Here is a 144,179-nt window from a genome sequence, read left to right on the forward strand (position 1 = left end):
TCTTTGTTCTCTTCCTCTCCTCTTCATAAAATTTGATTTCTTTCTGGTTCTCAACCAGCATCTGTCTTTCTTCCTTACACTGGGTGAGCTGCTGCCTCAGAGCAGCATTTTCTGCATCCAGCTCCTGACTATCCAGAAGGGCTTGGTGCAGGGTTTGCAGCATGCTGTTGGGGAGCATGTCCATCATGCTGGGATGCAAAATCAGGCTGCACTTGTTCAAGTGACTAAAAGACAAAGAAATACACATGCAACACATGCAAAATAAACATGTTTTGATTCACTAAAGACAGTCACTTAACATTAAGATGAATTATTCTCAACAAGAACTGTATACTATTCACAAACTCATGCAAACTGTTAGATCAGCGGTTCGAGAACTCCAGGCCTCAAGGGCCAGTGTCCTGCAGGTTTTGGATCTCATCTGAGGTCAGCACACCTGAATCAAAGGATTAGTTTATTACCAGGCCCGTGGAGAACTTCAAGATATGTTGAGGAGGTAATTTAGCCATTTAAATCAGGTGTGTTGGATCAAGGACAAATAAAACCTACAGGATACCGGTCCTTGAGACCTGGAGTTCCCCACCCCTTTGTTAGAGTGTAGGTAGATCTAATGGCCATCAGGCTCAGCATGAGGCTACCAGTATGGGTCATTAAAACTCATCCCACCCTTCTTTCATCCTGACCCTCCCTGGAAACTTTATTTTTTGATCCAATCACACAATTGCATTTGTACAGAGATAAGATGAACCAATCAAAGAATACTGGACTGTCCTAAACACTTTAAGAAAACAGTCTCTGATATTCAGAAAATCTTACCTCGCCTGTTGAGTTGGTGCTTATCTCCATGTTGACTAAACACAGACAGTGTAGAAGTACTAGTCAGAGTATTGTTGTAGTTTTGCTTCTAGTTTTGGTGCTTTTTCTGTAGTTTTCCTGGTTGTTTGCTGAGTTTCATCTGAGAATTGATTTTCTATTGGACTTCAGATTAGAAATGAATCTATTAATCTAGAATTCTACAGTTTTATATCACAAACTGTACATACAGAACCTACAGTGCACATATCCTACTACACGTATAAAATGTAGTGGACTACAGGACCTGGATTTTCCTGTGATGTCTAAAGGCCATATGTGGTGATTGTGCTTTAACTTTTGTCCATCTGTAAATGTGATGGAAAAATAAATACAATATTTTACCTTTACTTACATAGTAAAATTGTATTACTATTCATTACATTCTCACATATCCATCACTTTAATAACCCGGATACGTGTGACTATAAATAAACCTTTTTTTCTCTCAAAATGCAGTTTGAGATTGCAAATTAAGCATTGCATTTATTTCCCCCGCTATACACTGACCAGCCACTTTATCTAGAACGCATGTTCAACTGTTCAAATATCTTATCAACCAGTCACATGGTAGCAGCTCAGTGCTTTCAGGAATGTAGTCTCAGTCAAGATGATTTGCTGAAGATCAGCCTGAGCAGCAGAATGTAGAAAAAAAGATGATTTAAGTGACTTTGAAGTGAACATCGCACGATTGTCGTTGCCAGACTGAGTATTTCAGAAAATGCTGATTTACTGAGATGATGCCAGCAACATGGTTTAATAAACTGGGCTACATATAGTTCTGTGTTACATCACTGCTTCTTTTATCAACACTATGTCAGCTTTCAGACAGCGAGGACATCAGTGCATTTGTACGCCACATATGCTTCTTGACGTAGGATTACAACAGTTCAGTGTGTTCTTTGTTTTTCATCTCAGAATGTGGTGAATGCTTTGAGAATTTGATAGGACATGAACTTTTACATTTGAGCCATGTTGTCAGAATGCACGCAAAGTGTGGTTTTGGCATTGTGTCTTGAAATAAACAAAGCTTCCCCGGAAAAAAAAGATGCAATCAGCATGGCGGCATATGTTGCTCCAAAACCTGTATAGATTATTCTGCATTAATGAGGCCTTCACAGATGGGAAAGTTACCCACAACATGCTTACGAATGCAATCTCACGCCATCACAGATGCAGGCTTTTCAACTGTCGAGCTATTTAAATGCAGGAGTTTTACTAAAGATTTTTTATGGTGTGGCATTACTCCTTTCAATAAAGTAAAGCAGCTGCTTCCCCCACTGCTGTAATAGTAATGATGAACTAACGCTGATAAACTTGCTTTGCCACAAACACATGCTCTTTCAAAACATGTTTTTTAAGTTGAGCTCCACTTGTGTTTTTCTGCAGTTTGAGGAGGACACCTCAGCATCATTGCGTGCCCTGTTAGTCCCATTTCTTCCGTTTCCGTCCCCGGATGAGGGCTCTGTGTCTGAACATGCGGCAGCAATCTTTCCTGGTGGTCCCCTACTGATCTCACTGCAGCTGATAAACTTTATCGCGCCTAGTCATCGCGAACGTTTGCAGGAATTCTCTCACCATGCGCTGCACGAATGTGTAGCCTTGCGCAAACAGGAATAGATCAGCAGGCTTAATATTGAGATTAAACTTGCTTGTCTGATTGTATTCTAATTTCCTTCCTCATTTTTCTTCCACGTGTTATTTTCTTTATTGTTTTCATCTTTCTGTTTTTGTGACTACATAATTGAAATCTTGCTTAGCATGCTTTTCACCACATTGTAAGGGATATACCCAATTGTTCTCAAGCGTGTGTTTACTAAGGGCCCATGGTGGCCCTGTGTGACAAGATGTTCAGAGGACAACAATGTTTGAGCAGTTGTTTTTGTTTTGTTTTTTTAGTCCCTCAGATTCAAAAAACTGATTGTATAGGAGGTAAGGATGTGGAACACACTTTCCAAAAATAAAACACAATCCACATGATTCCTCACAACCCTTTCCTCTTTATTATGGGTTAAATCTCACGCACACATAGGCAACAAATTTCACACTGAAATAGATCCATGGATCCAAGGAATCTGTGCAGGAATCCGATTAGAATCTGCCTGTGTACTTCAGGAAAGAAAACATGCATTATGGCAGAAGCTTTAGTAGCTTCAGTAGTAGCTTCATGTTTTCCATCTTTAGAGTGCCGCTGAACCATCAAGCGCAAAGTACCAGCACTTGGCTAATTATTGGGTCTAATTCACACACTGCACTACCAAACGCCTTTTGTTGAGGGTTTGTCATGCTTTAGTGGAAATCAATGCCATTCTCCCCTATCTGCACGGTTCAGTTGGCGTGCATTCTGCAGGGCTTTCCAAATCCCCTTTAACTGTATACAATATCGCTAATGTTTACTTTTTGGGGGTAAATTTGTGGTTTTGGTATTACAGAAAATGAGAAAGGGGCTGTTTCCATGCAGGCCAGCGGAGGTTGGAAGGATAAACATGCAAATAGTAGAAGTAGAGACAAATGTTTCTAGAGTTTCCTCTTATGAAGCTGAGGGTTCCCTGATAAATGCATTCTTCAAGATATTAGAAGGCAAAAACTTCCTGAGTACCATGAGATATGAAGTAGGTGGTCTTTGAAGAACATTTAGGTGCAAAAAACATGAAGAAAGAGAGAGATACTTTCTTCTGAAGGGATGCTTCTTGCTTAAGGAGTGCTTGGGAAACTGCTTTAAAAGCATGGTTTTGCAAACAACCGTTTAACACTGGCGAGAAATCAAGTATGCTAATCTACAGCTGCACAAACTGCTTGACAATGCTGATTATTTATTACAAAAAATAAAAGTTAAATGGCAGAAAAAAAGCAAGGAGTACCTTGGTATTGTCAGCTCATACATAAAGCAGTAAGATAAAACACTCAGAATGCACAGCTTACAAATGAGAAGGTAGATGTCATCATTGAGTGCTGTTCATCTTTGGGCTTGGCTTAAGAAGGTTTTTGTCCAGAGTGAACACTGAGCAGCAAATGGCCTTTAGCACAAGATTCTCAGCAGTCAGGGTGGGAGAAAAGGGCTCATCAGAAGGGCTACAGTTACAACAGAGAAGCAACAGCAAAGTAAAAATCCTCGATTTTCTGTCATGGCCAAAAGCGTTTTCATAGTTACAAATATATCAGGAGACTAACTGAATTCTTGAGCTCATATTAATGTGCAGCAAGTTCAAATGAAGTTAAATAACCACTTTAATGACAACTAAAGTGGTTAGTTGTCTTATGTTTTCAACTTATTGTTTTATATTATTACTTAATTTTTATTTCTGGTTTTGTTGTGATTTTTATCTGTGAAAAGTGCTATATAAATAAATTTATTTACTTAACTAGTTCAGTAGCAGATTTGAGATTTCATTTCTCTCATTTTTTATGACTATATCAATAGCCGCTCGTTCTTGAAACAAGACGAGACTGAGCGTGTTGTTGTTAAATAACAAACCAAAGAGAATAAATTCCACTCAATCGAAATCTTGTGTGTCAAAGCAGAATGATAACATCACCTTATTCCATTGATTAGAACAGATTTTCTGATTGCACAACCAAACTGCCCATGCGCGAGGCTCAGAAAAGTTCAAACAGCAGATTTTTTTGAGTTGCTTAATCATTCAGTGCATGATTGTACATGCCACCTTAGACCTGTGCACGGGAAAGCCATTATTTTTTTAACTTACATAAGGGAAATTATTTGTATCTAAATCCAGCGCTTTAAAACTGAGGAAAACATTTCAAAGTAACCGGAGAGCAAAGAGACTGTCAACATGTGATGTGCACCCCGAGGTTCCACAGTAAAAGGTGAAATAAGCTCCAGCTCCTCCGTGACACTGAATTAAATATGCAGTTAAGATGGCAGAAGGATGGATAAAAATGGGACTCTGACACAGCAATGTTGAACCAGTGTTATATCATAGGCCACATACACACATGTTATTTGGGCTGGACCAGTTGAAATTCCCCCTTTCCATCAGTGGAAAGACATTTAGCTAAACATTTAATCCCTGAGATGTCTTAGTATAAGAAAAAAAAAGTGTTGAATATGTTAAATTACAGAAAAAGCTCTGGTAGCTATTACTGTACTGTATGCGATTACGGTAGCTATGGAAAAAAAACACAAGCAAACTTAAATTTCTATAGTGGATAAACAGGAACTTTTGTCATTTTATCGGTTACATATCATTTGGGTGTAGTATGAATGGAAAAAGGGGAGGTCTTTATCCAAAGAAAAAGCTGTAAACGTTATGAAAATACAGTTAAAAGTTCAAAAGTACTTGCTTATAATTTCCAAAGCGCTCATTGGGCTAGATTTGAGTCTTTGCCAGGCCAGTTCTGGCCCCCTGGCCTCATCACACCCTTGCTCTAAAGTCTCTCTAAAGAGACATTTCGCACAGGGTTATGTTTTAGTCAAAAGCAAGCTCAGGAACCTTGTTGATACTTTTCAACCACAAAGAGCTTGTAACATGTGGTAAAAAAAATAATTGGACGTTAATGCCTTTTTTTAAACTCAATTTAATGATGACATAAATGAGCTGGGATTATTTTGTAACATGTACCTTTTCCGAAAGTGAAGAAAGACATTATTATTTCATTGACTGCATGATATAAAAATAATATGACTCAATAATAATTACAGCTCATCTTTACTGTCCCTTTTTCCTTTTTACACTTTGATCATACACAGCAGGTCTGAGTGACAGGCAGGGCTATTTAAACAACATCCCCGCTTTCGCTTAGGCTGGTTTGAGTTTCTCCATCGCTAGTGCACTCCGAGCTCTGCTGTAGCCGCTCGAGTTTGCGCGCCCCTCCGAGTGACACCTCCACCCCGGAGACGTTTACATCCAGCAGGTTCTGCAGGTGTTTGATATAGTCAATGGCCGCTCGCAGCGTCTCCACTTTGCTGAGCCGTTTGTCGTCGAACTCGTGAGGCAGGTGCTCCCGGAGGCGCGCGTAACCCTCGTTTACGCAGCGTACTCGGTGCCGTTCCCGTTCGTTCCTTTTCCGGATAAACGCGGGCTCGAAAGAGTAATCGCACACACCGAGGGGTCCGTGAAAGGGGATGTAGGAGAATCGTCTGCAGGGTAATCTCTGTCCGTGCACGGGGTCAAAGTAGGCGTCCAGGTGGCAGGGCAGTCCGAGGCGAAGCGCGTCTTGACGGTGCGCTCCGCTGTTGTCCATGGAGATGCCGTGGAGAGCCAGCGGACGGACGAGTGAAATGTGCTCCATCATCCCCTGACTGTGGTAAGCCATTCTGCTGAAATAACAAGAAAAAATACATTTTTTATCATGAAGTCAGAGGGTATTACATCGATTCAAACCATCCAGCACCAAATGAATCGTTTCAACTCACCTCGTCAGAGCCTCCTCACAACAACCATCACTGGTGTGTGCGCGAGTTTCCTTCTGAATTTTGCAGATGAAACGTGTTATCTTTAAAAAAAAGAAAAGAAAAGAAAACAACAACAAAGTCGGCTGCCCTCGATGTAGTCAGTGACAGCTTGTTTGTTGGGGGTTTTGAGGCTGCTGACATGGGTGGGTGTGATCCTGGGCGGAGATGAATCCATGTAGCTTTTCTCAACAAGATAAAATTGTTTACACAACGTTTTCTTCCTTCCGCTAACAGTGTGAAGCAGTTCTCAGCAGGACAAAAAAAGATTGGAAAATTTTATTGGCTTATAAGTAATTTTCATTGTAAGTTATTCAACAATTAGCCTTATGGATGTTGATTAGGATTTATTTGGTGTATTTTGGGATAAAATATCCCAAAGTCATCTATCTTTGTTTTCTTTTTTCTTTTTCAACAATGATAATAGATGACTTTTGCAAGGGACTGTATGTCCTTGAAATCCTAATCCAACAACAAAATATGAGTTGAAGGTAGCATTTGTACGTAAAACCATCATGAAACATCATAACATGAAGTTATTTGTTCCACATGATAGCATTCAATCTTTCAGTGCCAAAAAATTGAAACTTATCACCAACTGGTAGTAAAAGCACACACACTCCTCAATGTCACAGCAGAGGAGTGTAAGATTAACTTCAAGTTTATCTGACAAATCAGTAAATCAAGAACTAGACTGGAGCAGCAAGAAGAAAAATCACAACCTAAACAAACCCCATAGAATTAGATAATTAAAATATTACCTTTTATAGTATTTTTTATTTAAAAGAATAAGAATATGTCTCTTAGAATAGTGAAGAATCTAAATAAGCTTTTACTAAACAGTAAAAATACAAGAACTTTTCTGTCATTTCATTGTCTACTATTTACCTACTTTAGTGTATGAGTGGCTGTATGTGTGCGTGGGGGGGGCGTTCTTTATTAGCAGGAACAGCTGGAAATCTTATAAAAATGCAATTAAAAGAACAAAACTTTATACCCTCCACCATATCTTCCGTCCAGCGTACCAGACTGGAGTCTTTGCCGGGCCGATTCGGGCCCCGGGCCCTATGTTTGACACCTCCGAACTACAGCCTCTTTGCCGTGTTCGTACTCACCAACATCATTCCCTGGACAGCTAAACAAGCACCAAAGGAAACAAAATAAAGCAAATAAGCGTTTCCTAGTTACATTTTTCACTAAGAAACACCGCACAGATTTATAAAAACATTAAATAGTAAATATTAAAAACTAAAGGTAAATTAGGAGGAGGTTATCCCTCTTACTGACCTGTGATCAGCCGACGCGCCTCCATCCTTCTATGCTACGGCGCATGCGCCGGGAGGCAGTACTGTCATGGCCCAGGTCATGGAGGTATTGTGTTGGTATGTTGTTGTTTTCACGGCTTTTCCTTTTAAAATCCTCAACGTTTCAGCAACAAAGCAACACTTACGGACGTATCGAGTTACACGTGTAATACTGCCCAGCAGAAACCGCTCGAACAAAGCTAACAGTGCGGCCAGTCCGGAGATGTTGGGCTAACTAGCTAGCTAGTTGCAAAGCTTTTTTATTTTCTTTAAAAAAAAAATCTGATAACGTTGACTTTAGTTTTAGCTTCTTTGTCAGTGTCATGCGCTTTAAGTTTATTTCAAGCCTACTGTCTTTAATTCGCAGGGACAGACATGTAGGAGCACCACTCAGATGTACACGGCTACTGCAGGACCTCAGTTGTTAAATTCAGGTAAGTTTGTACTTAATCTGTGTGCACATTGTGTGCTTTCTGTTTATTACTAAACGCTTCCCTTCAGAAAAAAAGACGGTCGCGAGGTTGGTACAATAACCTTCTCACCCCCTCACCCTCCCAAAATGTGCTTACTTGTGTATGTTAGCTAGCTTTCTGGCTAAACGCTCAGGTTGCCTCTGATGTTGACTCTCCAGGATGAATGACATGAACCTCAGTCCTGTGGGCATGGACCAGCTCAGCGTGTCCTCAGTGAGTGCCAGCCACCTGGGTCTGCCCACCTCCCCCACGCACAATCCCATTCCCACTCCAGGTATGGAACACGCTGCTTCCTGCTCTTAATGCTGTAGCTGGGAACACATTAGACCGACCTGGTGATCTGTGATGGTCCACACATTTTGTCCTTTATAAACAAAACATACTCACTCCAGCTATTCTGCTTTTAATTCTGATTTCTGGAAGACCCAATAAGGAGAAAAAGTCACAAAGCATATTGTAATAATTATTTCTTATTGTTAAACAAAGTTATAATTATAAGAAATTTAGTTTGTTTTCTAACTGATACTTGTAAAATACTGACTCGTCATCAGAAGTTACACTTGCACTTAGATTTTTGTTAATGAAGGTATCAAGCTTGAAAGCATCCTGACAATCCTCACATATTTACATATATTTACAATATGGGTTGTGTAGAGGCCTGCTCAGACTCGTGGGGCATACATGACTGTGTCCAGATTTCTGTTGTCAGTGTTAACCCGGTTTCATGTACTAATTAAACAGCTATTGACAGTTATTTTTCACTTTATAGCTGGTGTATAAAATGTTTTTGTTTGCAGATAGATCATATTTTTCATTTGCATATTATTCTTTCTTGTCTCAAGCGTCAGTGTGTATTTACCTGTTCTTTGGTTTGGGAGTTTAGGTATGCCAGTGGCCATCCCCAGTCTGGGTCCTTCCCTTGGTTCTCTCCCTTCAGCCTTGTCTCTGATGCTCCCCATGGGTCCACTGAGTGATAGAGGGGTGATGTGCGGCCTGCCTGAAAGGAATTACTCCTTGCCCCCTCCACCATACCCTCACCTGGAAAGCAGCTACTTCCGACACATACTGCCAGGTGGGTTAAGGTTTCTCAGAACACTCATCTAGAGGCGAGGGCAATGTTTAATTTAAGTTGTATATCCCACACGGTCTCTGTGTTTGGTCTACAGGTATTCTGTCCTACCTGGCAGACCGTCCTCCACCTCAGTATATTCATCCCAGCAGCCTTAACATGGATGGGACCCTGTCTGTGCCCAGTAACAATTCCTCAGGTCTGGATCCCTATAGTGGCCCTGGAGGCCCACTGGAGCAGGGCCTGGTGCCCATGGACTCCAGACAAGTTAGTGGTCAGGCAGACCTTCACCAGACAGGTGCTCATGAGCTGGACTCTACAGGGCTTGCCATGGAGTCACGTGTCAGCAGTCCCATGTCTCCTGAGCGGATGGGGGAGGAATTGGCCTCAATGGATGGAGTCGGAGTAGTGCCGGTGCCTGACACCCAGCAGCAGCTCGGAGGGGGAAGGCAGCCCCAGCCTCACGAGGGCCTGACAGGGGTGGACTCTTCTGGTGGGGTGATGCCCCTGCATGGACCCCCTGTGCTCGAATTGCCAGTGGTAATGGAACAGGATCACATGGGGGGGCGAGTGGGCAACTCGGGGGGAGGGGGAGCAGGGGGACTTGGGGAGCAACTCCACACGAACGGGGAGCTGAACTCAGGCGTAGTAAGTGTGGTACTCACCGGCTCCATGGCCAACCAGAACCAGCTGGAGCCTGTGTCTCTGCATGGACACTCTGGGATGGGGCTGGAGGCCGTTAACGTGTCCCCCATCACTGCTGAGGTTTCTCTGGGGCCGGAAAACAACCTGGTGCTGGTGAACTCGACGCTGCAGCTCGAGGATTCCTCTTCCAACAAGGAGAACATGGTCAATGCTTACAGCATCTGTGAGTTTTTAACTTCAAGTCTCCTATCCAAGTAAAATCGATAGCTTATGGAGAAATCTTTAAAGCTAATGTGCATTTTTGTTTTAGGGTGCACACTGTGTGAGTGCTCATATACCTCAGACTGTCCTGAGCATGGCCCAGTCACTTTCATCCCAGATGCTCCCATCCAAAGCCGGGCTCGCCTCTCTCTCCCGCGTCCGCTGTGCCTGCGTATCTCTGTTGCCGACGAACCGCTCGGTAAGAAAAGAAACTTGATTATTAATGAGGACAGACCTCAGATGTTACTCTAAGCTCATGTTTAAATGTGCATGTGGTTGCACTCATAGGAGTTTTTGCACGGGACGTCATTCCACCAAGGACCTGTTTTGGACCAATGGTTGGCCAGCATTGTAGCAACGTGGACCTCTCTGATTGGCCGGAAAAGGACACACCTCAAATATGGAAGGTTAATCTTGTGGCCCTTTGTTAGGAGTGCAGTTGCCACATTCAATACAAAACCACGATGAAAGCATGGGAACGCATGATAAACAAGTTTTTCTGTCACAGATGTACCACAACAACGTGCTAGAGTTCTGCATCGTGACAACAGATGAGAACGAATGCAATTGGATGATGTTCGTCCGCAAAGCTCGGTGAATGCTCGTGTTTTTATATGCCATTGTTGCCTACATTACCCACAATGCAAATTAAAATTAACACGTTTTTGTTTGTGTGTCCAGGACACATGAAGAGCAGAATCTGGTGGCGTACCCTGCTAACGGTAAACTCTTCTTCTGCACAACCACTGAGATCCACCCGGACCAGGAGCTGCTCTTCTATTACAGCAGAGACTACTGCAGGCTGATGGGTGAGCGGACATGACTAAATATGTCTAACCCTCTGTATAAATTTAAGGAACCCTCATTTAGTACGAGTGTGAGTAAACAGCTGGACCCATTGTCTGACCCTACATTGGTGCAGTGGGTCCTAGGTACCTCCTGGTACACAATAATCATATGGTGAGAGTATGCAGGCAGTTCCTGGAGGATGAAGGAATAGATGCCATTGACTGGCCCACATTCTCAACTCTCTAACTTCCTTTTCTTTGGTTCTCAGGTGTTACACAGGTACCCGAGAGTCAGATCTGCCAGTGTGGCAAAGAGTGCGCCTCCTTCTCTGACCTTAAGTCTCATCTTGGCAGCCATAACAGTAACCACAGCCATACCCAACCTCCACACAGCCACAGCCCATCACAGCAGGACCACAATCAGCAACAGCAACCACCAACTCAGCAGCAACAGCAACAGGAGCAGCAGCCCCAGCAACACTCTCACCAGGAAGACAAGCTGACAAATGAAACCTCTAGCTCCTCCTCTTCCCCGTGGCCCTGTCACAACCCTGCTGCAGGGCAGACAAACACTGACACCGGCGCCAGCAGCGGGGGCGGCAGTGATAGAAACTCTGATAACATTACCTCCAGGGCAAAAGGTCAGGGCCACGTGCGGGAGAAGAAATTCAAATGCAGCATGTGTACTCGGGCGTTCATTACATCCACTAAACTCAAGGTGCACTTCATGGGCCATGTGGGGATGAAACCTCACAAGTGCGAGTACTGTAGCAAAGCCTTCAGCGACCCCAGCAACCTCAGGATGCACCTGAAAATTCACACAGGTAGGTACAGCGTAAATAGTGTAACTTCAGATGCTCGGCACACAGACTGATTAACACATGCACACATGTTTTCGCACTGACAGGTCAGAAGAACTACAGATGCACAGTCTGCGAGAAGTCGTTCACTCAGAAGTCCCACGTGGCGTCGCACATGCTCATCCACACCGGGGCGGAGAAGCTCAAGTGTGACCTCTGCGATCGAGCGTTCATCAGGAAACACGACCTGAAGCAGCACATGTTCTCTCACACACAGTGCGTCACTTCATTGCTTTAAAAGTCAACAGATGGATTGTACTCTCAGAATCCAGAGTGTCTAATAGTTGTTTTTAAATCTCCTTCATTTCTCAATGACAGTGAGCGGCGGATTCAGTGCCCAAAGTGCAACAAACACTTCCTCAAGACCAACCACCTGAAGAAGCACATGAACTCTCACGAGGGCCGCCGAGACTTTGTGTGCGAGAAGTGCAACAAAGCCTTCCTCACCAAATACCACCTCACGCGCCACCTCAAGATCTGCAAAGGGCCCAAGACAGAAAGGGGGTCCCGCAAGGAGCAGGACGCTGACGACGAAGACGAGGAGGAGGAGGAGGAGGACGACGACGACGACGACAGCAGAAGAGGAAGAGAGAGACTGGTTGACTCGGCCAATAGTGAAGACTGCGGTTTAGATGTCGGTGGATATAACTCTGAAAAGTCCCTGTCACCCCCTCACTGACAACACTGTGCCTGTTGAGATGTTTTATTTATTTAAGTTCATAAAACTATCGATGTTTACCTTTCGTTTTTGCCAAATATAACTTTCTGAATATATAATAACATATTTGGCCATCAGTACAATTGAACTGCCACATTTTTGTCTAGTTTCTCACAAGAGCTGCTAAAATAATCTGAGATCTGACTGTATTTTCTTTCCTCTCATGACTCAGGCCTGTGTAATTACTGGTTTTCGGGTTTCATATAAGCTATCATTTATTCATTATTTTTCTCTTAATCTTAATTCTTCAGCTCACTCAGTAATGTGGCTGATAACCTTTTTTTTTGCTACAGAGTAATATGGTAGGCATTTATGGTGCATTATCCCACACTGGGTGTTAAAGTAATGTTGCAGCTTTATACTGTGTAATGCATATTTTAATAAACGAACAACTGTGCTATAGAGCAGACTGATATTTTTTATGTGTCATCTCATTAAGTTGCAAAGAAAATTTGGCAACTTTTTTTCAAAATCCTGCAAATCTGTTAACTCAAGGACATCATCTAGGACTTTCAAATTAACACCATTCGCGCTTTACCGAGAGAGTAAAGGGTAGCACTGCTGATGTCAGCATTTTTTAGTACTGTTAACAAATTGTAGAGCATGTTTTTGTGACGTATGAAGTCGAGCATGCCAGCCAGGAACTAATGGCTTAATTACACTTGAGTGAAACTAGGAATAAAAATCATGAGAACCATCAGTGCTGCCCCTCAGCCTCCTGGTAAATGCACCAGGAAATGATAAATACATTTGAAAGTCTTCTTGAGGATTTCCCCCTTGAGTTATCAGATTTGCAAGATTTTCAGAAAAACGTTACCTTAAGGTCCAGGTCAACAAGATTTTAACACCTCTGAGATTTTTTTTAGGTGATGCACCTATGGTATAGATTTGAAAATCCCTAATTGCATTGTTGGGTGTCCATGCTACCCGTCTGCCCGCCTGCCAACAATTCCTCATCAGCCTTCTACAGCGGAGGGGTAAAAGTCTTGTGACTAGGAAAATCGTAGTGTTTGCTTAGTGATTGCACTTTTTTTTAAATTCTGTAACCGACCACTTTAGATTGTAAGGCAATTGTACAGGTTGCCTGGTGGGACGCAACATGTTTCCAAACTGACTGCAATCACTCGCCAGATAATTTATAAATGCAAACTGATTTTGCACACACTGCAATCACTCTGAGCCAGCTACAGCGATTGAGCCCAACTGAGTGCCTATTTCATTCTGAAGTTAAGCAACCATGTCACTATTAGTAGAGGAATTTCAACATTCATACTCCAATTGGAGAGAAAGTTGGGGTTAGTATCTTGCCCAAGTAAATTTGGCATGCAGACTGGAGCAGCCAGGGATTGAACCATCAACCTTCTAATTTGTAGATGTACTTCCTGAGCTACAGCCATCCCTACTTATTGTAAATTCCAGTAAATGCAGACAGTAATAGATTCTTTTTTTAAATTACAGCTAATAACAATATTTCCATAAAAAGAATGGATTTATTTGCCAGCTTGATTTCATTGAATGCAAGCTGATTGAAACCAGACTTACTGCTCTGAAGAGAACTCACTGTGACCTGGTTCCCATCTTTGAAGTAACCACTTCAAAATACCACCTTAAACCATTTGTCCCCTCAGTGACTTCTCACAGTCCAGGCCCTGAGATGGCAAAGCAGCCCAAAACCATGATGCTCCCTCCACCGTGCTCTACAGTGGGAATGAGGCTTTGCAGCTGATGTCCCGTACCGTGTCCCCTCGAAACAGTGTTGTATATTTTTGTTTCTCCGTTTTTTTAAATTTTGTTTTGTTTTGAACAACTCTTCCAGGATTGTTTCTTGAGCTCTTCTTGTAATCTTTACAGGACACCCTCTAAAGACAGTAGCAGCAACAGTCATTTAGCTATCAGCAGTTTTTCTTAATGTGAATTGATGATCATTCTTTTGTTCACTTTTCCACCAATGTGAATCTCTGTACTTCTCATTAAGTGATCAACTACTGGTTGTAACAGATGGCTGCCCCTCCCTGAGCCTGGTTCAGTTTAAGGTTTCATCCTGTTAAAAGTAAATTTGTCTTCCCGCTGTTGCCAACTGCTAACTTGTTGGGGGTTCGTGTGATTGTTGGGATTGTCTTGCTAATAATATAAATATAAATATAAAACACCTTGAGGCAACTAGTTTTGTGAGTTAGTGCTATATAAATTACATTGAAATGAACGTAATTAAAACTGAGACATGGGCTAGTCTCTCAAATTTGTAAGCCTTTATTATAATGAGATTACTTTGCTTCAAGTGTCTTTTGGAGAAGTACTAAACACTATTGCTCACTTATTGCACTTACTCAGTGCATTCAGTAAAGGAAAAAAAAAATTAATTTGCTCATGTGGTATCAGTTTAGTCATGTTGTGTCCATCCATTTCAGAGAGTATCTCCAAACATGGAGACATTTCATTTCATAAAGAATCAATGCAGTGATCCAGGTGTATCTATTATTCAACTGTACGTCTACATACAACTGAATATATTCACAGGGTCTCTTACAGTTAGAATATGATTTATTCACGTGCCCAGCAAGCACATTTACAGAAACTAGAAGGTGTTACGGTTCAAATGAAGCCTGGGCATCTTTTTCTGGACTTGCAGTTGTTATTTAATATACTTTTACATTTTAATTAGACAAATAGTGCAGGAACAAATTTGTGGGAATACTTGGATGTTGACATAACCCTAAATGTATCATCAGCAGCAGAGAGCATAAAGTGGTCAAAGTTAAATGATAGTCATGAGGAATTAACAAATGCAGCACATTCAACACGTCAGTCAAGTTATTCAAAAACCTTCCAGTCAGGCTGGTTCACTGCATACAAAGCAAAGAAAAAAATAATGTATCATTTACTATCATTTATTAATTTAAATACATATTTACATGCAAATAACTGTATGATATCCAGTTAAATGTAAGTTTGGGGTGTAATACACGTGTAAGCTTATAGTCAGCAGTTCTTCAGTGCATGGAGTTGATTGAGGAGAGCGTGTTTTTCCTGTTCTAACAAGGATATTTGACAGTTCTTGTTCTTCACCTCCTGTTAAAACATGAAAAATGACAATGTTACACAAAGGGACAAATCATAAGAACGCTGATGCAAAACTTATTCACGTAACTTTATTAAAAGCTCTTAAAGAAGATGTTTCAATATTTAATTAAAATATATTTCTTCTACCTCCTTGAGGGTTGTTTCTTTACCTGAGTCAGTACTGAGTTGTGCCACCGGAGGTCACTGTCTGCCACTGCTTCAAGCAGAGAGGGGTTGCTGCTGGTCATGGCGTTAGGCTCACTCATCACAGAGCCCAGAGAACCGTTCACCCGCTGGATACGAGACCCGAGGAGGCAGGAGCGAGCCTGAGGACAGGCACACAGAACTGTTAGTGGGCTTAGAAACACCCGAATGGATGCCAAGCACAAGTCTCATCTTTATGATTGGTGAGGAATGCTCTCACTAACAGATGAAAATGAAATAGATGCTTAAAATGATGTAATTACAGGAAATGTTTGTCGTTTAGGAATGAGGCTGAAGTCTTGCACAATTTTTCAGATATTGACCACTAAACTTGGACGCTGTGCATGCTAAAATTTATGGTAAGGCCCGATGCAACTTCCATCCTTCAGCCTCGACAATAAGGCAGCCAGTTGTGATTGTGTTACAATGACAAGCCTTTTCAAAGTCAGAAGGAAGTTAAGACTGTAATCATTCATCGTTATTAAACATGACAGCCTCATGTCAGTAAAATCAAAGAGGCCCTTCTCTGTACCTCTGCTCCATCTTCATTTCTGGAGACAAACCCACTTCTGCTTTCGACGCTATCCTGCCAAGCCCTGTTCTCCTCCAGCCGCTGGAGATACCAGAGCCGAGCCTTCTCCAGAATCTCCAGACCAGACCACAGAGCGTCCTTCTCCTTCTCCAGATCCTTCAACCGTTTAATCTGAAACACAAAGAAGCAAAATGAAATGGAAAACTTTGTTTGTGCTGAGTTATATGATAGAACCAGTTTTGGTATGTCCCTGTGTACTAGGCTAACATGTTTGACCTTCAGGTTCATGTATAGAAGCATGTAAACCAGAGGCCCCGAGGCACTGTGTACCAGGCAACACTGAGCAGCAGGTGGCCTTTAGCTCTTTAGTCTATGCCCAGCGGGGTTACAGGCTCTTTAAATAGGCTGAAACAAAGACACACAGTGAGAAACATGACATGTGGCGGTGGGGCTTCATGACTTCAGACCATTAGAGTCACTGTAATCTCAACGACAGTGAGGCCGAAAACTCTATTCTCTATTTTAGAGTTAATAGTCTAAATTTATTCTGGCTCGGCTGCTGATCGTTAGTAGATTTACTGCTAACAGAAAACTGGTTACACTGATCCTTCAACAGGAAGCTGTGAAGATCGAGCTTGACATGTGGGAATGTGTCACTGGGATGACTGTAGAGTCACGCTACCCCGAATAAAGCAAAGATAGAAATGACTGAACGCAACCTGACTCAACACACGCACTTTATACATACAACGATGCGCATCACCTTTACGTGACAATTCAACTTGTCTGAAAAACACACAGTGAGTGAGTGTGCTGTTCAAATGGAAAACAAATTTAAAAAGCTAGAAGTATTAATGAGACATGCTCTTAATCTGAATATTGCTAACATGACCTCTTAATCCATGGCTGTCAACCTTATGTTATCAGTTTGCCACATATGATTCAGTTATGATAGTTAACCAAAAATGTACATTGTGAAAACATTCAACTCTGAGAGCCTTGAGAAAAAGAGATCAGATTCAACATTATCTACAAGTTTGTCACATTGAGTCGGCTTACTGTTATCACAAACAAACACTACATTTAAAAAGAAAAGAAAAGAATGGAGAAAGCATATACACCACTGGGCTGGTTAGCTGTTAGTGAGAAAACATGCACATTTGCTCTATAGTTTTCTCTGCTTTCTTGTCTCAAACGTGTTAATGTTTAAAAGAAACAATTAGACTTGCGACTATTTCTATAGGATTGTGCCGTGACCTTAACCCCTAAAATCCACATTTTTCCAGTTAGAAAATGTACAATTCATGAGAAGTAAAAAACGCGGTGAGCGTGATATTTTATGCTAAACATACTGACATTAGCAGAATATAGTTTCCCTACCACAAGAGAACAACTGCAAAATATCATGGCAATTCCACAGGCAGTATCAAAGATGAAAGTAGTCACCGTGACCTCAGCTGCCATATATGGAAGAAAGGGTGGAGCCCTAATTTATCAAGCTAACTCTAGCTAGCTTGGTCAGAAAGCTGCATTCACAAACTGTTTGGGTGCAGGAATACGTTAATTGAGCCAATTAGTGCTGAGACTAACAAGCCAATTATACAGGCAGATGAGTTATTAAAAAGAGAAAACTACCCACACAGGTGCAAACCCTATTTTGTACCAGGCAGTAAATGTGCTTTTTAATCTCTAAACTTCAACCTTTGAATGTATGAGTCTGTGGAGATTAACTTCATTTTGGTGCCAGCCTCAAGTGGCAGCTACAGGAACTGCAGTTTTTGCCACTTTTTCAGCTCTGGAGTTTGCCCCTTGGTAGCTAGCACCTATTAAACTTCTCTCCCATGGATAAAAATATAATGGAAGCACTGTTTAAAATATAGTTTTTGTTCTTCACTTTCTTTTTAATTATCGACTGAATGGTGACTGATATCACTGCACAGATATCAGGCTGATCTTATTTTTGATGCCTGGTGTGATTTTCTGATGGTTGTGGTGTGTTGCAGGGTACACCATCAAGACTATAGCTGTAATAGCTAACTATATACTATTTTAATAGTCAATCAATTGTTTTGTTAATTAGGTCATTTGACATCGGTGGCAGGAGGTTGTTACTTATTATTTGGCTCATAAGCGTAAACCTTTTTTTCTTAAATGTTAATAATGCAATAATAGATTAGTTTAGAAATGCTGTCATAACATATTTTATTCAGCAGAGCAGCTTCAACATTTATCTCAGCACTGTTTGCAGCACGTGCAGCAGAGTAGCATTGCAACTGAACAGAGGGTGGTGCATCATCATTATATGAATCCAAAATGTGTCTTTTCAACTAACAAAGCTGTTCCCCAATGGTGTGTCGAGGCACACTTCTGTGCTGTGTGAGGCAAGTCTAGCTGTGTGCTGGAATTCAATAACAGTCAGAACCTATTACTGCTAGACAAAAAGATATGGATGAATTGTTAATCCACTGTTTCAGTACTTTGGAAGCAGTGTTTACCTGAGGCAAATCATACAAAAAAAAAGCTTTTTGCACAGCTGCCAAAAGTTGGATGTTATTACAGCATGACACATGAAAAACCTGACTGACAGTGAGAGTAGAGAGCCCTGAGCCTGAGCCTGTCAAGTAACTTGAGTAATACTCCACCAAGCAATATAAGGAGGCACTTAGAAACCACAAAATCCTCTTTTGCAAAACTTATCCAGCTTTAAAAATGCTGAATTTTTACCATGCCTTTTTTTTTGAAAGGCATGGTATTCACCAGTTGAGTTTAACACAGAACAGAATAAATGTGATAAAACCTCAGACGGCAGCAAAAATGTGCAGATATCATGTTAGGCATATTATTAAAATTGCCTTTGTCCTACAGTGCAATCAAAGAATGAACTGAGGATATCTCGTGTGACACTGAATTAGCTTTATGCAGACATGAAGACTTAAAATTGGACGTTTTTACCTCTTTGAATTTGCCTAAAAAGTTAAAAAAGTTTTTTTTGTCTGTGAGACTACACTTGTGTTTGCTGTCTGTTCAAAGATTAATGAAAAGAATTGTTTAACAATCTCAGTTCTAATCAACAGATAAGATTTCTGACATTTCTGTCCCTGCACTTTAGTTGTTTGTGTTTCTTGGCACTCGTTCCTTGTAGCTTGTAGCTTGTACCGGTTGAACTTACTAGTGAAATATGCTGCCATTTAGCCTAGATAAACTTGTCTCTTTATAAGAATACTGTAAAATAATGAGTAAATGAGTCAAAATCAACACAGAAATGATGGATGTTACATTCCAGAGAAGTGGGAAAAGTCAGGTTATTGCAGGTTGGCCAAATGTACCAAACTAGTGACACTTCCCCAGAGACAGAAGAGTCCATCAAAAGCATGTTTAGTATACAACAGTTTGATCATTCATACAACTCAAACAGATGATGTATAGACACACAAATACCACCTCTATCCTCACCCATAGGTAGAAGCGAAGTGCGTCCACGCTGCACAGACTGGTCTTAAGCGGGATGATAACCACAGTGTAGGAGCCAGAGCTGGAGGGACGATAGGCCATGGAGAGCTGATCAGTCACTGACAGCTACTGCTACCCCATACAGCTGGGTTGACCACAAACAACAAACCATAGCTTGCCACTGGCTGACTCAGAATAATACCGCGGGGAGAGAATGAGTGTGCATGAGTGAGAGGGAGAGAGAGAGAGAGAGAGAGAGAGAGAGAGAAGGCAGGACTGGAAAAAAAAGCAGCACGATACACAGGCGCAGGCAGCATGGTGCCCCCGGGGCGAGGTGATGAAAAATTCCACATGTCACTGACTGGTTGATCGACAACCAGTGACAAAGAGAGGGAGAACCGGGTTGGAGAGGGGGTGAGACTGGCACTGCCGGATCAAATATGAGAGAAAAGACAACAAAAGGTGAAAAAGCACCCAGCAGGAAAAATGAAAATGAAGCTGCGGATGGGAGATTTGAGGGGAGGATACAGGTGTGGTTACACACTTATCAGCTCCTGATGTGTTTCCATCAGTGTCATAACAGCAGGGGGGGGGGAGCTTGTTTATCCCAAATTTACAGCAGAAGGCCAGAGGAGGAAAACAAGGCTGTGTTTCACAAACACTGGATTTTCCAACAAGATACGAAGAAGTTGTCCCTCAGCTCAAGGAAAATCATGCTAATCTGCAGCTAGGTCCAAAGGAAGGGCACGAAATCACTTTCTTGTTAGTTTCAGGTGAGCTTTCTGTCCCAACATGTTGCCTGGAATGTGACATAACCTGAGGATGAGAGATCAAGCACAGAGGTGTGGAGCACTGAATGCAGCTGCTAAACAAACTTGACTATGGCGAGTATAGTTTGGAGTTTGAGAGCAAGTACAGGAGATAGAGACTTCAGTAGGCTCAGTTTATTGACACTAACAGCATTACTATCAGCGCTCAGCTGTTCAGTTAGTCGATGGCAACACAGAAAATCAGCAACACATGTTATTCATTAGGGCCTCAGGCTAAAGTGGCTGTTATGGATCCAACAGCAGCCCTGTTGGAGAGATTTTAGTGCAACTTGTGAGGGAAAAATATATATATAGAAAATAAAATCCCCTACTGTGCCCCCTCAGATTGGTTCTACAATTAACCTCTACAACAATGTGTTAAATATATGTTATACTAGCGTTTTGCATCAAGCACAAAACTACCATCAATGAACGGACAAAACCAAACTTTGGAGGTACCCCTCCTGTTTTGTGTGAGGGCGTTTTGTGTTCAAAAGAGAGGTCATTCATTAGCTTGTGCAGCTAAGCTATGGACAAAAGTGCTCCCTTTTAAAGTGGACACGAAACACTACATGCATAAAGGCTAATTTACATCATGGATTCCTGCACGTTATACAGCATCCAGAGGATAGTCTGTGTATTCAAACCCACCTCTGGCGCTGGTGCCCTACCCTCAATTTTAAATGCATATAGACACTGAGGGTTTTCGGGAGGAGCCGTGCTGCTCTCTGGCAGGAAGCACCATGCCCTCCTGTGTTTTAAATGCACTTCTTCACTCACCCCCGTTCTGTTAACCATCAGGGCTGGGCAGCTGGGAGGAAGTGCTGGCCGTCGGATTGGGGTCTGGGATGCGGGGCCTCCCTGCTACTGCAGATAAGGAGGCGATCTGCTTTCCTCCACCCCAGAGAGAAGGGTTACATCTCCTGGGTCTGGGTACGGTTTGCCCCTCTGGGGGCAGGGGTACACGGACCTGGGATATAGAGTATGTTTGGGGAGTGTGAATGTGTGTACAGTGTCTATTTATGTTTGTCTCTACGTCGGGTGAGTGCTGAGTATTTGTTCGTGTATATGGGGGTGGGAATGCACGTTTGTGTCTGCGTGCACCTGTTCACCTCCCCTCTCCACACTCTCTGCCAGTGGCTGATGCTCTGAGAGGTCGGTGTGTTGGTGTTTCTTGGTGTTTCTTGGTGTCTGGGGCTGGGCGCTCATGTATGTACTGGCTCACTCCTGATGGCCTCTGGGCCTGAGGCCTGAGAGGGGTCACTGCAACCCTCTGCTCCGTGGCTGCTGGGTGACCTCTCGTTTGGGGCTCTCCTCAGCTCTTCCCAGGAGGGTGGCAGACAACAATTCTGATGGCTAAAGATCCAAACCTCTGTAACAACAGCATGATCCGAACATTTTAGATGGCATAGGCAGCCGTCCTAAATTTTTAACTTCACGAAACCATGACTACAGATGTGTCAGGGTGGCCGAGCGGTCTAAGGCGCTGCGTTCAGGTCGCAGTCTCACCTGGAGGCGTGGGTTCAAATCCCACCTCTGACAGCAAGTAGCTTGTCTGACACTGTTCAAGTAAAGATGCTGGTGTTGTGTCAGGTCTAATTCCGCGTTGGTGAGTTTTGTAATAATTGACTTGTAATAGCTGACATGTACAACAAAGCAAGTCATTAATTTCATGTCACTAATATATTTACTGAAGATATATAACTGTCATGTACACTGTGCTAACTATTTATTAAAGGCACTATCACATACTGGTAGAATCACTTTCTTTTACACAAATCTGCAAATTTGAAATCACTGGAGCAACTTTATTGTCATTCGAGCATTATTGGTAAAATCAGGGCTGACCTTCTTTTTTTATTTACATGATCTTTATACCATTAAAATGCAAGTTAACCACTAAAGCTAATATGATTCATTTTGTTTTCCAGTCAACAGCGCAATCCAATGATTTCCAGCTAATTTTCTAATGGCATTATTTTGGCACTCCCATGGTGTAATGGTTAATGCTTTGGACTTTGAATTCACTTCAAAACACATTGAGATCTGCTTTTATGAGACCAAAGTTCTAAGCACCAACCATAATATCATATCTGTAACCTCTGTAACAGCTGCATGTATTGAGGGCTTAAGATGAAACAGGAAGCTCTGTGGAATTATCTATATCACCAAAAAGCGCTGTGGAAGATATAGATGGTTGAGCAGGTTAAGGCGTAGATTCGACTGCCACTACTGCATTCAGGTGTTTTCAATGCGGGAAACTGACTTGTTCAGATGAACAGGGTACAACTATTCTTAGTGTTACTCTGACAAAATGCATTTGAGATCTAAATTTCTCATAACACAGGTCTCTTAGTTGGGCACTGTTCAACCCTGCATAGTGACTAGTTTTGTAATGATGAACAGCATCTTCATCTTTCATTTGCTACATGCGAGAAACTTGCTGTCAGAAGTGGGATTTGAACCCCCGCCTCCATAGGAGACTGCGACCTGAACGCAGCGCCTTAAACCGCTCTGCCATCATGACACAATAGCCCATGAGATTTGGCAAAATGATAAATACCTGTGCTGGTTCATCTTACTCTGGAAGACCTGACAAAGTCACACCTTTCACAAAGTCACACAATTCAGACAGACATTTGTAAAAAACTGAGAAAAACCTCAGAAGTTAGCCTCCGGTTTACAGTTTTCTTCAGTCTTTGTGGTCTGCCTCATGAATGTAAAATTGCTTGTGTAGCCAAACAGAATTCCTGCAGTTTGATTTCCATCAGTGTCCTGAGTTTGTCATTGTTTATGTGATTATTAAAAATCCATGAATGTTTTATTGTTTATCTGACAGTGCATAAACAAAATGATCACACACACACACGTCCTTCTGCTAATTAAGAAAATCTCATATCAGTAGTTATTTGCTTTGCCATTACTTCCATTATTGATGGACACTACTCTAATGTGATGACGTTAAAAGCTCTGTGAGTGAGGCTGCTTCTTGCCAGGTGTGGTGGTGTGTGCCTGTAATACAAGCTACCAGGAGACTGAGGCTAGAGGATAGTTTGAGCTCAGGACCTCTGAGCTGCAGCAGTATATCAGGCATCCTCGCTCAGCATGGATATGGTGCACCTGTGGGCCCTGGTACCACCAGGTCATCTAAGGAGGCCTGCACCGGCAGACAGAGCAGGTGAAAGTAGGATCAAGCTCATGAATAGATGCTGAAGATCAGCCTGAGCAATGCAGAAGAAGCAAGTCTTTATGCACTACTGATTCACACAATGTTTTGTGCTCTCAGTGCATGAAGCGTTAAAAACCCGCAATTATTCCCAGTGCTATCCATTTAGGATCTGCGTTTCCCATCAGCTTTCTTACAACTTATGTGTGAGAAATAAATCCATGTTTACATGTTTGCAAATTTCTTAAATACTGAATGAAATATATTTTGAAATGCTTCGTCACAGGAGCAGGATTTGAACCCACGCCTCCAAGGGAGAAGGCAACCAGAACACAGAGCTTTTGCTCAGCTACTGAACACTGATTACAAAGATGCTTGAGCACGCTTTTATCTGTCAATATATCATAATATACAATTGAATGATCTCGAATGCATAACCCTAAACTGAATGGAATCTGACTTATGTATTTAAACTTGAGGTCAAATAGCCTTAGAAACAAATAGCAACTCAAACATGCACACACATGCATTCCTGATGAACTATTTCCTGCAAGACCTAAATGCAACGTCTTAGACCGTTCAGTCATCTTGACTCCAGGTGGTGTGCAATTAGTTATGATGGTAAGCCAAGACAAAAATACTATCCACTTATTCCACCTCCTCACTGAAGGCACACCTGAATAAGCACAACACATAGCCGCTGGTAATACAAAAATGCACTGAAAAGAGGAAAAGAAACAACCTTTGTGGTAGTTACGGGTTCAGGGTCTGCCATCACCATCTTTCTTATGAAGCTGCCAACAAGGCTGGGATGCAGGAGCTGGTGTGTCTTCAATGAAGCTGTCCCCACCCAGCAGTGCAGCTTCCAGTAAATTTGTATCATTGTAGTCTGCAACTATAACACACACAAATACACACGGGGCAGAAATATTGATGAATATAAACAAGTATAAAATGTAATATAAAAGAATAGATCACAACACAGAGAGGTGTAAGAAAATTTGCATTTACTTCTGAAGAGGACTCTGGACTCTGTATAAGGTGGCTGGAAGAAGACCTGCACAGTACAAAAATTATAAAATACTGGCGTGTGCTAGTTCTACTTCTCAGCCTCCGAGCAGACACACCTGTGGTATCAGTTTAAAAATCCTATGTTGCCTCATTTTGAAGTTATTGTATTTACAGGATTTTCAGAAAACTTGACTTCTGACGTTGAGATCACTGAGATTTGAAATTTTTAGTAGATATACTTATGATATTAATTTGAAGCTCCTACGTCACCGTGTTGTTGCGTTATCGAGAAACTTAGATGTCAATACCGATCGCCCGACCGCCCACCAGGGTGATGACGATACCCTGTCAGCCTTTAAAATTTGAGGGGTAAAAACAAACAAGCAACACAATTTAAGTCATTAAACTCATTAAAGATGTATGCTACACACCCTGAAACCCCCCCCACACTATCATGACATTCATGTCCGTGATGACTGCATTTGAATTTCTGACCACAAGTGTATGTCTTTGTGCAGTTTTGTTTCTTTCTTTTTGAAATACTTTGGTGAAAAGGACTGTTTGCTATTACGCTGCTGTATAACCTAAACAAACTTGCTGTGGGTGAGGTGTAACAGGGATAACCCCTGAGAGTGATACCATAGTAATATTTTAGCTGGAGTTCTGATGCTAATCAAACAATATCAAATTATTATTAGGATTCTAAGGTCTCACAATCTCTGATAATCGAGGACCAATATTTATAAAAAAAAGAAGCTCAGAAAAAACAAAACACAACAAACCATAAAACCTCTTTTAAGCTGTTACTGTAGGCTGCTGGGAGACTGGCTATCACATTCAGTACATACTGTGTTTTGATTATTCAGTGGGTGCGGTTAAGCCTCTTTTGGCACTGTCCTGACAGGGAGGTCCATCAACACATGTTGATGGACCTCCCTGTCGGTACAGTGCCCACCCATTGGTCCCACCCACTACATTATCACAGCGCTGTACAGTAAAGAGTATCACAGAGTATCATGACCTGGGTCATAATAGATAACACATTGATCTGAGCCATGCCAGCTTAAATGCACTTAAGTTAGGAGTTTGGGTCAAATGCAAAGAAATGCACTGGTATTTAATTTTTGCAATACAGTAGAATAGCAGGACTTGTTCATCTTGTCATGGTCAGGTCACTCACCTGAGACTTCATACCCCTTCAATTGCTCATTAGTGCAATCACATGACAGCAACTCAATTTATTACATGACTTGAACAAACAGAATGGGGATGAAAGGTCACTTAAGTGAGTATTTCAGAAAACTGAAAATACGTTTTTGGTGTCAGAGGTCACAGGAAAACTGCCTGACTGCTTCAAACTGACAGGAAAAAAGTAACTCAAATAAGCATTCCTAACAACAGGTTATGCAGAAGAGCATCTCTGCATCTGTGTGTAGTTTTCTGTGGGCTGCAGCAATAGAAGAGCATACTCCTGTCAGGGTAAAAACAGAAAACTGGGACAAAATTGGACAACAGAAAATTAGAAAAATGCTTTCTAATATTCTCCATTCCGTTTCCCTTTTTCCCCACAGCCTACTTGAAGTGTGATATAGATTATGAACAGTAGAGGGAGCTATAAGTCCAAACTGCCTGCTGAAGAATACAAACTGTTAAAAGCTGACATTTTGTATTATATTCTCATAAGTCTGTGCCGCAGTAACTTCAACAAAACACCAGATGGAGCAACACAATTAAGTGCCAACTGAGAGACTTCCTCAAAAGTATGTCAGCTATTTTCAACCTTTCCTCACCCCCATTTTTTTTAATGGGGATGTTTTCTTTCATGAGGAACAACATGTTCAAAGTATAGCTATGAAAAACCGACTGAACCACTTTTCTTCTCCCAAACGATGCAAATTTAGACAGAAAAGAGGACCAGATAAGGACCCAGAAAAGCAATTTCAAAATATTTATATATAAATATTACATTTATTTATATTCCTTTATATAGAAAAGTTACATTACAGAGGGAGGATTGTGTGTTCCATCATAAGACCTGTGAGTCTTGCCAAAATGAAGCCTAAAGCTTCATGAGCTCATAATATCCTGAGCAATAGATGGCCTGTTTTTTTGTACACAGCATATATGGTCATAAGTAAGACAACATACGATCACAAAGGTTTCCACCGTGGGCTCCCCTGAGGAGTGAATTCACCACATTTATTACATAAACGGTGCAAATTTATTCACACAAGCTGCAACTTTTCTGCCGCTCCTGTTTCCCCCCAGTCATGGTATAATACTTCGCAATATGTGCATACATGTTTGTAGGTTATTCATATTTAGTCTGAAGTTTCTAGCGCACACACAGACAATTTTATACACAAACACACAAACACAACAGTAACTCACTTCCTCTTAAAGTGAATCTTTTTAGTCACTACTACTACTTTGTGGCTGAGAGTGGGCCCCTGGTTGCTTCCTGTCTTGCTCTCTCACATACACACTTTCTCACACACATATTTGCTCCCTCGCTGTCACTCCTGTGTTTCATGAATACTTATAGAACTGTTTGCAACAAAAAAAGAAGAAGAAGAAGCAGCTAACACGGACAGGCCACGGCCCCTCTATATAGCGATGTGAAACAGTCATGAAGAGTCACTGTCAAGCGGAATGGACACATTATTCCTCGCCACAGAAGCTGGACGCTCCCTTCTCCTCTACAGTCCAATATCCAGTGCGGGCCATTCTGGGCTCACTGTTCCAGATCATAGTTTTGTGGAATCTTAAACATATTTCCCCCCCAACCCCCTTCAACACACACACACACTTAAAACCAGTGATGAAAAAAATGACATGTCTTTGCAGTCTCTCAAGGGAGCTCATTACAGACTGGCTCCTCCTTGTCCTAAGAACCAAATATAAGCAATGGATAGGAATGGAACAAACAAGCGGTTTGAGAGGAAACTCAATCCTGAATATGATGTGTTCGTGCCAAAAATAATATTGCGTGATGAGTTGCAGGAAGTGTGCTTATACATGTACAATATATTGGCTGTAATCTGACCTATTAAGGCCTCATGGATGTAGTTTAGGGATAGCGCACCTACAGCCAGCACTTTTTCTTAGACATTGAGCTTCTTTTTTTTTATCAGAGACTAGATAGTGTCATTACCTTTACTCTTGGAACTAGGTGAGTTTATCCAACATTGCTCAGGCCCACGAAACTTTAAATGAAAGTCAAGAATTAAAGCTGTCAAAGATACCAAATGTGTCAAACTACACTTTTTTTTAACAGCACATCTCAAATGTTGTTGCCCAATCGATGTACTTTACACCATAAGCCACATTCCCCCTGATTCTCACACACACACATACACACACTGTAGTTGGCGCCTGAATTGTGCACATACAGTACTTTCTTTATCATAAACACACATTGAGGGTTGTTTATTTCAAGGAGGGTGTTTGAGGCCTTACGGACTTTTCTGTGTCAGAACTTTATGTAGAAAAAGATGCTTTATGGATGTTTAGATCATCACACTGTTTGTTCAGTTTGTTTGCAATATTATCTGCAGTTTGTGCAGTATAATGTAGCAGAGCAGCAAATGGAGAAGTTATTAATGGGTTTGTATAATACTTTGCCAGAAAGGTAAAAAAATAGCACCATCATTTCCCCTTTACAATATTACTCTAAGTATGTATTTACATGTAGACTTACAGGTAAACCTGTGAAAATGCTCACAGTGTATGTCGTCGACCAAATTTCAACGCAGGAACTTAATGCATTTAATGGTTAAGACGGCCAGCTGAAGTTCAAGGAAGTGCAATTAAAGTGACTTTGAATGTAAAATGCTTGTTGGTGCCAGACAATCTGGTCTGATTATTTCAGAAACTGCTGATCTGCTAGGATTTTTCCATACAACTATTTCTCGGGTTTATAAGAGATCTAAAAAGCAACACAAAATATCAAAATATTCAATAACTGCCTGTTTTGTGTGTTAAAATGCCTTGTTAGTGCCAGTGGTCAGTAGATAATAGTTAGACTGGTTCAAGGGACTAGGATAGAGAGATTAACTCGAACATGTGTGCTGTCAGGAAAAACTCAAAGCAAGCTACAGCAGCAGAAGACAAGAGAAACTGAGACTACAACTTTCTTAACCTCACCAGTTGGACAACAGAAGATGGTAAACCCAGCATCTGTTGCAGCACAAATGGAGACGTCAACCTAAATGTGAAAGCATGGATCTGTCCTGCACTGTAGCAAAGAACCTTTGCTACAAAGAATTAAGGTTCTGAAACCAAAAGGAGGTTCCAACCCAGGACTAGTGGTGATTAAGAGATTTATTACACCATAAAAACAAGAAAACACAAGTACTTCAGAAAGCTCTTTAAAAACTTGTTTAAAACTACAAACTGAAAAACTGGACTTTTTTCAGAAATTAATCGGGCATAACATTAAACCTAAACCACATTTGTCTGTTCAGGGAAGTAACAGATTTGGATTCTTATTAAAAAATAAAAATATGCTTTTTTATATTTGTTTTTATTATTTTAGCATTAAAATATTATTTCAAGTCAAACATTTGTGTGACAAACAGTGAGGCGAAGGATTTCAGTGATTGACATACGACCTGGTAGTAAACACATTTGAGGGTACCCAACACAACTTTTGCAAGAAGCCATCCGTCAGCTTCAAAGTCACGAACGATGAGCAAAGTGCTTGCAGTATAGATGCAGCTTTGGACTACAAAACGCCAAGATAAACAGTGTATTACAATATAAAGAGACACAAAGGATGAAAATCATTTTAAAAATCACATTTCCAAGCCTAGAACCACTTTTTAAAATCTCATATTAAGAGATATTGATCAACAAAAGGTGCAACACATCTTATCATTTACTCTATCTAATACAATGTATATGCAGAAAGGTTCATACAGGCTTTAGAGGTTGTTCCTAAGCAACCCAGCTGGCCTGCTTACCATGAATACCCTGTGGCCCCAAATCGAGGATTTTTAATACAGACTCCTGCTGCCCCCTTAAAACCCAAAGGCCTTTTCTTTTTTCCCCCAGAGATGGACATCTTAAACATTAATCGTCATATCATCTGCTCACAAAGCAAGAATCCGACTCACACATAGGTTTGATGGTGCTTTTCGTACTTAATTTTACAACTTTTTTGCCCCTTCTGTTTTCCCCCAGTCATGGTATAATACTTCGCTTTAAACTGAGCCATAAAAACAGGACTCAACAGGTTTCCATTGAAGAGATAAAGATGCCAGTTCACTCTTCCATGCAGATTTCTGATGTGATCGTCTCCGGTGAAAAAAATAAAAAAAAACTTTCTGTGAAACAATGAGATTAATCACATCAGCAAAGATTTGTGCCTAATTTGTCACGGCAGCATTGAGATTATTGGTTGCAGGCAAGGTTAACATGCACGCACGCACACACACACACACAAGCACACACAATCTTTCTCTCTTTTCGGCAAGTCATTAGCTCACCCCCTACCCCCCCAACTCATTCGTCCTCTCAGCCAGCCTGTCACGCACACTTTATCGAAGCTCACGAACATATTCCATACCCTCTCCTCTTCCCTTTCTCTCTCTCTTTTTTGCACTATTGTCACGCTCACAACCCAACCCAGTTCCACACGAGCACAGTCAGATGGAAACCAGATGTTCACCAGATGTAGATAAGGGCAAAAGCACAACAGCTGAAGCACCTATTTTAGCTCAGCTGCAGGGAGGAGAAGCAGACAGCCCTCCTGGACTTATGAATGGCACATAAAATATAGCTTCACTTAAGTTTCTTAGTATATTCCATGCAGTTATTCACCATGCAGTCACATTAAGCCTATATGCATTTGTAATGATTCAAATTTTGCTTTGGTTTTATTTAATGTTTCATATTGCCTTGCAGTGACTTTTGCTCTAGTTTTGACATTGAATTAACCTCAGTAAGACCAAAACAAGTTCCTCACACACACACACACACACACACACACATACACACACACACACACACACACACACACACACAGAGGCAGAGATAAAAACAAAGGATGGATTTACAGCAGCCTCGCTCCGCCCTTCAGCCTTCCTCCTCCCTCTCCCCACGCCCACAAATACACTCTGCAGAAACAATATTTCAGAAAGCACCGCCTCAGAGAACAGGCTGTTCTTGAAAGAACAAGTAGTACTTTAAGTGTACAGATAAAATGCAAAGTGGGAACACGCTGAGTGCACACTCAGGAAATGGTGCATGAGACACCGCAAGTCTGAAAAAATAAATCTTAGAGTCTCCTGTCTGTATCTTTTCCCCCCAACGCTAGCCCCTCGAGGAGCCCCCAAAACAAACAAAGTCAGGGTCTCTTTGGGCAAATTTCATCTTAGAGCCATTCACCGTGACGACCAAGTATCTCCCCCCCCCCCCAGTGAGCAGCTCTAACTAGCTGCCACCCCAAACCCTCGGTCTCTCCAGACCCAAAGCAAACTCTCTCAGACTCGCTCTTTCAACATAGCACATATATGAAAATAGTATATGACTGACTCCCCCACTCTCTGTGACAACCCCACCTGTGGCCTCCACAAGTGGAAACTCCCATGGAAACTCCTCACATATTTTTCACTCACAAAGTTTTTTCTTTTCTTTTCTTTTCTTTCCGTTTTTTTTTTTTTACAGCACTAATGTCCTGATTTGATTTTAACTCCACCATTGGCTTTGAAGGTGTGTCACCATTCAATATTAATGTCCTGCTAAGAACAGATTTTATGGTTTGCAGAACAAAAACATGCAAGTTAAGGTGAAAACCAGGCAAATGAAGAATTTTAGATGCTAAATATAGCAGGGCTGAATACTAAGGGAATTACAGTCATAAACAAAGTTGTAAAAACTGCAGTTTTTACAACTTTGTGTCACTTAAGCCTTTGTAGGCTCCAATGATAAACTGCTGAACTTTACAGCATTAAAACAAGTGTTTAAAACTTGGTAGAAAATCAGTTTGGGTTTCTGTGAATAGCCGCCCCCCCCTCCATAAGCACTCTGAATGAGGTGATTTTTTTTTCACATTCACCTGGAATAATTGCATTAGAGGCGTGGCAGGTCTGACAGGTGGATCTCACCGAGTAGGCTCGGCCTCATCCACTTGCCAGTAAACTGGACCCTTTTACTCTCTGTGCTACTGGACATTTTAAAAGGATTTTTTTTTAACTTCCTGTGTCGTAAAACGCATCCAAGAAGTTTTTGCATTAACTATTAGTCTAAAATGGTTTTCAGTCTCGACCACTTTCCTGCTAAATGTATGGGCTAAGTAGCTCATTTTGGTTTAAAGCAAATAAAACATTAAGTCTATTTTGTAACAATTGGTCACACTATATTTCAAAAAGGACAATTATCTGTGCTATTGTCACGGATTGCCGGGGCAAGCCGTGTGGAATGTAGAAAAGGACCCAAAGGGCAGCAGCTCTGGAGCAGGTGAGTGTTTATTTAACAAAAGAAAATACAAACAGCAATGGCGTGGGTGAAGGTGAAACAGGAAAACCTAAACTGGATAAAACTAACAAAACAAACCAGAAACGAAGATGCAGAGGTCTGGGGAAATACATACGGAGAGACGCAGGGAGACCGAGGGGAAACAACACAGACGAACCAGCAATTACTAAGACAGAAAATACAACTTAAATACACTCAGAGAACATAGGGAGATTACACACAGGTGGGAGACACAGCTGGGAGTGATAACCATGACGAGACTAGGGAGGCAAACTGAAAACACTCACATAAGACGCAGACCTTCACAATAAAACAGGAACTTGCACATGAAAGGACACAACCTAAGAAACGCGGACTAGATACAGGAACACACGGGCAGAACAGAGTAAACACTAACCAGAGGAAGAACAGAACCAAAATCGCGAAGAGAAAACACAAAACGCTGGGTCAAAAGGACCCAGGATCATGACAGCTATGGTCATAGGCTAGTCCTTAGCAAATAAGCAAGCTGGTTTCAAAATCAAATCATTTAGTGAAATCATTTAGGTTGTGCTTTAATTAACAGATTCTAATGAGTTAGCTAACCTAAAAATATTATTATGTTAATTAACAAACAAAGTTTGTTATATTTATTTTTGAAGTCTTTATGCTAAGCTAAGCTAACAAGGAAATAACTTCAGTTAGTAGTCAGTTGGTACGGATAAATGAGCTTCTCATGAACCTCACACCAAGACAGTAAAGAAGTATTCTCAAAAATTTTAGCTTATCACTGAACAGCTTCACAGTCACTGTATGTCGGTGTGTAATTTTGATGTGCACTAAAAAGTAACCACAATGATCTTCCAAAATATGTAGCTTTGTTCTCTAAACACAATAACTTTTCACCACCACCATATTACCTGTAATTCACCAGCCCGTCCTTACTGGAGCTGGCTTGTTATTATTATTTTTTTACTTTATGTAACATATGCACGGTTGAGGCCTACAGGTATCTTTGCTGCTTGTACAGCTTGTATGTTGGTGTAGATCCTTATCTGTTGCATGAACGTTTGTGTGTACACATTTGCACATGCACTTGTGAGCACACAAAAAAGCGTATATGCCCCGTAGGAAAACCGCTTAAAAGTCAAATGATTGTAGACTGTGTCATCGTACTGTTGAACTGTACAATTAAATTTAGATTTAGATCCATTTTCAAAACAACATTCAGTAAAGCACTGATTATTTCTCAAGCAGGCCCAAATCCTCTTTGACACCGTTGATGCTAATGTTACATAGACTTTTAATTGTTATATGCATGATGATGTAGGAGCAGACATACAGGGTACATACAGATATATATGTACATGTCTATGCTACAATCATTATAGTCAAATTTTGTTTCCAAAAAACAAAAATATTAATATAAATGCTTGATTACCATCATATTGCACAGGGGGTAGTTTCCTCATATACTCTACAAACGAGCTGTCTGGAGGTTAGCTTCTAGCTTATGGACATAAATGCAAACAAATGCAAGGCTGTAAGCAGGCAGCTGTGAAGCCTTATGTCAGTGATGTAACATGCAGACCAACTTCCCGTAATTCGCTGCCATTCCTCTACTTCTTGTGCAATTAAGTGTCTCTTTTTCTCCTTGCCTGCATTTTGTTGTGGTATGCTAGGAAATAATGACTGATGTAAACAATCTCCTGTCTGTGGTAAGCCTCTTCTCAGCGCTTGCTTCCGGAGCTGAAGGGTAGAAGGATGTGGAAACCCCCGCACTGCACCTGTGAACCAACAACTTCCTCTCACCAGTTTTTCTGTCCTCCTTATCTCTATGAAAGCATCCCCCTTCAATACAGACGCTTCCTGCTCAAACGAGACTGGCGTACGGTACGTGCCGTACATTCTTTTGGTGTTTTCCTCAGAGCATCTTCAGCACCAAAGCTTCAACGCTGGAAAATTATCTCTAGACACGCACCTTTCTGAAACCTCAATCTCATCCGGAATGAAACCAAACTGCATTTTAAGTTCTGCATGGCACAATATTTGGTAGTTAAAGCAGTACTTAAAATAATGAAGGCACAAAGGAACATGAGCCTAACCTCAGTGTGTATTGTAACACCTTCCTACATATGCTATATGTCAGCACGGGGAATAATGTGACCAACAGTATTTAATTGGTAATTTAATGTGATTCTGTGGTTTAGTGAAAGTCAGTATTAATTGTCAATATTATCAGATAAATGTGAAGGAGGTGTATTATAGGGTTCCTAGTGGACTCTCTGTTGTTTCCTTTGTTTGTGCACTGAATCAGTAACATTATAATAAAAAAAAGTCTGTATTCTTCTCTTTTTTGCAATCACAAGGCTCACCATGACAGTTTCCAGTCTTCTGACCAAGTCACATTGTACTATGATGACTGTTGTTTTACTAAGAGTGCTAATATATTCAATGGGCACTGACCGTGGAGCCGTTACAATGGGCTTAATGACTGCATATGCAACTGCAAAATAAAGCACAGGATTAAGAATGGGAAAAGGGGGCGGGCGCACCAAAACACACACACACAGGACTGTAGACAACAAGAAGAGGATTAGGAATTAAATGTGGAACAATAAGCTGACTGTAAATACAGGTCACAGAGCTGACAAAACAGTGAGGGATCATGCTGCTGAGGACTTATTGTCTGCTGCTGAGTCCTCAAATATTACAGTGTATAAAAAGGCCACCTCACACACAGATTAGTAGGGCATTAGGGAAGTGGGCCACAACCCTGACTGACTAGTGTTAAAATAAACGAGACCTAAAACAATGAATCATTAAAAAAAGAAACACTGTATCTTTCCATTAATGTGACAAAGATGCTTGGCTGAGGGGACACTCGGTCCCCTCATGTAAGTATTCATGCGACGGATATTTTTCAGTGCCAACCTTCTCCAGAAACGTGAAACGTAACCGTAACCTGACACTTTCTGGATGCTCTATGGAGCATGAAAGAAAGGCAGTTACTATGAAATGTATTGTTTTAACTTGTAGATCTATCTCTCCACCTAACTTTACACTCTGGATAACAGTTATTTCTAGTACAAATGGAAGAATTACATATGTGTAAACCAGACACTCAGGGTATAATTAACAGGAAATGGAGGGCCTTTTCTTCAATGGTACAATATTTTTGCCTTAAAGTCAGGCAGTTTAGCATAGGAGTCAATGTGATTGCTGTGAATGCTTTTCAAGGCAGGGTCAAGTCGCCATTTAAAGACCTTCACTTCTTGACACTGCAGCACTGGATGATGGTGCTGGGCTGGTACAAGCACAAGGCAGGCTAAGGCCAGGATGATACTTTCTGGGTTGGAGCAGGGTCTGAATGAAGTAAATTGAAGTAAAGTATATGAAGTAAACCAATTGCACATGCACCCCAGGCTTCAGACTTCAAAGGAGTATAACAGGAATGACTGCTTGCCTGTCGGGTCTCCAGCTCTCTCTGTCCGCCACAGAGTATAATCGAGGCCTTAAGGAGGTTTTGTGGTCGCCACACTGGTTGTGTCGCGAGCTATCTGTGACATCACCACAGCACGATTCATATCTTCACTGTGAGCGCATCAGATGGGATGCAGTATTCTGCTGAATGACAGGTCTCACCACAGAAACAAAACCTGTGTATCAGTACACGAGTGGAGAAAGTAGACCCCGGAAGAAAACATGGAGGTTTGTTTCTGTTTTCCATGGAAAGTGTCATCTTTTCAAGCTGTTACAGCATCTTCCTGTACATAATCTGGCAATCGCTGAGCTTCTGTACTGATATGCCATTGAATGTCTACGCAATAGAACAAAAAAAGGTACACAAATTGGTCGTTTCTTTTCTCTTTTGGTGTGTGCCACTCTTCGTGAGGATGATAGCAATCTAATGGACCCTTTAAAGTTGCATTCACACTGGAAATGATTCACTCGTTACCGCATTATTGACCAGAAGAGCTCATAAACCTCTGTCTGCATCTCTTACTGAAGGAGGGAAAGCATTACTTGTGTCAGACTTGAATAACTCATTGTGCTAAACAGTTTAAAAATAGTCCGTGTATGTGTTTGCAAATCCTTGAATAACCTTTGGGAGTGAGGGCCGTTGGCTGGCTAACAGGCCCCTTGGATGACTTCTATATTATGTCACTGATAAGCAATAAAACAGTAAATTTTTTGCCCATGTGAAGAGGCACTGCAGCAATAGGAAACGGGAGAGTACAACAGGAAAGAACAATAATATTTTTTAAGTTAAGGGAACAAATGATGTGTCAGAATAGGTGTCAGAAAGATAAAAGAAGCAAAAGGGATGCAAAAATACCACCAGTGCTCACTGACACTAAAAACTAAAATAGAAATAAAAGGAAGGCAGGCAGGAAATAGTGACGACAGTGATGATTTAAATGAATTTAGACTGTAGATGTCTGCGTGTTACAAGTCTATTGATGGATGTAACTAATTTCTCGAACAAGAGCCACACTGAAGTGGTCCCTGAACATCACTAAAATTACATCATATATAGACAAGTGGGAGGTATTCAAGTATAAAGTAAAAAGAAAACACTTGTATGGCAAGAAAGGGGTGGGGGCTCCAAATGAACTGCTCCGTGGTTTATCTGTAGTGTGAATGTGAAGCAACTCAACTACCACCTTTCCATAGCATTTTTTGCTTTGCATTCTGGGATGCGGCAGGGTACCATAGATGTGCAAAGGTCATTACGGTCTAGTAACTGGCTGTGAAATTAATGTAAATTTTCCATGTTCTCCAGTCCTCCAGAACACAGCATCGTCATTACTCTATTTACTTTTGTTGCTTCACCAGACACGTGTGGCCAAAACAGGCTGAACATCTTCACAAGGTTTGAAATTGCGCATTTTGGTTCACTTGGAATTCCCTTGGCTTTTTTTCTGTGTGAAAAGAAATCAAACCACTGGGAAAAAAGCATAAATTGAACTAAAGTAAAAGAACTATTTAAAAAAAACATGACTGTTAGGTCGTGTAAAACCACCCTAACATGCACGTTCTGTGGAAGGAACCTGAAGGGAGTTAAATGTAATAGATTTTAAAACTGGCAGAAACAATGTAATAAAACTGTGATATGGCACATAGTCTCAGACTATTTTTTTAACAGGGCTGGTACACGCTTTATCTTGAAACGTGACTGCGGTGTTGGCAAATCATCTCTAAAGATAACACCGGTCTCTAAATCTTTGGACATTATTTTACAATCTGAACTTCACCACCTAAAAGAAATCATTGGGATCAATAGATACATACCCGGCAAGAGAAACCCGATGCTTTACAAGAGCTGGATGGATAGAAATATAACTATTACACTCAGAAACATGTTTATACTGAAAGGCTAACTTTGTATATTTCAATTTACTCCAACTTTTTTCTTCATGTTTATTTAGGGTGAAAAATCAGTTTTTGTGACTAGATACAAATGTAGGTGTTACTTTTTGTCATATACTGGATTCTGTTTACCATTATTTAAATCTCCTATCAAAACCACAACCAGTGGATTAGTAAAAACACTCTTATTTCCCCAAAACTAATGAATGGTTTTGATCCATCCAGTGATTTCTTCAACTGTAAAATTTGATTTTGAGTGCAATTAATGTGTTTTGTTTGTATGAAGGTGTTATTGAAACAACGGAACATCTCTTTGTTTTTGCACTCATGTTCAGTTGTTCTGGGAACAATTCATTGAATGGTACCAACAACAACAGCAACGTAGTATTATGTTTACTCCTATAATACATTATAACACCAAACAACCCAACAATGGGTCTACTGTTTGGTGTCCTCCTCGTTAATGGTTTACTCATTGAACCAAAGGTCTTTACTCACAAGCACAAAGTTTATCCAAGCTCCACGCACCCTGACTCAACTTTGTATCAAGTCCCAAAAGACAGAGAGTTATGCACGTTTTACATAAACAGATATATGATTTAATGTATTAAACACCTTATTAATTTGGTCAGCAGACAAATTGTCAATGAAAACATCATGTGTGATGGCATGCAGTACAATGTCACGTCGTTTTTTCAGAGCTGCAATTGCACAAGATTAAATCTAATTAATTTTCTTCAGGGTCAGAAAGCATTAAGTACATTATGTTCTTTTCAGTATTTATGATAATAAGTTGGTCAAGAGGTCAAGGGGAGAAGTAGCAATTGAGTTAAAAAACAAGTTCCTCTTTTACTAAATGCATTGAATCCTGTGAAGTAAGTTCAGGTGATTTATTTTTATTTTATTCCCTACTTGGTTGGAAATTTGTATTCAACTGGAAAAATGTAGGGCAAGTCCAAATGAGTCTGTCTGTCCAGCCCTGTCACGTTGCAGCTCAACGTGACTCGAGGATACGGGCACGTCGCCAAAATAAAACGTGATGCAAGCAAACACGGGAACTGTGTGTCACATTTGAGAGACGGAAAAGGGGAAATGGCGGCCACTGCCAAAATATTTGACCTACTTCTGAGCGCCGAGAGGGAGAAGCGAAACACAGCGCGGGGAGAGCGAAGAGGGAACAGGTTTGGGAAGAGAGCTGCGAGGAATTTCACATTTTCGCAAACATATCAGAGGTAAGAAGTTTGTCTTTATTAAAATGTGATACATTTTTATTAATCTATTTCCTGTAGCACGTTTATAGGTGTAGGTGTTTTTTGTGTGCATTTTTTTTTGTTCCCAAAAGAAGTGCAACGTGCTTCATATTTTAATCACGCTAATAAACTATTATATCGTTACTAACCTCCTGGCTGCGCTCCAGCAACCTTGTTTTGGTGGCGACCACGTGACCGACTTCTCGCGTAAGGACGTCCCCTGTCTCTTCGCAGTCCATAACAAACAAGTCGCGGATAAGGGGACAGGACCGAGCCACCCGTGGGTAGTGTTTGAGTGAAACTTTGCAGCGTGACAGTGTTTATGTCCGCGAGGGCTGTCACACAGCAACACCGTTAATTCCTCAAACCGGTGCGACAAAATAGCTGGAGCAGTCAAAGCGACACTTTTACCGGACTATTCTGAGATACTGACGCCTATGGTAAGATAAAAAATAATAATGTTTATAATACTAGTATTAATATTGCTGGTGGTCATTATAGACATATATAGGCTAGTTTTTATTTTTCCTTTTCTTAATAAGACGCTAGCTTTGTTTTAATCTTTCTTTGAAGCTAACAGAGTTTGCTCGCCTCACTGCTTAAATGTAAGCGTTCTGTATGCTTTCGTAAGAAAAAATAGTGCGTGTGTGTTGTTTTATGTAGCAAGGGCGAAGAGACTAGAAAAGACATGAGGCTGTTTGTGTGTCGCATCTCATTGACCCACATCCTCGTTTAATGTAACTGCGTCACGAACTCTGGCTGCTCCCTTGTTAACCCGCAAAACCTTAAAAAATAACACCCACCGCTGTGCGTTTATCCGCAGTTTAATGCCAGTGTTATAGTGCTGCAAAGGAAATAAATGCATTTTAAAGTGGAGGGATATATATTTATTTATGTTTAGTTTGAGGAGTGGAGGATTTTTTTTCCCTCGGGGACACCGAGCATAGTAGAAACCTGACCACCAGCACACCGCGCCCACTTCATTTTCGACGCAAACAACTTTCTCTCAGGGAGCGCGGTCCTCTTACTGAACACAAAAACTGTTATGTGCCCGTTTTTTAAATGTTTTTGTACGGCAATGTGAGTTAAAATAGGTCATTGAAGTTATAAATATGTAATACGCACTCACTTAGGAAAGTGTTTGAATTGTTGTGGTTTGGGACATTGTAACGGTTCCTGTGGGTGTGCAGGTGCCGTAAATGCATTTAAGTGTACGTGTGAAAGTATAAGCATTATAAAGTATTAGGTGTCAGACAGTTGCGCAACTCCCTCACCCCCCAACCCAGGGTCTAATTGCTGTCTTTCAGGCTTATCTTCGCCCGATAGAGTGCTGGTATGTTCAAGAGCAGAATAGGCGAATTTGTAAAGTGCGTTTTCACCTCTGGAAAAACAGTGTCTTAACGGAACGTTTCTAAATCAGTTATGCAGGCAGGGGGAAAAAAAAGGCAATTCATGACCACAAACCAATTTCCAGCGCTGGGCTCCCTTCCTGAGGGTTTTGACCTACATTTGCATGGGCAAAATCATTTAGTGTTTATGTATTTATTTTAGCTTTAGGTCTGCCTTCAGGGAGGAAAGACAACTTTTTACGCTGCATTAAGTGCGTGGCAATAACTGCCTATCCCAAATACCATGTTTGTTCTTTTTAAGCCCCGGGAAGTTAGTTGGAGTTGTTTGTAAAATGTTAACTGGGTTTGGCTGGGAGTTGGAAACCAGCGGAGGCTGTGCTCAGAATTCATCAGTCTGCCTCTAATGAAATGTCACAAATGCAGGGGAAACATTTTTTTGTCGACCTTCTGACCATTACTGTCGACCTTTGGCCTGTGAACACCAGAGCAGGTTGCTGGAGATTTATTTGGCGTTAGCTCATGTACCTGTTGCTGCAACAGTTACTCAGCAGGTGAGGGCACATGTGTGTGTGTGTGTGTGATCACATAAAACATGTGGGCGCCCAAGAGGCCGATATGGGTGAGGGCGGGAGTTTAGGTGTTCAAAAGCTTGAGTGTGTGCGTGTGTAATCTGTGCCAGTAAAACCTCAGATCACACCTCATTTGGAACTCCACTGGACTAATATATCCATGTGTGTTTGCTCTCTGATAGGGACATGGCGATGGCCTCTAAATCAATAGCGGAACCAGCTATGGAATCTGACCCAGAGCTTTCGCGCCTGGGAGGCATCGAGGCCTGGAAGTTGAAGGCGGGGCCGGTGCGGAAGAACCTCTTTGGGCCCGTGGATCACCAGCAGCTGCAGCAGGACTTCCAGCGACTGTTCTGCATGAGCGTGGAGGTGGCCAACAAGCGCTGGAACTTTGACTTCCAGAGCGACGTGCCGTTAGAGGGCTCCAACATCCAATGGGAGGCACTAAGGTGTCAGGACGTGCCGGCGTTTTACCACAGCTGCACGGTTCGACCGCTGGCGAGGTCTGGAGCTGAGAAGACAAAGGAGAGACGGCGGACGTCGTCTTTGTCGGGCGAGGGTTCGCCTGGGTCGAGCGCCTCGTCTGGGTCTGGGGACGAGTACCTAGAAGTAACCACTAGGGGGTGCTACCGGATCCAGCGAACGGGGAAACGCAGACAGGCTGCGATCACAGGTGAGTTCGCTGGATTAGCTTGATTAAGACAAGGAAAGTTAAACCTCTGTGGTCACACTCATAACTGATTTCCACTCTGTTCTCTCACTCTGCAGATTTCTTCAAGGTAAAGAAGAGGAGGCTCCTGCATAACAAGGCTTCCTCTCGGCAGTAGAAAAAGCACAATGAGCGGAGGATCACCAAGTGGTCGACATCCCTCCTCACATCACCTCATATGCATCACATGTAGATATGTAGCAATATGCAAGTGACTGTCCACAAGCTCATACATGCATGGGCTTAAAAACGTCTGACACCACATACCTTTATAACTCAGCACAAGGAAGCTACCATTGCCCAAGTAAATTAGACTCTAGAAATCAGTTTTTGTGGATAGCTAGAAATAATAATAATAATACTGTATACTCTTCATACTGTTAGCTTTTTTTGTTAACTATACTGTGAAATCATTCTGAATGCACTCTCGCAGGATCCAACAGAAAACAGGCTCTAGTTTGAAGAGGTTAATGTTCTTCTGAACGTGCCTTAAGTAGTATTTGACCTCAGCCCTTGACCTTTTTTTTTCTCCCCACCCTCCCTCTTGCTGCAAGTCATAAGTGATTTTCATTTGACAAGTTTAGCCTTTAGTCTAACCCCACAGCGCGTGGGGTCAAAACCTCGCCCGTAGTCAAAATGTGGTGACGTGACTGGGATCAACCTCTGGGGCAAAAGGTCAGCGGTGGAGGTTTCTTAGGGAATGTGGCTGTACGTCAGGGTTTTAAATTATAATAATGTTTCATATATCACTATTTATTATTCAGATTGATAAAAAAAATAAAGTGTAAAAGTGAGGTAATTAAATTACAACTTAGACTACAAGCCCTTATGGCTCATAAAACACTCCACCGTTGCCACTTAAAACTATCTGAAACCATCAAAACACAGCAAAAAAAAAGTACAAACTATTTCCCCTTTTTTTTGCTTTATATTATTAGCATCTTTTTGGCAACAGACTATAAACATATCTTAATGGTTGGCTTAAGCTTTTATTAATGTAGCATGTTCCCACTCTTCGTGTGATATTGTAAATGCGAATGTAGTGTTTTTATCACTGTGGTGCAGCTCAGAGGAACCAAATCTTCTGGTTCTACCGTTTAACTTTTTTTTTTAATATATAAAAAAGTGTCACATTTTCTGTTGCTGTGCAGTTGTATAAGGCTTGTATATAGAAGATACATATATGTATGTGTGAGTGTGTCAATGTTTTTTCTCCCCTTTTATTTTGTTTTTTCATTCGTTTTAAAAGTTGCGGCAGCTGATGCAGTCCAACCAAAGGATTAAGTTGCACACTGTTTGAGCGATCAGTTGTGGGTTACAGAAAGTCTCCAACACTTTAAAAACAAAAAGAGTTTTTCTGTTGTGATCCGTTACTGCATGTTTTGTGACTCAAATAGCATGCGGCTTGCCCTAGCTACAGTGATTCTAATTTGTATAAGGGTAAAAAGCCATAGCCTGGGTTTATCTGTTGTAACTACCTCATCATAAAATTCAATAACACAAATATAAGAAAATCAGAAAAAGACAAAAAAAATCAATCAGTGTAGCTCAGGTTGTTTGTGTCTACAGGCATGAAAGAGAGACAGACTCAACGAGGGGGAAGTTGTTATTCTGTTGTGGTAAAAACCTGTTGCTTCGTGTCGGGTTTCTCATCAGGTGAAAGAGTCAGTGTGTCATAGGGCCGTGCAGAGGAAACTCGCCGAGGGGCGGTGTGGGGTTAGCTTTTGTTGTTGTTCCCTTTACTTTGCTTTGACACCATTCCCAAAATACACATGAGGAAAACAACAAGGGTCAGATTTAACCAGAACAAGAGGAAAAAGGTCTCAGATCCTATCTGGATCAAAGGATTTCTGCATCCAGATGATGAGTGGTCTGTAAGTGCCCCCCCTCCAGAGTGTGTCTGTCTCTCTTTCATGACTCAGCTGCCTCACCATGAAAGTAGTTGTTTATAATCATGTTGGGTTTGACTTCCATGATTTTGCACAACTGTTTTTCACACATTTCATAAAAGCAGAAATTGCTTCTTCTTTCTTTTTATAATCTTTTACTTTATCTCTGTGTAAGTTTGAATGTGCATCTGTTTTCTCAGCGTGTTTGTAGTAACTTATTTTCAGTCTTTGTCATTTGTTTTCAGAGGGACATCATTTTAAATTCCCCATTCTTTCTTGTTGTTTTGGTTTAGTTTTGTTTTGCTGTAACTAACTAATTGTTTTTCTTTGAAACCATATCATTGCACTACTTTAAACATTTTTGACAAAGGAACTACTTTTTTTATGGTAATCTTCAAAAATAAGGAAAAAAAAAATTCTTAAAGAGAAACAGACATGGAGTAGATGTGTCCAAGCAGATCTGCCATGTTGTTGAACGTGGCTTCTAACGGTTAAGCAGCATTTTGTAGCTTTGCTCCTCAAATCCACTAAGAGGAAAAATAAAAATAAAATAAAATCTAAGAAAAATTTGGACAGAAATAGAATGAATCTCTAGTGTCTCACTCTGCTCAAGCAACCGCTGCTTTCCTAACTCACCTGTCGCAGCTATATTAAAAGGTAGTGCATACTTTGTATATGCATGAATGTATGACAATATTTCCATACGATTTATAATAATTTTTTTTAAACTGTAATTTAATACTGGTATATGTATCTTTGCAACATGTAAGAAGTGTAATTAAAAGAGATTAATTGTTGAGTTGAATGAAGGCTGTTGGTGTTTTAATGTGCTTCAGTCAGTTAAATGTTTATGAATTATATGGATATAAACTGAAATTACCAGCACAACACTTGTTTCTGCTTCAACAGGAAAGAAAAGGGAGTGAAGGTTTAAGTTTGCATTCAGAGCACCCCCTGGTGGATTTGATACAACACTGCACAGACAGCAAACCATGAAATAAAAATTGCATTTATTTAAAACAAAAAACAGTTACATTTGTTAAAAATTATATGGAATCTCATATGATTTTTTTTATTTTCAAGAGACAAAGAAAATTTCTTAGCATGATAAAAAAAATTGCAATAGCTATTCCTAAATGTGCTTTACACAATCCTATATAGCTACATGCAAATGTGCAGCTAAATTAACCATCTTAACCAGAACAAATTGCCCACCTTGCAGATACCACTGCATCTAAATTAAACATATTTACCTACACTGGCTGTTAAAACCTAAATCTGGACATAACCTACATGGATTTACAGTTAAAAATCAGTTAAAACATATGCAGGGCTCCTGATGCACACAGGCAAACCTTTCCACCATGGTAGTGTGTTTTACAGAAATAAGGCATGCTATGCTGTTAACACAGAGTTTAAGAACATTTCTGCCCGTGTGTGCAAGTTAAGACACTAAAACTTAAGATGTCAACATTCGAGCAAACAGTAAATGGAAAAGGGAAAAATGAAAATCACATGTACACAGAATGAAGAGAACCAGCCCCCTGCCATGAAAAGACTTTACAGTACAACATTAAAACACAATTACAAAAAACTGTACACAGGTGAGATAAAATGGCAGTGATCTGGAGCTTTCCCAGACCTCTAAAAGTGATTTATTAAAATGTTTTAAGGCTTGTGCCTGATTACTGTGAGAAGAACATAGTGCAATATTTAAAATGACTAAAATATGATACATATCTACAAGAACTGATTACAGAGTTCTACTTTACAATCACTGTTCACATTCCTTGGGCATTAAGCTTTCTCAAAGAGTCTGATCTTTACGGTAAGAAGCTCTAGTTTCTATATTTGGCAACACTGATTCAAATACATCAACATTCACATCCATTTAAAACCTTAAAATATACACATTAGTACATTCTGGGATGTTTTACAAAGCCCTGAATATACAGAACAGTGCAACCTGTTGTGGTTTTTTTCTTCTTAAGGCAAGGACTTCAGCTCAAACTCCAAATCTTACATGCACTGTAAGTAGCATCATCTTTCAACAACCACAAAATCACACCAGACCTGATTACAGTAAAAACTGATGGTGGTTAAGATTTCTTACAGCTGCCGTTGCCGCGCTCGCCTCTCTGTCCACATGGCCCGCAGCTCTCTAACAAGCAAGGGAGTGATGAACACAATGCTGCCCGCAGTCTGTAACACGAAGAGAAGAAGCCTTAAGCAACAAGCGCAAACTGTATATAAAAGATGGATGGAATGTCTTGGACTGAAAAGTGTAACCAGGTGTCATGCTTCGTGACGGTCAGCAGGGGGAGTTTATAAGAAATCCAGCTTACATCTCACTTGATTTACGACCTCGGTAAACACCTTTCTGATTAATTCAAAGTTAAAGTCTTATTTAACACATTTTGTCCTTTTAAGGATAAGAATTATCTTACCATGACAATGAAGAAGTAGAACACGCTCATCCAGCCCAGCTTGCTCTCTATCAGAGACACCAAGTACTAGAAGACGAGGGAGAAAATGGTCAAATTAAAGGTCAGTCTGATCACTCGTGTGTATACAGTCAATGTCATAGCTGTGTCACAAAAAGGCATCAGTGGAAGCAAACATGCTCTCATGCTGCCAAATTCATTCTGTTTAATTCTCCAATTTGATTTTTTTTTTATCTTTACCTGTCCTGCAGCAGCTCCTATACTTCCAGTTCCATCCACTATACCAGTGACAGTAGCCAAGGCCTCCTTACTGCCCCTCAGAGCATCCTGCCTGCCAAGGTCAGCAGATATGGCCGAACTGATTATGTTGGACGGCCCACCAATGAAGAGTCCGGTAATAGCTAGCAGCACACCGTTTATCACCTGGTCATTAGGTGATCCTGAGAGAGTGGATTTTAAACGCAAAATTAATCGTGTGAATTTTAAACCTTACAGTGTTATTGTGAGTTTGACGCCTTGACTCATGAAATGCAGTTTTTTTTGTTTTATTATTATGAAGAAGAAGATATCAGATCGTGAGCTGTTGTTAGATGACGTGCATGTACTTACGGCTGTATCCCACCAGGGCTCCGATTGCCAGCATCAGACTGACGACCAGCACCGGCGCTCTCTTCCCCATAAAGTCAGAGATCAGACCCTGAAATGTTCCTCCTGATACAAAAAATAGCATGATCAAGGCAAATTAGGAACTGACAAACTGCAAAGTTATTTACCAATGAATACATTACACGTGGGGCTGCATACATTACAGCTCCACTTTAGGACCCTGCCAAAAATAAATAAATATTCACACCACACATTATTTTGTTTAAACCACCATTAAGTACAGCAAGGATCAAAATCAGCCGTGCCGCACACCTGTCGAGGGCGTACTCTGCCTCTCAACTTATGACAGCTGGGATGGCCTCTAGCCCCGCCCCCTACACTGAATTAGACAAGTGGAAGAAAATAGATGGATGAAGGATCCAAATCAAGTTATGCTTATCTGATGGTGCCCCCACCTCCAGAGGCTGCATGCCCCACCGTTAGAGAACCACTGCACTACTATAAGTTGTGATAATAACATTCTATTATTAAGCATCATACAAAATGATGAGTGATAAGTGATTTTAAACAGGACCTTTACTGCTCATTACCAGCTCCAATGATTTTATTCTTGGACTCTATAAGAGCAGCTTTGCTTTGATCCCAGCTCCAAACAATCTCACACTGGTCCCCAGCTCATCAGTTCTCTGAAACAAGCTGTTTTAGTTCCTCTCCTTACATACTTCCTTTAAGCAAACTTTGCCCTGATTGGTTGCCCCTCGCAAACAAAGTGTAAAGAGCGGGAGGGATCTGAGATGACCATATCAGGACTATGGTTGCACAGCCAAAAGTCGGGAAAAACATTTCTGGAAAGAGTGTTCAGAGAAGCCTGAGTGTTTAGTCACAGGGATGACTGACTGTTTCTTTCAAAATAGAAAGTCAAACCTCAGTTTTATAACAGAACTTTTTTCTTTTTCAAGCAGCTGCTTACCGATGATTCCTCCGACATCATACCACACAGACAGGCGGTCGGCCTGGGCTTCCTTCCACTTGTAGTTGTTGCTCAAGTAGAAGGGAAGCCAGAAGAAGAAGGAGTAGTTGACCAGCTTCAGACATGCATAAGCCAGGGAATACTGCAGTGCAAGCGAGACAAAGTCATCACACTATAAAAACATTGTTATATAGTTTTATATAGTTCGTCTTCTTCACACTCACAGGCAACACCCCAGGAAGACAGAAAGCCTTTAAGAAGCCGATGGCCTGTGGAGACTCAGCTGGAGGCTCTACAGGCTGCTCGACAGACTGGCCTCGCCTGCTGTACTTCTCCACCTCCACCTCATCCTCCTCGTCGCTCATCAGAGGCTTGTGGCTGTCTGTGTCTGTCTCAATGGGGCTGAGTCCAGTTTCTGACTCCAAGCTCAGACCTGACACACACACACACACATTAAAGGAGACCATAAGTTTAATCAAAAGTTTAGCTTATTCAAACTGTTTCAACTTGAGGTAGAGACGAGTTCACACCTCTCATGGAAAGAAGTTATAAAAAGTAAAGATACAAAGTTGATGGTATTTCAAAACAAGCTGAAACCTGATCACATAGTATATGCACCAATGTATTAAGAAGAAATGAGGGTTATAAATTTTTAAGCATTATGGAGAATATGAACACATATGCAACATTCTGGGAAGTACTTTGAGTCACCTTAATATATTTAAAGCATGCAAAAACAAAAAAACAAGCAAACACCCTGCAAATTTTTTACATTTTTAACATCTAACTTGCTTCCTGAAGTCCTTACCAACTTCCTTTGGGGAGGTAAGCAGGCCGAAGAACACGACCACCCCTCCCGCAAACTGCACAACAGAGGTCACCAGGAAGGCGTACTGCACACAGCAACAGTCAGCACATTATTTCAGTGCTTAGTTGTTGGCAATGTTAAGTGGGGCGGGGGGGCGGCAACAATAAAACATGTTTGTCTATGTGTGCTTCACCTCATATCCATATTTGAGAACACTGGAAGCAAGGAAAGCACCCAGGATGTTGCCTACAGAGGCGCATGCACTCCACAGGCCAAACACAAAACCACGACTGAAAAAGAGATAAATGGCATTAAGTTTATTTATAGAACAGCTTTAAGTATTTTTTACTCTGTCACTCGCCGTTTTTAATATGAGCAGAATATGCCCTGCTGCAGAGCAAAACTGGGTCTAAATAGGCCTATGTTCTCACTGTGGCACCAGTGAATAGAGGCTATTGATGGCGAGTGTGAGCATCTGTATTTCCATTTGGGCGTGTATGATGAAGGTCGACTTGGCAAATATGAGCCTGACTAATATTTCTGGGTTGGACAGATGCTGTGTCTGTGATCCAAACTCATCTGGCAGCCGTTAAGGCAAAGATAATGACATTCACAGAAATGACACGCACCCCGCCTTCCCGAACCAGTTGCCCATGACGGCCACCACGCAGGGCCAGACGGCCGACTGCAGCAGGCCGTTCAGCACCCACAGGCTGCTGTACAGGTAGATGTTGTAGATGTGGAGCCATTCAGTCAAAGTGCCAAACACAAACTCCTGCAGAAACATGCACAGCTGTCTTGAGTGTTTGGTGTTGTAGTTGTCAGAAACTTTACTTTTTGTGTGGATTTTATACAGATACCAGCAATGATTAATGCAAAAACCACCACCCTAATAATCAATCATATAATTCTGTACTATGTACTAACCACTGCAGCAGAGCCACACAGGCCGAAGCAGAGCACATAGCGGAGGTTCACTCTGTCTCCAATCATACCACTCAGATACAGACCCTGTGTGGACACGAACAAAAAAATGGAGAAAATAAATAAATAAATAAAAGTCTGATCTGATTTTGTTCAAATTACAGGCATAATGTACTTTCTCAGTGAGTTCCAAGAACAAATCTGATACTTAGTGTTACAGAGATGTGCTGGCCTTTGTTTTACTCTTATCATAATCCACACAGGTCACCAGATGGTTCAAATGATTTCCATTCCTGAGTAAATGCAGGCCCAACTTGGCACGGGGTCGATACACAAAATTATCTTCTGCTCACAGTTTTACCAATTTGTGTGGCAGACGCATCCTAATAAACAATGAAAATCATGTACTCACCACTGCATATGAGAAGAGGAAGATGGAGTCCAGAATCCCCAGAAACAGAGTGGCCTGCTTTTCATCCTCAAACAGACGATTATCCTGCCAGGTCTGGGACAGTCAGAGAAAACGTGATTGTGCAGAGTTCATACAGGCTCTTAGACCAAGGACGTGACTGTAAAAGTTTTGCTTTTGTGCATCAGGGATTAAGTTAAACTGCAGAGAAGCTAAGTGTGCACATTGAAAAACAATAACACACAAAAAAAAGTAAAAAAAAACAAAGGCTTTACTTTGGAATTGTGGCCAGCCAAAAATATTTCTGACTTATTTTAATTTCAGCGTTGTATATGTGGGAGACACATTGTTCTGTGCTGTATGCTCATTACCTCGCCAGGCGAGAAGTCAGGTGAGCTGTCATTAAGAATGAAAGGCGTCCACTGAGCTGAGATGCTCACTTTCACATTGCTGAATGTCTTCCTGGACGCATGCAGCAACACGTAGCTGGAAAGACAGAAAGCAGTTTTACTCAGAAAGGAATGACAAAACATATGTGGACAAACATTTACTGAAAGTGCAGCGCAGTTATTTCATTCTTATTTAATATGATGGATCAATTAAAGGTTACATTTATGAGTTTTGAACATGCTTTTTGTTTTGAACACGGATTTTTGAGGGCTCTTGGGTACAACAGCTCTCTACTTGTAAATAAAAAGGTAAAATTCCAAAGTAATGTCATTTCAGCTGTGCAAGAAACACTGAAATTACATACTTAAAAATGAAAATGAAAAAAAAAAAAAACCCCAAACAAAATCCACTTCCAAAACAACTGAATGCTTAAGCCAAATTTATGCTTGTAATAAAGATTTCATGCACAAATGTCCGATGCCATGGCAACAGCAATTGCTCTATATGACTTTTACTTGAACCAAAATAAAGCAAAGCCTATTATATGATACACACTGTCTATTTAAAACGACATTAATTTCTTTGCTAGATTTGTTAAATAAAAGAAAACTAAAACTAAACGTTAGTAGCAAAAATAGGGTTACAGCGAACAACTAATAAACCTCCACAGTGAATAGGGATGTGCATTTCCATGCATATGATTTGATCAAAAATTGTTAAAAAACAAACAAGAAAATGGATACATTTATTTTTTCCTACACTCTAATGTGTTTCAGAGTATGATAATAAAACAAGACAGATAAATCTGAGCTGATTTAATCTCTCATAGATCTTTAACTTGACCTCACAGCTCACATGCATTCACACTGCATTAACTATATGGCTAGATTGGACTTGCTGGGATTAAAACTGCTGCAAAAAATGTGTGTAAATTCCATCATTCCAGATACAGTTTCAAGTTTTCAAGTTTGTGCAGCTCTTGTCAGTTTTCTGTTAGTCTGTGGATATCTCACGTAGCACAATGTTATCTAGACACCGGCACAGGATGACATTTGCATTCCTACTCAAGGCTTACAGGAAGTTCTATAGGGCGGGGTGACTCCAAATTACCTAAAGAAGGTGAGAAGAAAGACAACCAGATGATGATGAGTGTACTGTGACAGAGAGGCACAGCATGATGGAGGCATCACAGGAGCGGCCAAAACAAGAAAGAGGAGGAAGGTGTTGGTGAAGGTCTTCGAGGACAGGGAGGGGGTTCAGCTAGAGTCTTCCACTATACCACATGGGACAAACACATCACTAGACGTGCCTGGAGAAGAAAGAAAGCCAATGTCAAACTAAATAACGTATTTTTCATTCAGCACTGATTATAGGACAGGGCTGCAGACACAGACCACAGGGGAAACTCCTCTGATTACATAAAGAAGGCAGATTTTACAGAAGCCTATGGGAAAACAACCCCTCAGCTCCCCTTATCTATCACCTGTGTAAACACTTTCCTTATGAGCTTATGGCTTCAGCAGACAGTCACAAGTTTTATCTAATAAAACACACTGTTTGTGTTGTCAATTTTTATCCCAACAAAAGTGAAACACAATGATAAAGCAGGGTTTTCTTTAGGCAAGGCCTAACAAGACTGACCAGTATGGTGCTCGGCCCTGGTTTTAAAACCAGGATGGGTAACATCACTCTGTTCAAAGCTTCACACCAATACACCCTGACCTCACTATCCATATGGTGGGTACATCCAGCTATCATATACAGTCTATAGTTCAATGGAGACTGTGGGATAAATATTATTGTGGCTCATTAATTCGTTTCAAGTCTCTGATAATTCCAATATGGCAGCCAGTCAGTACTTCTTGTTAAAGAACTATGTCCCCATAGGTTAAAAGATAAATATGAAGTAATGCACCTCGTCTGAAAGCTGGGATTTGTGTGTTGCCTTAAAAAGAAGAGGGCTCAATGGACCCAGTGTACACTGACTGTCTTCATTCCATCCTGTTCAGCTGTAACACTGCTTTGCTTCATCTTTATAGCGCTCTACCAGAATACACGGACCGAAATGATGGCAAAACTCTGGTGAGCTGCTGATGACCTGCTTGCTTAGCATGACTATTTTAATGCTTGGACCAATTTCTCGAAGTCAGTTTGAGATCTGAGTTTTCTAACTCTCGACACATTTGATAAAAGTGGTCGAAAGCAGGTGTGAAAAATAAAAATGAAAGTCACTTCGAGTACTTGACACGGGAAATCCTGAGGGGCCGGTGTTGTGCCAAAAAGTGATTGCCTGCCAAAAACTGATTTCCGGTATTTGCCAAAAACTGATTGCTCGTATTTCAACTGCTATAAGTAACTTGTTGGGCTATAATATGTGAAACATATGTCAAATGTATCCCTTGTGGATGACATAAAGTCATCTTGAGCCACAAACAACATTCGTGTAACAAGGTAGAAGCCGCAATCAGTTTTTGACAGTGACTTTTATATAACATTTATTTATGCAGTTACAAAAATCTCATTAACATAAAAAATGTCTTTTGTAAGAGTAAGTTGGCCAAGAGGACAGCAGACATGGCAGCAAATATTACAATAGTTCTGTAAAATTATTTTAAGTGGGGATAAAGGACCGGATTGGTTATAATGTAAGTACAATAACACAGACTTATAAAGATACTTGAAAAACAGATAATTTTTTAATTATATATATAACCCCTTTGTAAACCCGAAGCCTATTTACCAACATACGTAAAGATATTACACATAAAAAATACACAGAAACATTGGAAATCAGTTTTTGGCAGTATTACACAGTATCTACAATAGTTTGTACACCCTTGTTTAAACTCTAGTTTTAAACTAGATGCAATACAAAAACAAAACTCTGTAACAGTGGCAAATGAGGTGCATGGGAAAGTTTAATCATGGACACCTCTTTTCATTCATTTTGCTGTTATAGAACCTTCATATAGGACAGAAGTGTCTGACAAGCTCCCAGAAGACAAAAAGGATCTAACAAAAAATTGTCTGCAGTGTGGGCTATGCTGTGCACTTAATACAGCACACTGGAGGAATATGACCGAGACGTGCTGTGCTGACAAATTTCGATAGCTCGGAACAGACGGGCTTTTGTTTTGAACTAAGCAATCACAATTTTATGGACTCCGTGGTTAAATAATGATTTACGTCTTCGTGGATCAACGACACATCTTGCCACTGAAGTTATAAACCCTCCACTGTTGTTCTGCCAACCGAATTAACGTTTATTTTGTGAAAAGAAGCTACTGCCACACCTACAGAGCAGTTTCTCTCCACCTCGGCTTTCTTAGTAACAAGCCGCATACTGGTTCGAGCCTTTCGAGTCAATTCCGGGTTCGTTGCGCCTTTAAAATCACCACAAACATCTCCGAAAAAACAGCTGACTGCTACTAACTCTTTGAAAACAAAAACATATGCTGACCTTTCAGCTCTGAGTCCCGTTGGCTAGCTTGCTCTTGATGAAGCGTCAGTTTTGTGTTTACTGTGTGTTGCCCCGTCACTCCAAACGTCAACTTTCGCAGAGCGCCAAGGCGCGCTGCTGCCGCCAGTAGGACAGGAGTGGAATTACAGCTCCCCCCACCGCCCCAAAAATAACAGCTGGGATTGACTGTTGAAAAAAAAAGTGAGCCAGCTGCTCACATTTCACCTGCTGCCGTGCCACTTGTTCGCGAGAACCCAACTTTCATTGGCTACAAGCAAATGTATTTACAGTTTAAAAACTGCAGCGCCAAAAAAGTCCGTTTACAGCAGGGTTGCAGCACTTGAACTTGGACAGCACTACATTTCTGGTAAGCATTTGGCAATTATGTAGATTTATCTAATCGTATAGTTGATACATATGTATGTAATACTTTTACAAAGCCTTCTAGCTTCTCAAACATCCAAAGCTTCACGTCCATTCACGTGCAAGAGCAACGTGGTACGCGGTTGGGTGTGGTGATAAAAGATGTGAGTAAACTTGAAGTTTAAAAGTTGAAGGATTTAAATCCACGCTTATATGTAGCAAATGTAAATAAACACTCCCATAAATATTTATATCAAACATTTGCATAATGACAGTCAAAAGTACAAACAAATGTAGAATTTTCCCTTTTTACATGTTCTCCTATCAATTTCTGTATGACAGTGAACGTAACGTCATTGGAAATCATTGGAGGGGGGTTGTGCAGCTGCATGAGCAGCTGGAATGAAAAACAATTCCAGTGAATTTCAGATTTGGAGGGAAAAGCCGTAATATGATGATGTCTGTCCCACATTCCACAAATTTCCACACAGCTTGTGGATGTAAAGTATGGGATGAAATAGTTTTAGTTAGCATCAAGAGACATCTATCCATCCATTCATTCGTACACAGCTCGTTTCTGAAGCCAGCTCTAAGTGAATCAACAGTAAAGAAAGGGAGAGAGAGAGAGAGAGAGAGAGAGAGGGGGAGGAAGTCATATCCAGGGTGAGGGGAGAGAGAGGGTGATTAGAGGCGAAGCAGGGAGAGGGGGGCACGTTCAGCACTGTGTCTTCAAGGCTCACTAAGATAAGCAGTCGATGAATTGTTTCAAGGCTTAGAAAATCTATTTGAACCTGGGCATATAAACTGCACACTACAGCTGTTTTGGAAGTTATACCAATGGATACTGTTATAGCAGCATGGGATGCACTGTGCTCCCATTCCACTGATGAACACATGAAAACTGTGCAGCGAAAGGAGGTAAGAAACTGATTTAATGTTTTAATTTGAAAGGAGATAATGTTAGAAATGATCTGATTTCAGCAGAATATGCACTGTGCCCATGAGTTTGTCTTTGCCAGAAGAAACAGATTACTGCAGAATATAATTTCACTGTATCTAAATATACACTCCTACGCTTTGTTTGACACACCTGCTGAACTGCTTGTTAACACAAATATCTCATCAGCCAGTCACATAAGAGCAATTTGGGCCATTTAGGCATGGTCAAAACAGCCTACTGAAGTTTAAACTGAGCATCAGAAGGAGGAAGATAGGTGATTTAAGTAATTTTGAATGTAAAAGGGTTGTTGATACCAGATCAAGTCAGGTCAAGTACTTCCAAAACTGCTGTTCTGCTCATATTTTCCCACACACCAAAGATAAAGTATGCAGTGAGCAGCAGTTCTCTGGGCAAAAATCCATTTGTTGATGCCAGAGGTCAGAGGAGAATGGCTCGACTGCTTCAATTTAATAAGACAACACTACCACAAATAACCATGTGTTACAGTCAAGGTATGCAGAATACAGAATACAGCAGCAGAAGACCATACCGGGTGCCACTCCTGTTAGCTAAAAACAGGAAACTGAGGTTACAGTTCACACACAGGCTCACCAAAAGTGGACAAAAGATAACTGAAAAATCCTCTACTGTGACAGTGAGCTGGTAGTATCAGAAGACATAAGAGCATGGATCCATACTGCATTGGATCAACAGTTCAGGCTCGTTCTGGTGGTGTAGTGATTTGGGGGATATTTCTAGCCACACTTTAAACTGAGCATCATTTATACACCACAGCGTACCTGGCCAAAATCTCTGAGGGACGTTTCCAGCACCTTGTCGGTGAAGAATTAAGGCCATGACGGTAAAAAGGGATCCAGCCTGGTACAAGCAACATGTACCTAAAGGGGCCACTGATTGTATGTTTGCTAATAAAGTAAGATTGAAGTGGTGCTTTTTCTAATTCTAACTAGTATTGTGTATCTTGTTGCCAGGATGTATCTTCTAGCAAATGGTGTAGCTCTAAATGGCTTTTTTTATAGCCAGTCAGCTACCCTACAGCCTTAAGGGTGGTATGTAGTCCTTATGCACATCTGTCATATCATTTGGAGTGTATATCAATAAACAAATGATGGCAGGGGCCTCACATATGGGAAATCACCAAGCCCTGTTTTAGAGGACGCTGAACTACAAGAACATTGACCTCGAAGATGTGAAAGTACGAGAATTTGCACAGCAGCTTTGTCACTGCAGGGGTCAAATGTTTGGAAGTGGTGGAAAAACGAGTATACTACAATACACTAAAGGAGAGGAAAGAAAAGGCAGGCCCTAAATGACTGCTGAATGAAGTGTTAGTTAGTGTGATGAACTACTTCGGGGAGTTGCACTTGAGTCTCTGGCTGTCATGGTTTCTTTGATTTTGCCCAGCTGTCCTGTGGCCCGAATGCTGAAGTTTACCAGCTTAATGTTTAATCTACTAAAAATGCAATGTGAAGACTATATAACAGTGTAAAGCCGGATAGCTATTGTCAGTGGGAGCAAAACCACAACAACCGCTAATGTGCAATTCAACGAACAAGCAAAATCAGAGAAGATGCTGACAGAAGTTGCTTCTATGTCTCTCTTTCTCTCTCTCCCAGGTGTGCAGTGATCATGGAGGCCGCTGAGAGAATGAAAACAAAGCAAGATTACATCAACTCATCTATCAACAGGTTTGTATCTGACCAGGTTTACCAGTGAAGCATTAAAATAGGACACGGGCCTTCACAAATTTCTCCCTGAGCCCTGAGAAAATAAGAAACCCTGTTAGGCTGCCCTTTAATCATTACATCCATTAAGGGAAAGTCAGAAAAGGTCTTTCAACTTAAGGCTTCCCATTTCCTCCCGTTTATTTATTAAAACATAACAGTTTGATGAAATGGGCTCCAATCCAAGCATGTGTTTATTTAGCGAGGCCGATGAGAAGATGCTCGGTCATAGGCTTGTCCTCTGGCATTTACTCTCAGGATGGATTTTCCCACTGTCCAGAAAAAGACTGAATGTCCCCTAGCTGGCAGTCACTGTGACCATACTGGGAAGTTCAGGGAACTCTGCTAGCAGTAGGTTATTCTTTAATTGGTATTCCATTTATTTTCAATTTTTCTGATTGAATTTGGGAATGTGGAAAAGTATGCATTAAAAAAAAATCCAAATAAATGTTAACGTGTTATTCCAGGAGACCCGAGCTGGAGATGGTAGACTATGTTCGACAGATTTACCCAAGCCTCCAGTTCGCTTTATATTTTCTTTGTTCTTCCAAGTGGAAAAGTATATTTATTTGACTTTATTGCAGATGCTTCAATTTTGCATCATAGCTGAGGGTTTTTTCCACACACTAGGGGACAAAACCACAACTGTGCTCTGAAAGCCATTCTTTTCTATGGTTTCTATTCCTGCTGGCCGTGGCGACGTGAAATACGTTCACACAAGCCATCTATCCATACATTTGCTTCTGCTTATCCTTTTCAGGGTCCACTGGGGCGCTGGAGCCTAGGCAGGGTACACCCTGGACAGGTCGCCAGTCTGTCGCAGCGCATTCACACAATCATTACAATATATGACATGCATAAACTGTATGTAAACACCCACATGTGGTTGAAAAAAATGACATAAAACTTGCAGAGTGCAGCAGCCAGTGCAAGAGACATTTTGGGTTGTTCGATTTACCCGGAAGTTATCATTGCGTCATGTGATAATGTGCGATTTGCTTTTATATTTCAAGCATTTCTAAAATGATTTCCTATTTTTATTTTTAGGCTAAAGAGGGGCTCTCCGGTGGGGGAAAGTGGTTTCTGTTTCGCTTCAGTAGAAAACAAGGGAGGTGAGCACAGAAGAGAGGGAACACTAAAACACCCCTTTACCCCACTGGAAAACCTCATTAACCAGAAGGAAGAATCATCCATGATGGCCCACAGGAGGTCGAGCTTTGACCCTCAGAGCAATGACAATGCTCTCTTAGTAGGAGTCAAGCTGCCCAGATCAAATGGCTGCAGCATCAGGGACAAGATTTCACTATGGGAGGGCAAGGAACCCACTCATTCATCTCTAACCTCGGATAACGTGGGCCAAAGTAGCGGTGTAAAAAGGACAGACTGGCTGCCAAAAAGCAACAATAAATGTATAGAAGACAAGCAAAGTGCAGAAAGTTGCACAAAAGTAGCCCATAAGGAAAAGCAGGATCTTAGGAAAGAAAGTGTAGGAAAAAATGGAGATTCCAGGCCTTGTTCACCGGTTGAATCCACAAAACAGCAAAGAGGAGCATTCAATATCAGTAAGCCTGGTAGCAACCAAGTAAAGGAAGACTGTAAAAGAGTTGTAGTTCACAAAGAAAAACAAGAACACGAGAAAGAGAATGTAGAAAAACTTGGGGATTCAAGGCCCTGTTCGCCTACATCAACAGATAAACAGCAGGTGGGAACCCTGAAAAAAAGCATTGACAGGAGAGCAGCAGAACAGACGAGTCATGAGAAGAGAGCTGTATTCAGTCTTTTTAAAAAGCTGGAGGCTATGGGGGGGAACCATGGAAAAATGCCCCCAGAGCTTGGAAACTACTTCAGCCCACCGAGCAAGGACAAGCAGCTGGAGGTGAGGAAAAACGAATCTGAAGCTTTAGCTCAAAGAAGCACAGTTGCAAGATCTGGGACCAAAGAAAAGAAGGAGCAGCATGAAAATGTGTACACCGAGCCAGGTGCACCCCCCATCAACCCCGTCCCTAAACCCCAACGAACCTTCCAGCACCCAGCTACTGCCTCCCTGGGAAGGAGGCAAGGCAGAGGGCAGAGGAACCTCCCGCCACTACCGTCAGTAGCTTCGAAAACTTCCTTGAAACCTCCCTCTGGCATCTACGGAAGACCCAGAGGTGAGAGAGTCCGGGACAGCTTCAACAGGTATCCATGGATTAGAAAGATTATTTGCTTGGTGAAGTTATGCCAGCTGTATGTAATGTATTAACTCATGCTTTCATCTCATGATGACAGGAGATCCTTTGAGTTCGAAGACCTTGCGGGGTCAAATGGTCTGCTCTTCTCTCGCTCGCTGTCTCAGGAACATCACTATGAAGACATCCTGGGTCAGACACCAACCTGCATTATCCATTGAATACCTTTATGAGCAAATTGTAGTGGAAGTGTAGTTAGATGGGATGCAGTTGATTCCAGAGCTGAGTTTTTTCCTCTTCTACATGCTAATTGTAACATGCAGATACAGTATTCAGCAGAAAACAATCAAGTATGAGTACAATTTTTGTTAAACGTGTAAAAAAAAAAACAACCCCTCCTCAAAACTGCCAGGTAAACTACTTTACCACTTTTACTGCATCAGAAATTAAGTCCAAAGTGTCATGGCAGGACTGCAGCCCTGCTTCACTGTAAAATACTGAATAATGTTAACTTTGTGCACAATTATCAGACATGCTTGAAAACTTGCGTCAAATGCGTTACTTCTGGTTTTTCTGCAGACTCGTCAAATGAGAACCCGTATGAGGATATAGAGTTGGAGAGCCAATGCTCCCAGCAGTCTTTACCTTCCTCTCCTGGTGCTGACACTGCTAAGGTTAAAGTATACCCTGAACTTGAAACAGCAACTACTTGGTTTCAGTAGTTAGAAATAATTATGGTTATTATTATTTATTTATTTTCTGTCCATAGGCCTCCAGACCAGGGTTCTTCAGGCAGAATTCAGGCAGAAGCTTTAAGCTGCTGGACATGCGGAGAACCAACCAGCAGATCCATAGCACTGGAAGCAGTAGAGGTGTTTCATCTCCACCCCAGCTCAGCCCTCCATCTACCCCCACCGGACCTGAACAAGCCTCCTGGCTGCCCGGGGATTCCTATGGCCGCACCTGCCGGAGAATACCGACGGTCTGTGTTTGTGCATGTTTTTTTTTTTTTTTTGCTGCAGAATCTTATCACATCCATTTTGAACAGTCGGTTTCTTTTATTAACCCTGGCAAATTATTAAGCACATACTATTTAAGACTAATTTGCATGGTTAGTGCTAGTTTTTTACTGGAATGACAACAGCTGGGCACTGATTTAGTGTTTTTAATTGGAGAAAACAAGCACTGCACTGTTTTGCTAGTGATGGATTAGTAGTTGTACCTCGCTTAAGAGCAAAAATAATCCTTTCCTCACTTTTTCAACTTTCCTACTGGAATGTACTGAAGTCGGGGGTGACTTTGCTCCCAGTTCTGATTTCCGAAGCAAATGGAACGTTGCATTAGATTAGGTATCACTGTGTTGGTGTTGTTCCTGGATAATCAAAATAAATGTTGATCCAGCTTCTGCAAGGGACCAATCATGTCATAAGTTTGTGACATGGAAACATCATCACACCACACACCATAACCATAACCCTCAACTCCAATCCTAACTGCCTCCGTTTTTGGATATTTTCCTATACATCAGATACAGCCTCTTTGCACACAGATATCACGCAGTAGTATTTACTGGCACTGAGACATATTTTTATTTATTCCTTTGGACAGGTTGTACTCAGGATCAACAGCATATTTGAAACTCGGTCCAGGAAAAAGCATCTCAGAAGGATCTATCATTATGCTGAGACAAGCTCGGGCAGAGGTGACAGTGTTAAAAGGAATGAAAATTGATTGTAATATTTATTTTACTGTCTAGTAAGTTTGTATTTTTGGGTTTTAATTTACAGTAACAGATGAGAACAGTGACTCTGAGAGTGAAATTGAAGAAAGAGCAAAAGGTAGGGTTTCAATTATTCATTTATCTGTCATTGTTTCTTTATTTTTCACACTGAGGTGTATAATAGTGCTCTGGCTTACATCCTTTCTTCCAGCTCACCGCCAGCGTCTCGTGTCGGTGAAGTCTATACTGAGCCAGCCGAGCCAGGCTCAGGTCCACACCAGAAGACACTCACTCGAACAGGAGCTCCATCAGCGCAAACTTTTTGAATATTTCCTGGTTGTGTCGCTGCAGAAATCAAAGGCTGGAGCGCACTATCTACCAGAGGTCACACAGCAGTTCCCTCCTAAGGTCCTTGAATCATGTCTCATTTTTGTAGTAGTTTAATTTAAGACCAAATACATTAAAAAAGAAGAAATGCAAGAAGTGGTAACTGATCTTAAATCTCTCACCTCATTTTAACTGCAGCTGGAGCGAACCTTCAAGTTCATGAGGGAGACGGAGGATCAACTGAGGATCATTCCTCAGTTCTGCTTTCCTGATGCTAAAGACTGGGAGCCGGTGGAGAGATACCCAAGGTGAGGAGTGTGAAATGAACAGGGCGACACACTTATCTCAATATAATAAACACTGAAAATTCAACTCTTTATACCACGGGAAACACTATCAATTTCATTAATAGTGTTGACTTTTACAGTATATGTGTATTTTCTCTTTGAAAAGTAAAAATACACTAATTATATTTTTGTCATGGCTCTTCCCTCGCAGTGAGATGTTCTCATTTGTTTTGACTGGAGTGGATGGGAGCCGAAGGTTTGGATACTGCCGGCGTTTACTGGTAAATAGAAATCGTGTGCCGTCACCGAACAGGAAGTAGCTAAATACCACAATGACGGCTGAGTAAATAAGCATACCAGAATAGTGTGCCTGCGCCTGTGGGAAAACAGCCCATCTCAGACTCTGGGCGGAAATGTGTGAGACTGGGAACTGTGTATGTGCGGGTGCGCATGTGTTTCTGCTTATGCATTTCTGTAGGAGGAGTGTGTGTATTGCAATACTGTTGATTTATATACTAGTCTGTCCTCATGTCTAGGAGTACACTAGTGAGTATTATGTGTCATATTTTCATCTTTTTCTCACAGCCTAGTGGAAAAGGCAAACGTCTGCCAGAGGTCTATTGTATTGTCAGCCATCTTGGCTGCTTCAACTTGTTCTCCAAGGTAAATCACTCCTCCGCAGATAGCATCCTTTATTACCCTATATTGTCATTGTCCATGTCCATGTACAACAAAATTATGGGCACTCCACACCAACTGTGTAGGAATAATGTATAGATAGTAAGACACCGGGAATAAATAACAAACAGGACAAATATATACAGTCAAAAGGGATATATACAAAAAAAGAGAAAGGGACACATTGGAGACAAAGTGCTTGGAAATAGTGGAAGAGTCTGTATGCGAGTGGCCTGAGTGATGAGGGTTACTCAGACCATGGCGCAGATTAATATTGTGAGTGGGCAGGGGTGGGGTGTGGGGGGATAGTGCTTGTTAACAGTCTGAATGGCCCAGGGAAAGAAGCTGTTTGTGAGTCTGGAGGTGTGCGACCTGATTGACCCGAGGCACTGACCAGGTTGCAGCAGGTCAAACAGGTGGTGGGCGGGGTGCAAGGGATTACCTATGATGGCTCTGGTTTTGCTGGGAGAGGAGGATCTGGCGATGGCCTCCAGGGGTGACAGAGGGCAGCCACTGATTTTTTTTTTTTTTTGGGTGGTGTTAATTATCCTCTGTGCAGCCTTCCTATTCTCAGTAGTGACCCCTTCATACCAAACACCCAGGCAGTAGGAGAGCACCCTCTCCACCGAGGAGCGTTAGAAGGCCAGCAGCAGCTTCTGGTCCCAGTTATTCTTCCTCAGGACACGGAGGAAGTGCAGCCGCTGCGGGGCTTTCTTTAAGGGGCGTTGGTGTTGTGGGTCCAGGTGAGATCGGTGGGTGCCTGGAAATGAAGGTGGAGACAGATTCCACATGTTCTCCACTTAAGATGAGAGGGTGGTGGACCTGCCTGCGCCTCCTGAAGTCCATCATGAGTTCTTTTGTTTTAAGGATGTTCAGCTTTGGGTAATTTTCTGAGCACCAGCGGGACAAGTTCTCTACCTACGCCCTATACACTGTCTCATCTCCATCAAATATGAGCCCAACCACAGTGGTCTCATCAGCATACTTGACAATAACAATGGTTAGATGGGTTGGTGTAGAGTAGGGGGCTGAGAGGGCAGCCTTGCGGGGATCTGATACTGAGTGACACCAATAAACAACCTTTATTTGTCACATACACAATGTAGTGAAATGCTTGTGTCTGAGCTGCAGCATTCCAGGGCTTGTTTTTTGGGTTTTTTTTTTTAGCATGGCGGGTCTAGCCAGGACCCTTACTGGATAGCGGGTGGGAATCGAACTTGTGACTCCTGCTCCAAAGGTGTGTAGTCTTACTATCCAGAACCATGTCTGATCAGTTTGATCAGAGCCTGTACGTCACTCATCATCCAAGGTTTTTTAGTTAGGAAAAACCCAGATGGTTTTGGTCACTGTCACATTCTCTACGCAGCACTTACTGTAGAAAGGGACAGACTGAGTAAAGGTCTCCATGTCCTGCTGTTCAAAGATGGACCAGTCTGTCAAAACAGTCCTGTGGCTGGAGGATCATCTGGCCACATTTAATGACCTGGGTGCTTCAAGGGGTTTGTTTCCTGAGCAGGGTGTAAGCAGGGATGAGGAGCAGAGAGTGGTGGTTAGATTAAGGAAACTTAATATGTTGGTGGAATTTGGGGAGTACAGATTACAAATGAAATTAAGCTTGTTTTATATGCACGCATTCTAGGTGCTGGATGAGGTGGAGAGGCGCAGGGCTCTGTCTCCTGCCTTGGTCCAGCCTTTCATGAGAGCCATCATGGAGGCCCAGTTTCCAGCTCCTAGGAAAACCATCACCATCAAAACTTTTCTTCCTGGTTCAGGCACTGAGGTGAGCGACAGTGGAACCCCCCCACCCCCCAAAAAAGTAACAAACTGTAAGAAAAAGTCAGATAAAATAGTTAAAAATGTCTTTTTATTTGGAATCCTAAGCATAAATCAAATAATCTGCTAAGAACATTGGCATTTTTTTTGACCAGATTTTGAAATTTAAATCTCACTATACAAAATTCATCCAGTTTTGTTTCTTTCATCTAAAAAAACACTGCAAAAAAATGAAACCTTTATTGACACCCAGTAATTTGGAACTTTTACTACATTTTTTCCTACACATGTAAAGATTTGACAAAATATTTGCTGGCTAAATGTTTTTGCATTTTTGCCTAGCAGTTGTGGATGAACAGCTTATACAGTTCGCTAACCATAACTAGAGCTGAAAGTAGTTCAGATCCAGATTAAAATGACTTGAAATGAACATATTTAGAACCGAATGATGGAATGGATTTGTCAGTCCATCAGACACAACTTTGGTGTTACATTGAGTAAGCTGACAGGATCAAATCTTTTAGGTGATGGAGCTCTGTCGACCCTCTGACTCACGCCTGGAGCATGTGGATTTTGAATGTCTGTTCTCCTGCTTGAGTCTGCGCCTGCTTCTCAGGGTTTTTGGCTCTCTGCTGCTAGAGAGGCGAGTCATCTTCACAGCAGACAAGCTCAGGTTTGTCCCTTCATTTAAGCCATATTGTCTGTACACCAAAATCCATATCTTCCAGCTATATATGAAGCTGTACTGTTTATGCAGTTATGAAAATGGCAAATATTAGTTGAAAGCAGCAGGGGTGTTTTACGATAAAGTTACAGGATATGTGGGTGGTCTAGACTCACAATTTTAAATAAATTTAAGGCAGTCCCAGTTTTATTTAGGGAACATACCAGAGAGCTAAGGCCAGCTGAGTTGTTGACGTGTTGGGACTGGTTTGTTTGCTCTGCTGAAAGCCACTGGGAGTCAGAAAGATCAGCCACAGTAGTAGAAGACAGGAATGCAAAGTGCAGTGATGTAAATGAAAGAAGTCTGTAGGCTTGGTTTTCTCTCAGGGCAATGGTATTACATTAGAGAATGGCTAGTCTCTATTTAGACTGTGGTGCCCTCATGCGGTGAGAATAACTGATAATTCTCTCCTTTGTGTCATATAGACTAAAAGGGAAAGTCAGTTTTGTTTTGTTTTTTAAATTAAAATTCATTAAAAGCTCAATTTAATAATGTTCCACTGTTGTGTTCTCTGCTCCCTCCTTTAGTACTCTTTCCCAATGCTGTCATGCAGTCGTGGCATTGCTCTACCCCTTTGTATGGCAGCACACTTACATCCCAGTGCTGCCCTCAGCTATGCTCGACATCGTCTGCACACCAACCCCTTTCATCGTGGGCCTGCTGTCCAGCTCCCTGCCCCAACTCACTGAGCTGCCCCTGGAGGAGGTCAGAGGAGTAATACAAGTGTCACTGCAATCATATAGGAATACATTACTTATGAGCTGCTGTGCAGAGAAATAACCTTTTTTCTGTGTACAGGTTCTGGTTGTGGATCTTGGGAATAGTCGATTTCTCAGACAGGTCAGATATTTTTAAAGGCGTGTGTGTGTGTTTATGGTTTGTCACACTCTGTATCTGTGTAGATGAAATTGTTTCAGCCTCACCCAGACTTTCTCAAAAAAAAAAAAAGCGTTGTAGCCAAAGAAAAATTAAAAAAAAGCCTTAAATGTGTATTGTTTTTCAAATGGTCAGTGCGTATGTGACTTCTTATAGAAGCCTGCTTCCAGCACTGGAAAAAAAAGGTGCTTTCTGTCACCCAGAAGTTAAAACTTCTAGTTATATTCACAGAAGTCTGAGTTAGTAAGTTGAGATTTTAAGATAATAACCTGAAACTTTGACTTCTGGGCGACAAAAAAATGTTTGTTTTTTCAGTGGCAGAAAGTTTCCATAACTGTTCTTAGCTAGTCATAGAGCAAAGAAATCAAAGGTAGTTATACCATAACGTAAGTGCTTTTGCAGCAAGAGAAAGTTTACAGCACTTTTTGTATTGACTTCACTTTTTTGAGATCTAGAGGCTATATTTATCTTTCATAACGTTTCTAAGGTTACATCTACCTATCTATGGTTTATGAATACATTTTCTTTCCTGTTATCTCACATTTAGTTGGACGATGAAGACTCCATCCTGCCACCTAAGCTTCAGACGGCTCTGGAGAACGTTCTGGAGAGGCGAAGAGAGCTTGCTAATGAGCGAGGAGGAGATACAAGCAGCGGTGAGTCAAACTGAGGACTTTTTTCTATGACTCTACAGTGTCATAGAGGCTTCTTTGGTGGCTTTGAGGCTTCTTTATGGTTAAACCTAGAACACAAACATGGTTGTGGTGACAACGCTTATGTGCTTTAATGTGGATCTGCTGTATATTTACCATGTTTACCACCAGGTTTTAGTTGGTGCCAGAGAAAAAGTCAGTAGTCACTGTAGTTCAAAGACTTGATCCCCTAATAATTTGGAATGTCATGAAATAATTCATACTGGGGTAAAGGGATAGAAAGACTAACTAGAAGATAAAAATTTCTGTAAACATCTTTTTGAACATTATGTAAATGGTTGATCAGCAAGTCGACTTTGTTATGTTTTATATTACCACGTCTAACATCCCGTCTCCAGACTCAGGCCATCTTAGCACCATTGTGTCCGAGGCCTTTGTTCGATTCTTTGTGGAGCTGGTAGGCCACTATCCTCTCTTCATCACCGGCGAAAGGGAGGACGGCTACTCCTCTTCATCCTCCTCCCCTGCCTCGTCCTTCTTTCAGCGAGAGGGTTTTCGCAAAGCCATCCCATCCAAAACCGTGCGCCGCTTCTTGGAGATCTTCATGGAGACGCAGATGTTTGGCTGGTTCATCCAGGAGAGGGAGCTTCATAGGCAGGCTCTCAGAGGTACAGAGGCACAGCAGAAAGAACAGGAATTTTGTCTCAAAGTGTGTTTTTTCCCAGAGGTTTCTTCCTGTTGAAAGGGAGTTTTTCCTTCCCACTGTTGCCAAGTGTATGCTCATAGGGGCTCATCTGATTGTTGGGGTTTTCTCTGTAATACCTCATAGTAAAGCCTTGAAAGCACTTTGAGTTGTTTTATCCCCCATTTTCAAAGGCTCAAAAGTAATTGGTCAAAGTAATATCATTTTAAATCAAAAGATTTTTTATACTTGGGTCAGAATCCTTTTGCAGCCAACGACTGCCTGAGGTCTAGAACTCCTCATCTGGGGCCTTTCTGTGTGGAGTTTGCACTTTCTCCAGTTCTCTCCAAGTACTACATCATCTTCCAGTCCAAAGACATCATAATTAGAATAACTGGTGACTCTAGATTGGCCATAAGTGACTGGTGACTTTTACAGACAGGATGGATAAATTTAATGGGTATGGGTGATGGGTTCTTCTAGCTCTTCATGATTGTTTTTGTTTTGCTTCTTTTAATCTCACCAGGACTGTTTGAAGTGAGAGTGCAGGAGTATCTGGATTCTATCCATGATAATGAACATAGGAGGGTTAACAGGTTTCTCAAAGGCTTGGGTAAGGAAACAACTGCTTTATATACACTGCTCAAAAAAAATTAAAGGAACTCTTCTTAAGGAGTGTGTAACATCAAGTCAGTGAAACCTTTGGGATATTGATTTGGTCAGTTAAGTAGCAGAGGGGGTTGTTAAACAGTTTCAGTTGCTTTGGTGAAATTAACAACAGGGCGACTTTTTTTCACTAGTTTTGTATTTGGCTAGGGTCAGTGTCACTAATGAGGTGATACCTGGACCCTACAGAGGTTGCACAGATAGTCCAACTACTCCAGGATGGCACATCAATACGTGCCATTGCCAGGTTTGTTGTGTCTCCCTGCGCAGTCTCAAGAGCATGGAGGAGAATATAGCAGACAGGCTTTACTCTAGAATGGCTCTTAATCTATCAGTAGGACTGACATATAGGCAATGACACTCTGACTGCCATTAGGTATTGGGATGAAATCCTTACACCCGTTGTCAGACATTACATTGGTGCAGTGAGTCCAGCCTAATGTGGTCAGAGTATGCAGATATGATACCATGATACCATTGGCAGATTCCCACATCTAGGAGCTCTGTGGTGCCATGGTCCAGACCTAGGAGGAGATCCTCCAGGACACCATCTAGAGCATGCCCCAACGCTGTCAGGCATGCATACAAGCACATAGGCACCATATAAGCTACTGACTACTATTTTGAGTTGATTAATGAAATTTTAGTAAAATGGACAAACCTGCTGCATCATTTTTTCCAATTTGATTTTTGAAATCTCTTTGAATGCAGCCCTCTGTAGGTTGATACTTTTTATTTTGATCAAAGATATGGCATGCATTTATTCCACATTACCTTTCAAATTGTTCCTTTAATTTTTTTGAGGAAAATATTGTTTTGGGCTCATTCTCACTTTTGGTCACTTTGTGTGTGTGTCTTTTTTTTGTTCCAGGAAACAAAATGAAATTTCTTTCAAAGAAATAATACAACAAATAAAGCACTGAAACCAGGAAAGTCTTGAAGAACTACTAATGTAACAAAGAAAAACACAACCAAATTTTGTTCATCCTGATTTATGTCACTGAACGAGGGATTTTGCAAACAAATTAATCCTGCCAAGGGAAAAATGCTGCTGCATGTCACACAGATGAAAAACCTTGTTGATCCTTTTTATAACAGGATTCTTCAGACATCATCAGTTTATGCATGTCTGGTTTTGTGTTTGGTGTGTTGCTGTGAGCTACATATGGCTGAGGAATTAACCTGGATTAATGGGAAATAAATAGACTGATTAGTAGTAACAGTGGTAGTCTGGATTTGAATATAAGTTAAAGTGAAAGAAGCGTTCGCAGTAATCTTTTAAATCCACCAGGGGGCAGTAGTATATTTTTGCTGTTCAGACATATTTTGACAGTGACTGACCACAAAGTTACACCAAATAGCATTTCAGTTTTCTTTTATTCATAACATGACAACATCACATGCACTTTGAATAAATATCCTCTGGCTATGCTGTGGTGATTTCTTGTCTCGATGCTGTCATATTTTTTTCGTTGCCATCAAAGCAAATGGCAATATGTCATACAACCGTTGCATTACATGTTTAGATTCTCAGTGCCATTTTTGTAAATGTCTTTTCTCTCTCTTCCTCCTCCAGTTTGCACATTTTCAAATGATGAGCTTACTTTATGGTAAATACAAGATGTATCCAATGACACGGTGCAAATTTTACAATTTCCGTTTGTTACACGCTGGGAACAAGAGAATCAAAGCCGAGGGAATTGCACTCACTCATCATTTGTGTGCCAGTTTTATAACATGAGTAATCCACATGCCACCAGTTCCCTAACTACTGGCTGATGTGTTTGTATGTTTGAAGGTATTTGGTTCTTTCCTTTTCTTTCTTTCTTTTCTTTTTCTTCTTTTACTACAAAGAGCCTTGGTTCAGGGTTGGTGGCAGCTTTACTATTTTAGTCTCTGAGTCATGGAAACAAAGCAGATCCTCAGCCCACAAAGAGGAAACATCTTTGTCAGCAGGAAAACATAACACAGGTGCAGAGCAGAGCATAGTAGCGTATTGTCTTAGGGATGGTATGTTCAGTCCTTGCCTGTTGGGCACGCCTGAGAGCCCCTAACCTGTTACCTTGTAAATGGCAAGTTCACACACAGGCTTGCTGACACACTTGCTGATTCTAAACACAGATGGCCAAAGTGCAAAATCTATATTAAACAGACACACCAGACTTTAAAACCCACACGGTTCACATTTACTTCAGTACTTGCCAATCAGCCTTTGGGGCTGAAGTGTAGAGTACAAAAGTGCCAAAAACTGCAATTCCTCATAGGTTAACTCTGAGAAACTACAGTGACATCACCTGTTGTTTGGTGAAATCCCATTGTGAAGGCTTGAGATAAACATTTTTGACATAATCTTAGGGTTTTGAAACTGGGTGTAGATAAGGAGCAGACATGAATGCGAAACCATATAATCATTGGCTGATGACCTGGCAAACACAAATTAGTAGCCTATCCTATATAATGCTCCCATCTAACCCTTAGAATGACCATAATTTACTAAATGGACGGTCGGTCCTGAAATGAGCAACTGGCACCATCAGCTCAGCTGGAAGGAGGTTAATGAGATTCTGTTAGAGGGCAATAGAGGCCAAAACTGTTTTTGGCCTCTATTGCCCATTTTAGAACCCAGCCAAAATTTCAGTGATTTACCTTTTTGAAATTTCAAAGATTAAAAAGAAACGGAAGAAACACCTTAAAGCAAGCTATGAGTTTTGTTATTGCAAAGTTTGCTGCACCAGAGGGCGCCCTGCAGTCCTGCTTTCCTGTTGACATGAAAATATTTTAGAAAAATACAAAGTCACATTTAATCAACAACATTATATAAGATCCAGTTCAAAGTCAATACAAATACACAATTTGAACATGGAGATGAGAGACGATGAAGGGATAGTTAAGCGCTTCTGACAGGGCTGTGGGGGCAATAAAAACACGTGTTCCCTGAATACACATGTTCAGTCGGGCTGTCACAGAGTAACAAATGTGAAAATCATACCACAACTTCCTATCTGGCTCCCAAGGTGGGAAGGCTGCTGTGCTGTGGGACAGGAGTCATCTCAGGAAGATGAATGGATGTGGTGAGAGAAGAGCACGGACAGCGGCTGGAATGTTTGCTCAACCCACTCAGGTTCTTGGAGTTATGAGTATGTGTGTGTGTGTGTGTCTGTGTGCGCTTGTGTGTGTAGAGAGGGGTGAACCCCAAACCCAATGTATCACATACTGTTTCCTGCTTAACACCTGGCTGCGGTTCAGGACAACCAGCTCGTTAGCGAGGAGGTAATTATGGTTCCGATTAATTCCAGTCAGCAGGGGTTGACCCCCGAAGCCTTACATCCTGCACTGGTGTATTTCCACAGCAAACCTCCCAGTGGAATATCTCCCACTGCTGAAAACACAAATGTCATGTGTTTTCAGTCAGCGAGAGAGGACTCTTATCTGGCACTTAGAGGCAACAATAGCTTGTTGAAACTTCGATAATTCTCGCTAAGTCCCTTTCACGGGTGCCTAATACCTAACTGCATTCCACCTTTAAGAGATGCTACACAGTGGTACCCTGACTTGAGCACAGCTACCTGCTGCAAAGCTCAGCTTGGCAATACAATGTAAGCCTGCAGGTAGGCTCACTATTCTCAGCAGAAATAAAATCATACAAATATCATGGCCCATTAAAACCAGCAGCTATTTCAACTGGAAAATCTCTTCAGAGATACGCCGACCTCATTTCGAGGCTTGAAAACCAGTGTTCGCAACTCTCTTGAGGCTGCCTCTGCTATTTACATGATTTATGGTGTCATTTATGGAGGCGTGGAGGTGCGGCAAGCAAAAGCAGCACTTTGCATTAATCAAAATGAAAAGTGCTATGTCGTTTTCTGCCATTTTGTTTTCAATTTTTTCTACCTTCTCTCCCACAACCCTCAATCAAAAAGGGCATTGTGGTTAGACTCCAGACGGATTTGGATTTTTTTTTAAAAAAGAAAAAAAAGCTCAGGGTGTTTCTAAACCCCAGGTGCTGCATGAAATTTTTCACAAATTTTGTGTGCCTAGGGTTTTCAAGTTATCACTACACAAATACGGTGCCTGGGGGGATGCCCATACAGTGCGCTTGTGCTTGCTGAAAGTTGGGGAAACCTTCCTATTTAGTCCAAAACATCTCACAGTAGTTCAACTTGCTTGATTCTGGCTGAAGAAAAGTAAGAAAGTAGGGAAGAATTTGATATCTGAGAAACTCTGATTGACCATGCACACTGAAAAATGCATGCAGATGTACACTACACACACACTCAGATGCACTGAAAGTTTCCTGAACTTGCACCCGTCAGCTTGTTTTTCAGAGCTGCAGGTGCAGTGTCCAGCTGCAGCACTGCCATACATGCCAGCGGCTTGAATCATTTCTCCCCCAACCACCCCTCTTCTGAGGAGGAGCCATCAAAGCATATGGAGAACATAACAGCGAGGCAGGAGGAGGTGGGGAAGGAGAACAGTGGAAACAGTGGAAAGAGGAGGAAAAGAAGAGGTGAAGTGGTAGGTGTAGAGGAGAGAGAAGGGGATTAGGAGGGGAGCGTTTCCATTCCCCTGCTGCTATGCTTGACCAGAAGCTAGCAAAGAGGACGAAAGAAGTGTAAGGAGGGGAAAAGGAGAGAATGGGGCGCTGAACATGTAACACAAGGGTAGTGTGAGAAGAGGAAAATAAGTGTGGGTTGTGTGTTTGACCTCTTTTTCTTGCCCTCTTCCTTTAATCTCAGATTTTGAAAGGAGGAGAAACGGTGAGGCTCAGAAATAGAATTCGAAAGGGGGAGAAAGAAGAGTAGTGGGGGGGTGGGCATTGAAGCTCAGGCCACACACATAGATTTCCAGGCCTGAGGGTGCGTCAGTCAGGCCTGTCTGCATGTGGTCTCCTATACGTGTCCAAGTTTATCCACACCACTATTACACCACCATTAGTCGTGGCAACCGATGACAAGGGTTAAGATCCTCCGCTCGTCCTGTTTTGTTGTTTTTTTCCTTCTATAAGTCGTTCAGCTCTAAGGATCTTTTAAAGGGTCATACCCCTAATTTCTTTTAAAGTTTCCTATCTCACCGCTGTCTGACTTTGTGTCTCCGCCGAACACGGAGAGGAGTCAGTCTGGAGCCTGCAGAGTGGACGTGGACAAACACACTCATGCACACATAGACTAGTTGCAGGGGATTGTTTGTCAGGATAGTTACAGGGTGGTCTGGTGTTTAAGTGTCGGTATGTCGGCTCATGTCTCTCTTAATGTGGTTTTGAATGTGTGGACGTTGTGCGTGTCTGAGGACTCTGAGCGGTTATATTAAGTCTTGTGGAAACGTAATAAGCACGAGGATTCAAGCGTTTATTTTTTTAGGTTTTCCTCGAGAAAATTCACTGGCGTAGAGACAAGAAATGAAACAAGGTGAAAAATCACCCCTTATCACCTATGTGGTATAATAAACCTTTAAAAAAATATCTTCACACAGTCTAAGTGTAAACATTTTGTGTTTGAAATTTCCACAAGGAATGAAATTTTAAAGTTATTTTTGCAGATATTTATAATAAGTTTAGTGAAAATCAAATAGAAATCTTATATAATGATAGTACTAAATGAATTAATAATAAATTAACAATTAAATGTACATCTGTATCTGTATCCAGTATCAGGGAAATCCATCTAGTGGAGAGATCTCACCTGAAAACAAAAAGGAACAAATTACAATTAAGCAACACTAATAAAAAGATTGCTGTAGTCATATTACCAATTGGTTTTAAAGCCTCAAGTGTTGCCTCTTGGCTGTTGCTGTTTTTTTGAAGTCAGAAGTGGCCATATTTAGAAGACAGGATTTATGTTGCGCTCTTTTTACCTCTGAACTCAGATGATGGAGAAACGTCACAGAGTTTAATATATTCCAGTAGTAAAGTCGAAAAAAATGGAAAAACTGGATTTTTTTTACGCATCACTAGTAATATAGAGTAATGACGTTTCTTTTGCACTTAAAAACACCAGCCATCCTGGGGCGCACTGACAGAGGCGAGGCTGCCAGAAACTGGCGGCACCGGGCCCTCTGACCACCACCAGTAGGCAACGGGTGAAGTGTCTTGCCCAAGGACACAACGACCGAGACTGTCCAAGCCGGGGCTCGAACCGGCGACCTTCCGATTACAAGGCAAACGCCTAACTCTTGAGCCACGATCACCCACATTATCTGTGACCACCATTACCTTCACCCTCAACAACTTCTCAAGCGCTTCTCTGAGCCCTTGGTATTTCTCAAGCTTCTTGTGTTCCTTCTTTCTGATGTTGCTGTCATTGGGAACCGCTACATCTATCACTATGGCCATCTTCTTCTGTTTGTCTACCACCACTATGTCCAGTTGGTTAGCCACCACCATTTTGTCCATACCGTGCAGGGGCCTGTCCTTCCATGATGGTGCCTCCTCTTCCTCCTCATTCTTGGGTTTCTGCTACTTGAGGTATTCCACTGAGCACGCAATCTGTTGGGGCCATCTTCCTGATGTATTCATGGATGTTCGTTGTCTCATCCTGGACCGTGGTGCTGACACTCACCAGTCCCTGGCCCCCTTCCTTCCGCTTAGCATACAGCCTCACGGTGCTGGACTTGAGGTGAAACCCTCCATGCATGGTCAGGAGCTTCCTTGTCTTGATGTCAGTGGCTTCTATCTCTTCTTTTGGCCAACTTATTATCCCAGCAGGGTACCTGATCACGGGCAGGTGTTGATAGCCCGGATCTTGTTCTTACCGTTCAGCTGACTTCTCAGGACTTGCCTGACCCTCTGCAGGTATTTGGTGGTTGCAGTTTTTCTAGCGACCTCTTCATGGTTCCCATTTGCCTGTGGGATCCCCAGATACTTGTAGCTGTCCTCCATGTCTGCAATGTTGCCTTCTGGTAGTTTGATCCCCTCAGTTCTGACTACCTTCCCTCTCTTTGTTATCATCCGACTACATTTCTCCAGTCCGAATGACATTCCAATATCATTGCTGTATATCCTGGTAGTGTGGATCAGTGAATCGATGTCTCGGTCACTCTTGGCATACAGCTTGATATCATCCATGTACAGGAGGTGGCTGACAACTGCTCCATTCTGTAGTCGGTATCTGTAGCTGATAATCTTGTCAATGATCTCACTGAGGGGGTTCAGGCCTATGCAGAAAAGCAGTGGGGACAGAACATCTCCTTGGTAGATCCCGCACTTATGGTGACTTGTGCTATGGGCTTGAAGTTGGCCTCTAGTGTTGTCTGTCACATCCCCATTGAGTTCCTGATGAAGGGTCTTAGGGTCCTGTTGATCTTGTATAGTTTTTAGGCATTCCAGGATCCAGGTGTGGGGCATTGAGTCATAGGACTTCTTGTAATCAACCCAGGCAGTGCACAGGTTGGTGAGCCTAGTCTTGCAGTCTCAGCTGACTGCTCAGTCTACCAGTAGCTGGTGTTTTGCGCCTCTAGTATTCTTGCCCATCCCTTTCTGTGCCCCACTCATGTATGGACCCATGTGCCTGTTCATCTTAGCCGCTATGATGCCTGACAGGAGCTTCCACGTGGTGCTGAGGCAGGTTATTGGTCGGTAGTTGGAGGGGACCGGTCCCTTCTGAGGGTCCTTGAGGATCAGGACTGTCCGGCCTTCGATTAGCCATTCTGGTTGCCTCTCGTCAACTAGCAGCTGGTTTATTTGTACTGCCAGGCGCTCGTGGAATGCAGTCAGCTTCTTCAGCCAGTAGGCCTGAACCATGTCAGGGCCTGGTGCTGTCCAATTCTTCATACTTGAGACCCTTGCTGTACTTCTTAGGCACCTTCTTCATCACACCTTTCTGCAGCTCCGATAGTTGGCTAACCTCCCTATGTGCTACCTTGATCTTAGCCTGTAGCCCCCTTATCCATGGAGGGTACTGCTCCTTTTGGCTGTTCAACTTGTAGCCAAGCATCTCACTGATCACTACTGCCGTGGTGTAGATCAGCTTGTTACTCTCGGTAATGGTGGCTGTAGGTATCGTCCGTAGTGCTGCATTAACATCATCTAGCAGACCTTCTTAGGGTACTTAACGTAGTCTTGGTAACTGGCTACGGGGGATCCAGGTTTCAAGCTTGGCCATGAGCCCATCTTTCAGGTCAGTGAAACCAGAGAGAACCAAGGTTACAATGTAACCGTACGCTTAGAGGTAGCAAGCATGCTACCATTTCTGATATTCATCAATAGATACAGAATCGTGCCTCTAATTTTAAGCCAAACTGGCAATTTATTATTATTTTTTAATCTGATGTCATAAAAAGGAGAATTACCTTTTTGTACCAGCCTATAAACATTTAATTTTGTCAGTGAAATTGAGCATTTTCACATGGGAGTCTACAGGGACTGAGTTGCTTTTGGAGATAGCCAAAACAATGGCTTTGTTGTACAGGTTGTTGCCTTGGTGATGCTAGGTGAGTGGATCAGCATTGGGGTTCACCGTTGGACCTAATAAATATCTGTACAAATGGTTTGCTGAAGAATGTGATGCATATTAAAGCTTACAAAGATGGATTTCACAGGTACACAGGTATTTTTTTAAATGTGATTTTCTGCTTTTGTTTTTGAAATAGATGTCTACATAAAAACTAAAAAAAAGATGTCAAGTGCTGTCAACAAGTGGTGATTTAACCCAAAGGGAAACCAAATGTTTTCTCTTTGTTTGTTCTTCACATTTTAAGCATTAAAAACAAACAAACAAACAAACAAAAAACAATCTCATTGTTCAGTTTCCTAACATGGTGTTTACTTGTGGACAAAATCCCCAAAATACCTGTGTATATGCACAGACTACATACCTGTACCATGGAGAGAGTTGATATGGCACAAGTGAACGCAATTAAGACAATAACGATTGTAGGAAAAGTAAAAAAGGAAGTGAAAACAGAAGGGAAAATAACACAGGAGGAAGTAACATACAAAATAAAGCAGGGAGTAAATGGAAAGAGGCATTGAGCAGGAAGCACATGGAAAAAGAAGAGAGCAAATCGAGAAGTAAAGAAGGATCAACACAGAGATCACGGTATTTTGGTCTGGAGCAAGGTGATGGCCCAAGTAAAACGACATAGGTTTAAAAGCCTGTCTGTACAAGTTTCTTTTTCTTCACTCTCCTTCTTCACCTTCCTTCTCAGCATCCTGACAGCTTGCCAAAATGAACAACGTGACTGCCAATCAGAGTGCACAACAATCGTAATATCTTTTCCTGTAAAGCCTACCATCTGTTAAAGTGATCCAGATGAAATGTGATCTTTTCATACCTGCGATGGCACTCAGTGTCAAGGCACACTTGCAGTTTTACAATGGCCAGCTTAACATAAAAAAGCTTGAGTGACTAGTACTGCTTGCTGTAAATAGGGAAGATATACAGTAACATATGTTTTTCACATTAGCACAAGCCCTGTATTTTAGTGTGTGTGTTTTGTGTGTGTCAAATTAGGGATTGCCTTGCCACTATAGTGCATTAAGATCTTATTTCTGCAATAAGTGTGATTGAACCTTTTGTAACTTTTGTTTTGTTGACTATAATTTCTTCAAACTGCAGTAAATGAGGGCGTTTTCAAAATCAGGACTACTGTGCAGGCATGCAGCGCATACCGAGTGCGTTGAGAGAGTGGTGCTATTTGCAGAGAGGGAAAATTGCCTGACAACTGTATGCGCCTGTGAGTAATGTTGCTATGAGGAAGTACGCCCATACAAATAAGCTCTGTCTTTAAGCTGTCACTCAGACATTCATCAGCCTGTGTATTTATTCTCGGGGATTAGAAATGCTTATCTCGTGGTGGTCATGTTTATTTTCCACTAGATCCGTCACAGAAGCGCTTTTTCCTTCTTTCAGTTTTGTACATCTAGGATGATCAACACCCCCACTCAGGTGTAGCTTTAAAAAAAAAACTCTCTATATTATTATTATTATTATTATTATTATTATTATTATTATTATTATTATTATATACCTATTTTTCTTAGTTGATCTAATTGGACTCAAACACCAACATTCAACAATATTTGACTTGCATTTTGGGCTCCTGTACATTTTGTCCAAACAACCTTGAAACTTTCCTCAGGTTTGTCATTTGTCCTGCCAAGGCACTATCTGATGAAATGCAGTATATGCCTTTGCTCCGAATGGTGTATCTTTACCGTAATACTCCCTGGCTCCTGCTGGTCTCCACTTAAGATGACAGTAATAGAAAACATGCTGCTATGAAAAAGACATGCTTCTGCTTTATTTTGGTCCTCTTCATTTTCCACTTCAGCCAGTCCCCACAGTGATTTGTTCTCCTGTAGGACTTCAACTGGCTTTGGTCTGGAAAGTTCTGGAAAAGGGGCTTTTTCCTACTGGGGCAGGTTGTGAATTGTACTGAGTCATTTATGGAGGGAACAGGATAGGATAGGGTATCACCCAAACTGAACATCGACTACTGCAAAAATGAAGGACTGAAATTCACTTTAGAATAATAATAATAATGGATTGCATTTATATAGCACTTTTCTAGACACTCAAAGCGCTTTACAATTCCACTATTCATTCACTCTCACATTCACACAATGGTGGAGGCAAACCACAGTTGAAGTAGACACAGTAGAAGACCTGTTAAGTTTTAAAAAGTGGGAGGAGCATTCTCGTTAAGTGTAGTGTGCAAAATAATTTGTGTCAAACAGACATTAGAGAGACATGTACTGTGCTTTGGTAACTATAATTCTGTGACAGATAAATCCTAAGAGAAGTTAAAAAAAAAAGAAGCAACAAAACAAAAAGGTTGTGTACCCAAATTATAGACTGTACACAAAAGATGTATGTACCTATGGTGATGCCCATTAGCTTGTGAACTAGTGTTTATGAGCCTCAGCGCTAGCATTTTGGCTGCTACCGTGTTGGATCTTCAAGCCAATAGTAACCATATTTGGGTGGGCGGGTGAAGTTTTCAGTTTTCACATAGTGCAATAAAGTAAGTAAGTAAGTACAGATGCCTGCAAATTAGTGCTAAGCAACAGAATAACAAATACTAGAGTCTGACTCTAAAAAACAGTGGTGCCTTAAAACTGGTGTTGCCTAACATTACAGCTGCCTACAGTATATCAGTAAAAGCAGCCACACCCCTACCTTTGAGCTGAAACAAGATGCACTGCAATAAGCTATACAAATTGCAAACCATGCAGTCATAATGAAGGGGAAACAAGAGCACTGTACAAACCTGTTGTTCGATTATACTGTAAATATGCTTTTTGAAGCCCATACGTTGGGTATTTTAAAGTGGGAGATTATTGGAATTTGCTCAAAATCCAAAATGCAAAGCCTGGATAAATGGCAGGGTTGAATCAGGAAGCGGATCCATCTGCTGTGGCAAAATAAGGGACGAGCAGAAAGTACCAATTTACTCTCTTTTGGAACAAGCCTCCAGTGGCCACTTCTGGAACTGCAAATGTTGGTACTTCTGAGCTGTTCTTGAATCCTGGAGGTTGTTGCTTGATACGCAGACTACACCATGTTTACTAGCATTAGCTAAAACTGTATTCATAGGGTGGTTTTAAATGTTTGGCTGCCTGCTGTTTTGTCATTAATATCACTGCAGACCATTAACTTTGTCAGTATTTTCTTTTAATGCATATCAAATATACCATACAGAGAAAGCTTTAAAATACATAAAGAAAGCTTGCTGATAGGAATTTTTTAAAATGCAATTTACACCACGAACAGTCAATGTTAAAGTCCACACTAGTGGCCACACTACAGTGGCACACTTCATCACAGCTGCACAGGTTTTGGGGAAAAGCATGAATCTACTGTTCTTGTAAGCAGGATTACAAGATGGGTGCGTTGACTTTTTAATAGTGCAGACAATTGTTTTGAGTCCAAATTGACAAAGAGTCAATATACAGTCAGCCTCTAATTTGTAGCCACTTGTCAGTGGATGGCAGGTTAAACAGGATGTCAGATTTACTGGACTGTGTTTCCAAGAAAAAATGAGCAAAACTCATCTCAGCCTGGGCATATGCTTCTGTGGACAGTTAATATGATTTCATTTCTTTCTGCAAAACTTTTGGAACATAATATTTTGCTCTGAAGATGTTGACTATCCATCTCCCATGTAAAGGATACATGTGGAAAATATGTTTCTGTGCAGTCCAGCTCCTTATAGGCTGCCAGACCCTTACAAGTGAAAACAAACTATGCTGCCCTTCCAGTCCAGCTTGAAAGCGTTTTGTTCAGTGTTTTCAAATCAGTGATAATCCTATTAATAAATGTAGAAAGTTGTTTATATAAGTCATTGACTAAGAGGAAAATCAGAGTTTATTTGGGTGGGTTGATTTTTCAGTGGTTCTTACATGTGGCATACTGTATTTTATGTATAGTTAGCATGAGCTGGACCTTGTTTTAATAAATGTGGGAAAAGGGGAAGTGGCTGGGCTGCATATTATCTTATCTGTGGACTGTCCAAGCGACAAACTGAGCTGTGTCCTGGGAGTGACTAGCATAGTTGTGTGTGTGTGTGTGTGTGTGTGTGTGTGTGTGTGGTAGCTGGCAGCGTGTTTCTCTGTACAACAAAATGAGCCTGAGAGACGGTGCAGAGGGTTTTCAGCTAATTCTCTCCAGGATGTTCCAAAGCACTATGAGTTGATATGTACAGAGCTGTCTGGAGTGAGAAAACAAATGCTGTAACGGAAAGTACAGAACTCATAAGCTTGTATTTGGCTAAAGAGCACGCTGAAGACATTTAATGACTATAGGACATATGAGACATTTAATGAAATCCTCTGAATGACATATGAGGCAATTTGGCAACAACAACCCTCGGACATTTTGTTCCAAAATGCGATAACCATTATTGGAAAAAGGTGAAACTATGTCTTGCCAAAGAGCACACAGTGAGATAGTAAAGAAACTTCCATTGATAAAACTTTTACATGTTGGACTCTCTTTATTTTAGAAACAGTGATTAATTACAGTCTTCTCCCTCCTCTAAAGTTTCATCTTGGAAGTAGACATTTTCTCCTCCTGCTGCAAAAAGCAGCCACTCCAGCCAAAGCTTTTCAACTCTGGACTCAACACGCTGATTGATTGACTTATGGACTCTGGCCAGCGTGTCCTTGTGTGAACCGCTCAAATCAGAATGGCCTCCACTGTGGTGGGAGATGAACTCGTCTCTCTCCAAAACCACAGCAGGTGGCCTGTGTTTGGGTTGTACACAAGCTTAGTATCACGTTACCTCCCTATACACATGGTATCAATTAGTATACAGTAGATCCTCAATGTGGTCATTGCTCACAGCTTTCTGTCTCCTCTTCCAAACCCAGAGATATGAAGAGAGGGCTACAGTAGTAAACAGAAAACCTGGCCCGACATGCAAAAATGCAGTTTACATTTCAGCAGCTTTTACAATCAATTAGGTGTTGAAATGTCAAATAAACATGGGAGAGGGTGGTCTAATGGTTGAAGTATCATGGGTTGCATTAATAATTTCCAGGCAACCATAACTGTGCATCATGTTGGTGTTCGTTATTAATGAGTTGTCCGTGCAAACATAACAAAATTAGAACTTCAGCACAGATAGTGATACATGGATATGAACGTAGCCCAGTGGTGTCTGCAGATAAATTCCTGAGAAGTGAGGCAGGTGTCTGAAGATCTGGCTGGACCCTTCACAGAGGGAAAAGTTGGAATTCCGAAAATCATCCGTCACTTCGCCTCATTCAGAAATATGTCTGGGACTGGTCTTATGTGAAACACTTGTACAAACACAGACTCTGTCCTTTTATACAATTTGGCTGTTGGTGACTCAGAGAGCTGCCTCCGGGGTAGGGTCTCCTTCCAGGCAGTTTCCACTCAAGAGCCAAAATATATCCTGACTTGGCAACGGAGACCATGACATTATAGACTGTTGGTACACAAGAAACTTTTGTCACTTTTTGTATGGGTCTATAGGCAATGAATATGACTAGTCCTTTATCATATAGTGATGATTACAACAGGAAAAGAAAAGATTTAACTGCACTGGATATTCATTCACTGATTAAATGGAGAAATTTAATAAAACTGAAGATAGTATTAGCCAGCTGATCCACCTGTATTCATGTTTATGGGATTATTTTAAAGAAATGCTCCATTTCTAAACTGTATATGAAAAATGGACTGGCCACTGTGATGTCGCCCACTGGAACTTGCTTAATTCTCAAGTTGTCTTTTTGTTTGTTATTTTTAAACTAGATGTGACCATATTCGGATGAGTTAATGTAATGTCACTGACACTTACAAAACTTTATGATATTGAATGCAAATTCTTTCAGGGAAAATTGTCTTAAAAGTGTATTTTAATGCAAAAGAACTTTAACACAAAATGCCCAACTATATCTTTTTAATTAGCACAACTTGAAACATATATACAGTTTAGATGACTGAGAAGTGCGTCCACACAGTTGTTATGGAGGTGGGAAATTTTGCCTCAGGTGGAAAACCTGTTTCCGCACGGGAATATACAGAGATTCGAAAACGGGAGTTCTGGTTTGGGTCTTGCAAGGTGTCCCTAACAAAGTGGCCAGTGATTACTTGTCTCACATAGTGTATTCTTTTTAAATACAGTGGGGGTCCAGATTAATTTTTAATAGCCTTTATAACATTTATTCAGGAAAAAGAATGCATTTTTATTGATTTTGTTCCACCTAGCATACTTCTGACTTAGACAGCTTGATTGACACTCATTAATGTGGCCGCTATCAAGCAAACAACAAGTCTATGATTTTGTTCCTGCAAACATGTCTGCATGTGTTACTAAGGCTGTTTTACAGGCATCCGCCATGAAAACTGATTAGGTGTGCAGGATGTTTCATTAAGTCAAGTAAAGTGTCTTTGATCGTGCAGTTTATCTGTATTATGCAGCCCAGTTTTGTGGCAGGAAACTGGCTGCACACAAAGATGAAACTTACCTTTAGCTCCATCACTTTTAGGCATGTCTCTTCTAGTTCTATGTCTATCTGAAGGTTTTGCTTTCTATTTATGAATCCATACCTTTGCTGTATGTGGACTCAAAGATTATATTCTTTGAAATTAGAAGATGTTTCATAGCACACTCATTAACAACAAGGCTACTCAGTCTACCAAATTGTTGAAATGATCTACCAGCAACATCAAACTTTCCCTTTTGTTGCATTGCGTTATCCGGCAGGAACTGTGGAGGTGTAACTGTCTGTTTAGTCTGACGTGTGCATGGGGTGCGTGTTTCTGTGCAGACATTAACAACTACCAGGTGGGCCAAAGTTTACTAAGAACCTAAAGTGATATGCCTTCATTTTGACACATGTTAAAATCATTCTCTTCTATTAATATGACCAGACGCATCTGCTTTGGTGCTTCTTTTCATTTTTACGCCCATATTACTCTAGCTCTTTAGTCTGAACCGATGCCTTATACAGGCAATGGAAATGTCCATTTCTGAAACATCTGCTGCTGCTGTTTTATGATATTTACTTCCATGAACAGTTGTAATTGTGACTCATTTTTCAAGGGGTGTGCCGGATCTGTTGTCAGATGTGTTTGTGTGTGCTGCTTTTATTTGACCATGACAAAAAACCCTTTTAGCATTTTTTGGTAATTAAGATGCCGTATTACAGTTTTTTCTGATCGCTTAAGCACATGTTATGTAACTATTGGCTAATTTAGCAAAACTCTACACACAAATAAAACAACCTGTCACCCAATTATCCAAACATTTTAGTTCTCTTGCAAAAGCAAACACAGCTAGATTAACTCTTCACACCTTTGTAAAAATGGTGTTTCCGTATCAAACAGTACACACAAGCCATCATCTACTAAGCACACAATGCGCCAACTGCACACCGATGGTATGAATACAAAACACATCTGGCGTTTGCCTTCCCTGTGCACAAGGTAGGCTATGTCAGTTTGAGCTCATACTTCTGTCATAGATCCATAAGCATGGAGGGATCCAAACTTCAAGTACTGGTGTTTAGTCAAACACATCAAAACAAACACAAGTGTTTATTTCCAAGTATAGGATTATTTGCAATCGCCATAATGACTATATGGGTTACGTGGTCTGCAGTGAACATGCTTCCTCTGCCCCCTCCTCGTCTTCCTCTTGCTCCTCCTTGTCCTTGTCGTCCTCTTCATCCTACTTCTTCACCTCCACGTCCTCTTCCTCGGCCTCCTCTACTTCTCACTCTTTCTGCTCCCACCATTGTACTCCGCACACACAGCTTACCTGTATTATAGTGCTTAGGCTGATTGCAAAGTGAACGAATTATCTAAGAAAGTTTTCACATGTGAAAGTGTGCCAGACAGTTGGCAAATTAGTGTTAATGATAGCCATACATGTGTATACTTTTGCTAGGAGTGTGTTGGAAATTTGGAAATTGAGTGTTGTGCAGTGAATTGTGCCTACAGTTTTGCAAAGTGTGTGTTACAAAATTGCAAACTGAGTGCAAAGCAGTTTTTGTGCTTTTAGTTTTGCACACTCAGTGAGTGGTTTTGCTATACGTCTGACTAGTTTTAGAAATTGTGCTACAGGAATCACAGTTAGTGTTTAGGCATTCGGTAAAAACTGTAATAGAATTTCCACATACTGTTGAACCACCTGCGGGAGCTTTATGTATATACTTGTGCACGTACCACAGTTTGAGAACTAACTGCCAAACATAAAACAAACAGCTGAAGATTGTAGCCCTTATTTCTTTGGAGACATTTTGCTGATAAATACGAGGCGGTTTGGACAAATCTAATAACGGTGTAAATAACAGTCACACAAATTGTGTTTTATTGCCATTGAATCCAGATGTTCTGTTATGGGAGCATTTGGGGTAACAGGTAGGGCCTGTAGCCTGGTCAGTAATTCTCCAAATCCCCTGGCTCTCGGCACTGGTCCTGATACAGCTCATTAAACTGTGATTATACTGCTCCCAGGGGTTTGGGCTCTGGACCAGCTCATTATTAAGGCAACAGAAAACAGAGCTTGTGGGATGAATCTTAATGCAATGTGCTTCCAATATGGTAGTTTTGTCTCCAAACAAAAGCTTCTCGTTTGAAGAAACATATTGCCTTACGTAGAACGTAAATGAACATGAAGCTGAAAGCCAAGACTTTAAATGTGAACCTGGGCTAAAATATGTTATAGAGAGCATTAACATTAGTATTAATTGTAGGCTGACCTCCAGTGCTACACAACTCACCTTTTGCAGTTGTAGGGGACCTGGTAGCACATTAGAAGAGGGAGTCTGGTCAAATTAACTCAACCTGAGCAAGAACAGATTTAAAATGCAAGAAATTCCCAGGAGGTCTAATTCTATTTCTGCTTGTCATTTAATCATAGTGTTTGTCCATTTCATGGTAAAGAATTAGACGTAAAAGTGTACAGGTTTATTATCGCAGCACTGAAGATTATTAGCTTTTACTGGTCATTGTTGCGCTTCATTTAAGCCATTTATCTCTTGTTAAATTCATGAAAACCTTATCTGTATTACTCTGTTTTAGTCAGCATTTATTTGGAGTTTGGTGCCTGAACACCTGTGAATGCAAATGCAGTTAATTTCTTGCTTTACACTACCACATTAGATTAGAAATTAAACAATCAAGATGCAAAATTGCACCCAGTTTCAGAGGTTCAAAGGTAACTTAACAAACAAACATTATTTTAAATACGAGGACCGGTTTTAATTTTTGGATTAAAATGCTTTTGCAGGGAGTCTAGAACTCATGGACATCACCGAATGTTGTGGTTCCTCCACAGAGATGCTCTGCTAGGCTTCACTTCAGCCACCTTCATATGCTGTTTCTTTGTGTTCAGTTTTATATTTAATAACTGAAAAGCATTATGTTCTGTTTGACGGAAGCATGGTGTTGTGTTGTTTTAGCCCCATCACCTCATAGCACCAAGGTCCACGGTTTGAATCCACTGGACTGCTGGGGCCTTTTTGTGTGGAGTTTGCATGTTCTCCTGTGTCTGCATGGGTTCTCTACATAAACTTTGCTATCCAAAGCATGTCCAATATCATGGTTAAAAATGGAGGCAGTTTGCTAATCATGCCAACTAACCACTGATAGCATTAGCTGATAACTAATCAAGTTTCCAGTTTGTCTAAATGTGGTTCCGTTAGGTTGAAGTAGCTAACTTAACTAACCAATTAACCAGCTAACTGACAACTAATTATGGCATACTCATACCTTCAAAGTTTTTGTCACACTGGCTATTGTATCCATAGTGAAAAACTACAGTGCACACTTTTCCAGTGTGACAGTTTGTATTAGGAGGACCTGAGCTGAATTGTAAGGGTAGCATATACAGAAGTCACTCGAACACATGGTAACTCACAGTTTAATTTTACTATTTGCTCTAAAATCCATTCACTGCCCTGAACAAACATTGGTTTCGCAATCCCTCTCCCTCCTTGTCTGTTCCTCTGTTCACGTCTGGTTGGTATTTCAAGCAGACAAAGATTAGAAGTGGTGTCAAGTATCCTGCTCTACGTCTGGCAGTGTAACATCCCTCCTGTGTTTTGACAGTCATTAATGAGTGCAGTTAATGCAGCGACTAAGAGCGCTAAAGCCTCTAATAGAGAACACATCCAAATATATGCCAAAGCAAGCATTCTTTGTGAACAGAGGACAGGATGTTACTGTAATACTACTGACTGGTGCCAGACTGTGGGGATTGGCCTTGATGATAGCTGGAATGTAGTGAATGCCAGGCTGAATACCAAGACAGTGAATTTACAGACAATGCAGATCGGGGAAACAATGGCTTCAGCAGATACTAATGAAACCTTGAAAAGCCACAAGTTCTCAGAGTAATTGATCACCCCATCAATTTCCCTGCAGAATGTGAACTTAAGCAGCTGTGTTTTACTCCCTTATTCTCTATGGACACTCTCTATGTTTGTCCATCAATCTGACCATCACTTTAGTCCTGACTAAGAAGTTGTAATGCCTATTTGGGATAGCCTTTCTGTTTGCCCTTACCTTTCATCATAATCATGCACCTGATTAGTACTAATACTAGTCTCACAACTTGGCTTATAAACTAAGATGGTGAGCATGGTTAAAGGGGTCGTATTCTAACATTTCCAGGCCCCTATTCTTATTCTTGAATGCTATTAGAATAGCTTTACATGACTGGCAGTTCAGAATAATTCATATCTATCATATGGACCTTCTCTTCCAATGTGTGGAAAAAAACAGCTTCCCCCTCTTAGGCCACCCTCTCTGCATTATGCCTCTGATTGGGGAAAAAATAGTTCAATAAGAATAAAAGGTTTCAACAGCAGGTGGGGGGGAGTTTCTGTACTCACAGCCTCGTTCATAAAGTGCCAAGAGTAAAAATAACTGTCTGAAACAGAACTAGAACTAGAAGTGTGATGCATACGACATGTGGGCAAAATTGGGCCACCAGTCCAGCCCACTGGACGGATTTTCAAAGCGTAAAGATCGCAGAGAAGATTAATTGTGTCTCTGTATTTCTACAAAGAAGAAAGTAAGACCTTAGACATACCTTGCTTCTTACCCTGTGCCAGCTGGGATTAGGGATGGGTATCGTTTAGGTTTTATCCGATATCGGTGCCAAACTGGTACTTTTGAAACGGTGCCGGTGCTTAAAGAATGGAGAACACAAACTTTGTCCAAAAACCTCTTATGTTTTTATTTTTATTTTTTAATTTTAGAAGTCTCTTTTTTTCTGCAAAATGATAACCAAGTTAGCCTTTTCTGTTGATACAACATACCTCCTTTGGTTGGAACCGGTGCTTGTACTAAAACCTCTCATGTTCAGCTGATTTTGTAAAAAGATAACGATGTTAGCCTTTTCTGCAGCCATAGGGCATATATGGTATCATTCTATCAAACAAGAAGACAGCCGCATGTAACTACAACGCTGTTTGCTAGTTCACCTTACGTGCATTAATGTAATAATGTGGTTAGCTCACGCAGAGAAGAACGGCTGCTGCTGCCATCATCATCCGTCTTCATTTCTGCTACACTGGCAGGGCTAGGGGCAGGACTCTCCTCTTCGGGTTCTTGGGGGATGTTGCTAACTCCGGGTCGATAACAGGCACCACACCTGCAAGTAGATGTGCTCGGTGGTCGGTCTTGCAGCAAGCTATTAAATATGGTGCATTTCTCGGCTTTAAAAAAAAAACGCTATGCGTCGCCAGATATTTCATCAGCACCGAAATGTGCGCTGCTTTTCGGTCTGGTTACTACCGTTTATGTCAGAAACGGTGCCATAATGGCACCGGATACCAGTACCCATCCCTAGCTGGGATAGGCTAGACCTGTTAGGATGCCTGGGTCGTTGACCCAGAGGTTTGAGTTTATTATATTATTTATCTAGTCTTTGGTTTTTTTGTTAGAGTTCTATCTTATGGTTTATGTCTCTGTGTCTGCCCTGGTCCCACGTCTCTGTTCCCTCTGTTGTAGTGCCTGCCTGTGAGTCTGTGTCTGTAAGTTCAGTCTGTGTTATGTTTCCTCTTTTACTTTGAAAGTCCTTGACTCATGTAAATGCATCTGGTTGTGCTTCCTTTGTCTCGTTAGGCCTGATTTGCCCCAGCTGTGTTTCCCTCCTGTTACCTATTCCCTGATTGCTCCCTCTGTGTATTTAAGCCCTGTGTTTCAGTTTGTCTGTGTCGCGAGCTACCGTTTATGATGCTGTGTGTTCTGTCTGTTTGCCTGAGTTTGGTTTTTGGAGTCTCAGTTTTGTTACCTTTTTTGAGTTCACGTCTGTCTCCGGAGTCTGCACTTTGGGTCCACCACTCCTGCCTGCACACAGCCCTCTCATAACAAGACCCCTCATGTGACTTTGAACAGGGGTGTATCCAGGACTTTTGAAATGGGGTGGCATAGCGAGGACCAAACAGAAATAAACTCAGTGTAGTAACTGGTTACTCACATGTGTTGTACCATTGTACCAGTAATTTAATGTGACAATAAAAGGGATTTGATTTGAAACAAGGTGACACACAAGAGTTTAAACAAAATCTTATGTTGGAGAAGACTTTATTTAGTTAAGTTTTAATCCTACTTAAATAACTTCATAATCTAAAAAAAATATATATAATCAAAATATATTTAAAGTACCTTAAGTAAATGAAATAATTATGTGGAATATAAAAAAGTCCCCTCTGGTGATATACATTATTGGATCATAATTATTGATTTATTGGTGTGTATATCTCTACTGTTGCAGCTTTTGATGATTTTAATTACTTATATATTTCCTGTTAGCTTGATCCATAGTACTGTAGTTACACTGCAAAATAATAAGTAACTTATGGTTTAAAATAGGTTTGGAGTATGACGTTTAATAATTTAGAAAGAAAGTGGCATAACATGGAAATACTTGTAGTGCAAGTACATTAAATCTGAGTAAAGTACTTGAGTAAATCAATTCAGTTACAATGCTTCTGGTCTTATCCATGCTCTCATCTAATGGTACTGGGAATTACAAGGCTAGAGTACACTAGTCAAGTAGTTTTGGTAGGTGGGGAGTCACATTTCAGTTGGAGGCTGTTCCCACCCCATGTCCCGTGCTCACAAATATGCTGACCCGGAATTGGACGTGGAAGTGGAAGAAGATGGATAGATGGACAGCGAAAGCAAGGCCTATAAGCCAGGAAAAGACATGTTTTTTTTTAATTACAAAATACATCCATCCATCCATCCATTCGCTTATCCTTTTTCAGGGTCGTGGGGGGCGCTGGAGCCTATCCCAGCCAGTCTGTCGCAGGGCTAACACATAGGGACAGACAACCATTCACACTCATTCGCACATTCACACCTAGTGGCAATTTGGATTATCCAATTAACCTATCCCCACAAGCTGCATGTCTTTGGACGGTGGGAGGAAGCCGGAGTACCCGGAGAGAACCCACGCAAACACGGGGAGAACATGCAAACTCCACACAGAAAGACCCCTGATGGTGGAATTGAACTCAGGACCTTCTTGCTGTGAGGCAACAGTGCTAACCACCGTGCCACCGTGCTGCCCTACAAAATACATATTATTATTATTATTATTGAAACTGATAATGAGAGTATTTTTACAGAAAGTGGAAAAACCTAAGTGAAATTACACTTATTTTGTTGCTATGGCAAATAAAGCTGTTTGTCACGCTGAAAGAGTGGAGTTTTTTTATTTCATATGAATGGTTTTGCTTCTCCGGCACTCTAGAGGTCAGTGGCCAGTAAACTAAAATGAATGTGACACCTCCGATTTAGAGCACTTAGAGAAACTGATCTCTTGGTTCAGATTACTCGTACAAATCCTGACCTCATTATATGAAATTTTGGCCATGTATAATTTTTGCAACCACTGTTGTAAAAGGATATATGCAAGAACATAAGGCAAGACATAATGGGCACGCTATTCTACAAATATGACAGATTATAAACATAAGTAGCAAGTTCACAGTCGAAAAAGGCTGCATCACTTTACTGGGACATTACTCAAGTATCAGTTTGCCCGTTGCTTTTTGACCTCACATTCAGTATTTACTGCATAGAGTATGCGCACTGATTTTCCAGTCTGTTCAGCTCCAGGTGTCTCTTCAGTGTGTCTGCAGCATGAATCAAAGCATTTTTTTTAAATTTAACTGGAAAGCTTGCTGTTGTTTATCACATAATATTCCTAATGTGTTTTTTTTCTGCAAAATGAGATAAGAAGGGGAAAAGGGAGTTGTATGAAACGGGCCAGATTTAAATGCGCCGCACGGCACATTGCATACCACAAATGCCGGCGGGCTTGAGTAACCAGGAAGCCAGGGCCTTATAAATGAAAAGCTCTTTTAGTGAGACAGTGTGAAATATGATGGATACTCCAGAGCTGAGATGCTGGACCGCAGCCCTGAGCAGCACTCCACCTCATGTGTCATGTTCTCTGGGCATCGAGTCAAGTGTTAAACAGTGCTGGAGCTACACCATGAAAGGGTGGTAACCATTGTCCTATTAACAAAACCGAGGCTGTGCAACGGATGTGTTTATTTAAAAATCTCCAGTAATTACTTAACTATGCCTTAAAGATATGCTAGGGAGAAAAAGAATTCCAAGTGTATATTTATAGTAAATGCCGGGATAGTTACAGTCAAAACCCTATATAGCAGCGCTAATACACCACTGACATTAAAACGATCGGCTTCCTGGCACTAATGTGCTGGAAAGTCATTCAATGGAGACCTCTGTGCTCATTTTCTATTAACGTTACACAGAACATTTGCAAATCTGCACTGCTGAGAGCTGCGGTTGGTGTGCCATCGGGAGCACTTTCAAACAATGGACAGAATGGGTTTCCGTTGCTTTATGATGAGGAACCTGAGCCGTGGCCGCCTGCCATCCACAGAGTCCCGGCCACGATTAACAGGAAAGGACCTGGCACTAAACCTAGAAATGCGAGGGCACACGCTCAGATGCAAAAGTACACATGTTTCTTTGATCTTCAAAGGAGTTTGAAGGTCTTGCTGAAAAGACAGTGTAATCTGGTTTTTCTGGTGTGTTTTATGTATTAGAAACAAAGTCAGGGAGCAGACCTAAACAGTGAGGAAAAGTAAAAAAGCAACTAACATGAAGGTAGACTGTTACACCAGTAATCTTTGAAAAGCTTGGTGCTGCAGCACCGTGCAAGAACCTAAAATGTCTGATTTTTCTTTTCTTTTTTGGCAATATTGTGAGTGACCTATCATGGGAGGTCCAGACTTCTCCCATATGCCAGGCCTGCATCTGCAGGAAGCTAACAGCTCTGCGCACTGGGTATAGTTGGATTCATCGCACGTTGCTGCCTTTTGATACTTGACCCAAAGTGCTGACTTACAAGACAATGCAACAAGTGTCTTGTTGCATTGTCTTTGTTTTAAGCATTTAATAAAATATTTGACTAAACAGGAGCCAGTTCTTTTTTTGTTTGGTTTGTTTTTTTCCCATTACACAAATGCCAAACGTCAGTCTCGTGGTCCAGGCACTGAAAACCAGGTTACCCTGTGAGATTGATTTTATATATTTTTCACCTTTTATTCTAACATAGCAATAAAAGCACATATGTTCAGATTGTTTTGATTAAAACAGGAATTTCTGCTCTATTGCTTCTAGATTTATTGCAACTTAAGAGATGGCCTTCTAAATCTGTAGTGGCAACGAAGCGTTTTTTCCACCCAGCTGGGATGTTTTTCAGCAAAGGACGAATCTGAAACTGGGCGAGATGTTATTATTACTATGATTTTTTCTTTTTTTTCAATCGTGGCCTTTAACGGTTCCAAATCCAGATTGCTTACATCTTTCCTCTCCTCTGGGCTGACATGCGAAGTGGAAGATCTTCAAGTCAACGTCTCAAAAAATACTGAAAGAAGATTATTCAAACCATATGATGCAGATGAAAAATTAATGCATGTTTTTTTCCACTCTGTGCAGCTGTGCAGGCTGATTAAAAACACTGTACACATTTTTGAGTGATTAAAAAAACATGAAAGGGCTTTTAATTGGAATCTTAAGGTTGAATCTAAAACCTCATCTCCAGGCCGTAGAATGTAATAAAACAGTAAAGGTTTCAAACAAAGCTACTCTGACAAATATTGTGCTTGGAGAGCAGCCAGATTCTTGTGCGGATGACTCTGTGCCAGAGGCAAAGCTCATCCAAGCCCAGAGTACTCTCAAGTGGGCCTGAGTGTTGTTTTGGAGTTTGAGGCAAAAAAGAATAGGCCAAAGGCTCCCTGTGAGATAAACTATTATAATCCACTCAAAATGCACACACAAACACGAACTGCCCAAATCTGTGTTTCTTTGGAATGTATCAGCAAACTGTACGGCATGAGACAGATCAGGCTTTTGTTGAATTTTTTTCAGGCCGTGAATAAGTTACTTGTGTTACAGCCCACATGCAGGTAATCCTAGTTTAACCCCGACTCATCAAGCACGGCTTACTCAGTCATGTACTGTGTGCTGCCCCATTGTTCTAGTATATCCTGGTCTTTGTGAATGCTTCAACTTTCACCAGAAGGGAATTTTTTTGTTACTGTGTGTGTGTGTGTGTGTGTGTGTGTGTGTGTGTGTGTGTGTGTGTGTGTATAACACTGTTTTTTGTAGCTTTTATGCCAGACATTGTTCTGGTTTTTCATGCATTTATGCTTTTTTTTTTTTTTTTTTTTTAGCAAAAGACATTTGACACAAAATTTGACTTTGTCACATTGTCCATAATACATTGTAGGAATGTTGATAACAGACTTAAAATAGATAGGTTTTATCTCTGACAGAACCATCTTTAAAAAATGAAAAACAGGATTCATATCTCTAAATAATAATACATATATTTTTTTTGTTATCACTACTTCTATGGTACTGATAAAAAATGTAAAAAACTATCAAAAATGTCAAAATATGAAGTCTAGTTATCATATTTTTTACTTAATGGATAGCTTCAGCAAACAGACAGCTAGCTTAGCTTAGCATAAAATCAGAATGCACTTTAAAAAAGCTAGGCTCTGTCTACAAGATAGTCTATCTTTTTATGTAATAATTAAAAAAAATACTGGTGGCCTCAGAATCTCATCTCTGATTTTTGCAGATGATGTGGTTCTGTTGGCTTCATCGGGTGAGGGCCTCCAGCTCGCACTGGAACGGTTCGCAGCCGAGTGTGAAGCAGCGGGAATGAGGATCAGCACCTCCAAATCTGAGGCCATGGTTCTCAGCCGGAAAAGGGTGGAGTGCCCACTCTGGGTCGGGGATGAGTTCCTGCCCCAAGTGGAGGAGTTCAAGTATCTCGGGGTCTTGTTCGCGAGTGATGGGAGAAGGGAGCCGGAGATCGACAGACGGATTGGGGCTGCAGCTGCAGTAATGCGGACGCTGCACCGGTCCGTCGTGGTGAAGAGGGAGCTGAGTGTAAAAGCGAAGCTCTCAATTTACCGGTCGATCTACGTCCCTACCCTCACCTATGGCAACGAGCTGTGGGTAGTGACCGAAAGAACGAGATCGCGGATACAAGCGGCAGAAATGAGCTTCCTCCGAAGGGTGGCTGGCCTCTCCCTTAGAGATAGGGTGAGAAGTTCGGCCATCCGGGAGGGGCTCAGAGTAGAGCAGTTGCTGCTCCACATCGAAAGGAGTCAGCTGAGGTGGTTCGGGCATCTGACAAGGATGCCCCCTGGGCGCCTCCTGGGTGAGGTGTTCCAGGCATGTCCCACCGGGAGGAGGCCCCGGGGCAGACCCAGGACACGCTGGAGAGATTATATCTCTCGGCTGGCCTGGGAACGCCTTGGTATTCCCCCGGATAAGCTGGAGGAGGTGGCTGGGGAGAGGGAGGTCTGGGCCTCTTTGCTTAGGCTGCTGCCCCCGCGACCCGGCCCCGGACAAAGCGGATGAAGATGGATGGATGGATGGAATACAAAAGTGATAACTGGTAGCTTTAACCCCACTTCTTTCCTAAATTAAGCTAATACACAGAAATATGCATACTCTTGCCAGATTGAGTAGCAAATTAGTTAAGTATGATGACTGGAAACAATTGCGATCAGCTACCAAGGCACTGTCTAATTTTGCCGTGATATGACCACCCACCATGTGATGTTAACTTGTCCACCCTTTCAGACTAACCATCTTGTCATGGTAGAAATGTATATTTCCATGAATGGTTGCTGTAGGTTGTGTCAGTCGCTGTGAAATCAATTGGTTGTTGATCCACTAGTAAAAAATATTTGTTTCCTAAAGGTTTGTGAAAACCTTCTTGCAATTGCGTTTGATTTTTAATTTTAGTTTGAAGGTCTGTGTTTGCAGGCAAGTTGGGGTCTTCTGTGCAAACTAAATGTGACCATGGCAATCTACCGGAAATCAGACGGAGGGTTTTGGCGGAAGTTGCTAATTTAATCTAACAACTTCCAGCAGCTAACCAGAAACCGCTGTCCGACCATACTGGGAATATACACCTTTTTCCCGCGGCTAGTGTTTGCATCACGTCTAATTTGGGAGACAGCTGTTCAGCAATGTGCACACGATGTCATGCAAGAAACCTCTGTGCTTAGGAAAAACAATACTTTAACATTAACTATGAAAATTTGTGGTTTTAGTGCTTTTCTAACCTAAACTAACCTTACATACAGAGTTGCAGACATGAGAATATATCATGTATTTTAAGTATTGTTTGTGGCGATGTCTGTAATTACAGTCCAATATGTTTTTAATCTACTAAACCTCGCAAACTATCTAATCTTGGCCCCGGGGTTTTGTGTTGTATCTTTCCCATGCCCCACTGTCACACAAACACAAAGTCACGTCTCGAACTTAGGTATTTCCTCTGTCATTATTATCATTATTAATAACATTTCTTTTCATAGCGACCTGGTGAGGACCCCTTTGCTTGGCCGCATAGCTTGCATTTTTACACACCCGCTGTTTATACAGCTGCGTATCCTTCGGAGTCTGGTTCGGGCCGAGTTGGGTAACACAGATGTTTGGGTTCTGCCTGATGCCATCTGGTAACACTGGCTCCCAGAAGAACTCAGCTGGACACGGATTTCATGGTTGAACAGGAGGGCAGAAGGGAGATACAGTGTCAGGGAGAGGAGAAGTGGGATAGAAGAGCGAGAGGAGGAGAGGAACAAAGATGGGAAAACAGGTTAAAAAAGAAGTGTGCTCTTTCACAGAGAGCTGCAGAGAATTAGAAAAAAGAAGTGATGGAAGAAGGGGTTGAAGGGGTGAGAGGGGAGTAGAGGGATTTAGGTGTGTAAGGGGGCAGTAAGTGGATACAGGGCATTTGGATGGCGGGAAGGAAAAGAGGTAGTGGGAAAGACACGACTGGATGGTGGGAACTTAGCGTGTGAAACTGTGGGCATTGGGAAGCAGGAAACTGCAGGGTGACAGGATAAAGTAAAAGTGTTACACATGGTGCTGCAGTAAAAAAACACATGCATATGCATTGCATGCTCATTTTCTCAGAGTTGAAATATAACATTTATCTATATATTGATGTACGCCCTGCTTCAAACACAGGCTGTTCAGAAAATACATCATATCACATTTATTTAAAAAATCTGTGGTGACAATCTAATTGATGCAGTCATGGCTTAGCATTTGCTAATTAACATTAACATAAAGTTACCACTGAGGCTGAGTGGAATGTCATTTGCAGGAAACTGGCCATAAACCATCAAGTAAACACTTAACGGCTGATCTTTTTCGTCTTTAAGCCAAACGCAAACTTATGGGAAATCGCTTAAAACATCACTTATCCGAGAACCGTTCCTCGCCATATTGAAAAGATTATACATTTTGATTGCAAACATATTGCCAGGAGGTTTTTGTTGGGTGAATTAGTCAGTCAATCAGCAAAGCTGTATACAGCTGTATCATGTTAAAAGAGGGTCAGAACTATGAAACATCTGGACAATTACTGCTCTCTCTGCTTTTGAACGGCAATCATGTGACTTTGAGACCGAGCGCTCCATGCCATCTGATTTATGATACTCATCTGAGTCTACTGTACAAATAACAACTGAAGAACATGATTATGTTGTATACAGCGCTCAAGAATATGCGATTAGTGGAGGGTGCCCTGTTCTCGCCTTCACTGCTTGTGACTTTCTGACAAAGTCCATTAGTAATAATTTTGGCTCTCTGGTATTTTAGACAGAAATATAATTTGAGAAGGCAGTTTTGCAGTAGTTGTTAAAAGAAAAGGTAAAAAGAAAAAAGGACTTTTGTTAAAACATGGGTGGGAATGTGTCAGACGTTTGGTGAATAATATAGAAAATGATTTATCTTTTTCTTAAGCCCATCTTCTTTAGCACATATATTTCTTCATAAGCAAACCAATGCAGTGATCCTTGTCACAGTACATACCATGTTTGCCTTTCATAAATGAGTTTGATTTCCTTCCAGACGACAACCTGCCCACACGAAGAAATGGAGTTTGCTGCGACAGACATGTTTAAATGCCATATCAGCCCACTCCATTTAAAAGTCCACGTACTGTCTGCAGACTGTAGCCTCCGGCTGCGTCAGGTCCCTCCCTCTTTGCTACCCTTCCTGTCTGTGCCACTCTTTCATTCAGCTCAGCTGTAATAACAATAAATCAGAGGTTTACAGGTTGTATAGGATGGAGGGGGGTTCAGAGGTAAAGAAGGAGCAGAGCTTTATTTCATTCAACCTTTTTTTTTTTAACGGCATACATTTAAGATAAGTAAAACTCCTTTGTCAGGAAGATCGGGTAATAAAAAATGCGCTGCACACAAATAATACAGTCATGTTTTAGGAAGTAGGAAGGCAAGCGCGAACTGGGGAATGGTACCATCAGAGATGATGCTGTGGTTTTAATGGAGGCAAATGACTCAGTTAATGCAACCTGAGCTTTGAAAATGGACAGCTCCATAGAACAAATGATCACAGCATCGTTTGCAAGGTGTGGACAGGGTTAATGAACATTACCAGTGACTGCACTGTATTTGTAGCTTTCACGATGCATTTCAGCTTGTGTTTTTAAATGGAACTATACACTTTGTTTGTATTTCAAGCCCTTCAAATGTGTGTCTCTAGTTTGCACTTACAGGAGTAAAGAGATACAAATCTATGGTGGCCCTGAGAGGTCAAATTCACTGCAACTTTAGAAAATAACAGCAAATGTAAAAATGCTGCAAAAGCATAAAAAACACAATCAAATAATTTAAAAAATCACTGTTTGGCCTCTCAAGGCCACCATACAAATCCCATGTATACCTTATTCTTTTTTAAATTGCTAAGGTGGTCAAATGACCCAAGTCTACTCTAGAGCCAAAGCTAATTTCAGCCAAAGAAGCTGATATGATGTTTAAACTTCTCAGGGAAGTTGATGAAGTGAAATGAATTTCATGCAAAGCTCAACACACTGCACAACAAGTGATGCTTTTATTCCACCTCAGGGAGAACACCAGAGGAGATCACCGTTCACCAGGTCTTAATCTTCATCACACAGTCTGAGCAAAGACACCATGCATTTTAAAGATAACTTATAATTTTGAAAGCCTCTGCCAGCCGACCAGAGGAGAGATGTTTGACTCTCATAGAGCACAGATTTTAAGTCTTTTTTGACCTTCAAATACAGCAATTCAGAAATTCTAGAGGATCAGGATCAGGGACTAAGTAAAGCGCTATACAAATACAGGCCATTTACCATTTACCATCTCTCCTTGTTTATGCCCGTGTGATTTCATTGTTTGTTTTGCAGTTACTCCAGAGATGAAATAATCTTCCAGGATAAATGTTCTTCTTTTCTTTAATTAGCACACACACACAGATCCTCTCATGCTCCATCTTCCAGCAGGGGGCGGTGCATCCATTGTCTGCTTGATGTACAATCACTGAGGTCAACTTAGAAGGCCTCAGCTCACTGCTGGAAAACAAGGCGATGCAGCATCTCCTCTAAAAATTCTCAGAAATGCGAACAAACACACTGCAAAGAGGAGCTCTGCCAGTTTGTTTTATTTTTAACCATGCATCCCAGGACTGACACAGTAAAATTCTACTTGTTGACACACTTCAAGGAAGATCCTGGCCTATTTTTTATTTTTCCTTTATCTCAGCTGGGATCATTGTGCAAAGACTGCATCAAACTGTGAAGATTAAGATTGTTATGTCTCTGCGAGCAGACGCTGCATTTAAAGAGGCCACCAATCCCCTTTATGGAAATGTGCTGCAAAAGCAGGAAACTCGCATCAAAGTGTAGAGCTTTCTTTCTTTTTTTAAATAGCAGTTTTACATCTTTATTTATATTAAGAAGAAAAGGCCCAGGACTTTTTTTTTTTGTGGGTGAAAACATCTTTCTCTCTCTTACTCCGTGCTCTGTCTTGCCACAGATGGTTAAAGTTTTACTCTTTCTCTTCTCACAGAATCCCAAAACAATTCATCTCATAAAATCCAGAGTCAGCGTGCCATAAGTGAAAATGTATGGCTCCCATGGGTGCCCTGAAGGAAAGTTACTGGCCACAAGACAGCAATAGAGGATCCTTGTTTTCTTACTTTCTTATATGGAAAAAAAAAAGCATGTATGTGCGTGTATTCAATTGGGCTGGATGTAGTTTAAATGTGGGTTGGTGGTGGTAGTCAGTCCTTGTTATCCAAAGTATCCTTCAGTCGGTAAAACTGTCAGGCTAGAAGAAGCACATCGGGCTGTTTCTGCCAATTGTGGCTGCATCTCAACGACAAAATGATGTTGGAAACATAAATTTTTTTTTCCAACGAGGAAGTGGTTTGTTGTGAAAAGAGAGGCTTTGCTAATTTTATTATGGAATATATTCCCGGGACATGAACTCTGAGACCTCAAAATTGTATAACAATTCAGTCAGGACCGCTGCTAGCCAGAGTGAAAGTGTTATTTTGATGTGCAGTAATTTATATTTGGTGGGATGGCTCTGTTTGGGACCTTTCTGCACTTCTGTGTGCATGCAGTGAAAAAAACAGGTGGAAAAAAAAATTGCAAAAACAGGGCAGAAGAGAGACGGCATTGGTGCCAGCAGATGAAGGCCAAGTTATTAATTAATTCAATTAAAAAGTAGTTGTGTATCTATGTGTGGTGGGTTGCGAAGCAGCTTGCAGATGGTGTTCCATATACAAAGGCCAGCTGATCTGTGAGGACAGCAGCTGAGTGCAACTTCATAGCCTATGCTAACACAGTGCTTCTTCATATTGCTTTGATCATGGTTTTCATGACATGATTTTCCATATTTCTATCCATGTATTTGCCCTTATGGCTACATTACATGAACATCAAGGGAAGGGGATGTTGCAAATACAGAATGTTAAGGGTCTTAATCCCTTTTATAAACAGTGCTGCATGCCTATAAGCAGCAGTTGCCAGCAGCCTACATACACGACATGTTTAGCAGGTTTATCATACCCCCGATTGCTTATTTTAATCTCTGACTGTTTTGTTGTGGCCGGCTGTCCGTGTACTCCATGATGTCAAATAATAATTTTTCTTTCTTTGCTTTTGACTGATGACCCTTCATTAAGAGATGCTAGCAGTTATACACTTAGAGTTGCTACTGTTACTATACTGCAGTTCTTGCTTGATTGCAGCACCCTGAGCTGTATTTCTGTTCATTAGCCCGAGGCGACCTCATATCAGTAACTTTTCCTGTCTTGAGTTCTGTGGAATCATTTCAGTCAGTAATCTGGAAGTGACTCCAGAGTTGCTTCCCCTTAGGACAGTAAATTCATGCAGAAAATTTTGTCTAATTTCACAGCTACTTCAAATATTGCTCTTATCCCTTAGAGATGGGGTTCTCAAAGCGGACTCGGGGGACCCCCAAGGGGCAAGAGGTCCAGAAAATGATTTGCTTTAAATCTTAGAATTTTACTCTAATATATAAGACTGCTTAATGACACATGGAAATCATTCACACAAACAAAATGTCCCACCCCCAGCCCCGTGTTATCGCTGAGCTAAAGATATAAGATATAAAGACAAGGTGTAGGACTGGACTCTCCCAAACACGTCACTATAAGACTGGACTCTCACACACGTCACCACACGCACCACCACACATTTCCTATAATCCTATAATTCCTATAATTTATAATCCTTATCTTTATAATCTCTTCTGCTATTTGCACATTCTTTACTGTAAATTCCTAAGTTAATTTGTAAATTTTTGTAGTAAATTGTAAATATTGTAAAACTTTTCTTCTGTCATTTAATGGTCGGGCATTGTACAGCTACAAGCATTTCACCCCCATTTCATACTGTGTATGGTTGTGTGTGTGTGTGACAAATAAAATTTGAATTTGATTTGAATTTTAATTTGAAATATTACAACCGTGGCTATTACTTGAGTAGGGTTTAGGTTTTTTTTATGTCTTTTCTTTTAATCTGTATCTTTATCTTTGTCAAAAAAAGAAATAGAGGGCTGAATAGAACAGGGACTTCTGCTGGCTACCAGAAAATGCCCTCCCTGCAAAGGCTAAGTCTGCTGACTTAAAACGTGTTTGAGATAACAGGAACTCTGGTTTTGCAACGGTATCCTGGGCTAAGCCAAAATAGGCGGCATGCTGACATGCGAAGACAGATGTGAGCCATCTCTGGCCACACAAAGTGCCAGAACCTTTGCTCTAGAGCATGAAAGTACAGTTTAGTAACACTGGAACATTATGTGTATAATGCAGTGCGGTGTGTTTGTTTGTCATTTCTCAGTAGAAGCTGTTACCTATACAAAACATGTTGGTTAAACTTGAACAAACGTGATCCAACATGTGGCCCTGTGGACTTCATAAGTGACGAAACTGTGTGTGTGGGCGCTACAGCTTTTATGGTATTATTTTTAAATATGACTGAGATTTTCTTTTCTTATTTTTTATTTTTTGTGCTCTGTTCCATTTGCAAACAATGACAACTGTCAGTTTCAGGATTTGAGTTTTATTCTCTAGTGGAAAATGTGAAAATGTTCAAAAGCGATGGGAAACTTTTTACTGCACCAACATGTAAACTCTGAAGAAACTAATTGTGTGTCATTATTCCCGCTGCACTGCTCTGTTGCTCTTCTGTGTTTATTTAACTGAAAGTAAACCCCCGAAAGCTTCACTCTAATTGTGTGGTTGGTTTATTTTATTTGTAAAAAGCAGCACCAAGTTCCCTCCAAGCTTTGGATTATGTTCTTTGATATCTCCCTGCTACTTGCACGTCTCTGTGCAAAATATTTAAAACACAAGGCTGCCTTTTTTCCCCTCAAAGCCCTCAAATCCTGGCTCAAAGTGTGAGTCGGGTGATACAGTATGTGCTGCCACATTTCTGTTTGTGATATACGTCAGTCTTTACAACTTTTGAACATCTGCTGAGCACTTTCATGTTCAACTGACTTGTTGTCACCATGCTCAACCATCAAAATGAAATGGTCCATGTATCAACAAGAAGGCCGCAAACATGGAGGCATGCACACAAGCACAGATGCATCAGATCTTGCACATTACCTTTTGCACCACTGGTGAGCTGGTTTTGTGAGCATCAAAAATTCAGAGCTGACTTATGGTGTCTTTTATCTAACCGAGTTAGGGGCCGCACTGTGGCAAACCTGGATTTCATAAGCAGCCCGTCTCTGACTCAGACCGTTAGTGTGTGGTAAGGCTACATGCCTGTTGGGAAGAGATGGAGAGAGGAGGAGAAGAGAGGAGAAGCTAGACGTGATTCTGCGGTGTGACCAGTAAGTGCAGCCGAGGAACCCAATGACCTCCACATCCTCCTTCTTCTTCTCCTCTTCCCTGGCGCTCTTTTGCCTTCTCTTTCACCACATGTCCATCACGTATTCAGTTTTAATAATAGGCTGGAGCATGTGAGTCATGTGCTTCAGTGTGCTGGCATGCATGCAGGCAGTGTGTATGTGTGTAAGAATTGTGTATGTGTGTGTGTCTATAGCATTAATCAGGTGTCTGTGGTTGATGTAGAAAGGGGTGGATGAGTTGGATGATGCAATCATGCTGCACACTTGTCCAACATTTCAGATCATTTCTCTAAGTCAGTCATTAAACTTTATAAAGCAGCTGTGGAGCGCTTTCACATCACGCTAATTTAATACATTTACATGTTGCTGCAGGGGATTCCACCTAAAACCGATGCAAGGCTTCATATTCTATACTGGTAAAGGTTTTAAGGTGTTAAATGTGTGTGTGTGTGTGTTTCTGTGCTGGGGGTCTGAGCCTGACAGTTAGAGTTCCTCATTATTCAGACCTCAGCAGTGGTTTCACAGCCTTGTGCGGTTTTCTACACCAGACAGCAGTTATCAACAGACTATCTCTAGCTCTATCACACACCACCCCCTCTGTTGTTCAAACACAAACCCACTCATGAGAATACAAACAAGTGTTAACATGTCAGCAAATGTTAACATTTTTTACATGGAGTTATCCTGGGCAAACAGATGTTTTGTGTTAAATATTTGCTCTGCCAACTAAATTAATCAGCGCTCTACAGCAGGTTAAGAAAAGCAAAATTCAGTGCCAAGACTGGCTGGTTATTACTCTTTTGACTGACGTGGTTTTAAGAGGCATAAATCTGTCACAGCTCCGTGTCTCTTTCCTTCTTGGAGTGCAACTCTGTGTGTGCATGTGTGCAGAAAATGTTTGTGTATTCATGTATTTGCATGTATATGCATTATACAATCATTTGAAAAATAAAGTTTCCACAGAACTCTATGCAGTCCTGTTATAAATAGTCCACTAATGCTGCTTTCATGAGTATTAAGAAGGTAAGTAGCAGCTATGTTGCTGCTAATCCAATGCTCTTCATGAGCTTATCATCAGCAAGTGTGAGCAACTCTATGAAAGCAGACGTTTTTTCACAGTTTACAGGTCTGGAGCATAGTCTCCAAAGTTGATGTCCAAGCAAAAATGTCTCTAAGGTCTTATTGGAGACATTTTTGCTGTCTCCAAGTGTGTATTTGCCAAAAACCCTGAAGCTATATCTCAGTTTGCAAGTTAAATGTTAAAGTTCATGATAGTACAGCTGGAAAAAAAACAACTGAACACTATGACTTGCTTGGAAGAGTTGCCAGAAGGATGCCTCTGCTCTCTAAAAAGAACATGACAGCAAACGCAAAACTTCCGGACCAGTGTCCTTTGGGCAAATGAGACCAAAGTGGAGATGCACATTTGGTAAATATACCAGACAGAGCATATCAGCACAAACATCTGATACCAACTGTCAAGCATGGTGGTGGTGGGGTGATGATTTGGGCTTGTTTGGCAGCCACAGGATGTGGGTATCTTACAGTTATTGAATTCATGAATTCATCTGTATACCAAAGTATTCTAGAGTCAAATGTGAAGCTGTCTGTCTGACAGCTAAAGTTTGGCACAGGATAATAATCCCAAGCACAGCAGCAAATCTACAACAGAGTGGATTTAAAAGCAAAGATTCATGGTGCGACCTTAGGAAAGATGTGCAATGAATGCCTGCAAACCTAAACAAACTGAAGCAATGTTTTGAAGAAAAGTGGGCCAAATTTCCTCCACAATGATGTGATAAAGTTATACAGAATATACTGACTTCAGGTTATTGCAGCTAGTTCTACAAGCTACGGAATCAGAGGGTGTACTTATTTTGTCACTGGCCTGCGGGCAGGTCTAACCTTTTGACTGTAGGCTTTTATTCACATTCTTACTAAGCTGCGACTAAAGCCAAAATGTTTTGCCAGACAGGCTCTTTCTGGAGCTGTCCTACCACAGCTGTCTTTTATTTTTGAATTATTTAACATTTATTCCAGTATTTTATGTTGTCTCACTCACATGGAGGCAAAAGTGCTCCCTAGCACTACTTTCATGGTCACAAGCATCACAAATTCTGTGTTTTTTTTTAAATCATATAATTGTTGTTACAATAATGAATAATGAGATTTATTATTATTATTATTATTTACAAGCTTCATTTGACCCAAAAGCTCAGAGTTTTGCCTGCTCTAAATGTGTTGTTTCAGACAATTACTTCTACTGCCGTATCTGTATGATGTCAAAGAAAGAGGATATTCCTAAAATGGTCACCTCAGGCGCACAGTTGTGAAGCCACACCCACTTTCTGGCAGTTGGTAAGAAGACAGTTAGCGTAATATGACAGGAGCTTGAGGGGGCTGCGCTAAGGCCTAATCTAATATTCATAAGGATAATTTTAAACAGTTAATCATGCAAAGTACAAATAATTCACTTGTCAAAAGAGGTACTGAACAACACGCCCAACATGACTCAGAAAGGAAATTTTTAGAAGTTTGGAAAAGTAATCATCACGTGACTTTATGTATATCCCCTGGCGATAGGGTCTAATTTGACTAGGAACGAGATATAAAAGAAGTCCATGTTACAAGGTACATATAGGTTTAATAGTATTATGCAACTGAATTGCATTATAGGACTCGAGTGAAACTGCATCACTCAAGTCACGTCACGTTCTGTGGCTGCAACATCCCAGCTTTACAGAAATGTCAAGATAAACCAGTACAAGGACTGTGTGCTGATAAAAGTCGCACAGTCTTACTGTTGTCTTGCAGCATGACAACACATGCAACAGTGATAAGATAAAGAGAGAAAAATGTAGGGCTGAGGGTGGAGATTTAGGGGGATTATGGTGAAAGGGAATGAAAGCAGTAGGAGGTGTCTGCGGTCAATGCTTAATCACAAACTTGTTCTTTTTAGCATGACAGGAAGAAATGTATGGGGGGGGGGAGTCAAGAAACAGCAACATCAATCAGGGACATCATTTGTGACTTGTGTCTGTTGTCCTCATAGCGTGTCTGCTGAGGACAGAAGTCACAGCGCTCATATGTCTGGGGGGCCTGGCAGTGTTTAAGCTCTGTAGCTTTGCATCACGTCTCACGAGAGATGAGAGGATGCAGAACCGGTCCAGGGGTCAAAGGGCAAAGTTGGGCTCTCTCGGAGCTCATATCGAGTTACAGACGTCTGAACCTGCTGACACTTCGGTGTGCGGTGAAAAAGCTTTGTTGACTCATTTGAAACTCCAAGGGGAGGTTATTTATTGTCAATGTCAGGCTTTTAAAATTAGAACAAAGAGAAGAACAAGGGGGGGAGAGGACACCAGCGAGGCTCGTATTTGCCTGTGAGTCATGTAAACCATTAAGGAAGCGTGTCATTCTGTCTCTCTTCTTTTTACTGTTGAAAACAGAAGCATTTCTGTGTACTGCATTTCCAAGAAGTGCCAAATAAATAAACAGCCAAGTTTAACAATTATTTTCCTGCTACATTTTCCTACATTAACAAATGAATCACGTAAGTTTTAGGTAGCCTCTCTGCCTTGATTTTTACATAGTCAAAACAAAGGCTGCACGAAACACATGTGCAATATGAACCCCGATTGCTGAGCTGATACTTGACCTGTACCAGGAGCTCTCGCTTTCATCCGCCTTCACGAAGCCACACGTAGGAGATAAAGCTTTCATTCCTATAGGTCCTCCTATTGTCTGTAACTGCTGTTTGCCATGTTCATTTCCACTGACCCGAACACCCTTTTGACCCTGCCAGCCTTCCGAAAGAGGCGATGAGTGAGAGATGAATTTCTAAGAAGTTACATTCCAGCAGCAGGAAAGTCCTGCTTTTTATTGTTTAGTGGGACGCATGGGTCGCCATCACGCATCACATCCTGGTGACAAACAGCTCTCAGGGTGATGGCTATGCTTTGGGTTCTTTTGAAGTCCAAAAAAAGCAGGAAGCTTCTGGGCAAAGGTCAGTGTGATAGTGTTTTCTTTTTTCTTTTTTTTCCTTTTTTACAGAGGTTGTAGTGTTTTCTCTGGACTCTTATCTGAAACTACTTTACTTGACTTTAAAGGGGACCTTTTATGCTGATTTCCAGTACCATAACTCACCAATAGACTATGGTTGCTTTGCATGATTTACAGTTTGAAATAAACCAAATAAACCTTGTTTCTCCAATACCTAGCCTTGGTGCAACCCCTCAGTTGATCATCTTCCTGAAACAAGCCATTGTAACTCTTCCCTCTTTAAGGGACACGCCTTTAAAGACAACCTTTTTCTTATTGTAAACTTCTTGTAAACAGAACATTTTAAACAGTTGTGGGTGGGGTTCTGTACTGTTCTGTGCTTGCAGTCGAGCTGTGTGTCTGAGATGATCATATAAATAATATGCCCTCTCTCTGGGCAACTATCTTAATGCGTACCTGTGTGTCATTTCTTCATGACACCTCTTAAGGCTAATTAGGTGACTAATTAGGTGAATTATAGGACAGTTTAGGTAATGAGCTACCAGAACGTTTTCTGCAATTTTACACATTTATTTCTGCTAACAAATGTCTTCTAATTACCACATTAACATTTCTTTATCATGCATAATTAAGATGCATTGTTGAAATTTCACTCATTTTTCTTACATTAATACATTTCAAGGATTCACTGTGTAATTAAACTTGACAGAAAGGGGAGTTTTGACTGGTCCTGTCCGCTTAAGATCAAAGTGGACTGTATGTGGCCCATGTTGTAAAATGAGTTTGGCATTCCTTGTGTAAAGTATATAGCATTTCGGTTTTAGTTTACTAACATATCCACACTTGTTGTAGAAAGTAATTCAATGCACAAAAGGTAATTGCTACTACATTTTTGTACACATGAGGTGAATTATCCATCCGTCTATTTCTGCTGTTTATCCATGTTTGTGTCTCGGGTGCACCAGTCTAAGCAGAAGCGCCCAGACCTCCCTCTCTTGGGCCACCTCCTCCAGTTCATCTGTGGGGGACACCCAAGCCAGCTGAGTTAAATCAACTTAAACTTTATAAAACCACATATCACCCATACAGACCCTGTAGTTAAAATGAGATCCTACGCAAGATCTGCTCTTGTAGTATTGAAGTATTCCCACACAGCTGCTAGAAGCCAGCCCAAAGAGCACTTTATAGAAAAATGTGGCTACTGATTCTACCAAATCTACTGGTGATAATGGCAACATTTCTCTTTACTCTATGTGATGGTTTGAACACCACTCTGAGTCTGGTCTTTCTAGCTAGCTTTGTGTTTGGCATGCTTCATTTGGAGGAGCTTGGGGAGATGTGATGTTGTGTTTGCAGCAGTGGATAGCTGTTCCTGTCCTGGCCACACTTTGTGCATTACATTCACATTCTTATGCTTCCATGCAAATAAGGTCAAAGTAATGTGGAATTATCCACTTCTTAGATACTGTAGATGGTGGCACAAGCATGCATGGAAAGGGATGTTTGTCAGTTTTTGTTTCTATCCTTCAGTTATGCAGATGATTGAAGTTGTATAATATTAGTGACAAAATTGTTTGAGTGACCCCAGTCATTACTGAATTTAAAACAGTAATATGTTACAGATGCATGCGTTATGATAGCATTACATTTGCCAAACAATCTGATATTTCTAAAACTAAGTGAAACATGTAATTTGAAAATGCACACTACCTTATATTTTCCTTATCATATTTGTAATACAGTCACAAGTCAACCCAGTTTCAGTTGTCTTTTTGTTTCTCGGTGGGATGTTCATGTGTTTTAGTGAGATGCAATCTATTATTTAGTGCATATTTCAAACTCTGACAACATTTCAAAATGAGTCAGCTTGAAACTCTAGAAAGTGAACAAACTTTCACTAGCAAATTATGGCTTCTAACAACCACAAATTTTGTGTTGTTAAGACACTAATGAGGCTTGTAAGGATTTTCCACTGAAATTGCCGTATTCTGTTTCAAGATTTTGCATTTAGGTGATACAAGACAATGCGATAGTATGACATAACATGACATTCCACACACACTTTGACTCGTTGAAATATCATCTCATTCCTAAATCCCCCTTAATTCAATGGCTTACACACTTCAACCACTGCCATGGTTTGATAATGCTTTAATGCTCTAGAATACGAGACTGTGAGAAGCCCAGTCAGCACTTTGACGGTAGTTTCTTCTGAAATCCAAGTGAAGGGGGGTAAACTGCACATTATTATAATACACAAACAAATATTGCTCATGTGCATCTAATTTTCTGTTATCCAAATGTGTTCTACTTCAAGGCGACTGTCCATTTCCAGAAATTACCAACTTAGGACTTGAACTAGGGATGAGCACGTTGAAGGTCTGTCTTGGCTTCGGTGTAACCAAGTAAAATGTCTGGTCTAGATTGTGAGGTAATCTATGTTTGCATGACACATGCAGACATTTTTCTAAGAAGTTGAGCTGCTCAGTCATGGCAGGTTCAGACATATACAGCCAAATGCTTTTTATCAAGGGGGGGGGGGGGAGAGGTTTAGGGTGTGGTAGTGAGACAGTGACACACAGGGATGTCTGTGAAATCCTGTCTCTCTTTTCAGTGCCTCTTTTGTTTTATCCTGTCTTTGCTAATTAGCTGTCTGGCTTCTATCCCCCCCCCAACCCTTTTTCTACATCTAAGATATTCATTTGGTGGACTGACCTAACTCATCATATACAAGGTTGCATTGGCGGCAGCACCTTTCTAGGTGTGGCTGCCAAACCCCAGAGATGTCATTTTAAACAGTAACAACAACAAAACCTTTGATATTGCCATCTCATGACTGGATGGCTATGCAAGCTCATCAACTTGTAGTTTACGTCCATTTATTCTTCTGTACAAAGTAAATAGGGTGGCAATTATATCATGCTCTACTGCTCTACCTGAGCACTCAGAGCACTTTTTATTGTAAGCTATACATACAATTCTTTTATCATTATTATTCTATGTCTTTTAAGCTCTTTCTGTCACACGCAATCACACCCCAATTGATCCATTTACTAAAAACAAAAACAAACAAAAAAGATTAGCTTCCCTCATAAACATGAAGCAATAATTTTACTAAATATTATAAATACAATTTTTTTTAAGTGTTGGGGGAAATGTGTGTCCCTGGGTAAAGATACTGAACCCCTTCCTGCAGACTCAGGAGGCCAGGAATCAAACCGCCAGCTCTATGATTAGCAGAGCTGCAGTGACTCTTAAACAGTACTTAAAATTTTTGAATTGTCATCAATTTATGCTGTATTTTTTGGACGATAAGGCGCACCGGATTATAAGGCACACTGTCGATGAACGGGTATGTTTTCATCTCGTGTTTAGGTGGAAAGCGAGCTAACTTCCTGCTAACTTATAACTCTGTTAAATTTAATAAATTCTCTTTTCATGGCTGTCTGGATGTTAAACTTACTTGTTAAACCTGGTAAAGCAGCAACACTGATCATTTTATTAAAGATGAAAGAATTTAGACCATTTGTAATTATCGGTGATGCTGCAATGTTCATGTGACTTTGGGACCTGAAGCAGGCAGAGTTTTGGACCCAGATTACTCCGCAAGGCTCCTGACTACGGTAGGCGTAATGCTCCGACAATCCATCAAGCGGTGCGGCTTCGTAGTTACTTCATAGTTACTTTGTAGCGTACTAAAACATTTTTTGACAGATTTTAGATAAAAATGGTTCGAGGTCAGTAAGCACAACCAGAATTCATACATAAGGTGGATTGTAAGGCGCACTGTCAAATTTTGAGAAAATTAAAGGCTTTTAAGTGTATTCTAAAAATTAATCCTTTAGATTTTTTCAGAAATTTGTCCCAGACCAGATAAAAATCCCTCCATGTATGACTGAGCTTCACAAGAATTAGGCCAACATGACTTTGACTACCAAAATCAAATTAGTACATTTGTGAGTCTGGTTGAACTTTTGTGCCAAAGTATTTCTGAGATAATACCTTCACAAGACAAATATAAACTATAAGCCCACAGCTGTCACAGTGTGGAAACATGAAAGCCAATTCTCTTCAGTCTCACTACTATACAGTAACTGGTCAAGGATGATGGCTGTTGCAGATAATTTTAAAAAAAAGAATAGAAAAAAATTGGAACTAACTACCAACACTGAAGTGTGCATACAGTTATGGAAAAAGAAAGTATACTTTCTTTCAATTTTAAGGCTTTACACATCAGGACATAATAAAATGTGTCACAACACAATAAAGGTTTGTGTAGGTTTTCAAAATATTCTAATTCAACCAAAGATGAATAACATAACATGATATGCTACACCATGTCTCTATGTATTTAACAAAAACTAAGCCAAAATGCAGGTAGCAGTGTGTGAAAAACTAAGTGCATCTTTATTGCTTTACAACTTCCACCAGGACCTATGAGGGTAAGTGGTGGGTAAGCACCAAGGTGCCAGTATTGGCAAATTGCTGATCTGGAATATTGAGCCATGTGCAAACATAATGGCAAGGAGAAAAGACATCAGCAGAGATTTTAGAGTTGAAAATGTTGCTGGTTGTCAGTCTGTGAAGGGTTAAAAAGTCTAAGTATACCAGTTTTCCCAAGAGTGGACTTCCCGCCAAGTTCAACCCAAGGTGGGCAGGTGGGCTGGAATCTAGGGATGGTGAAGGAGCCCTTGTTTCCTGAGAAACAAACAGTCAACTCCAGGCAGACCAATGGGGAACAAATGAGGAAAGAGGATTAAAGAAAAAAGTCAAGGAGTATGAGGATAGCAACTAAACCTGGTGAGCTAATTTACCACCATGGTGGAAGCAACAATCTGGTGAAGAATAACAGCCACAGTCGGTTTTCAGATACTTATCTTTATCACTCATCTTACTGTTGCCATCTTGGTATTTTGAAACCAAACATTACGACTGGGGGCCAAATGTGCAAGATTCGCTGAGGGACACTGCATGTTCATGGACTAGTGAATTGTGTGTATTTATTGAAACCATCAGGAAAGAGTCATATGGTACAAAAGCCCTTTATACCATCAGATAGATGAGAACAGGTGCTATGTCCATCATTTATAAACAGTCTAGGGTAAGTACGCAGCTATGTTGGTTGCGGTGACCTTGATCGAACTGTTCTTTTTTCTTTTGTAGGACCAGGCTGTTTACACTTTCCATTGCTCTTGAGTCAGAGATGACTTCAAAATTGAGTCAGTTTCCACCTTACAGCCTCAAGCGGCCACTCCAGCCAGGAACTTCACTCTGCCCCATGAAATCATTTTGCAGGCTTCTTGATCAGATTTGGAAATAGACAACTTTAGTTGTCAGGTAGAAAATAGAGCTCTGCTTTCTCATGTTGCTTTGAGAGCTTTGAGAACTCTTTTAAAACAGACAAAAAAGATTTGTTGTTTTTTCCATGAGGTGTTTCAAGCTTCTGTCATATGCTGAAGCATTGTGTTATTTCATCACGCTGCCAGTACACAGGGGTCTCATTTCAAAAGCTGATATCCATTTAAAAACTGCACAAGCTCCTAGTGAATGGTTTTATGTGATATTTATGTTGTTTATGAGGGATCAAACTTTATCTTCACTTATCTTCACTGTAAAAGGATATTGTCTTCTTCACTTGGAAGTGTTCAATATGTGGGGACGAAGTGGTTGCAAAACAGATGTACAGTGTGTTGCAGTGAAACTGTCCTCCAGCCAAGCAGGCACTCACTCAGTGTTCTCCAACTCACAGTTCTCACCCCTCAGGGACAACAACTGGCAGGATGCCCTGTGTTTTTGTCTTAGACACGCTATGCCTGCAGTGCTCGACCTCCAGCCAATCACAGTATGGCTCAGGCCGCCACAGAGGCCAGACAGGGCGGTGTCCTTTCTGAGCGGATGGAAAAAAAGAGCTCACGTGAGACCTGTTTAGTAGTCAGAGAAGAGATAAAGAACGTGGAAAAAAGAGAAAGAAAACAAGATGGGAGAGAGAGAAAGAGAGCAAAAGACAAACAGAGAGAGGGAGCGAGAGAGAAAGAGAGTGTTTCAGTTGGCGGGAAAGCAGGCGAGGAGGAGGGCAGAGGAGAGTAAAGGGAGGAGGAGGAGGGAGGCAGCACACAGTACTGACTGGACCCTGGATTTATGCTATAGATATTTCCACTCATCAGCTAATAGTCATTGCTTTGGCTCATAAACTGCACACATACTTTACACAGACAGAGGCTTAATTTGATTATAATGGTCGGCCTGCTTCACTTTTAAGGAAAATCTAGGGCTACAGAAGCATTAGTGAGTTTTCCAAAGTAAAGCAGTTGTTGCACCTTTCGGGGGAGCAGAGGGATACAGAGATGTAATCCAGAGTGACACCCAGCAGAAACGAATGCGATGGTGTCTATTTTGAGTGCTTCAAAGGGATTTTAGGATTCCTGTATACAGATTCCAGTGTACATCATTTTCTTCTTTAGTTTGTAACATAAAGCTCAGCTCAAGGTAAGAGGCTCAAATGCAAACGCCTGGCAGGTAGAATGCAACAAAAGCCACCCTGACATTGTTCATTAGTTAGTGGATTCCCGTCTCACTCTTCCCTTTGAAACTAGGAGTCACAAGCAGAGTGAATTTGAGTGAGAAGCCGTGAGGTAGGCACGGCTTTCCTTTAGGGTTTATTTTACCCCAACAAGACTATAATTTACAGAATGAAGATCATTTTGTGTTGAGAAGACTTTAAACTAGAGCTTCAGTGCATGAATTCAATAGTCCCCAGTCATAGCAACCCCACAGCAACCAGTCTGGTTGCTAGGGAAAAATGTGTATTCCCAGACCGGTTGTAAGTGGTTGTTCAAGGTTACTGATTGTTGCTGGGTGACATCAGTCACAAAGGATGTTGCATCAAAAACCTACTTGCAAGCAGATTCTGTGGTTGCTTGTAGTTTGTGGGGAAGACACAGACTTGTCTGCAAACGTTTGAGGCAGTCAAATGTGGAAAAATAGTCATATAAGCTGTAAATTGAGAACAAAGTATAAGTATTTAAATCTTTTTAAATACAATCTTTTTAGCACTCAGTTTTGTAGGAACTAGCGGCAACAACTCAACCAGCCTGGGAATGCTAATTTTCCCCAGCAACTGCTGGTTGTCAGGCAGTTGCCAAGTTTCTGGATTTGTGTAACTGGAGCCTTAGGGAAGTGGTTAAGAGTCCATAAATCAAGCAGGAAGTAGGATCATTATCTTATAGACTTACATAACATCTGACCTGTCTTTACAACTGGAGTAGTCGCCCCCTGGTGGCCAGTTGAAATAAAGTGAGTTTAAGAGGCTACAGTGATCTTAAACCCACTTTATCTACAGTTAGAAGTAAATTAGAAAAAAGGAGACACCATTAGTACACCATTAGAGGCAATTAGGAACAGGTAGGACTAATCAAAGAGTCAAAATGTTGAGATTAGGATAAAGGCATGAACAAAGCAAACATATAACAAACATAAACATATAACCTTTATAGTATGAGTAAAAAATCTTCAATCTGGCGAATGGACTGGCACATGACTGTACTCTATGATGCATAATATTACCACATACAGATAATTCAGATAACACATGTTATATGTTGTGCTCCACCAGAAGAGCAGAGCAGAGCATAATCTATTGTTTTCATTTCCTGCAGAATGGAAAGAGACATCACAAGAAAAAAGAAAAGTAAAAAAGAACTGTGCGTAAAGACTCACACCCAGAAAAAGCTTAGCGCAATCCATATGAACAACTCTGAGGTAGAATACACATTTTTGTTGAGAAATGAAGCTTGATAAACTGCAGGTTGCTGTTATAAATCAGCTGGAGTGTGCATGTTCTGAGTGGATAATATCCCAACTGTCTTTGCAGCAGCTCCCCTGCGCTTGTTTTCTTTGCTCCGTGTCTTGGCCAGCCTCCAACAAAAGCACAGGCCTTCTTCTTGCTGGTTCCTTTTATTTTTCACTATCGCTTCACCATTCAGATCTGACCTGACCCTCATTTCTCTCTGTCCCGTTCAAAAAGGCAAGCTGAGGTTAAAGTCCAAAAATGGGGGAAGAAATTAAGGAAAATCATGTAAATAATGTGAGCGGGAAAGAGAATATGCGGTCGCTGTTGATAGGCTTTTAATAAAGCAGTCAAACTCTTTGGGTTTATTGCACCAGATTCATTGTGCTGTAATTGGTATGACATCACTCATTTTGTAGGCTTTCATAAGCCAACATAGAATCGCACAGGAAAGGGGAAAAAAGACAGCTTTTCTTCACCCATAGGTGACCCAGATCGGATGGTTTTTCCATGTTTAGCCTGTAATGTAAAGATCACATACAGCTCATTATTGCTTCTGTAGAAATCCAGACATCAAGAGCTTAGAACAGTTGTTTCCACTGTTTTTCACTGATTTAATCTTCTAGGTAAAGCCTTGCCGTGACATTATTTTGAGTGCTTTTGGAGTGTAATGTAGTGTTCAGTCTTTAACACTTAACTATTGACTTACCACTAACGTATCTAATCTTTCCATTGTTTTCTTTCATTCTTATTTTCTTTTGAATGAAAGAAACTTGGTGCCTTTTTACTGCAATCACAGGAAAAAGTGCAGTTAGTCTGTCATCTTATGTTAAACCACATAAAGGACCAGAACACACGTAGAGAGTTTGCAGCTTTGTTTAAGCAGCTCCAGGATCTCAGGTAACATATCTAAAGGTGCAGTTTTGAAGTTTTTTTGCTAACCACTGCCACCCACCTATGTTCTGGGACCCGACAAACGGCCGATGCAAAAGATAGCTTGTCTCAATCTTAAGCTTGAATTAAATCAACAAAAAGGAAGTATTTCCTTTTCTTTTGTCAGCACTGAAGTTACGGGTTACGGGTTCTTGTTTTTCTAATTTCTTTCTACTTCTTCTGCACATTACTTACTTAAATATAAGAATGCATGTGCATAATTTTATATTGTGTTCTTTTTTTTTAAGTTGCTTTCTGTGGTTTTGTCATCTAGTATTCATACAACATTTAACACACCACCAACATCACCACCTGATCCAAAAACGGGACCATCCATATCCCTTATATATTCCAAAAATATCACTTAGATCCACAAATGATCACAAATATAAAGTCAAATTCCCCCAAAAAAGGTAATGAAGAAACTGCAACATTACACTGAGTACAAGTTCATCATTCAGTCTGCAATAATAGACTGAATAGAATTATGATTTTTAATGATAAGTTTTCACCTATTGGAGGTGCTGGAACATGTTCAGTGTCAAAAACAATTGTAAAGATGCTACATCATGTGCCATGTTAGTAAAGTGCGCTGCCACTGGCTAATCTATCAAATGTATCAAATTGGCGAATCAAACTTTTATGTTTATGCTGGACACAAGCATAAATGGCCCACTTTAAATTCATTCATCAATGTGCTGCTAAACTGTTACTTGACACCTTGGTATATCTGTGTTGAATACTGTGTGCGCTCATTTTAAATTTCTCATTCAGAGAAAGAGGAAATATAGATACTCATAAACTCTGCGACCTTGAACTTCTGATAAAACAGTTCAGGTCCTATTATGTTACCTTATTTATCATAACAGTGGCAGTGCCAAAACACCAAGGCTTGTGCAGACACATGAGCTGGCATTAAGCCTGCAGTGTCAGCTTGCCACCATGACGAAAGCATAAACAAACAAGCCCCATCTACAGGTACCACATGAAATACTGGAAGAGAGCGACCTCTGAATGACAAAAAAGCACTCTTCACTGTGTCTTCATCCATGGCTCTGAATTATGTATTGCACGAGAGATGACAGTAATTCCACAGCAAGTTGTTATCTTGTCAAACAAGACTCTGTTGTACTTGCTTAACAAGGACAGGCTGTCATGCTAGTGTGACATTCCCTCCGTGCGTGCACAAACACACCCATGTCTTCCTGTCACCAGGCGTGCGTTTGCTAAAACTGCAAAAATCAGAGGAGCAAACAGCTTCTATATCTTTAATCCCATAATGGCCTTGTATAAATACTAAGGACACTTACTCACGCAATCTTTCTGCTTGGCAAAACAGAGCGTGCAGCCAGCATTGGAAAAGCCGTCAAACTGAACTATATTAACCACCTGTTCCTGATCCAACAGCATTAATGGACAAGTGGAAGTCGCGTGTGCTGCCTGTGGTGCAGACATGGTAAAGAAATAGACAGAGGGGGACCCCCCCTCCCTTCTCGGGTGCATAAAACAGAGTGTCTTGGCACGAGAGAGAGAGCGTGCTTGGGAGGATTGAGAGAGGGTTGAGGTAAAAGCAGGCGTACAGAGAAAGCACAGATGATGAAAGGTGACGTGAAGGATGAAGCTGCACGCTGAATAAAATTGTTTACCAGACTGGACCTTATTCACACACGTTTAGCTGAGAAGTGAGCTTGGTAAAACACTTAAGCACAGTATCAGCGTTAATGTGAATCAAATCCAATATCCCTGTCCTTCCCTTTCTCCTGTTAGTCAAAACCATCAAAGAAGAAACCCTAAAAATGTTAGTGCAACATGTAATTAGAGCAGAAACAGGTAATAAGAGCTAGAAAGCGACAGATGATGACTGATGAGGCAGTGACTCAGATGTAAGAGCTCAAAATTACTGCTGCAGTAAACGTAACCACCTCAATATATCATTTATACTTTTCACTCTCTGTTTCCTCCCTTCCTTCTTTCATTATACCCAAACCACAGACGGTGAAGACCAGCTGGCTGGCAGGATCAGTTACACAGCTCATTTGGAAAGAGATGACATCAGGTAAATGCATTCTGCAAATATCCATTACTTTCGCCTACTCTTACCTCCCTTATTCTCTGTTCTTGTAGGTGCTTAAAGAGCCAAGAAATTGATTCTTTAATAACACATCTTGATGTGGAAATATGTAGACTTGTAAGCACATTCATATTTAGTATTAAAGCATCATATATGACTTAATCCTCTTGAGGATATTCAAGGCGTGTGGGAGTTTGCCCAAACAGTCAACATGAGTCTTTGGACTTGGAGAGGGCATTCGACTGTGCTGCAGGATGTCATGCAGGTCATGTGGGGAGTGCTCATGAGTATAGGTACATCTGGTCTGTTGTTAAGGAGCTTGCTGGCAGTGAGTCAAACCTGTTCCTGGTGGGAGTTTGACTCCACTCGGGCTATTCTTTGTCTCTTTATCTGTTTGTAAAGTTTCTGGACCTCCAGGTGCAGCCAGGCAGCAGAGAGTTTCTGATTTGCTTTCTGTGGATGATGTGGTTCTCATAGCTTTGTCGGCTGATGGTTTCTAGGTTATACTGGGCCAAGCATAAGATCGCTTTGGCCAAGGTTGCAGGTTGACTTTTAAGTCTCTGGGATGAGAATTAGTTCCTCCAAGTCTGAGGCCACGCTTCAGTCGTTAAAGGATGGGGTATCCTCTCTGAGTTCGTGAGGACTTGCTGTCCCACATAGATGAGTTTAATTATCTCGGGGTCTTGATTATGAGTGAGGGAAGGAGGGAATGGACAACTGACAGATGGATTGGTGCGTCACGGGTGGTGATGCGGATGCTGTACCAGTCTGTTGTGGTAAAGACAAAGCTGGGTGTGAAAGCAAAGGGCTCAGTTTACCAGCTGATCTACATTCCTACTCTCATCTATGGCCACGAGTTTTGGGTAACTACTGAAAGAATGAAATCACATATACAAGTAATGAAAAGAGACGGAACATTTGGGAGGGGCTCAGAGTTGAGCCGCTACACGACTGTATTGAATGGAGCCAGATGACATGCTTCGGGCATCTGACTAGGACATCCCTGGGATGCCTCGTAAATGAGGTGTTTCAGGTATGCACTACATACCTGAAACACCTCATCTCGGGAGGAGACTACAGGCCAGACCTACAAAAGCGAAATTAGATCTCTCAGCTGGCTTGGGAAGACTTCAGTGTCTCCCTGGAAGAGTTAAAGGAGATGGCTGTAGAGAAAGTCCCTTTGCTTAGACTGCTGCCCCCAAAACCCAGACCTGGATAAGAAGCAAAAAATTTTAATGGATGATATTCTATTATATGATAATTATATAATATCTTTAAGATATTAGATAGGAGTAGACTGAAACGTAATAGGACAAATGTCATCTCTTTTATTGTAATTCTTTTGTGCACCATGCATTATCTAGATTAAGTAAAAAGGTGAATTCACAGCCCAGAATGTCCGAACAACGTCCAAGTCTTGGTGGATTTAGAGACAAGAGGAAATGGTAAGAAGACGGCTAACCCAGCTGGTCTGATAATCAAGACGAGCCCAACCAGTTCGTTCACACTTTTGTTTTTATCTTTCTTAAAGTAAATTAGCGCTCAGATTACAACTGAAAGAACATTTTTCTGTTTCTGCTTTTTCATCATAAGCCAAGTCAGCCCATTTCAACACAGGTTTTGCTGCCAGCTGGACTTCGCCATGGAAACTGAAAATACTTTTTCAGCAAAATAAAGGAAAACCCTAAATCTCTACCCCCACTTCAGTGAGGGCTACCATTTGTCATCTAGAATCCTGCATCTACCACATATGGCCACCATAGGCACTAATGCCACCACTTAGCAAAAATTAGAGTGTTGCATGAAGATTGAAAAGAAATGTATGATTATTGGACAGCTTGATCTATGATCTTGGTCACTCTTTAGATCAGGCGGTGGGGGGTGGGGTGGGGGTGGGGGGGGTCACTCCAGGCCTCAAGGGCCACTGTCCTGCAGGAGATCACCCTGGATCAGCACATGTGAATCAAATGATTAGTTCATTACCAGGGCTCTGGAGAACTTTAAAAGGCAGGTTTTCTTAATGTCAGAAACCACAAAAGTCCAAAACTAACAATGCATTAACCCGTCCCTTAGAAAGTGCAGACTTAAACTTTCCTTTACCACTCCAAGGTTGTTCCTGAAAAAAATGTCCAGTCTTTCCTTAGAAAGGGCAAACTAGTTTTCAAAAACAGCTGGTAGTAATTCTCAACAATGGTGACTCCAGCAATACCTGGACAATTTTTCAGCTGCTAGTTAATACTCATTTGGTGCCTTAGTATTTATGACAGCAGAACAATAGCTGTGGGAATGAATCAAAATAAACTAGAGGCCCCATGTTTGTTGCAAGAAAAAACTGACCATGTTAAAATGATCAGCGGTGTGGCTTGAGGTATTCGGATTTGTTTTGGGCAACAATCGAGCTCTATGACACAGAGAAATAAGCTTTAGTGGGCTGTGGTTGTGCAGAAAGTAGGCCACGTGTTCCTCTTCAAATTAGTCAAGAGTACAGATTATCATTAGATTTATCTGTGTATATAATGAATTTGAGATTGAATTCATTAGAAGTGACATTTTAATTTCATTTTACATTTTTATTCAATAAACAAATGGTACTGAGGCTCTTTTTGTGTATTACCAGTGTACATAACAGGGAATTTGTGTGGACAGAAACCGAAATGACCAAAAGATTTAATTCAAAATTTTCAACAGTGTTTTCCTATGGAAGCATATTGATTGCACAAGATTTCTGTGTGGCTCTATTGTATTTTTGACTTTTATGGCTATAACTGATTGGGCTAACTACCCACTGCATCCTTGTTTCGTGACAGACAAACCCCTCTTTTGACCCGAGAGCCTGTGGTTTACAATGTGTGTGTGTGTGTGTGTGTGTGTGTGTGTGTGTGTGTGTGTGTGTGTGTGTGTGTGTGTGTGTGTGTGTGTGTGTGTGTGTGCTTATGACTCCGCACATCGGTGTTTGCTCCCAAGTTTTTGCCCTATCCAAGTTTCGGTGCATCATTTGTCAAATAAGAGTCCTGCTTGCTCAGACTGCAGGAGTCAGACACAGTAGGTCATATGTTTGCTTTCTTTTTCATCCATGCTAGATAATAGATTCCCAGTTGTGAGCTGAATTCTGCAGACAACAAGACGTTTGACTTTGAGAGACTCTGTGAGACAATGTGATTTATACACCTCTGAGCTACATTATGATCACACAATTCTACCAACAGGTGTATTAAGAATCCAATAATCCATAGACTGTATATCAAAGATGGTGATAGATAGTATAACAGTATCTAGTTGTCTATGAAATGTCATTTTAAACCAGAGTGTTAAAAACATGAGGTTTGTTTTTGCTTTGTTTGTTTGTATTTTTTTGGAGCCATAGCCAATCACATTTGGCTGAGAGGGTGGAGTACAAGATGTTCTGCTATCCCTAGCTAACTTGGTGAGCAAGGTTTACTCACAAGCTGCATCACGCAAACATGGAAGTCTATTGGGAATGATTCATTTTTGCAACCAGCCTCATGTTGCAGTTTGCATAAACTGTAGTTTTGATGTTCCACTGTTGGCATTATTTTTTAACGTGGGAGTTGCCACTTGAAGATAAATCAGCTTGAGCAACTGAACAGAGGTTTTTGGTGCAGCATTGTATTTCTGTTTGCAAACAGTTTCATGCTAGCAAGTACTGAGTGTTTGACGGAGGGATGCTCATATTCTCCTAGCAACCAGTAGTTACCATTTGGTTGCCAACCAGTCTCTATGCCTGTATAAGTGAAGCCTAAAGTAGCACACAATTGCTCTAGGAAAAACTTACACTTACACTTATTGTGTCAATTGAACTGATAGGTGGAATTTGTAGCAAAAACAAAAATCTTTTAAAAAAGTTTATATGCTTAGATTGGTGTATAATCGCTGATTGATGATTAAGCAGGAGATTTGATCTCCTACTTAACTGGTCCAAAAGTAAATACATCATTAAATGCTAGCACATATTTAAATTAAATGATCTCTTTAAGACTCATTCCTGTAATTATACTTTTCACAAGCCTCTAATATTTTCTAATAACAAGCCAAAACAAGCCAACACAGTTATCCTCCCACTGTAGTGCTTATTGACTCACCGCACTACCAAAGAGGCAGAGGTGAGCAAAAAAATACACAGTGCAGAAAACGGCTGCATGCTCTAAACTGCATGCCTACATGAAAATAAACCCCAAAAGATTAGTTTTGAAATGTATGTGTGGATAAGCATCAGTGCTTATCATCAAGCTTCCCTGGGGTAACGTGATAAAAGCAACACTGTGGTGGACTTCTCACTGCACTTCTCTCAACTTTCTTAGCTCGGCTTTGATTGCAGTGTAAACACAAATGACACCATTTACGCGTATCTCGCAACACGAGCCAGCTCTTCTAAAGACCTGTGTTGCAAATAGGTTGGTAAGAAAATTCATATGCTGCATTTGCCAAACTATTTTTAGTGTTCCAAACAAAAGGGAGCAGAGCAGTAAAAAGGTAAAGCCCGTATAGAATTTTATAGAATTTCCTCTTTTTGTTTCCCTACATGCCAGAATTTGGCACGCAGCAGTATGGGCCACCCTGAAAGAGTGTAAAGCGTGATCCCACTCCTCCAAGGAAAGACAGGGGGATGTTCCTGGAGTCTGTGTGAGGTTGAATGTGTGTGTGTGTGTGTGTGTGTGTGTGTGTGTGTGTGTGTGTGTGTGTGTGTGTGTGTGTGTGTGTGCGCAAGCGTGCATGTGTGCAACCTGTCATAAACGCTGATGAGTGATTGAGTGCATAATCCTGTTCGCACGCCACATCCCAAACAACCCCACATGCAAGAGTGAGTGCGTGTGTAAGACGCCATTCATCTTAACTGAGTAATTCTGGTAGACAGCAAACAATGTAGTCCTGCTCACACCCTATTAAGCTGTCACGGTGCAACAATTGGTCTTAACTTATAATCTGTATTATAATCGTAGACCATTTTTATTCTTTGTTTTTTTCTTTTTTTACAGGTGCATTGCTAACACTCTGGCCCACGCACACAAAGTAAGCAAACAGTTTAAAGCATTTACATACCAGCACATAACGTAAATACACTCACACACGTGCAGATCCTTTGCATACAAACTCCACAATGCCATCCACCAAATGTTCTGTTCTTTCCTGTGACCTTAGCTGTGAGTTCATTCCACCCTCGCACATATGGAGCCCTGGCACGGACTCAGCTCTCGGCTGCTACCCTGCTACTATCAGCACATTTTTAATTGCCTGGCTTTAGAATATAACAGCCTCTGTGATGACAGCACGCTTGTTTATTTTTATAGGAAACCATAAAGGGCCCCAATAGCCCAGACCTTATAAGGCATATGTATGATGTTTTGCTCCCCGAGTCTTTTATTTTTAGCCGAGTGCAAAATAAGTGTAGATGGTGGCAACTAAGTTGCTTCTTGCCTCAGGATATGCCATTGTTATTAAGTTTGCCAGTCAAACGCAAGGAAAATCTTTGTACAGCAGCAAATGTGACCTCTGATCACAGAAGCAATATCAGCAGACCGTCGTAGCTAAATAAAGGTTAATGTCTCACTGTGTGCCATGACTTGGGTTTGAGGTCACATTTGTCATAAACAAGCAGAATAAAGTGCATTATTGTTCATATCTCCATGGTAGCAAAGCCTAGTGAGACAAATGGGATGAAATTAATCAACGTCTCAGACTCACAATGTTATCACTGTTAAAAGCCATCTGGTCAGGATCTCTCCTGAGTTTTAAGCAAAAAATTCTTATTGAAATAGTTCGAGAACCTCACCCAGTTTTTTTCAAACTGCATTGCTTCTTACCGCCCAATCTAGCACATCCGGATAATCCTGCATCTCTTTACAGTAAAACTGTACTGTTCTGAGTAATGTCACAAACCACGCAAGCACAGTTGATGACTAGATATCTAAAAGCACACCCGTATCGTTTACAGCAGTTTTACTTCTTTGTCTGTTCTGTTGAAAAAAGAACACAAACTCTGAAAATCAAACAAAGACAAGCTGGAAAATTGCATTTTTCTAAAAATAAAAACTTATTTTGAATTTAATGCCAGTTGTGACATGAATGTGAACAGAACATGAGCAACCAAACTTAGCACATTGGTACATTTTAGGCTGCTTGAGGTTCTTACCTATATCAGATATTATGACATTATCACGTTGCCTAGCAAGTACCTAGCAAAAGGTTAAATGTTCTTTTCCACCAATATATTCGACATAGTTCTATCACTCTATCACTAGTCATACTGAAAGAAAGAACAATTGATGAGATCAGTTAAGATCAATGCAGACATGAACTCTGTTTCTTATATTCATGAAAACAGTTACCGAAAATAAAAAAGTAGCTTTCAACTCATTGTTTCAGCATCACAACAGCTAACTTTAAAGTTTGTGTTCATTTAAGACTCAGTGCATCCTTGCAGATGATGTGGACGTGAAAATGGAACCAACAAGCCTGAATATTAATCCATTCCACAGATATGAACATGACTTCAAATAACAGGTATTGTTCACAATTACATTTAATACACCTTTCTTAGTAAAACGACTAAAACTTTGGAAGCAATTTGCTTGTGATTCAAGAGACATTCCCCCCTGTCAGTGATAGGATAGATCAGAGACTAACATTTTGCTTAGTAAACACTCGTAGAATTTTTTTTAAAAAAGGAACTGCTGCAGCTTGTGCTTTTGTTACTGTGGTATTGCTATCGTAAAATGGTTTACCAATGGGTACAACATGAGGTTTTGTGCTTTCAAACAATGATTCAGAATTTTAAATACGGGCAGAGTGAAATTTCTGCCCCACCTGGTGTGTGCTGAGAAGTTTTGTGTTGCAATTCAAGCCCATTTCCACTGCCCAGACTGGGTAGCAACTCACCAGAGTTTATGAAGATTAAAGTTCAGTAATCAACTCTGAACTGGACATTGGCCAAGCTGGAAGTGCATTCACCTCTCTTACTTTAATAGAATAGAATAAAATAGAATAGAATAGAATTCAACTTCATTGTCATTGCACATGTTACAAGTACAAGGCAACGAAATGCAGTTTGCATCCATCCAGAAAGTGCTTTAGCCATAATATAGTTTATATAGTTATATATTACAAAATGTATATTAGCAATAATATAGATATATAGATATATTACAGAAATAGGTGTGTTATAGGTATGAGGGTACAAAATATGGGTCTATTATGTGTATGTTACAATGTACACGGTATGAAGGTATGTATTAATTTAATATATTAGTTTTAGCAGCTCTCCATGCTGTAAAGTAATGTTGCTTTGGTATGCTTGTATGTAGTCACAATTTACAGCATCATTTATATATTTTGAATATGAATTGAGCTTCAAAGCACTTGCTGACGTCATGTTGATCAGAAGGAAAGTTTCCATGGTGAAAAATCACAAATATCGAGTTTGTCCACTCTTGCCTCACATAACAAAGTCCTACTTTATAAATGAAACCTTTAACAGCTCCCAGAGGTGTGGACCAAAGAGGGTGTGACATCACATGTTGTTCATCAAGGGACAAAGCTTATGGAGAAAAAAAAAGAAAAAGAAAAGGAAGATTATGCTTGGCATGCAGTCGATTCTAGTCTGTCTCGTTTTCTTTCTTTCTTTCTTTCTTCTTTTTTTTTTTTTTTTTTCGTACGAGATGACACAATCATGTAGGAAATTCCCTGGGAACAGCCCTGAAAAATATCGCTTACTCCTCTACTGTTGATCTTTAAGAAATACTAAATAAATGATGTGTCATCTGTTGCCGTGGAGGAATGCTCATCAAGACCAACCCAGTTATATATATTTTTTAAACTCAGTTTCATAATAAAACCGAGTATCTTTCCAAAAAGATGGAACACTCACACACTAAAGCATCCATGCCACAATTTAAGAGAATGTTCCTTGTACCTTTGAGCAGGAAAGTCCCTTGGCAGCAGCATTTGAATTATGAAATACATATCATATGCTCTAAAAGAAGTGCAACAGTTCACAAGGCTGTGAGTCATGCATGTGTCAGAATATCAAAGTGGAAGTTCAGTGTCATGTTCTTAGATGTGTTCAGGGATATGACCTTGAAGGGAAAACCACCCCCCTATATTTTTTGGGGGGGGCCAACTCAAAGAACTTTTTGATCAGACTTGGTGTGCCTGTTCCAGACTAACCCGGCAAATCGCTGGAGCCAAGGGAAAATGTGAGCAAAGTTCACTCAGCTCTTATCTATAGATGGTTGTGACGAGTTTTCCTCATTATCTCATCATGCGTGTGTTTACAAGTACAGACTGCCGATACTGTGTAACCAGGTCAGCTATTCACGTTGCCAGAGTTGTTCAGCAATCAGGTAGTAGTAAAAGCTAGTATGAACAGTTGAAAAGATCTGCATCCATTTCCTTATAGAAAAATTAAAACTGGTAGGGTGAGATAGTCCAGTGATACTGGTTCAAACTGCTTTCGAGGGGAGTGTCAGAGAGTGTGATAATATATTGGCACAGAAAACAGGTCAAAAATTCATTTCTTGTAAGTTTTCCTTTCACTTCCTTTGGTTTCAGTCATTTCCCAGTAAACCTGCCAGTCGTGTGTATGTGTGTGTTCCTTTTAAAATGATGAAATCTGCTATGCAACAAGAAATAACACAAGATTATTGGATAGAAGATGCAGCTTTATTGTAGCAGTCATGCTCTTTATATACACTTTTCTTTGAATGCATGAATGTAAACGCACGTGTTCTGTTCTCAGGTGAGCCCAGGTACAGGCACAGACAGAGGGACAAAGAAACTGGTTAAACTCTTTTTACTATGAATAACAGTTGAAGGGAGAGGGCCAGTGGTTACCAACTGGCAACGGAAGCGATGGCAGGTGGCCGGGCTGGTGGCTGAGTCAAGAGGGCAGGGTGCAGTGGTGAGCATGAGCTTGAGACTATGCTGGAGGCAGAGCAAGCGAAACTGAAGGAAAAAAAATGAAGACAAGACAGGCCAGGGCAAGAGGCACTATTCAGGTGTTTTGCTAAGAAGTAAATGACTAGATCAGTGCGTGAGCAGACTATGAGCTGTAAGGGTGGAGGTATCTCGAGCCAGCCCTCTTTTCTTTCTGTACTTCACAAGAAAAAATTGGAAATATTTGCAGAGGTTTAATAATAATAATAATGGATTACATTTATATAGCGCTTTTCGGGGCCCTCAATGCGTTTTACAATTCTACTATTCATTTACTCTCACATTCACACACTGGTGGAGGCAAGCTACAGTTGTAGCCACAGCTGCCCTGGGGCAGACTGACAGAAGCGAGGCTGCCATATCGGCCCCTCTGGCCATCACCAGTAGGCAGTAGTGAAATGACTAATATGCAAACAGTCCAGTACATAAAATTAAATATGTAAAATTAAAATAAGCTGAAAAGTCAATATTTGGTTTGACAACCTTTATTCTTCAACACAACCTGAACTCTCTTAGGAAAGCTTTCTTGTCATTTGTTTTTAAGTATTGTTGTGGAAGTTTTCCATTTAAATAAAGCCTGCAGACGAGCGGTGAGCGGTAGCTAACATTCTTTAATCCAAACACACAAAGAACAGAAAACCAAGCTTGTGGAGAACCTACATGACCGCGGGGCAGGTCAGCAGAGTCTCACTGAGCCTAGCATGTCTCTCAGTTAAATACCTTCTCCAGGAACAAAAGGCAGTACACAGCTGTTTCACACCTTAAGGTTCACACTCCCTTGTGGAGTGGTCTGCTTCTCTCAACTTCCTTACTACACCCCCACCATTTGTCTTGGGTGTCAGACATGTTAAAATCCAGTGGCACCAAGGCATTATACAATAAAATAATGTGATTAATACATAAATAAAAGAAATTCCTATACAGTATTTTCAGGAATAGTTCTCAAAGTTTCTTGAAGCACATTCAAACCTCTTCTTTGGATGTTGGCTGCCTTTTGTTCTGCTCTCGGTCAAGATGATCCCACGGTCCTTCAAAAAGGTTGAGGTCCAGGCTCCGGGGAGGCTAATTCATTACTGATCTTTTCTTCCGTCCCTAGCTGGCGGTCCACGAAGCCAGGGTTTCCATCTTGGTCAACAATATACTTTGACCTTTGCTTGCTCGATGGTTAGACGTCATTGTTTAAGATCGTCTTCAATTTGCTCGATCCAAGTCTTCTTGGGTGCATCACACTTGATTCTCCAGTGGGCAGGCCGCTCCTTCAGCAGAAGGCGGTATGGCAGGCGATGGTTGCTCATGGTGCAGACATGGCCAGACCATCGCAGTCCTTGCTTCTGGATCAGCCTTTCCATCAAGGGCTGCTGCTGACATTGACTATGTATCGCACTACTGCTGAGAGAGTCATGGAGGGACTGTGTGAGAATCTGACCCAAACAATGCCAACAACAGTACCATGACTGATAATATTCCACTGAGTGTTTTTCTTTCCAGGTATGCTTTTACTGCATTAGCAGTGTGTCTGGGATCACTGTCGTGCTGAAAAATGAAGCTGAAATTTCTGTGTTCACAATTCCATCAGTTTTGAAAAGATTCCCAACATCACTGGCTGAAATGCAGTCCCAAACCATGACAGAGCCTCCACCGTGTTTCACAGATGGTTGTAGACTCTCACTGTTACTGTTACCTTACTCCTGTGTCATCCTCTGTACAATTTGAACTAAAAGTTTCAAATTTAGATTCTCCCTCACTGGTTTTGTTTAATTTTGCATAACTGAGCCTTTTCTTCCTGTTTTCTTTCTTTAAGAAAAGCTTCTTGGCAGCTCCCGTAGATAATTTCTTGGATCTGACACATCTCGGTACTTTTTTAATGCTTGAATTTGCTCAACAAACAAAGTACATTACTCTGATACAAGGGACTGAAAATGTGACGTTTTTAAAGAAAGATCTTGAGAAAGCTCGAAGAACTATTACTCAACACCACTTTATTAAAAATGACAAGTATGTCCGTCTCCTTGAAAGCAATACGTAAAGAAATAAGTAAACCAATTAAAATTGTTCTCATTTTTCTCTGCTGCAGTCACTACGCATAACAGAAAAGACCAGCTCCAGATCAGCACGCATCATCATAACCGTTACGATCTCAATATCAGTGTTGACATTTTGAAAACAAGTCTTGTGAAGTGAGCGTTACCAAAATTGGCCTTTAACATCCCGTAACCCTGACAGTGTAAATATCACCGTGACTTTCATAGTAAATAAAAGTGTAGATTTCATGCTCAGATAGGCTGCTGTTTGTGGCTAAGCTCTGATTTTAAACATGTAACACTGAAATAAAAACTGGTGGTAAGACTGGTGCTTTAAAATGTGCAGTGCACCATAGCTGGGTCAGGACATCCCGCTCCCTAGTGTGGGGAAAACTGCCAACTTTTTCCTCGGCACTGGCTGAAGGTGTTTACCTTTGCTTTGACACTGGATTTTAATCTGTAAGTTAATTAAGAAATGTAATATCATGGGGGTTCAGCTAAGCACAACCTGAGTACTACAGCCCTGTATTTTAGATCGCTCCACTAAATTTTAGGCTTCCTGCTAACTTGACAAATGAACCTGGACTTCATAACCACCACACACTCATAATCACACATTAAGAGCGAAAAGGAGAGAGGGGAACGGCATGCGACCTGAGGATCGCTCCCTATACTTAGTGAACTTCTGGTGTTTTAATGGGCCTGACGTAGTTCCATGCTGCGGTCTGAGGTCTCTCTAACCAGCATCTATTTTCCCTCTGAAACTGAGTTGGAAAAAGCACAGAGCATTTAAACAGGCTAAAAATGTATCTGATGGCAACCACTGCTGGCTGAAAATAGCCTTAAAAGGGTATTATTATCATTAATGAGGGATAAATTTGTCGGCTGACTTGCAGTGGAGTCAGGAGCGCTTAAAATTATTCTGGAATTTGCCCACTTCTTTTTTTTCTTTTCGTTTTTAGATGTTTTGGCAAAACTGAGGCATCAGTTCTGTCTGAGGAATGGATGGTGTCCCGCTGATTTATTCTCATAAAGTCAGCTTCTCCTGCAGAGCAGAACACATCATACTGTGTAAAGGTAAACTATCAAAATCTTTTTTCAATTTCAGCGCTCGTGCTTTAATAACCGCGCTGACTGCATGCTTTAGCTGACTGACTTAAATAACCTACTCTTCAAATTACATCTGACCTTCTCCCAGTGCAAGCAATATGTTTCACTTTGCTTTCCCAGCGTCCAGGCTGCTGTTGATTTAAGCTAATAGGATTACCCCATCGAGGACACCATCACATCTGGTTATGATGCACAGTCATAAACTCTTTTTCTTGGTTTGTTTGGAGGAAATGTCATTTCAGACAGCTGCTCTGCCCTTGCCAACGCTATTGTGACCCTATTTTCTTTCTGGTCATAAACAGCATGTGTCTTTTGAGGAAACTTTAGACTTACATTAAAAAAAAAATAATTCAGGTACATCTCCATCTCGGCTAAATTTGTTGGCCAGTTGTCCAGTAGGTAAAAGGACTGACCCATATTTCAATAATGGTATCCATGGAGATTCTCCGCCACTCTGGCAAGAAAGGATGAGAAAGAAGATTGCCTGAGCCTTAATTTTTCTCCAGATTGGGCATGTTGTAATAAAAAACATACAGAGGAATCAGTGTTTGCTTTTCACTAAGTATATTTTATGTTATCTCATTTAATATATTTATATTGAGACAGATTATAGAGTATTTAACTTTTACCTAACATTTCAAGCAAACCTGTTCTTCATAACAAAGCGCTGCATTGTGCATTAGCTAGCTGATAATAACTTAGATTGATGTCACCCATGTTTAGAAGATTACGGTTTGGAGTCCTGCAGTGTGCAACCCTCTTTCATGTACAGTGTTGACTGAATTTCAACAAGATTTTTGCCTAAAATCTTCCTAGATGAATCCACAGCTGCCTGTTTAAGACCATTTAGATTAGAAAACAACACAAAATGCATCTCATTAATTTACACTCACTGGCCACCATAGTCTAAACTACCCGTTAACATAACTTCCTAACCAACCAATCCAATTGTAGCAATTTATTTAGGCTTCTAGACGGATGAGAGGAGACGAGACTGGCCACACAGCTTCAAACTGATACGAAGCCAACAGTAGCTCAAATAACCATTCATTACAACCAAGGTATGCAGAAGAGCATCTCTGAGAACACAACATCTTGAACTTTGAAACAGATGGGCAACAGCGGCAGAAGACCACACCGTGGTCACAAAGATCCAATCATCTGATATCCTGTACAAACAGCCTCCACAGTCATCAGATCTCTGTCCAGCAGAAATGTAACTAAGCAACATCTGAAAAAATTGGAATGTTCCATGTAACAGCAATATCCTGCAAAGTATAAAATGATTTAATAATAAAGGATTGCATTTATATAGCGCTTTTTGAGACCCTCAAAGCGCTTTACGATTCATTCACACACTGGTGGAGGCAAGCTACAGTTGTAGCCACAGCTGCCCTGGGGCACACTGACAGAAGCGAGGCTGCCATATCGCGCCCCTCCGGCCAACACCAGTAGGCAGTGGGTGAAGTGTCTTGCCCAAGGACACAACGACCGAAACTGTCCGAGCCGGGGCGCAACCTTCCGATCACAAGACGAACTGCCAACTCCTGAGCCACGATCGTCCCGATCGATTTGTGGCAACGACACCTCTTAAATTAACAAATGTGTTATGTAATGAGCTATTTAAGTCCATGTATGCATTTAGTTTGTGGTTCTCCTTAAATGTGGCATATATATTTATTGTAATTCATTTTCGTATAAAAAGCTTTTTCCGGTAATTTGGAGCACTTTGCTTTGACCTTTTACTGAGTTAGAGCAATTTACGATCCTTTACTGTAAAGTAAATGTAAAGGTCTGTCTTTTAACATAAAATCTGGATCGTGAGAAGACAAGCAGATTTCAGATTTGTTGTTTTGGCATTTACAGACCTACTTTTGCCTCCATTTTTTTCCACCTTCCCATTCACTGATTTATTGGCTGACAAAACCAAAACATTTTCACAGACCAAAAGAGACAATGACATCTTGCTGTCAACATTTCCTGTTTGGGATTATTGTTGTTGAACAGTTGTGCGAGCACCTGGTTTGAGGTTGGATAAGACGAGATAGGGAAGCTGTGTCATGTGTGTTCACCAAACAATTTCCTCTAGACATATGTGGCTACAAGCAGCAACACCCAAGGTTTCCATGGCACCCTGACAGATGGTCAACAAACACTCTTCCCTTATTACTCTGTCTTAATTTAAGAAGTTTTCAAACACAGTGATTCCTCGTGCCGCTCAAAAGCCTCTCATAAGACCAGGGGAGGTCAAATCAGTAACCACAGTAAGGCTCTTATTTGTTAATTTCACACATTTTACACATTTGTTGTAGATTCTGCTGCAGACTCTTAGATCTTGAATATACTATAAATGCACACATTGATTATCTGTTAAGAGTTACATAAGTTACTCTTTCTTCTTTTGAGTCTATTAGAAACAGTGATAAACATGTCATGTTCTTTTAATGCTTCATTGTGCTGACACAGTTCTTAGCACACCTTTAAGTCTCTTTTGACAACCAAATTAGGTTAAACATGACATCATTTTACCCAGGATGTCTTTGCTGTTTCAGCCAGTGCCTTACACAGGGATGGTGGGCTCATGATGATGCATTACAGTGTTTGAATCACGCTCTGAAGCAGAGATAAAAGAGGTGTGCAGAACCAAGAGAAAGAGATAAAGAAATACACTCTCAGGCTAATTTATTAGGTACATTTGTTCATCCGCTTATCAAATATCGGTGTATTTAGGCATGTAGAGATCGTCAAAAAAAAAAAAAACTGCTGAAGTTCAAACTGAGCATGAGAATGGTGGGAGAGTTTGACTTAAGCGACTGAACGTGGCATGGTTCTTGCTGCCAGATGGGTTGCTCTGAGTATTTTAGAAAGTGCTGACCTGCTGGGGTTTTCCACACAAACATCTCTAGGGTTTACAGAGAATGGCCTAAAAAAGAGGAAATTGTTGATGTCAGACGTCAGAGAACAATGGCCAAAACTGCTTTGAGCTGATAGAAAGGCATCTTTAATTCAAACTAGAAAAATTTGCATTTCCTGCGAAAATGCAGTGTGGATGCTTAAAGCTGAAGCTGTATGCAAAAAGTAGCTGAAAAAGCTGAAAAGTTGCAGAAATTGTAAAAACTTTGCAGAAGCAAAAGAAGTTTGCTAAAATGGAATAACTTAGCAGAACTGCAATATCTTAGAGGAAACATAATACTTGGCAGAAATACAATAGCATAGCAGAATTTAGCAGAAATATTGTAACTTACCAGAAACATGATAACTTCTCAAAAATACAAGAATTTAGGAGAAATAGTATAAGATAACAGAAAGAATATATTTAGCCAAAAATACTTAAACATTACAGAAACACTATGATTTAGAAAAATAGTACAACAGAGCAGAAATATTGTGATTTACCAGAGACACTGTGATGAACTATGAATATTGTAATTTTAAATTGAGACTATGTTTTAGCACAAATATTATAATTTGGCAGAAATACTATAATTTAGCAGAAATACTATATTAAGCACAAATCCTATAAAAAGCAGAAATGGTATGATTAAGCACAAATACTACATTTAGTAGAAATACTTTATTTTAGCACAAATCTCATAAAAAGCAGAAATACTGTACTATGATTTAGTAGAAAAACTATAATTAATCAGAAATACTAAATTTAGCAGAAATACTATATTAAGCACAAATACTATGAAAAGCAGAAATAGTATGATTAAGCATAAATACTACATTTAGCAGAAATACTATATTAAGCACAAATCCTATAAAAGCAGAAATAGTATATTAAGCACAAATCTTATAAAATAGCAGAAACAGTATGATTTAGCACAATAGTAATAAGTTAAACAGAAAAATTGGAAAAGCAAAATGGACAGCTGAAAAAATGCTGAACATGCTGAGGGTCCCTCAAATATACTTGTTAAATGACAAAAAACTGCAAAAAAATTTATTACAGCCACACAATCACAAATATGTACACATGAGGAAACACACATGCACAGAGAGACCCACACACAAGATCCAATTCAGTCAACCAGTCTAAATATATTGAATTTAAATCTTAGAATGAGATCATCCCATTAAAAGCCTTTCTCTCTCTCTCTGTCACACACACACACACACACACAGGGAGAGAGAAGTAAGTTTCTAGGTCAGCCTGGGAGCTGGTGAATTTGAATCCACCAATCAGAGAGGCTGTGCACTTTTCCCCACCAAAACGGGTGCTTCTGTTTACACACGCAGCACAGAGAGAGACACTGGATTATTGCAGTCTATTTCTCATAGTGAGGACTCCCCTCAAACAAATGACCATAATTTCCTAACCGTAGGGGCTAGAACGGTCATTCTTACACCGTTTTGTTCAGAAGAGATGGGGGAATCTTCAAGTGTTGACAATTTATCATTAAAATATGAATTTTTAGAGATATATGACATGGATGACTTGTTGACTTAGAAGCCACGAATTCCCCAATATGCAAATTTGAATGCCTGAGGCCACATATATGATTGGCTGGCTGGGAAGCTGTGCAGGCCCTGATTTGTGGATTTGAATTCCTCAGCCCTCAGATATGATTGGCTGGCTTAGAAGCCACGAAGGCCCCAATATGCAAATTTGAATGCCTCAGGACACTTATTTGATTGGCTGGGAAACTGTGCAGGCCCTGATTTGAAAATTTGAATGTCTCAGTCCTCACAGAGGATTGGCTGCCTGGGGACCTGGCAGAAATATATAGAAATACTATTATTAAGCATAAATACTACATTTAGTAGAAATACTATGTTTTAGCACAAATATTATAAAAAGAAGAAAAACTATAATTTAGCAGAAATACTATATTAAGCACAAATCCTATAAAAAGCAGAAATACTATAATTTAGAACAAATAGTATAAAAAGCAGAAATACTATAATTTAGCAGAAATACTATGTTAAGCACAAATCCTATAAAAAGCAGAAATACTATAATTTAGCAGAAATACTATGTTAGGCACAAATCCTATAAAAAGCAGAAATACTATAATTTAGCAGAAATACTATATTAGGCATAAATCCTATGAAAAGCAGAAATAGTATGATTTAGCAGAAATACTGTATTTAGCACAAGTACCGAAAAGTACCAGAAATACTATGATTTAGCAGAATAGTAATAACTTATTGAAACACAAATGCACAGAGGGACACACAAACACAGGCTCTAATCCAGTCAACCAGTCTAACTATGTTCAATTTAAATCCTACAATGACATGCTGTCAAATAAGGGCAGGGTCCTCTCTCTCCCACTAAACACACACACACACACACACACACACACACACACACACAGGGAGAGAGGACTAAGTTTCTAGGTCAGCCTGGGAGCTGCTGAATTTGAATCCACCAATCAGAGAGGCTGTTTACGTTTTCCCGCCAAAACAGGTGCATCTTTTTACACACGCAGCACAGAGACATAGACCTGCTTCTTTCAATTTTTAGAGATATATGACATGGATGACTTGTTGACTTAGAAGCCACGAATTCCCCAATATGCAAATTTGAATACCTGGAGCCCACATACATGATTGGCTGGCTGGGAAGCTGTGCAGGCCCTGATTTGTGGATTTGAATTCCTCAGCCCTCAGATATGATTGGCTGGCTTAGAAGCCATGAAGGCCCCAATATGCAAATTTGAATGCCTCAGGACACATATATGATTGGCTGGGAAGCCGTGCAGGCCCTGATTTGAAAATTTGAATTTCTCAGTCCTCACAGAGGATTGGCTGCCTGGGGACCTGGCAGAAATATATAGAAATACTATGATTAAGCATAAATACTACATTTAGTAGAAATACTATGTTTTAGCACAAATACTATAAAAAGCAGAAATACTATAATTTAGCAGAAATACTATATTAAGCACAAATCCTATAAAAAGCAGAAATAGGATGATTAAGCATAAACACTACATTTAGTAGAAATACTATGTTTGAGCAAAAATCCTATAAAAAGCAGAAATACTATATTAGGCACAAATCCCATAAAAAGCAGAAATAGTATGATTAAGCATAAATACTACATTTAGTAGAAATACTATGTTTTAGCACAAATAGTATAAAAAGCAGAAATATTGTAATTTAGCAGAAATTCTATATTAGGCACAAATCTTATAAAATAGCAGAAATAGTATTATTTAGCACAATAGTAATAAGTTAAACAGAAAAATTGGAAAAGCAAAATGGACAGCTGAAAAAATGCTGAACATGCTGAGGGTCCCTCAAATATACTTGTTAAATGAAAAAATCAGCAAAAAAATGCACAGGGAGAGAGAAGTAAGTTTCTAGGTCAGCCTGGGAGCTGCTGAATTTGAATCCACCAATCAGAGAGCCTGTGTACTTTTTCCCGCCAAAACATGTGCCTCTTTTTACACACGCAGCACAGAGAGGCACAGGATTATTGCAGCCTATTTCTCATAGTGAGGACTCCCCTCAAACAAATGACCATAATTTCCAAACCGTAGGGGCTAGAGCGGTCATTCTTACACCGTTTTGTTCAGAAGAGATGGGGGAATCTTCCAGTGTTTACAATTTATCATTAAAATATGAATTATTAAAGATATTTGACTTGTAATGCACCATAACTGAGTAGAGCGAAGCAAAAACTGCCTTGACTTGCCCTCAAACAACGCTTTGTGACTTGAAATCTATTTGGAGTATCGATATCATTCTTTCACCGTAAGAGACAGCAGGCTTTGGTGAACAATCATGGAAATTTTCAGGTCTCTGTGGAAATCCAACAAAAAGTTATGACGAGAGAAAAAAGTGGTTCATTTCCACAGTTTGAAATCTGAAGAAATCTGAGTGAAGGACGAATTTCCTACCCTCAAACAAGTCCAACTCATTTCAGAACGGTAATAGGTGAGAAAGAAATTCTTGAATTGTGAGCGTCAGGGGTGTCTGAAGATATTCGGGGACAAGCCTCATGTCTTAACTTTGCTTCGTTAAGGAGATATGACGATTCGAATATGCCTCTCATTACAGAAATCCAGCGGTGATTTTGAACAAGCTCTCCATTCACTTTATATGGAGAGTTTTCTGACCTTGTGTTAGTCTGAGGAGATTTGCAAAAATTCTATAAATCTCACAACAATGATGGTGACATTTTCTGAAAGCCAGCAAAAATACCTACGTTTTGATGTATAATTTGTGGAAGTTGAGTGAAAATTGAGCAAGTAGCAGGAAGTTGTTCGGACATGAAGTGAAAATTGCAAAACCTTCAGTGGCACACTGGAAGCCAAGAGCATAGCAACCATAACAACACATGTATTTTGTGAAAAATCACAATTTTGCAACTCAAAACTTTAAGAGGCATAAAAGTAAAACAGTAAAAGATTTGAAAAAGCTGAATCATACCTGAATAGCCCAATAATTTGTGAACATTTTAAAGTTTGAATGGTTGTTCTAGGTGAAAATATGAGGAAGTAGTTAAGTTTCAAAAACAAGCAAATTTTAGCAGAATTGCTGAAGTTTCCCATTCATTTCAATGGGACAAATTAAAGGAAAAAAGTGGAATATTTTAAAAAGTATAATAGTTAAAAATACCAAAAGATATAGCCGGAAAGAGCAAAAATAGCTGAATAGTTTAAAATTTGAACGGTGAAAATCGGCTGAAAATTGTGGAAGTAGTTCTACGGCGAAAAGTGTACGGAAGCAACTAGAATAATAAAGTATAAAGAATAAAGAGAAACAGGAACTCAATAGTGTGGATGCTTAAAGCATCCACACAATAACCTCTCATTACAGCCAATGTGTGCAGAAGAGCATCTCCAAACCTTGAAACAGATGGGCAACAGCGGCAGAAGACCGCTACTGTCTGCTAACAACAAGAAACTGAGGCTACAATTCGCTCACCAAATGTTGCCTGGTTTGATGAGTGTCAAAGTCTCAGCATTTGGCATAAACAACATGGAAATATGGATTTATCTTGCTTTGTATCAACAGCTCAGGCTGCTGCTGGTGGAGTAATGCGTGGGGGATATTTTTCTTGGTCCAACCTAATACTAGGACAGTGTGACTAATGAAGTGCTCAGGCACAAGCTAAAGCTCAAGATAAGACAAGGCAGGCAGGGAGTACTGGAGTATTTGGTAGTTCATTCACATGCAGTGTGTATGATTGTGTGCGTGTAGGAAGAGTTACAGCACACTGAGACAGTTACAGATGAGGTAATAGTCAAGCTAAAGCCTTTACTGTATAATGAATAAGTGAAGAGATATTTATTTAATACTTAATACATTCAGCTATATTTCACCTGTCAGGCCCAAACCTCCAGCAGCTTTGGGTGAACTCTGACCTTGCCATCTATCAGGTGACTATATGTAGGTGTTATATATCAATTACAACAACCAGAACAAGTTGTAAAAGGACATTAAAATATCTCTCAGAGTGCACACTTTCTTATTCTGAGCAGGTTGCAAAATCACACTGCTGGTGTGTGACACAGACTTTCATTCTCGCACTCTCTAGTAGTAGCTGGTACTTTTTTAGTACCTACTTCACCGTGGTTCCAAGTGAATCAAGTCGAAAATGTGACATCAGTAGACTGCGTGCCACTGATTGGTCAGTCAGTGGTGTCACTCGATGAATCATAAGAGCAACCCCTTCTCAAAAATCAAAGCTGCCATTTTTGAAACTCGACAACAAGAGAACTGAACCCCGCAGAAACCAACACCACGGTCCGGCGACGAGGTGGAGACGCTTACCATTGGTTTTGCAGCAGGTATACCATCACCTCCATTTCCTCCATTGTTGCGTTGTGTCACATACAAATGATGTCACGGGACCTTCGGCCACATTGCTGTAACGACCCCAAGCACATAGCGGTGGTACTCGACTGTAATGGAAAACGCTCAAAAGTGAGTAGAGTCGAGTTGAACCAAGTAGGTACTGGTGGAAAAGAGGCATAAGTTATTAATCAGAAGTTATTAAAGAGTTGTGCTCATTTATGTATGTGACTCTAATTAATTGATTTAATGATTTAATAATGATTTCTGATGTAATTAAAATTCAGGATTGGCTTTTTGTTGTTGTCTACACATTAACCTTAAGAACCTCTTAAGTCTGTATACTTTAAATCCAGTGGCCTTTACTGCTAAACCCAGATGCAGAACACAGACCAGGACAGGACTGCAGTTGTTTAAACTGTTTATTAATAAAGACTAATGTTATGCTGCTTTTAATCTGTGCAGTTAAGAGGGATAGATATATATACCAGGTTGAGCTGAGAGGGGAAGTGAGGAGCCAGAGGCAAGTGATCCAGAGTGGTTTGTGGGTCAGAGTGGTTTCCAGAAGAATACTGACTAATGGTCAGCTGAGGCTGGAGTGGTTCAGGGGCAGAGGTCAGGGAGAGTTTGACAAATTAAAAAAATATATATATATATATATATATATATATATATATATATATATATATATATATATATATATATATATAATTTGACCAAATTAGCTACAGTAGCAATATTTAAAAGTTGAAGTTAGACTGAGATCGTTATTAACATGAAATTAACGACCGAGTGAATGAGTTATACGTTTTGGTTGGTTAAATATGTAGTGCACAGTGTCCGTGAATACCTTGAGCACCGTAGCCGCGACAAACTGTAATAAAACCTACGGAACCAGTTACTGTAAGCCACAATAAAAGGAAGTGAATCTGCATTTAAATGCTCATCAAGAGGGAAGTCATGCTTATTAACACCAAGGTAAAAAACAAAACAAAACCAAAGGTGAAGTAATCTGTGCATATTCCTCAGTTGTTATCTGCTGGCATCAGGGTGGAATTATCACTGCAGATTTATCGTGGAACAATAATTTTATTACATATATAAACACTCAAGTACCTGCTGATAATATACAGCACACACCCGGAGTTTTATGGCCTGTAATGCAAATTTAATCGCCACCTGCATGACATGATTTTTGGCCGTGACTGTAAATGTTTTACCCGGGTCTGCACGCACACAAGAGTACATACTGAGCTGCACCTACAAGGTCATAGTGTTCTAACAATTATAAGCACAGACCTGAGTGCAAAGGTAGACAAGTGCACGTGTTTACCAACACATGTACTGCACACACAATTCCTGGAGAGCCCACTTTGAACTCTTCAAAACTAAAACTAGTATTTTATTTCCGCCTCTGTGTCATACCTTTACATTCTCTATACCATATGCTGTGTACTAAAAACATGAGGAAAAATACTGGCACTGATTCCTGTGGTGCTTTACAGATGGAAAACTACCTCTATCTGTTTGGAAATGCCTGCAGAGCAGCAAGGTCAACGTGCCGTTACCCATGCACATGTCTCCACCCAACAGTTTTAAAGGAGGCTGGCTTGCCTGACCGGTTTGGTTAACACAGCTAGTAGTAAAAGCAGTTCTACTATCATGACAGAGTATATCTGTTTGATCTGTTTGTCTTTTGTGTGCAGATTTTAAGTTGCAAAAGGTTGTGATGCCTGAGTACACACAGGAAAATTCTACACTAAAAGACAGAATGTACACTTACTGGTCACTCTATTAACACCTTGCCTTCAGAACTGACTTAAGTCTTCATGGCATAGATTCAACATGTTGCAGGACACATTCCTCAGAGATTTTGATCCATATTGACATGATGGCATCACAAATTTGTCCATTGCGCATCCATGACACAATTCTTTAAACAACCTTCAAGAAAGCATTATCCTGCTGCAAGCACTGTGACCATAAAGCGATGCACATGGTCAGCGCCAATGCTCAGGTAGTCTGTGGTGTTCTTAAATGATGCTCAGTTGTTACTAAGTGTGCCAAGAAAATGTCCCCCACATTATTACATTACTACACCACCACCTTCAGCCTGAACCACTGTTACAAGGCAGGATGGATTCAAGCTTTTCTGCATGCCAACAAACACTTATTTCTGAATGTTTAGATTAGAATACTTAAATAAATCTAGACAGAGAAATAAGTTTAAATAATGATCTACATCTTACTGTGAATTTCACCCCTTATTGCCGGCTGCTACACATAGACAAAGAGGAACAAGAGTGAGGATTCTCAGATTTATGACTACACTGGCTCTTTAATGCTGAAAGACAGTTTGTGTGTGTGTGTGTGTGTGTGTGTGTGTGTGTGTGTGTGTGTGTGTGTGTGTGTGTGTGTGTGTGTGGTAAAGTTGAGAGCAGCCACACCCTTGTTGTAGTAAAATCACACTCACCATTACGCCGCAAGCCAAACAAAACCCAACCGCTGGTTCAAAACTACAGTGTCAACATGGCGATGTGTGCGACATTATCTGCTTTCCCATCTTAATGCATATTTACTGTCATTTCAGACTTTGAGTTCAATTGTAATATAATAGCTAACATCATGATGACTTGGCATGTTTTGGATATATCACAGTGTAATGTTTTTGTCAGAGTGAGTGGATGTTAAACACATTGTTTACATGTGGGCTGCCAGCTCCATCTCCATTATTAATCAGCTGTATGTGGCTGCTCAGTATGGATCTACTCTGGGGTTTAAATATTAGATTGAAAACAGCAATTAATCTACCAGTATTAATAATCCATTTCATTTTAATCCCTGCTTTAATCTAGAGTTGCTTCTTATCTTTCACTTGTTCCGTGTCCCTAGAGTCAACCTGAGCGTCTGTCTTATACACGCATGCGATTGCCTTGAATGCAGCACTTTTTGGATACAAGAGATAAGCTCTTGTCCTTAAAGGAGCAAACCTGAAAGCAGCAAAGAGATGAGACGTGAAGCAGTGATGATAAGCAAAATCCCTGCTCCTCCCTCAAAACTGGAGATTTTCCAAGCCACAGTTAAAAAAAAAAAAGCCGTTTTTTCTCGAACTCAGTCCAGATGAGGCTCCACTTTGTCTCTTTAAGCAAACCCTAATTAGATTAGTGGACTTTTAGTGGTTGTCCAAAAAAGAGATGAGCCAGGTAGAGAGAGATGTCAAACAAAGTGAGACAAAGGGATCCACCAAGCTGTCACTCTTTGATCTGGTCATCTGCGAAATGTGTTCCTTGTCCTGTGTCCCCTCATCATCATCTAATAATCCTTCATTTACCCACACACACACACACACACACACACACACACACGCATGCATCTGCCCTGAGCATGCAAACAAGAGCCTGTCTTTCATTTTGCTTTTCCAAAAGGCCGAGGCCAAGAGAGACACAGAGAGAGAAATTATGAGACGCGCTCCCTACATTCCTTTCAATTTAATGGCCACTGTAGTATGTCCTGTTTTGACAAGGAATGAATTTGAGCCTCAGTGTTCTCCATGATTTCCTACCAGGGCATAACTTATGGCTCGGTGGTTGGAGCATACAGTATGTTCGCTTCCAAAAAATTTTTAGGCTGTCAGTTTTGAGGTTGAAACATGATCTGAAACTCCATCAGTCAGCCAAGATTTTTGACTTTCCAATCAGCAGCGTATTCATTTCATCCACCACTCATCAGCATGTGGTAAAGTAGTTTCTGTGTCTTCAAACTATAATTTTGAAAGATGTGTGAAAGACGTTTTTGAAAATAAAGAATGGCAAACCGATGAAAAACGAGTTCTAGTTTGAGTTCTAAAAAGAGGAAACAAAGTGTATCCATGTTTATTCACTGTTTGCTCATGTAGTACACAGGAGGTTCCATCTGTTATTGTTTTTTTTCCTTGTTTGACCTTGAATAAATATTATTGTCAGCTCATGATGAACTGCATCTCATCCCACTTGTTTACCTTGTCTACCCCGCTTACCTTCGCAGAATCACCTAAGAGATGTTGCAAAACAAAAAAGAAAAAAAAAAAAAAACCTGGACCTATTAAGTACGTAAAATTACATTTATGGACTAACTGTAAGAGGTTACAAGCGTTGACAGACCTAAAGAACAGGGTCAATACATTCAGTTCTCCTAAGGTCTGCACAGCTTTGTAACATCTATTCCGTTTCAGTTCAGTTCAGGATTATTTATATAGCTCCAAATCACAGCAACAGTCAACTCAAGGTGCTTTAGATTATAAGATAAAGAGCCTACAATAATACAGAGAAAAGCCCAACAATCAAACAAACCCCTATTAGTAAGCACTTGGTGACAGTGGTGAAGGAAAAACTCCCTTTTAATGTGTGTATGCACTGCAACTAACAGGAGGTTTTTGGGGCTGTTCAATCAGATATCATCAAGTCAGTGTTGTTTCTGGATTAATATAACTACGGTTCAGGCCCAGGTTTTAACGCTAATAGCTCTTTGGAATCACCTTGCTGGTACAAAAAGGCTCTTGAACTTTGTTATTTGGTATTTGAAATACCTTTTTTTTTATCCAGACCACGTAAAAACATTAGTCATATTACTGACTTTACTTAACCCTACCCACACCCTTTCATTAATTTGCCCGTACAGATCTGCTTCAAGTGTTTGTCACTGTTATGCAGATAATCAACTTTTCTTGACAGGCAGTTGAAAAGGAGTTTCCTCTTTAACAGAGCGTGCGCAGCCCAGATAAGATCTCCACTTACCTCTTCCCTTCTCCTCGGTCCATTGACTCTACCCCCAGAAAACAAGCTGTTTTACAACCACTGACCTTGTCCTACTCTAATAGCTTTGAAGTTGACCAGCAATTCAGCCAAGGACAGTGGATATTAGAAAGTGCCCTCTGCTTCCTTTCAGAGAAAATGACCCTTAGGTTTAATAACATGATGAAAAGTCAGCATTACAAAAAACACCACAAATGACTGATCATGTTATTCAGCAAAATCCCCATGTTGATATTTCTACCTATTTCTATTTACTTTCACCTTTCAGTTAGTAACTAGATTTCCTTCAACTGTGTGTATGTTTATTAGCTAGCTGCCTTTTAATCCTAGCCTTTAGTGGGCACATTGCCTCATTTCTGTTCTTCAAGCAGGGTAGTGTTGTGAAATGGGCATCACCAGTCTGTAGACAACTGCCAGTTAATTATTTACCCTGACTTGTGTAGTTAACACCCAGGCCTTCCTTGGTTGCACCTGACTAGATGTCCTTACATTACCTTTCCTTGATGGCGTTGTGTGCATTACCACATTTTGTGCTCAACCCCCTCTACAGTTGCCAGCGTGTATGCCTATGTAGGTGTCAGAATATCACAGCGAATTATGTCTACATGTTGATCTGTCCATGGCATTTAAAAACAATTAAAATGGTCCATGCTTTGTTTGCATTTCTAATCCATGCCATTTTGATATTGTACTTTTTGTTGGCACTTCTTTCTATTTGTACTGAGCTGTGGATCTCTTTGTTGTTCAAGACAGTTTATTGAAAGGGATTTTAACTGTGCATAACATCTGCGTTGCACTGGTTGAGACCTCATAATCCTTTTTTCTGCGTACCCAAAGACCTGTGCAAACTGGCTTATGAGACAAACACATTTGACACCAGCTTACCAAAACATATGCCTTATAATGCTAACAGTAATTCGTTACACAAATATTAACTGATCTTTTTCCCTATTCAGGAGCAGAGCAAGCTGCATGAAAAAAGAAGACACTATATTACCTTAAAGATATTTCTAATGTCGTAGTTAATAATTACCTGCTTGTAAATCCAGCAGATGCAGAAAATGAACTTTTATTTGAAGGTTTTTTTTCTCACTACATGACATGCAGCAGTTGCATTGTAAGACCAATGGTGCAGCTGACTAGTCTCTCTGTTGTATTATCACTGAGGCTGGGAAAACCACTTAAGTGTGGATGAAAAGTAATAAAGAGTGAAAATATCTATGTATGGGCAGGGTCTGGGTCATGGTGGATCAAAAGGTCAAAGTCTTTCACCCCTGAACAATGTGACGCATGTGCCATGTTAAACTAAAAGAACAGAGGTTACATATGCAGGATGAGAAGGCACGTTGAAAAAATAAACAGGTGAGCTTGTAATTTAGCTGCTGAAATCCAGAATACACAAAGTCTAAGAGTGAAACAAAAACAGGAATCCAAAACTGTAAGATACATGAGGACACTGCAAGATAAAATCCAACACTGACGTTAAAAACAGAGACAGGGGAAGACAGAAAAAATGTGTAATGAAAGAAGCTAAAAATATAAAGTGGCACTACCCACTCTGATTCCCGTTCCCTGTACTACGAAGCAGGATTTGGTCTTAACCAGGTAACTTTAAGGTTAACCCTGGGATTTCGGTATTGCACAGGCAGTTCGCTTCTTACCAGGCTACACTGCCATTGTAACCTGACCTGCAGACCTGCTCTTCAGCTGCTCCAAATTACAGATCAGCGGGTAAAACTCACCGGCAAATCAGTTCCCTGGAAAACAGCATTTAGCTGTGTGTCTGGGGTAAAATAGTATTATTATACTATTTATGGATCATTGTATTCATAAATAGTGGATTTATTATCCACCGTTAATATGGATCATTAACGGTGCATATTTTGAGTTACAAGCGCAATGTTGCCAAATGCAGTGATTTCATTGGTCAGATCTGTTTATTTGCAGAAATTGGAAAAATCAATCTTGGTTGGATAAAATAAATGAAGCAAATCTGTCCAGCAAAATTACACATTCGGTGTGAACAGCTACATTAAGAATAGGCAGGTCTGAAAAATGCTTTTAAAGCATGAAATATGTGCAGAGCCCCTCTGCGAATCACTACCTAATTGTGGTGGAGGGACTATATTGTCCAGGGGGGTTCTGCCCCCTGGTAGGGTCTCCAATGGCAAATTAGTCCTGGGTGCAGGACCAGACAAAGAGCGATTCAGAAGACCCTTATGAGAAAACCATCAAGGGAACAGTTCACCCTGCCCGGGATAGGGTTACCGGGGCCCCGCCCTAGAACCAGGCCTGGGGAGGGTGCCTGAGGGCGAGCATCTGATGGCATTAGCCCATGGGGCCCGGCCGAGCACAGCCCAAAAAGGGGACATGGGCCCATCGTCCCGCAGGCCCACCACCTGCAGGAGTCGGGTGCATTGTGGGTCGGGCGGTGGTCAGGAACGGAGGCCCTGGCGGACTGATCCCCGGCTTCCAAGACTGGCAATTAGGACATGGAATGCCACCTCTCTGGTGGGGAAGGAGCCTGAGTTAGCGCGTGAGGTTGAGAGGTACTGGCTAGATATAGTCAGGCACACCTCAATGCATGACTTGGGCTCTGGAACCAGTCTCCTGGAGAGGGGCTGGACTCTGTCAGTCTGGAATTGCCCCCGGTGAGAGACAGCAGGCTGGGGTGGGTATTCTAGTATCTCCTTCGCTTGCTGCCGGTAAATTGGGGTTCTCCCCAGAGAATAAGAGAGTCTGTTCCCTGCACCTTTGGGTCGGGGAATGGGTCCTGACT

At 40.8% G+C, this 144,179-nt stretch overlaps 6 protein-coding genes, 1 non-coding gene and 1 pseudogene across 12 annotated transcripts; 5 read left to right on the plus strand and 3 right to left on the minus strand.

The window, feature by feature from the left end:
* Positions 1–5,333: 5,333 nt before the first annotated feature.
* Positions 5,334–9,194, minus strand: LOC146555811 (achaete-scute homolog 4-like). Of its 2 annotated transcripts, none has more exons than XM_085252456.1 (3): positions 8,902–9,194; positions 6,230–8,353; positions 5,334–6,130 (listed from the first exon to the last, which is right to left on the minus strand). In XM_085252456.1, the coding sequence occupies exon 3, from the start codon at positions 6,127–6,129 to the stop codon at positions 5,590–5,592; it is 540 nt and encodes a 179-aa protein (XP_085108582.1). In that variant the 5' UTR covers position 6,130; positions 6,230–8,353; positions 8,902–9,194; the 3' UTR covers positions 5,334–5,589. The 2 variants fall into 2 exon arrangements, with proteins under 2 accessions (XP_085108582.1, XP_085108581.1); XM_085252455.1 differs by having other exon boundaries at positions 5,334–6,133.
* prdm4 (PR domain containing 4) lies at positions 7,563–12,785 on the plus strand. The gene is made up of 12 exons (XM_085252454.1): positions 7,563–7,647; positions 7,937–8,003; positions 8,201–8,316; positions 8,926–9,114; positions 9,209–9,979; positions 10,067–10,216; positions 10,306–10,424; positions 10,526–10,611; positions 10,699–10,826; positions 11,075–11,629; positions 11,713–11,881; positions 11,984–12,785. The coding sequence occupies exons 3-12, from the start codon at positions 8,202–8,204 to the stop codon at positions 12,342–12,344; spliced, it is 2,643 nt and encodes an 880-aa protein (XP_085108580.1). The 5' UTR covers positions 7,563–7,647; positions 7,937–8,003; position 8,201; the 3' UTR covers positions 12,345–12,785.
* Positions 12,786–14,640: 1,855 nt separating this feature from the next.
* On the minus strand, positions 14,641–20,079 carry LOC146555813 (suppressor APC domain-containing protein 1). 2 transcript variants are annotated; one of them, XM_085251722.1, is made up of 4 exons: positions 19,621–20,079; positions 16,180–16,350; positions 15,614–15,769; positions 14,641–15,452 (listed from the first exon to the last, which is right to left on the minus strand). In XM_085251722.1, the coding sequence occupies exons 1-4, from the start codon at positions 19,729–19,731 to the stop codon at positions 15,363–15,365; spliced, it is 528 nt and encodes a 175-aa protein (XP_085107848.1). In that variant the 5' UTR covers positions 19,732–20,079; the 3' UTR covers positions 14,641–15,362. The 2 variants fall into 2 exon arrangements, with proteins under 2 accessions (XP_085107848.1, XP_085107849.1); XM_085251723.1 differs by having other exon boundaries at positions 14,644–15,452; positions 19,633–20,062.
* Positions 20,080–21,897: 1,818 nt separating this feature from the next.
* Positions 21,898–21,980, plus strand: trnal-cag (transfer RNA leucine (anticodon CAG)). The gene has a single exon. It is a non-coding gene; the product is annotated as a tRNA-Leu (tRNA).
* Positions 21,981–23,429: 1,449 nt separating this feature from the next.
* On the plus strand, positions 23,430–23,688 carry LOC146555815 (signal recognition particle RNA; annotated as a pseudogene).
* Positions 23,689–38,504: 14,816 nt separating this feature from the next.
* Positions 38,505–44,017, plus strand: cdkn1d (cyclin-dependent kinase inhibitor 1D). 2 transcript variants are annotated; one of them, XM_085251302.1, is made up of 3 exons: positions 38,505–38,678; positions 40,797–41,287; positions 41,383–44,017. In XM_085251302.1, the coding sequence occupies exons 1-3, from the start codon at positions 38,539–38,541 to the stop codon at positions 41,439–41,441; spliced, it is 690 nt and encodes a 229-aa protein (XP_085107428.1). In that variant the 5' UTR covers positions 38,505–38,538; the 3' UTR covers positions 41,442–44,017. The 2 variants fall into 2 exon arrangements, with proteins under 2 accessions (XP_085107428.1, XP_085107429.1); XM_085251303.1 differs by lacking the exon at positions 38,505–38,678 and adding an exon at positions 38,997–39,136.
* A 186-nt stretch (positions 44,018–44,203) lies between these two features.
* slc37a3 (solute carrier family 37 member 3) lies at positions 44,204–53,341 on the minus strand. Its single transcript, XM_085251301.1, has 14 exons — positions 53,224–53,341; positions 50,874–51,072; positions 49,745–49,859; positions 49,377–49,469; positions 48,968–49,051; positions 48,670–48,815; positions 48,234–48,330; positions 48,041–48,125; positions 47,457–47,665; positions 47,233–47,374; positions 46,266–46,367; positions 45,897–46,096; positions 45,660–45,725; positions 44,204–45,414 (listed from the first exon to the last, which is right to left on the minus strand). The coding sequence occupies exons 2-14, from the start codon at positions 50,948–50,950 to the stop codon at positions 45,322–45,324; spliced, it is 1,509 nt and encodes a 502-aa protein (XP_085107427.1). The 5' UTR covers positions 50,951–51,072; positions 53,224–53,341; the 3' UTR covers positions 44,204–45,321.
* Positions 53,342–53,460: 119 nt separating this feature from the next.
* On the plus strand, positions 53,461–68,246 carry LOC146555818 (DENN domain-containing protein 2A-like). 3 transcript variants are annotated; one of them, XM_085252372.1, is made up of 20 exons: positions 53,461–53,590; positions 56,164–56,235; positions 57,319–58,449; positions 58,540–58,631; positions 59,019–59,113; positions 59,209–59,421; positions 60,048–60,141; positions 60,227–60,277; positions 60,371–60,567; positions 60,685–60,794; positions 60,985–61,054; positions 61,359–61,436; positions 63,091–63,231; positions 63,749–63,897; positions 64,476–64,653; positions 64,747–64,788; positions 65,372–65,480; positions 65,876–66,145; positions 66,686–66,772; positions 67,697–68,246. In XM_085252372.1, the coding sequence occupies exons 2-20, from the start codon at positions 56,177–56,179 to the stop codon at positions 67,726–67,728; spliced, it is 3,198 nt and encodes a 1,065-aa protein (XP_085108498.1). In that variant the 5' UTR covers positions 53,461–53,590; positions 56,164–56,176; the 3' UTR covers positions 67,729–68,246. The 3 variants fall into 3 exon arrangements, with proteins under 3 accessions (XP_085108498.1, XP_085108497.1, XP_085108499.1); XM_085252371.1 differs by lacking the exon at positions 53,461–53,590 and adding an exon at positions 54,326–54,504; XM_085252373.1 differs by lacking the exon at positions 53,461–53,590 and adding an exon at positions 54,326–54,504 and having other exon boundaries at positions 60,233–60,277.
* Positions 68,247–144,179: the final 75,933 nt, after the last annotated feature.

The sequence above is a fragment of the Mchenga conophoros genome, linkage group LG17 (assembly GCF_057382185.1).
Source record: "Mchenga conophoros isolate Kocher_MC1m ecotype Shallow Benthic linkage group LG17, M_conophoros_male_GT1.1, whole genome shotgun sequence".
NCBI classification, from domain to species: Eukaryota; Metazoa; Chordata; class Actinopteri; order Cichliformes; family Cichlidae; genus Mchenga; species Mchenga conophoros.

Excerpts from the sequence above, each read along its gene's own strand:
- LOC146555811 (XM_085252456.1), bottom strand. The coding sequence starts at position 6,129 with ATGGCTTACCACAGTCAGGGGATGATGGAGCACATTTCACTCGTCCGT.
- prdm4 (XM_085252454.1), top strand. The coding sequence starts at position 8,202 with ATGAATGACATGAACCTCAGTCCTGTGGGCATGGACCAGCTCAGCGTG. Across the intron at positions 10,217-10,305 it reads TGTTGCCGACGAACCGCTCG|GAGTTTTTGCACGGGACGTC; the intron begins GTAAGAAAAGAA and ends TTGCACTCATAG. Across the intron at positions 10,827-11,074 it reads AGACTACTGCAGGCTGATGG|GTGTTACACAGGTACCCGAG; the intron begins GTGAGCGGACAT and ends TTTGGTTCTCAG.
- LOC146555813 (XM_085251722.1), bottom strand. The coding sequence starts at position 19,731 with ATGGCCTATCGTCCCTCCAGCTCTGGCTCCTACACTGTGGTTATCATC. Across the intron at positions 15,770-16,179 it reads GAAATGAAGATGGAGCAGAG|GCTCGCTCCTGCCTCCTCGG; the intron begins GTACAGAGAAGG and ends GCCTGTCCTCAG. Across the intron at positions 15,453-15,613 it reads ACAACTCAGTACTGACTCAG|GAGGTGAAGAACAAGAACTG; the intron begins GTAAAGAAACAA and ends ATGTTTTAACAG.
- cdkn1d (XM_085251302.1), top strand. The coding sequence starts at position 38,539 with ATGGCGGCCACTGCCAAAATATTTGACCTACTTCTGAGCGCCGAGAGG. Across the intron at positions 38,679-40,796 it reads TTTTCGCAAACATATCAGAG|GGACATGGCGATGGCCTCTA; the intron begins GTAAGAAGTTTG and ends GCTCTCTGATAG. Across the intron at positions 41,288-41,382 it reads CAGACAGGCTGCGATCACAG|ATTTCTTCAAGGTAAAGAAG; the intron begins GTGAGTTCGCTG and ends CTCACTCTGCAG.
- slc37a3 (XM_085251301.1), bottom strand. The coding sequence starts at position 50,950 with ATGCCTCCATCATGCTGTGCCTCTCTGTCACAGTACACTCATCATCAT. Across the intron at positions 49,470-49,744 it reads CTGACTTCTCGCCTGGCGAG|ACCTGGCAGGATAATCGTCT; the intron begins GTAATGAGCATA and ends TGACTGTCCCAG. Across the intron at positions 47,666-48,040 it reads TACCTCCCCAAAGGAAGTTG|GTCTGAGCTTGGAGTCAGAA; the intron begins GTAAGGACTTCA and ends TGTGTGTGTCAG.
- LOC146555818 (XM_085252372.1), top strand. The coding sequence starts at position 56,177 with ATGGAGGCCGCTGAGAGAATGAAAACAAAGCAAGATTACATCAACTCA. Across the intron at positions 58,450-58,539 it reads GTCCGGGACAGCTTCAACAG|GAGATCCTTTGAGTTCGAAG; the intron begins GTATCCATGGAT and ends TCATGATGACAG. Across the intron at positions 60,568-60,684 it reads CACAGCAGTTCCCTCCTAAG|CTGGAGCGAACCTTCAAGTT; the intron begins GTCCTTGAATCA and ends TTTTAACTGCAG.